Source organism: Schistocerca nitens, chromosome 2, assembly GCF_023898315.1.
Source record: "Schistocerca nitens isolate TAMUIC-IGC-003100 chromosome 2, iqSchNite1.1, whole genome shotgun sequence".
NCBI lineage: Eukaryota > Metazoa > Arthropoda > Insecta > Orthoptera > Acrididae > Schistocerca > Schistocerca nitens.
The window spans coordinates 1069243095-1069387273 of record NC_064615.1 but is presented as its reverse complement, the minus strand read 5'-3'; the positions used below and the strand labels follow the sequence as shown (position 1 = coordinate 1069387273).

General features: G+C 42.8%; 1 protein-coding gene across 1 annotated transcript; it reads left to right on the top strand.

The window, feature by feature from the left end:
* The first annotated feature begins 63456 nt into the window (after positions 1–63456).
* On the top strand, positions 63457–139218 carry LOC126235548 (farnesol dehydrogenase-like). Its single transcript, XM_049944265.1, has 6 exons — positions 63457–63594; positions 78666–78828; positions 83505–83634; positions 104459–104588; positions 109006–109158; positions 139105–139218. Exons 1-6 carry the CDS (start codon positions 63457–63459, stop codon positions 139216–139218), a joined length of 828 nt encoding a protein of 275 aa, XP_049800222.1.
* Positions 139219–144179: the final 4961 nt, after the last annotated feature.

Genomic DNA, 144179 nt, shown 5'->3' with positions numbered 1-144179 from the left:
CTGCCCCTGGAAATGTCTTACAATTTAAAACCTGGTTCCTAAATCTCTGTCTTACCATTATATAATCTATCTGATACCTTGTAGTATCTCCAGGATTCTTCCATGTATACAACCTCCTTTTATGATTCTTGATCCAAGTGTTAGCTATGATTAATTTATGCTCTGTGCAAAATTCTACCAGATGGCTTCCTCTTTCATTTCTTAACCCCAGTCCATATTCACCTACTATTTTTCCTTCTCTCACTTTTCCTACTCTCGAATTCCAGTCACCCATGACTATTAAATTTTCATCTCCCTTCACTACCTGAATAATTTCTTTTATCTCATCATAGATTTCATCAATTTCTTCATCCTCTGCAGAGATAGTTGGCATATAAACTTCTACTACTGTAGCAGGTATGGGCTTCGTGTCTATCTTGGCCACAATAATGCGTTCACTATGCTCTTTTTAGTAGCTTACCTGCACTCCTATTTTTTTATTCATTATTAAACCTACTCCTGCATTACCTCTATTTGATTTTGTATTTATTACCCTGTATTCACTGACCAAAAGTCTTGCTCCTCCTGCCACCGAACTTCACTAATTCCCACTATATCTAACTTTAACCTATCCATTTTCCTTTTTAAATTTTCTAACCTACCTGCCCGATTAAGGGATCTGACATTCTACGTTCCGATCAGTAGAACGCCAGTTTTCTTTCTCCTGATAACGACGTTCTCGTGAGTAGTCCCCGCCCGGAGATCCGAATGGGGGACTATTTTACCTCCGGAATATTTTACCCAAGAGGACGCCATCATCATTTAACTATACAGTAAAGCTGCATGCCCTCAGGAATAATTACGGCTGTAGTTTCCCCTTGCTTTCAGCCGTTCGCAGTACCAGCACAGCAAAGCCGTTTTGGTTAGTGTTACAAGGCCAGATCTGTCAATCATCCAGACTGTTGCCCCTGCAACTACTGAAAAGGCTGCTGCCCCTCTTCAGGAACCACACGTTTGTCTGGCCTCTCAACAAGATACCCCTCCATTGTGGTTGCACCTACGGTACGGCCATCTGTATCGCTGAGACAACGCAAGCCTCCCCACCAACGGCAAGGTCCATGGTTCATGGGGAGAAGGCATGTTGTTTTCTTTTTTTCCTTTATTGATTTTCAATTCTCCCCGAAGGGGGCGGGCTGGCAGCAGCTTAGTACGCTGCTCTACAGCCTACAGACTATTATTTTAAAAAACGGAAGAAGAAAAGAAACAAGGAAACAGGCGATAAAACGGTGATGTCAAGTGTAAAATGGCGGAAAAATGTGGAAAGTTAAAACAGAAAGCAAAAGGGGTTGGCAATGTTAATAAAAGACACAGGAATGAGACCAGTAACATAGCACACACACAATTAAAAAAACACAGCGACAGTCTGGTTTCTGTTCGCAAGAGATAAAAGGCACACTCAGCGACAGTATGATGGCCGTTCGCAACACTTCCCAAAAAACACAACACGGAACACCCACTGTAAAACACTCAGTGTAGAACACTCAATGTAGAACACTGCACGAAAGTGGCTGCACAAAGATGACACTCCCTAGCCAAAGGCAGATGGGGGGGGGGTCGTGTAGGAGGGGGAAGAACAAGAAGGGAGGAAGGGAAAAAACGAAAAAGGGGGGGACCAAGGAGGGAGAGGACCAATAAAGGGGGAGAAGGGCAGACGCGAGAGGGAATGAGAGGAGGCAGAGGAGGGAAATGTAAAAGGACTCGGGGGAGAGAAGGGGGCAAAGAGAGGGTAGGTGGGGAAGAAAGAGGATGGAAGAGGGGGAGAGGGAGCCTGGGAAAAGGACAGAGGAAAGGAGGGGGAGTGAGGATCAGAGTTGATAGGAGGGATAAATGGAGGGAGAGAGGGCATCATCCGGGAGGGGGAGTTGATGGAAGCCACCTTGGGAAAGGAGATGTAGGGTGTAGAGATGGAGGGTAGGTGGGACACAACAGTGAAGACGTGGCAGGGGGCGGGGATGGGAGAGGAGCGGAGCAACCAGGGGGTGAGGGGGTTCAAGGTGGTGGGAGGTGTAGAGGATGCGGATATGTTCGAGGAATAGGAGCAGTTGGGGGAAAGGAATGAGATCATAGAGGATCCGCGTGGGGGACGGGAGGCGTATACAGAAGGCGAGGCGGAGTGCATGACGCTCGAGGATCTGGAGGGACTTATAGAATTTGGGGGGGGGGCAGATATCCAGGCAGGACTGGCATAACAGAGGATGGGACGGATTGAGGATTTGTAGATGTGGAGGATGGTAGAGGGGTGCAACCCCCATGTCCGGCCAGAGAGGAGTTTGAGGATTCGGAGGTGGTTGTGGGCTTTGCATTTGATGGAGCGGAGATGAGGGATCCAGGTGAGGTGACGGTCAATGGTGAGGCCAAGGTAGGTGAGGGTGGGGGTGAGGCGGACAGGACGGGCGCAGACAGTAAGGGAGAAATCCAGGAGCCGGAAGGAGCGAGTGGTACAACCTACAATGATTGCCTGGGTCTTGTAAGGATTGATTTTCAGGAGCCACTGGTTACACCATGCATCAAAAAGGTCAAGGTGAGTCTGGAGGAGGCGTTGGGACCGTTGGAGGGTAGGAGCGAGGGCGAGGAATGCGGTGTTGTCGGCATATTGCAAGAGGTGTACTGGAGTGGGGGGGGGGGGTTAGGGCATATCTGCCGTGTACAGGAGGTAGAGGAGAGGGGATAGGACAGAGCCCTGGGGCACGCCTGCAGAGGGGTAGAAGGTGTGGGAATTGGCATTGTGGATGGTAACATAGGAGGGGCGGTGGGAGAGGAAGGAGGCCATCCGACGGATGTAGTTGATAGGAAGGGCGTAGGTTTGGAGTTTAAACAGGAGATCGGGATGCCAGACACGGTCGTAGGCCTTTTCGAGGTCAAGGGAGACAAAAATGGCGGAGCGACGGGAGTTAAGCTGGAGGGAGAGGAGACGAGTGAGGCGGAGGAGTTGGTCATCAGCAGAGAAGGAAGGTCGAAAGTCACATTGGGTGTTGGGGAGGAGGTGGTTTTGGCGGAGGTGGTGATGGATGCGCCGGGAAAGGATGGATTCCAAGAGCTTGCTGAACACCGATGTGAGACAGATAGGACGATAGGAAGAGGCATCAGATGGAGGCTTGTTGGGGGGAAGGCATGAATAGGGCCTCCTATTTATGCCAGTCTTAGGCAGGAAGTGCGCATGCGTGGAGGCGCCAAATTCGATTGCCAATAGCGACGATATCAACCGATAGCTGGAAGGATAGTAACGCCACCTGTAAGACGGAGAACCGAAGACTTCGGCGCACGCGCGGAGGCTGCCGCTGCTACTCTGCGCTGCCATCGGCCGACCCAGCGACCTCTGTCGGAAGCCGCAAGCAAAAATCCGCGTCCGCGTTTGCGCATGACCATCCTCCCGTTGTCAACAAAATATTTATGTTGCTGGCTAATCGTCATCCGTCGTATGACCAATAGTACTCCTCTCTGGCCACTGCTGGATCCCAAGCTGTGCTGAGCTGAAAGCCCGTGTCGCTGTTTACAAGATTCGCCGAGCTACGTATTTGTTTTATAAAAAGTACGGTATTTAAATTCTTGTCCTTTAGTCTGTTGTTTAAAATACAACATTAAAAGATACACGTAAGGTGTATAAACTCTTCTCCTTTAGTCTGTTGTGTTTTAAGTAATTATTTGTCTTACCTTGGAGAAAACCCTCTTTGCAGGAACTAAAGTCGCTGGACACCACAAAAATTTACTGGCAATTACACCCAACTGCACAATATACTAATACACAAGCATGCTTGTCTATCACAGGCTTTTCAAAATATTGGTGTAGGTCAATTATGGAATCACTGACTGGTGTAAGACATCGGCGTTAGGCTGTTGCTGATTGGACAAAAAAGTACGTCATCCGATTTCAAACTGTTAGCCGTATCATTAGACATACTAGCACTGCATATGGATGCTTCTGTTTCAGGTATTATTCTTGTAGTTGATGCGATGATATCAGCATGCTCGTTCTGAAGTACGTGTGCAGCGTTCACTGCCTCTCGAAATATCCTGAAACAAGTTTTAGTAAACCTAGGGTCTAATATTGTCACAAGAATGTTAACAGTCAACGTGTTAAATGGCTTTACTCTTTCATTGACTGATTTAACCAAGGAATCCAGAACACAGTTCGTCCTTCATTAGTTGTTAATGTGCTTTACAAATTACAATTAACGAAGCAGTGATATGTGACTCCCCTGAGATTGTTGCTGTTGCTACTTCAAAAGGTTCAGGAAGGTCTATTATCTCTTGTTTAGCTAAGTAATTGTCTGCTGTGAGGGTAGGCTGTACATTTGAACTTTCATTGATCTAAAGTTCACTTCGACTACCAAAATTCTTTTGAGTGTGTGGCATGAGCGTTCCATCGAGTCGGCACCTCTTGTGTCAGTCTGTTCTTTTTTGTTTGCTGTTTTTTTGAACATTGCGCAGTTTGTCACTGGCTAGTGCAGAGTTATGAAAGAAAGTCACAGTAGCCTTTGTTTTCAATAAAAATTTTGGAAAATGTTTCTGCTTTCAAACAATCTTGTACTGTCAAGGTGATGCAGTGGTCAAAATAGGGCGAATGTCGAAACCTGAAGATTTTGCCAACTTTTTCGCAACTGCGGCGCTGGCGCTGTTTGTAACCACTGAAACTGTCTTATCACGGACACTATATTCTAGTATGATCTGATTGATGACCTGAGAAAATGTAACTCTAAAGTAACCTGCCAGTATGTCCGAAATTCTGCATAATATTGTCAAAAAACTTCTTTTCTTCAACGTCTTGTTATCTGAAAAATTACTTTCCTATATAAAAAAATAATTCTCATAAAATTCGATGTTACGTTGAGCTTCAGCGTCTTAGAAGCACGGAGAAAGCAGGAAGAGGAATTGAAACTGCGTTGAAGAGATAAAGGGTGTCTTGCTCACTCAGTATGTTTTCCCTCAGTTGAGTTGACACTCAGTACAAAACAAAAGGGCCATCACTCTACTGCAGTGCTACAGCTGCTACATCGCTGAGATCGGCAGCAATTTTGATCTTAGTGCTGTCGACATAAAGTGTGAAGCTTGCAGAAATTTTGTTGATTGTTCCGTTTTTCGTCGGGAGAAGGGCACGGAGCGGAATAAAGAGCACAATACGGTATTAACGAAGGATAAGGAAAGGTGCAGTGAGAGGTACCAGTGCTGGCACCTTCACGCATCGTACCGATGTATTCCTATAACATACTCGCGCCGCTCAGAGTTTGCACTTGACAGAACTTGATTGATAGCGTTTCGTCGGCTTCACTGTAGCGGCGATAAAACAGCTTCCATTACACAATAGCTGAGAGTTTTCCATTACCACCAGAAAGTTCGAGTCAGTTGTAAGGCCTATATTTACGGCTTGCTATGGTTAGACTTTTTTGGCAGATATATGGATTAATATTGTCGCTGTTTTACACTACTGGCCATTAAAATTGCTACACCACGAAGATGTGCTACAGACTCGAAATTTAACCGACAGGAAGAAAATGCTGTGATATGCAAATGATTACCTTTTCAGAGCATTCACACAAGGTTGGCGCCGGTGGCGACACCTACAACGTCCTGACACGAGGAAAGTTTCCAACCGAGAGTGTAAGGAGGAGAAATGCGTACCATCAGGATTCCGACTCTGATAAAGGTCGGACTGTAGCCTATCGCGATTGTGGTTTATCGTATCGCGACACTGCTGCTCGCGTTGGTCGAGATCCAATGACTGTTAGCAGAATATGTAATCGGTGGGTTCGGGAGAGTAATCTGGAACGCCGTGCTGGATCCCAACGGACTCGTATCACTAGCAGTCGAGGTGACAGGCATCTTATTCGCATGGCTGTAACGGATCGTGCAGCCACGTCTCGATCCCTGAGTCAACAGATGGGGACGTTTGCAAGACAACAACCATCTGCACGAACAGTTCGACGACGTTTGCAGCAGCATGGACTATCAGCTCGGAGACCATAGCTGCGGTTACCCTTGACGCTGCATCAGAGACAGGAGCGCCTGCGATGGTGTACTCAACGACGAACCTGGGTGCACGAATGGCGAAACGTCATTTTTTCGGGTGAATCCAGGTTCTCTTTACAGCATCATGATGGTCGCATCCGTGTTTGGCGACATCGCGGTGAACGCACATTGGAAGCGTGTATTCGTCATCGCAATACTGGCGTATCACCCGGCGTGATGCCATGGGGTGGCATTGGTTACACGTTCGGTCACCTCTTGTTCGCATTGACGGCACTTTGAACAGCGGACGTTACATTTCAGATGTGTTATGACCCGTGGCTCTACCCTTCATTCGATCCCTGAGAAACCCTACATTTCAGCAGGATAATGCACGACCGCATGTTGCAGGTCCTGTACGGGCCTCTCTGGATACAAAAAATGTTCGACTGCTGCGCTGGCCAGCACATTCTCCAGATCTCTCACCAATTGAAAACTTCTGTTCTATGGTGGCCGACCAACTGTCTCGTCACAATACGCCAGTCACTACTCTTGATGAACTGTAGTATCGTGATCAAGATCCATGGGCAGCTGTACCTGTACACGCCATCCAAGCTCTGACTCAATGCCCAGGCGTATCAAGGCCGTTATTACGGTCAGAGGAGGTTGTTCTGGGTACTGATTTGGCAGGATCTATGCACCCAAATTGCGTGAAAATGTAATCACATGTCAGCTCTAGTATAATATATTTGTCCAATGAATACCCGTTTATCGTCTGCATTTCTTCGTGGTGTAGCAATTTTAATGGCCAGTAATGTATAAGCACCGAATGTTTTAATTCTGTTCCGATTTGCTAATACAATGGAAGCACTTCCACATAAATCGCCACAAAATCAAGTCGTTTATATACTCGGAAGACAGCAAGATAGTAATTGTAGCGCCACTGCCAGCTGATTTTCCTATGCCTTTGGTTCAGACGGTGTTGAGGTTTGTGTTTGTTTCTCACTTCTTAGTCTGCTATCGCCCAAACGCTCAAGTGCAAACTATGGGCGCGGAGGTAACAATGTTTTGAGAAAGAGGATTATAGAGATATTTATGTTCAAGTGCTTATTTGTAGTAATTAATTAGAAAATACATTAAGCCTGTTGTAACGCAATTATTGAATGATTTGTAACGGTTGGCAGTGTTCGTAAACATAAGACAAACTAGACGACGGCTTCAGATTTCTATCGACAAAAGTGGCGAGGGAGACTGGGGACGGGGTGGAACTGAGATGAAATACCTTACAATTTGCGCCGACTTGACTTCCACCGACGCGTACCGATCACATAAATGAAACGAAAACTCAGCATGGCATTGACGAGTTAAAGAAAGAAACATTTTAAAAAATGTTAGTTACATATACATAGATTCTGCCTAGTGATGGCGTGCAGTTTTTGTCACTTTTAATATACGTGAAAGTAATTTTCGTCTGTAATAAAGCGGCAAGTCAGTGGCAGTACGCCTTCATTCGCGTTGCTTTTCCACATGTCGGTTGTAACACTGAAAAAATTACATTTTGTAAGGTTTACCTCTAATTTACTTTTTAACTCTTTCTATAGTTTTGAAATCAGTAAACACTTAAGTATGGTTTTATCTGGCAACTCTTATCTGCAGTCTAAGGCATAACAATATTTTTCAAACCTTGATGGTCGAAGGTCTGGTAGCATATCGATAGCAATCATTTTTGCAAAAAGAGAATCAATTTTTTTTTTTTTTTACTTTTGAAATGGCTTCGTACAACTGACTTCTGTTAAAACAATTTTGTATAGAGCTTCTCGATTCTCTTGGTTGCACCTCTTGCACTTGATCTAGCTCACAAGTTGATCCTTCACATTTCAGTTCTGTTGTTAATTCGTACTCCCGAGTTTTTCACCATGCTACTTTTTAGTGATCTCTTAAATAAGTCCTATTCCCTGATCGTGTTTACAGGTATAATCTTTAACGCAGATGATTTACTTTACAAAATGATTACTATCCCCCACTTCTTTGAAAAACTTCCACACAGATGATTGATTTTTGCGGTTTATTTTAAAAACGACAAGAAACCTCTATTTACGCACCTCTTACATAAACAAAATAATCTTGTAAACGTGTAATTTCCTCAGGCAACGGAGACTATCAGTGGTTTGCGAAAAGTACTGATCGTTTCATGTTGGCACCTTTTGGAACACTTCTTCACAGTTCTGCTGTTTGTCTCACTGCTGCTAACGACAGCGATTCAACAGTTGCACCATAGCTGCGAGATGAAGGATAATCCTGTTGTTGTGTGGCGTTTAAATAACGAAATGAGTGATGAAGAAGCCATTGTTGGCACATTCTACATCTACATCTACATGGGTACTCTGCAAATGACATGTAAGTGCCTGGTAGAGGGTTCATCGAACCACGTTCGCAATTCTCTATTAATCTAGTCTGGTATAGCGCGCGGGAAGAACGAACACCTATATCTTTCCGTTCGAGCTCTGATTTCCCTTATTTTACAGTGGTGATCATTTCTCCCTATGTAGGTCGGAGTCAACAAAATATTTTCGCATTCGGAGGAGAAAGTTGGTGATTGGAATTTCGTGAGAATATTCCATCGCAACAAAAAACGCCTTTCTTTTAATGACACCCAGCTCAAATCCTGTATCATATCTTTGACGCGATAATATAAAACGTCCTGCCCTTCTTTGAACTTTTTCGATGTACTCCGTCAGTCCTATCTGATAAGGATCCAACACCGCGCAACAGTATTCTAAAAGAGGACGGACAAGCGTAGTGTAGGCACTCTCCTTAGTAGGTCTGTTACGTTTTCTAAGTGTGTAAGTAGGCTGTTTAGGTTTTTTTATTGGTAACGCCACGTAGCTCTCTGTATGAAAATCACTGGCTGCGCTGTGTGCAGTCTGTGGCTGGTTTGCATTGTTGTTGGCTATTGTAGTGTTGGGCAGCTGGATGTTAACATCGCGTAGCGTTGCGCAGTTGGAGGTGAGCCGCCAGCAGTGGTGGATGTGGGGAGTGAGATGGCAGAGTTGTGAGAGCGGATGATCTGGACAGAGACAGTAAATTTGTAAGACTGGATGTCATGAACTGATGTATATAATATGACTTCTGAACAATATTAAGGTAAATACACTGTTTTTTCTCTATAAAAATCTTTCATTTGCTAACTACGGCTATCAGTAGTTAGTGCCTTCAGTAGTTTGAATCTTTTATTTAGCTGGCAGTAGTGGCGCTCGCTGTATTGCAGTAATTCGAGTAACGAAGATTTTTGTGAGGTAAGTGATTTGTGAAAGGTATAGGTTAATGTTAGTCAGGGCCATTCTTTTGTAGGGATTATTGAAAGTCAGATTGCGTTGTGCTAAAAAAATATTGTGTGTCAGTTTAAGCACAGTCATCTATAATTTTTCTAAGGGGACGTTTCATATGTCGACCCTTAGCCAAGGATACCTCACTGGAATCTTCTGATTTTTTTCTTGTAGTTTGTGTAATTATTGTGGCTATTGTTTATTGCTAGCGCGTAATTGTAGAGAGAATCTCCTTTGTAGTTGCAGTCTTTCATTGTTGTACAGTAAAACAGTTGTGGCATGCATGTAGATTTGCACCAAGTATTTCGCAGCTGCGTTTGCAATTAACTAGATATTATTTTCAGTGCTATGTTAATGTGTTCTCTTATTTTTGCTCTTCAAATTGTGCTTTTCTGTGTTATCGTGTGAAATATTGTGACAATAATGGCGTGTGAAAAACGTAACACTAGGCTCCAAAGTAAACCGAGAAATAATAGTGACGACCAGCGTAGCTTATCAGCACCACTGTGTAATGAATTAACAGACATTCGAAGTAGTAATTTGATAATTGTGCATAGGGAAATGGAGTGGGCGGCAAATGGTGTAGACAATGAAACAAGTAGTGAACAGGGAAGCATTATCGATCGATCGGTCGGCAACAGTTCGCCTCAGGAATCCGAAATGACAGAACACAAAATTGCAAAAACTGTAGACTCAGGTTTTCGGTCCTCACCGTTTTCTCAAATGAGTCAAGACACATTTTCTGCTTGTCAAAATGTGAATGTTGCCGCTGAAAATGCACTGCCAAAAAGCATAGAGAAACAGATTCCAGACACTAATACATTATTATTGCAAGTAATGCAACAAATGGAACAAAATCAGAGACAAACACAGCAAAAGCTTCAAAAGTTAGACACAATGGAACAAAATCAGAGACAAACACAGCAAAATCTTCAAAAGTTAGACACAACGCTTGAACAAACACGTGAAGATTTAACTACTGAGTTACATAACATTGAATCGAAATGTCAAAAAGTCTGTAATGACGTAAAAACACAAATTTGTGAGCATTTTCAATCTATTTTTTCGCGGCATGAAAATGCATTACAGAATCACGAAGCAGCCATAAAAGAACTGCAAACTATTGTTCATGAAAATCATGAGACCTTGCAAGCTAAAATTGACTCAGTTGCATCTACCGATTCAGTTACGCAACTTGCAAAAACTCAGGAAGACTTAAAGGACACAGTAGATAACTGAAAATTGGTTCAGAAAGACACATGGAGGAGATTAGTTCATTATCAGAGAAAGTAGTTGAACTTTCGGATCAGCTAAATAATTTATCTATGAAGGTAGATGAAAATCTGAATGACACAAAACCGGTAGTCTTTAATGACACAGAAGAGTGCGAACAAATTAGGAAATTCAAACAAAATCAGAATCAAATTAATACGCAACACCAAAGAGAAATCCGGGAAGTACAAGATCAGCTGACACAGGTAATACAAGAATTACGTATTTCAGAGGATACTCGCGCTCCAGTACGGGAAGAGGGACATAGAAATACGGAACAGCCACAAAATAATAACACGGGGTACTTCGGAAATTATGCAAGAAATTGGCAAGGTACACCGAATTTTGAGATGGAACCGCCGAAACGAAGTAACAATGACCGGTATGCGACTCGCCGACATGATGATTTTGACTATAAGCTGTTTATTACAACACGTAAATTCAAAACATTTAAGAATTCCGGCAACGACATTCATCCACAAGCGTGGCTTCATCAATTCTCTCATTGTTTTCCTCCCAACTGGTCATTAGAGCACAGATTAGAATTTATATGTAGCTATTTAGAGAATGAACCAGCTGTAAGAATGCGATCGGTCATTCACGATTGTCACAGTGAAGGAGAATTTTATCATTCCTTCCTCTCAGCATATTGGTCTCAAGCTACACAAGACCTAGTAAACCATAGCATTATAATGCTGAAACATTTCGAACAATCTGAATTTTCCAGTCTTGTGAAATATTTTGAAGACATGTTGCACAAGTATCAGTACCTGTCAAACCCATACAGCCTCTCAGAACTCATACGAATTTACTTAATCAAATTACCTGAACATTTACGACATGTACAAGATGGCGGGTATGGGCAGGCGATGGGCGTTGTGGAGTAATAGGGTAATTTTTAGAGAAAGGCCATTTATTGGCTAAAGCATGATGAAAAGGGGCTACATAGGCCTAGGGAGGTGAGGGTGAGCCAGAGCTTATAATTTGGCGAACATTGTTCGCAAAGCTACCGAAAGTTGTTGTTTGCCAAAACTAAGTCCACAGTGCCGAAGCACCGGGAGAAGCGGGAGATGTTCAATGCTACAGGACGCGCATCCGACTCGCGGGTGAGCAAGAATACAAGAGAGCGGGCCCGGCGACGGGCGGCCGGGTATATTCGACGCACCACGCGGCTTCCTCCACCCTGATTGGTCAGGACCGAGCAAACCGTGCGGGCGGCATGGAACTTTCCAGAGCGTTGCCTGCTAAGCGACGCCTGGGGCGGCGTTACCTCGTAAGCACATGAGAGAGGCGCGTGATCAAGGTGCCCTTCCTCGGTGCTGACTTCCTGTTACTAGACCGTGGGACGAAAGAATTTACAGGCAGCTAACACTGCCGGCTGTGGCTTGGCCGTAATGGAAAAATGAAGTTACCGTTTGGAGGCTCATATAATAAAGTAAAATCCCTTATTGTCTGGCTCATCCTTTACATTCCTCCCCCTTCCGTGGGAGCGGAGAACGTACGTGAATTCGCTCAATGTAATTATTATTTGAATGTAAACAAATTTATCTTGCAAAAGAAAGTGAACATTGGCTCTCACGGAAGACGGCAGGGGTCTTAATCTATGGGAGGGTATAGAGACTCTAAAGACCTCCTAAGGGTCGCAAGGGGACTTACACATGTCGAGAATATTGTGTGTATACAAGAATCATCATAAAACATCAAAACATAGTAAAACATCTGAACATCATAAAATATCACAAAATTAGAACAAAACATACAGTGTGAGTTAGGTAAACATGTCAAGTGTTCTTGTTGTTAAGTTGAAGTAAAAATATATTTTTTTTCTTTTGTTAGAATAAGTTGAAAATTTAAACATATCACCACTGATGAGTCTCGGCGAGGGCGAGTGGCACGAGGCGGCGTGGTGTGTTGTCCTCAGCGGGCAGCGTGCAGGCTGCCGGCGGGTAGGGGGCGTGGCCGTGGCCAGGTCCGTGCACTGGAACTCAGCGCAGGGGGAGTATGAGGGGAGGTCCACATGTTTCAAAACACAGTTGAAAAGGGAGTTATCACTAAGGGAACACTTCACTACACTACACTAGTTTTTCCACATTAACTGATATCTCAGTTTCACTCTTAAAACTAAGGGAGGGCACATGCCTGATAGGTTTTTGTTTTCTCTTTTTTTTGGGTTTAGTTCGTGGCTGTTTGCCATTCATTTAAGTGTGCCAACAGGCGAGGGTAAGAAATTTGTCCTTTTTTAGCAAGTCATCAATTGACAATAGGAGGTGATTATTTGATTTCTTAGATAAAGCTGGCAAGTTAGCTGACAGAGGAATCATGAAATGGCTTTCAGGTATAAAAAAACATAATTAAAGGGGCGCGAATACTAAGTGAGTAAGCCGTAGTGGCATGAAACGTCATTAATGGCGTTCCAATAGGAACCGTTTGCTAAAGACCTGCGCGGAGGCTACGTCAGAGTGGCAGCTGACTGCAAGGCCAATCTCTCGCTACGTCAGAAAGACGCGCGGCAGATAACTTCCAAGGGCAGCGCGGCGTCAGGGCTGCACGCGGCAGCTGAGAAGCGGAGCCGAGGCGGCTACGTGCGCACGCAGAGCGCACGTGCGCGGCTCAGGAAGCATGCGTCAGATGTAAGAGCGAGAGAGAGAGCGATGAAGCCTACCGACGCTGTTCACTGCGCTGTCTGTACTTTACGCTCTCACCAAAGGGAAATAGATATGCGTAATCGATATGGTTTATTCACTGATGACAAACATAATAGAAGTGGGATTACGCGTGTCATCACGCTAGACGCGTTGTTACCGTAGGTTCTGTTTAAAATTACATAAACATACATAAATGTAGAAATGAGGCACACAAGTATCATATCAAATTGTTGCAGATACCATATCACTAAACAAACTAAGAAGTTAAATGTCTCCTTGGGCTAACCATCCAAGTGTAATAACATTCACATTTTGAGAAGAATTTTCCCGTAACTCAATATATTTGCTGAACACCATAAATGGAGACTGACCAAGAAAAATGACACCAGTTTGGTGCAGCTGGGGCGTAGATTGTGTCGTTGGATGTCAATGCTGTTGCTAACGAGAGGGGGGAAACAAAACTCGACAAGAATCTAGAGATTTCCATAGTGGAAACAGAAAGCATAAGGAATTGGATTAGAAAAGACTAAGCTGAGCGTAATTTCTGAAGGACTTTCCCTTTATGAAGGTACAGTGCATGGCGCATCGTTGACACGACGTTATCGCCTACTTAACTGTGTACACGACAATTCTGCGATTCCAAAATAGCTGCTTCATACTTCTTCCTCAAACTCGACATCTCTTACATAAAAAAAAACTTTACTGTGCGACAAAATTCACCGTCTTCATCCTCTCAACATCTTGCAACAAAACCTTACTTTGCGACCAAATTCGCCGTCTTCATCCTCTCAACATTTTGCGACTAAACTCGCCGTCTCTATAACTCCATGGTGCTGGCCTCCTCGGGCCCAGCTGGTTGCTTAAAACTCCGTCTATCCTTGCTTGTATCGCAGTGTCCTGGGACACGTCATACAGTTAAATGCTACTACTTCAATAGTCGGTATTCCTTAGGAAAATACAATGGGGAAACAAAGAAGGGCCGGCCGCGGTGGTCTAGCGGTTCTGGCGCTGCTGTCCGGAACCGCGGGACTGCTACGGTCGCAGGTTCGAATCCTGCCTCGGGCATGGGTGTGTGTGATGTCCTTAGGTTAGTTAGGTTTAAGTAGTTCTAAGTTCTAGGGGACTTATGACCTAAGATGTTGAGTCCCATAGTGCTCAGAGCCATTTGAACCAAGCCAAACAAAGAAGGCTCAAGGTTTTGAACAGAGATTTCCGCTTACTGGCGTTTAGCTGCTGGCTAGACGCGGTTAACATCTGATGTTGCCTGATCAGCTGTCGTCAGAGAGCACGGAACACTGTTCTCGTGAACTCTTCTTCGAGATGGAAGATCAAAGTCTGGGCTGAATAGTTTTGTGTCTGTTGAAAGTTGACAGATGAAAGTGGGTAGGTTGGACTATGTCGCGAAACGGAAAAGAGAAGAAACGACACAGACAGCTGAGGGACCGCGCGGGTGCCAGCCGCGTCACGTAAGGTACGTGCCCTTGCGGGTTGTGCATGACTCTTCATGTGTTGTTCTGTTGATAGTGGAAAGATGAAAGTGGCTAAAACAGACTATGTCGCGAAACGGAAAAGTGAAGAAACGACACAGACAGCTGAGGGACCGCGCGGGTGCCAGCCGCGTCACGTAAGATACGTGCCCTCGCGGGTGGTGCATGGCTCTTCAAGGGTTGTGTTGAGAGAGGAAAGATGAAAGTGGGTAGGATGGACTATGTCGCGAAATGGAAAAGTGAAGAAACGACACAGACAGCTAAGGGTCCGCGCGGGAGCCAACCGCGTCACGTAAGGTACGTGCCCCTGCGGGTGGTGCATGACTCTTCATGTGTTGTTCTGTTGATAATTGAAAGATGAAAGTGGGTAGAACAGACTATGTCGCGAAACGGAAAAGTGAAGAAACGACACAGACAGCTGAGGGACCGCGCGGGTGCCAACCGCGTCACGTCAGGTACGTGCCCTCGCGGGTGCTGTATGACTTTTCATGTGTTGTTCTGTTGATAGTAGAAAGATGAAAGTGGGTAGGATGGACTATGTCGCGAAACGGAAAAGTGAAGAAACGGCATAGACAGCTAGGGTTCCGCGCGATCGCCATTCGCGTCACGTCAGGTACGTGCCCCTGCGGGTTGTTCATGACTCTTCAAGTGTTGTGTTGAGAGAGGAAAGATGAAAGTGGGTAGGATGGACTATGTTGCGAAACGGAAAAGTGAAGAAACGACACAGACAGCTAAGGGACCGCGCGGGTGCCAGCCGCGTCACGTAAGGTACGTGCCCTTGCGGGTTGTTCATGACTCTTCAAGCGTTGTGTTGTGAGAGGAAAGATGAAAGTGGGTAGGATGGACTATGTCGCGAAACGGAAAAGTGAAGAAACGACACAGACAGCTGAGGGACCGCGCGGGTGCCAGCCGCGTCACGTAAGGTACGTGCCCTTGCGGGTTGTGCAATGGGCCGAGCTTCTCCGGTCGGAATTTCGTGCTGAACCAAATCCGTAGCTGGTAGAAACTGCCTCTCTTCAAACAACCACGAAAATTCCTCTAATACTGGCTGCAACATTCTTTTCTCCTCACTGTTTAAATGACCTAACTTCTCTGCAAACTGACTCCTTATCGTCGACGCGACATATCGCACTTCTCTAACTGAACATTTCTCTCCTTTCCTTCCTTTCTTATCTTTATTTCGCTGCTTCTCAGCTCCTCTTATTTCCTCAAAAATTTCCTGACCACTGGCAACAATAGTACCCTTCGGTTTCACAACATCTTCTACACCAAAATTATCTATACTTACTGGTATCGCAAAACCCTTCTGTCTCCTTTCCGGTCGGCAGATACTTCTCTTTATATGTACTGACTGACGATCTAAAACATCATTCTGGGTGAGCGGGTCAACCAGAATGTCTGTCTTGGGCTGTTCTTGATTTTTGACATCTATCCAGAGAATCTTTCCACTTCCGCCTTTTATCCTCACAGGGTCAGTGGTTTTTATCGCCCACATCTGCGGTTTTATGGGAGACTGTGAACGGCGCCTTTCGCAGCTCCCTCGCGTCTGACGGGGGTGCGCACTGGCAAATCGGTGAATTGCTTCGCCGAACTGCACAGTTCGCGTTCGATAATCCACTATCCCCTGATAACGGTGCAGGAAGTCATTCCCTAGTATGATGTCAAATTCACCCTTCTTTAACCTTACTACCTCCATCCTCTGACTGTATTTACCCTCGTCGATTTGCAGACTCACTACACACGAACCTGCAGGGACAATTACTTCCTCTCCAAGGCCACTGATATGGTACCGGGGTGGCTGTAACACCCTTCGATCATTTTTCTCCACAAACAATACACTAACTTGAGCACCAGTATCAACTAAAATTCTAACTAATTTGTTCCCGAGTACGCCAAATAGACTAACGTGTTCCACCTCTTTACATTTTTCGGTCCTAACCGGGTGTATTATTTTTGTCGGGGGCGCGGGTGGGTGGCGGAACCTGCCCCCCAAGCGTTTCCCTGATTCGACCCCACGTTGCGGTGGTGGCGGCGCATCTGATTAGAAAATGGAGACTTTGTGGGGCAAACGTTATTAGCATGACCTACTGTCTGGCAAATAGTGCAATACGGCGCGCGACAGCGCATTGCTGTATGGTTGGGCTTCCCACAACGCTGACAAAATACTTCTTTTGCTGGGACCGGTACTGGGTCCGATGGGCGCGGGGCGGCAGCGCAAAAACGCAACACCTCTTCGCGAAGCATTGCCAAACGAACAGCTTCAAACAGAGAAGTGGGGGAGGCTGCTTTGACCTCTCCTCCGATGCGGGGGTCAATACCGCGAACAAATGCATCAATTGCACGCGCTTCGGCTTCTGAGCGCAAAATTCTGTTTTCACTGGCATTTTCGCCTAGCTTATAGGTACGACAAGACACTGCTCGTATGCGATCTGCAAAGGCATCAAAATCCTCATTAGGCTTCTGCCTAAGGGTTGATAATTGATCTCTGTAATATGCGGTACCTCTGGTATCGGAATAACGCGTAGTCAATCCGCGGGCCAATACTCCAAATTCGTACGTGTCACGCAATTCGTCCACCGTTTCTATGAACATTCGGGCTTCCCCTGTCAACTTCAGTCTGGCTACATTGACCAGTAGATCATCCGGCCAGGCACACGTGCGACCCACATCACGAATATTTTGTAAGAACATAGCCACATTTTCGTGGGACTTCCCAGAAAACGTGGGAATGAAATCAGCCGCAGGAAAATTGCTTACAGTCGCCATGTTAGCAGAAAGTGTGGCGTTTGTATTAGAGACAGAATTAGTGTTAGTTGCCTCTGTTTGAGCATTTGTTACAGGGGCGGAGCTAGCCACAGGTATGGAAGTTCGCGCACTAGCTTCCAGCGTCTGTTTCAAGACGCGGTTTTGCTCAAGTAGCTCCTGATTTTGTGCGAATAACTGGCGCATTTGTGCATTTATGGCCTCGAGCGGGTCTTGTGAGACAGGTGCCTCTACGGGGGTATCCCGTTCCGTCGCTCGTGTCCCTATCGGCATGTTTACAATTTTATGGGACGCTAGTGACCAGAAAAAAGTAATGATTGTTACAAAAAAAGGACGGCCACAAAGATTCTCAATCCAGCGGCGGAAGATCGTCGAAGCTATAGTTGTAAGCATCGCGGCGACTTACATGGTGATGGCGGCGGTGCGACGCATTGGTGGCGGCGACGGGATGGTGCAGTGGCTGCGGCGGGCGGTGGTCGGCGGGCGTTGGTCGGCGGGCGGCAGCGGGCGGCGGCGGCGGCGTCCGGACCCTCGGGCGGCGGCAAATGTGTTGGCGGCGGACGGCGCTGGCTCGGCCGGTCGGCGATGGCGGCAGGCCCCTGGCGCGTCGGTGACAGCGGCGGGCGGCGGCGGCAGCGGATGACGGCGGCGGATGACGGCGGCCCGGCCGGTCGCGCAGCGCAGCGCGGGCCCCTCGAACTCAGGCAGCGGGCAGCGCGGCGGCGTCCGGCTCACGTGGCTGACTAGCGTGGGCTGCCTCGCTGCAGCGCGCGCCCTGTGCGTGTTTAGTGGAGCAGCCACGGCCCACGTGGAGCAAACGTGGCGGCCGGTTGGCGCATTCCATGCGCGAAGTGTACGGCGTTTTGCCGGGAAAAATTTAGTGTAGCGACAAAGTCACTACGGGAACGCTATCCAAACTTCTGACACCAATTTGTACAGGATGGCGGGTATGGGCAGGCGGTGGGCGTTGTGGAATAATAGGGTAATTTTAGAGAAAGGCCATTTATTGGCTAAAGCATGATGAAAGGGGCTACATAGGCCTAGGGAGGTGAGGGTGAGCCAGAGCTTACAATTTGGCGAACATTGTTCGCGAAGCTACCGAAATTGGTCGTCTGCCAAAACTAAGTCCGCAGTGCCGTAGCACCGGGAGAAGCGGGAGATGTTCAATGCTACAGGGCGCGCATCCGACTCGCGGGTGAGCAAGAATACAAGAGAGCGGGCCCGGCGACGGGCGGCCGGGTATATTCGACGCACCACGCGGCTTCCTCCACCGTGATTGGTCAGGACCGAGCAAACCGTGCGGGCGGCATGGAACTTTCCAGAGCGTTGCCTGCTAAGCGACGCCTGGGGCGGCGTTACCTCGTAAGCACACGAGAGAGGCGCGTGATCAAGGTGCCCTTCCTCGGTGCTGACTTCCTGTTACTAGACCGTGGGACGAAAGAATTTACAGGCAGCTAACACTGCCGGCTGTGGCTTGGCCGTAATGGAAAAATGAAGTTACCGTTTGGAGGCTCATATAATAAAGTAAAATCCCTTATTGTCTGGCTCATCCTTTACATTCCTATTTTTTTTTCTTTTTTTTTTGCTATTTCCCTGTGGAGAGAGCGTAAAGTACAGACAGCGCAGTGAACAGCGTCGGTAGGCTTCATCGCTCTCTCTCTCTCGCTCTTACATCTGACGCATGCTTCCTGAGCCGCGCACGTGCGCTCTGCGTGCGCACGTAGCCGCCTCGGCTCCGCTTCTCAGCTGCCGCGCGCAGCTCTGACGCCGCGCTGCCCTTGGAAGTTATCTGCCGCGCACCTTTCTGACGTAGCGCGAGATTGGCCTTGTAGTCAGCTGCTACTCTGACGTAGCCTCCGCGAAGGTCTTTAGCAAACGATTCCTGTTGGAACACCATTAATAACCTTTCATGCCACTACGGCTTACTTAGTATTCACACCCCTTTAATTATGTTTTTTATACCTGAAAGCCATTTCATGATTCCTCTGTCAGCTAACTTGCCAGCTTCATCTAATAAATCAAATGATCACTTATCGTCAATTGATGACTTGCTAAAACATGAAAAAGGACAAATTTCTTACGTTCGCCTGTTGGCACACTTGAATGAATGGTAAACAGACACAAACTAAACTAAACAAAAAAGAGAAAACAAGAACCCATCAGGCATGTGCCCTCCTTTAGTTTTAAGAGTGTAATGGTAATATCACCTAATGTGGAAAAACTAGTGTAATGTAGTGAAGTGTTCCCTTAGTGATAACTCCCTTTTCAACTGTGTTTTCAAACGTGTGAATCTCCCCTCATACTCCCCCTGCGCTGAGTTCCAGTGCACGGCCCTGGCCACGGCCACGCCCCCTACCCGCCGGCAGCCTGCACGCTGCCCGCTGAGGACAACACACCACGCCGCGTCGTGCCACTCGCCCCCGCCGTGACTCATCAGTGGTGATACGTTTATATTTTCAACTTATTCCCACAAAAGAAACTTAGCAACAAGAACAATTGACATATTTATCTAATTCACACTGCTATGTTTTGTTCTAATTTTGCTTTGATATTCTATGATATTTTATGATGTTCAGATGTTTTACTATGTTTTGATGTTTTATGATGATTCTTGTATACACACAATATTCTCGACATGTGTAAGTCCCCTTGCGACCCTTAGGAGGTCTTTAGAGTCTCTATACCCTCCCATAGATTAAGACCACTGCCGTCTTCCGTGAGGGCCATTCTTAATCAAGTGATGTTCACTTTCTTTTGCAAGATAAATTTGTTTACAGTCAAATAATAATTACATTGAGCGATTTCACATACGTTCTCCGCTCCCACGGAAGGGGGAGGAATGTAAAGGATGAGCCAGACAATAAGGGATTTTACTTTATTATATGAGCCTCCAAACGGTAACTTCATTTTTCCATTACGGCCAAGCCACAGCCGGCAGTGTTAGCTGCCTGTAAATTCTTTCGTCCCACGGTCTAGTAACAGGAAGTCAGCACCGAGGAAGGGCACCTTGATCACGCGCCTCTCTCGTGTGCTTACGAGGTAACGCCGCCCCAGGCGTCGCTTAGCAGGCAACGCTCTGGAAAGTTCCATGCCGCCCGCACGGTTTGCTCGGTCCTGACCAATCAGGGTGGAGGAAGCCGCGTGGTGCGTCGAATATACCCGGCCGCCCGTCGCCGGGCCCGCTCTCTTGTATTCTTGCTCACCCGCGAGTCGGATGCGCGCCCTGTAGCATTGAACATCTCCCGCTTCTCCCGGTGCTTCGGCACTGTGGACTTAGTTTTGGCAAACAACAACTTTCGGTAGCTTCGCGAACAATGTTCGCCAAATTGTAAGCTCTGGCTCACCCTCACCTCCCTAGGCCTATGTAGCCCCTTTTCATCATGCTTTAGCCAATAAATGGCCTTTCTCTAAAATTTACCCTATTATTCCACAACGCCCACCGCCTGCCCATACCCGCCATCCTGTACAGACATATTATTTTGGCAGGACGTTGCAAAGACGACATTGAAGCTTTTCGGGGACTCTTATAAGAATTAGAAATTGACACTGACAATCGCGAAATGCGAAAACAGGAACACAACAATTACAGGTCACATCCGTCGCAATTCCGCGATGAAAGAAATTATAACTGGACACGACAAGGCTATTCTCACAACACAAATCGCGACCAAAACAGACACCACCCGTATGACAACCGTTGGCAGAGTAGTAATAATTACAGGGAAAGATCACCTCTCCACAGTAGTGACTATCACAGAGACAATCAGAGAAACAGATAATATGGGAACCAAAATAATTATTATCAAGGGAGACAGAATAACTTTAGACGCAACGGTCCAACGCGCAGTTACGATTCAGGGAGAAATTCTCCACCACGTGACCGACAAGAAAGAAACTATGGAATCTACCGACATGACGACAGACCTGAATTGCATCAGAACTGGCGGGATTCAAACGGGGCAGGACCCTCTCGACAAGGTGAATTTGTAGAAGTTAGGTCTGCAAATCCCAATAACGGCGCGCGCCATCGAAGAGACAGACAATGACTCGCACCGCAGGCAGCCACGTGCGCCGGTTGGCTCAGAGAAAAATAACATAGACGCAAACCTTGAGAAAAATTTGAGCATTCTTTACCGATGTACCATATACCACATGATAATTCTGTTGAAGCTGGAACTCTGCATAGTAGGAAGAGTAAAGGCTTGCACCACATTTCACATGTAAAACCGTTTCTTGAAAGATAATCTGCTCTTTAACTTAGTCTTTGCCATAAAATTTTTCACTTCACGCTACTAGTACAATTTGACACACTGAAAAACTTTTAACATGTAACAATGTTTTGAAGTTATTTATCCAGTCTAGAACCTAGGGAACATATTTAGACAGTATTTACGAGTGCATTGTTAGAGTGAACGGACGACACAGTGTTATTGTGAGTGTACATTCTTGCTTGTTAGTTGCATGATTACGTAACGACTATAAGGCACACATACTTAGAACATATACCTGTACTGCTAACGAGATTTTAATGCAACATTTTGGTTTACTTGAGAAGACATTCTTTATTTGAAGTACTTTCTGTGAGATTAAAGATGACTTAGTATTTGGTTTCTTTGACAGCTACACGATTATATCATGACGCTACTAATGTGTGACACAATTTACATTGTTACTTTTGCGGTGTATCTGTTTTATATCTGCACTGTTTTTCTGTATTATACTGGAAAGTAAAACATGTTTTAGTATTAACTTTGCGGTATAGCTACAATGAGACAGCCTTTTCCGTAGCACAACAATACATTAAAGCACAGTACTTTCTTCGTCACGGCAATAAGCGTAATAACTAATATATCTATACGCAAAGCATTTCACTTTCGTTTATGATGAGGTAAGTACATTGACCTCAGCAGAACTTTGCTTACAGAGAACGATAACTACGAGACTTCCACAAAATTATCTTACAGCAAGACGCACATTTAGCGCTACAGGACACGCATTTGAGTGATTAATTTTGTACTTAAACCATTTATTTTTCAAGATTTTTGAATTACAAAGAAAGTTTTCTGTGATACATTTCATTCCATTGCTGTAATCTGTAACACCTGAGGGTATAATTACATTAATCGTCAGGGGGGTACACACTTACTTTGTGTACCATGTGTTTGGCAAGCACAAGGAGCCCTAGCTAATACGGTATTTGCTTATACAACTTTACACATCGGTACCATATTTCTCTAACACACAAATTACACAGCTATGTGATCATTTAACTGAGAGAGACAAACATCTTTTTACTACATCAGTGACACATGTTTACACAATTACACAGTTGGATAACTTCACACTTATGACATTGTATTTTGTCTGTACTTTGTGAACTTTTCATACTTTTTCGGAACCATTATGATACTATGAGAGCTTTGAATGATGTGTTTGGTATGGGATCATGATTTTAAAGTACGTTTGAGGTAGATGACACTGTTGAAATGAGCAGAGGATTTTCTTTAGGTTTTGATATTATTGGAGGAAGCTACGACGATTTTGAGATTTGACTGAGATGTTATGATGTTATTATTACGATGACTATGTGTATTTTGCTGTTGAGGTATGTTTATGATCAATAAGCTGATGCTATATGAGAAATTTCATTATGCTATGTATTTATTATGATGAAATATTGAAGAAGTGTCGACGAATATGTATATGTGTAATAAGGTAAGGAATAATGAGTAGTGGTTAGGGACTCTGACTTGTGAAAAAGGATGTTGGAAACCAAGAATCGTACTTTAAGAGTTATGAAATGTGTGTATATGCGTGAATGTATCACAATGCCGGCGAAAATTTTTTGGACACTGTTATATTTATAGGATTTTGTTTCTACAGATTTGTCACGCAAATATTTCGACCTGTAAAATTTTATTTGTATCAAACTGTCACTGTAGCGGAAACTGATGTCGTAAATATTTCGGTAAGAAAGGTAGGTCACTGTAAGCACCCAGATGCACGACAGTCGCCTGGAAAAAAGCTATTAGTGTGTGCCTTTCAGAGGCACAGGTGGAGAAAAAAAGAGGCCATTATCCTCGCTATTGACATTTCTTTGTAGAAAGCATCGCAAATACGACACGCTCAAACTTGAAAACATATGATTACACTGTGCAGCTCTTAATTTATGATATTTACTAAAATGCCATATGAAATGATGAGAAACATTTTACATCTATTGTCTTTCTAGTTGAGAAATTTTTTACTGCCTTTGGAGACGCCATTTGCCTAGTGAATGCCGTTTCACACATTGCTTTGTATATATTTGCTCATTTTGTTTAATATCTAGTTTCTAGCTGCACTGCAGCATTGGTTAAAATAAAATTTAATACATGTACTAATATCACTATTTTCTGTCTACAGACCAAGTAAAGAATAATTTTATGATGTACTTTCGTAGAAAAGAGAGCGCAAATAGACATTTCCCTTCACAGGAGTAGCAAAAAATATTTTTTTAACGGTTTGGTAACTTGTCTGCTAGAGTAAGTCAAGGTGATGCATCACTCTAGTATTCAGGTGTGACATAGGTATTAAACATGGCCATTTTTACTATAATATTTTTTCTGCTTGAGCTTTGTCATGTTTAGGTATAAGTTATTGCATTTTCTGCTGCTGTTTGCCAGGCATAGTGCTACTAAATTTCAGTTTGTATTACTCTGTTGAGCCAGATTTACCACTGATTTATCTTTCTTGTCGCTGCAGATTGGCTCATATTAGTGATAATGTTGCATTTGCTTTGCTAACTTATATGTATATGCTTGCTTTGCCGATTTGAATTTTTTTGTCATTGCTATTTGTGTTAGCTGTTTTGTGCTGCTGCATTGCCTCGCCCCTTAGTTTAGCATCTGAGCTCAGTAGATTTAAGTTAGCTTAAGATGGGGTAGGTTATATAAGAGAACGAGTTGTGATGAATTGGAAGAAATGCATTGAGAAGCTATAAGAAAATGGTATGGCCAAAAGAGGATTTTGAAAGAGGATATGAACAAAAAAGTAGGGTTTAGGGACAATTTCTTGGAAATAAATGATGAGGTAAGATAATGGAAAATAAATAATGAGGTAAGAAATATGTGAACATATAAATACAGAAAGCATGCTTGGATAGGATTCTTTTGGTGGAAATAAATGTTGAAATAAGAGGAAAGATCTATGGAAGTTTTGGGTTGGACTGCAGTACCAAATGTTACCCTGAAAACGAACCCTGTCTTTCCTTTTGTATTATTCCGCTATGTGTTTATGTACCCTTGTGTATTTGCCTTTTTCCTGTCTTTATGTGTTTAACTAATAAGATTTACGTTGTAGAATTTTTCAAATACTATGTTATTTTCTTTGTAAAGATGTTTAGACATTATTTATTCTGTTTTGTTTTAATGCTCTTGTGTGAAATTAATGTTTCGAAAACTATTCTCCTTATTTTATGTATTTAGTTATGTCATAATTCCTGTAACACTGATGTATGTTATTTCGCTTCTTTTGTAAAGCCCGTATAACTACAAATGTTATCTGTATTGTTATGTTCTTTAATGATGTATTTTGTACCTTTGTTATTGTATTCTCATCTTATAAAATAGTAATTGACACCAGTTCATCAAATTAAGTAACTTGTAAGCATTCATTTCACTGCATATATTTCTGTTGGTCATAGTATATGCACAATATGCAAAAAAAGAGGTCTGTTTGTGTTTGGATGTGTGTTAATAATTCAGCAAGGTACTGATTAACAGCATTGCTGGTTCTAAGGACAATTCCAAAAACTATGTCTCCGCAATATCCTTTCTTTCAGGAGTGCTAGTTCTGCAAGGTTCGCAGGAGAGCTTCTGTAAAGTTTGGAAGGTAGGAGATGAGGTACTGGCAGAAGTAAAGCTGTGAGTATTGGGCGTGAGTCGTGCTTCGGTAGCTCAGATGGTAGAGCACTTGCCCACGAAAGGCAAAGGTACCGAGTTCGAGTCTCGGTCGGGCACACAGTTTTAATCTGCCCGGAAGTTTCATATCAGCGCACACTCCGCTGCAGAGTGAAAATCTCATTCTGGGAACATCCCCCAGGCTGTGGCTAAGCCATGTCTCCGCAATATCCTTTCTTTCAGGAGTGCTAGTTCTGCAAGGTTCGCAGGAGAGCTTCTGTAAAGTTTGGAAGGTAGGAGACGAGGTACTGGCAGAAGTAAAGCTGTGAGTACCGGGCGTGAGTCGTGCTTCGGTAGCTCAGATGGTAGAGCACTTGCCCGTGAAAGGAAAAGGTCCCGAGTTCGAGTCTCGGTCGGGCACACAGTTTTAATCTGCCAGGAAGTTTCATATCAGCGCACACTCCGCTGCAGAGGGAAAATCTCATTCTGGAACTTGGGTATCAACTACACATTAAATCTTAAAGCATCGGAACGTCCGATTGTCAACTTTGATATACAGGGTGGCGCACGAAATGTGTTACCAATTGTTTCTTTCACAGTTTACGACGCACATCAGATATCCCGCTGGGATCTCTACAGCAGCACCAGCAGAGCTTGGAAAAACAAATGAGTTACGAAATGACGTGTAATTCACGATACTGCCCCTAGGAGACTAGTAAGCAGCAATGGCTGACAATGGACGACTGACGACACAGCAACGATCGGCAATTGTGTTACTTTTTCATGAAACGAAAAGCCTTGTTGTGACTCAGAGGCGTTTTCGACTACAGTTTAACACACGATGGGTCCCTTGCAAGAAGACCATCCACGGGTTGTACGATAAATTTGTAGAGGAAGGAACGGTATTGGAAGCGAAGCGACCTCGGCCTAAGCCTGTTTGTTCGCCGGAGAATATTGAAGCGGTACGAGTTGCTGTACAGAGAAGTCCCGGGAAATCGTGTAGAATGGCAGCAGTGCAACTGGGAATATCCAGACGGTCCGTTCAATGCATTCTTAAAAGTGACCTCCATATGTACCCATACAAGATGATCTGTGGACAGCAGCTCACTGAAGAACAGAAGCAGCAGAGACTACTGTTTGCTCAGTGGGCGGAGGATAGGGAAGAAACTCTCAACAACGTTTGGTTTTCAGACAAGGTGCGTTTTCATTTAGACGGTGTGGTTAACAAACAAAATGTACGCTTTTGAACCGTTTTACATCGAATCTCCGATAAACATTTAAATTGTTGAGAAATCCTGGAAGGGCTACATGGCGCGCCCCCCGGGCGTTGTGGAGTCCAAGGACACACTGTATAATGACGTAATCACGTCGTAAGGAGAGCTTGCATTCCCGCAAGACACCCTAGGAGTACCACAAACATAAAAATTACTACCAAACGAAGACAGCATCACTAATATTTCAGCTAACAGACGCCAATTATACAGAGGGGTCCAAAAAAATTTAACCACTGTTTAAAAGTCCATAACTTGCAAACTTATTGACGGAGTTGTCTCATTTTTGGTGAAAGTATAGCTTAAAGTCCAACTTAAAGATATAACTGTAGGTGTTCGAAATGGTCACCATTAACATCCACACACAAACGATGCCGCCGAACTGCAGCACGAACTATTGACTGCAAAGTGTTCAGTTGGATATTTGCACATGAATGTACGATGGATTCTCGAAGTTCTTCCAATGTGGCTTTTGTCGATAAACGACGTCCTTTAGTGTTGCCCACAGGTAAAAGTCCAGAGCAGTTAGGTCTGGCGAACGTGGTGGATACTCCACAGCACCTGGTAGATTTTCGTCGAGATACGCCCTAACACGATTTTGGCAGTGGGTTCGGGCACCATCTCGTTGAAAGTAAACTCTTCCGTCTCCATACAAGTCTCGGATGGCAGGTAAAATGGATGTCTGAAGTTTCTGAAGGTACACCTTACCGGTAACTGTGGCGTCAAAGAAGAATGGCTCATTCAAGCCCCGGTAAGACCACCCACACCACACATTTACTCCTGGCAAATTCACGGCTTTGTCTACATGGATGTTCGGATTTTCTGCGGCCCAGTAGATGCAATTGTGGCGATTTACTGTACCACTGAGTTTGAACTGTGCCTCATCAGACCACACGATCAACTCTGCAAACTCTTCATCGTTGCGCACCATGTTAGTAAACCACTCGCAGTACTCCATTCTACTATCTGGGTCGTCCTCGTTCATTGCGCGTAGTAATCGTGGGATGTAGCACTTCTACTATGCTGCCTTCAAAATTCGCCGAACACTTGAGCGACTCACTCCAGTTTCACGGGCACACTGTCTCACAAACTTCTGTGGTGAGCGAGTGAATTGTTGAAACACACCACGGGAGTTAGCAGGACTTGTTACAGTTACAGGTCGTCCAGATCGTTGTTTGTGTACATCTTTAACACAGCCTTCGGCTTCAAATTTGTCTCGAATGCGACGAATCGTTAAACGTGTCGGTGGCTCTGTTTGATAACCATTTCAAAAATGGTTCAAATGGCTCTGAGCACTATGGGACTTAACATCTGTGGTCATGAGTCCCCTAGAACTTAGAACTACTTAAACCTAACTAACCTAATGACATCACACACATCCATGCCCGAGGCAGGATTCGAACCTGCGACCGCAGCGGTCACCCGGTTCCAGACTGAAGCGCCTAGAACCGCATGGCCACAACGGCCGGCGATAGTCATTTCACCATTGCCGTTGAACCTCACTAATGTTTTCGTACTTAAAATACCACTTCAAAACTGACTTCTTTCATCGAATGGAAGCCTTGCGCCAGCCATGTTTACTCGAGTAACTAGGTGCAACTAAGAACAAAACACTATCTGGCGACTGTCATCTGACAAAACAAAACAACGCAATAGAACGCTTGTGTGGTGATTGTCGGAACTACAAACTATTGCACTACCAAATATGAGACAACTCCGTTCAGTTGCCAGTTATGGATTTTTAAACAGTGGATACAATTTTTTGGACCCCTCTGTATTTTGACCGAACCTAGTTCGAAATATCCGCACTTGCTCAATCATACTAGATCACTGGGGGTACAAATGCTATTCCAATGCTCGTCTATATTTTCTTTTCTCTTTTCTTTCCTTTTATTTAAAAAAAAGGTCACCACCTGTACTCTCACAAACTCCTTATAAGCTTTGCCCGCATCTCGTGGTCGTGCGGTAGCGTTCTCGCTTCCCACGCCCGGGTTCCCGGGTTCGATTCCCGGCGGGGTCAGGGATTTTCTCTGCCTTGTGATGGCTGGGTGTAGTGTGCTGTCCTTAGGTTAGTTAGGTTTAAGTAGTTCTAAGTTCTAGGGGACTTATGACCACAGCAGTTGAGTCCCATAGTGCTCCGAGCCATTTTAGGGGACTGATGACCATAGCTGTTAAGTCCCATAGTGCTCAGAGCCATTTGAACCTTGTAAGCTTTGTGTCCCTCTTGGAAGCACGTTGCAGAGCACGCATTGCCATTCGTGGTGCTCACGCACTCTGTTAAGAACTATGCCCTGCCATTTGTAATGTTCGGGGGACTATCATAAATCGCGATGACTTTCAGTGCAATTCTTGTCTATGAATGTATGAATGAAAATATCACTTCTCTTCGTCTCGCTGTGTAGTTATTTCAGTTACCTTCTGCACTACATTGTAGCAGTTTGTTCTGTGTACGGTCCAACTTTCACGAAGCTATGGCACTAGGCAGTGACACATCATTCAAAAGTTACTTGCTTCCCTAAGTTTTGCACACAAGTATCATACCAAAATACATGACACATATTTAGAAAAGATGTGATTTATCCACGGTAATAAGTGAAATTATTCTCAAGGATGTGTAATACGAAACAAATCTCAAACATATGTTTGTTTAAAAATATATATTGAACTTCTCATAAACGTCCACAAGTGATTAAAACATTGGAATCTGATATCATTTATGGTGTCATCACAGGACTCTTCGCTGTTTCTGTGTTGGGAGAGAGGACGCATTTTTCTCCAGGTTTTGCAAAGGCCTCAGGAGACGACGTCGGATCAATGAACGTCCATGCGGTACTACGAAGATGCGGGGATGCGGGGATCTGTTGAATAGTTGATACTAAACAAGGATGAAGTTGTGTCGCAACCACTTACTGCATGAAGAACTAGACTGATTTATTGCAGTCGTGGATGCGCGAAGAGTTAGGTATATATTTAGAACTGTAACACCTCGTACGGACATTGCCTTCACCTTCCTCCATCATGACAGTATCTTTGTCATATGGAGCAAGAGCTATATGTAACACGAGAAGATCAACATTTTGACCGACAATGAGAACTTGCTGACATATTTTCTAAGCACTTATTGCTTTTCCAACAATGTCTAAATGTGCAACATCGTCCGCAGTACTGATTTTTATACCAAAGGTGTCTAGTATTTGTGGAACAAAATAAACTACTCTTTATTGCTGAGATAAGTAAGAACGTGGGACTGAGATTCTTCACATTTTGTCTCATCATCAAAGATAATTTATCGTGATGATCGCTTCACTCTTCAACTACAATAGTTTTTGTGCTCAGAGAAGTTTCTGAATATCCGTCAAATATAATGACAACATTTTCTTTCTAATTTTTCTGATTAGTAGTACTGATTTCGACTATACTCAACTCTTCTCATTTACATCTACATCTACATCTACATGGATACTCTGCAAATCACATTTAAGTGCCTGGCAGAGGGTTCATCGAACCACCTTCGCAATTCCGTATTATTCCAATCTCGTATAGCGCGCGGAAAGAATAACACCTATATCTTTCCGTACGAGCTCTGATTTCCCTTATTTAATCGTGGTGATCGTTTCTCCCTATGTAGGTCGGTGTCAAGAAAATATTTTCGCATTCGGAGGAGAAAGTTAGTGATTGGAATTTCGTGAGAAGATTCCGTCGCAACGAAAAACGCCTTTCTTTTAATGATTTCCAGCCCAAATTCTGTATCATTTCTGTGACACTCTCTCCCATATTTCTCGATAATACAAAATGTGCTGCCTTTCTTTGAGCTTTTTCGATGTGCTCCATCAGTCCTATCTGGCAAGGCTCCCACACCGCGCAGCAGTATTGTAAAAGAGAACGGACAAGCTTAGTGTATTCAGTCTCCTTAGTAGATCTGTTATATTTTCTAAGTGTCCTGCCAATAAAACGCAGTCTTTGTTTAGCCTTCCCCATAACATTTTCTGTGTGTTCCCTCTAATTTAAGTTGCTCGTAATTGTAATACCTACGTATTTAGTTGAATTTACGGCTTTTAGATTAGACTGATTTATAGGGTAACCGAAGTTTGACGAGTTTCTTTTGGCACTCATGTGGATGACCTCACACTTTTCGTTATTGAGAGTCAACTGCCACTTTTCGCACAATTCAGATATCATTTCTAAATCGTTTTGCAGTTTGTTTTGATCTTCTGACGACTTTATTAGTCGATAAGCGAGAGCGTCATCTGCAAACAGTCTAAGACGGCTGCTCAGATTGTCTCCCAAATCGTTTATATAGATAAGGAACAGCAAAGGGCCTATAGCACTTCCTTGGGGAACGCCAGATATCACTTCTGTTTTACTCGATGACTTTCAGTCAATTACTACGATCTGTGACCTCTCAGGCAGGAAATCACAAATCCAGTCACATAACTGAGACGATATTCCATAAGCACAGAATTTCACTACAAGCCTCTTGTGTGACACAGTGTCAAAAGCCTTCCGGAAATCCAGAAATACGGAATCGATCTGAAATCCCTTGTCAATAAGACTCAACACTTCATGTGAATAGAGAGCTAGTTGTGTTTCGCAGGAACGATGTTTTCTAAATCCGTGATGACTGTGTGTCAATACATAGTTTTCTTTGAGGTAATTCACAGTGTTTGAACGCAATGTATGTTCCAAAATTCTACTGCATATCGACGTTAATGATATGGGCATGTAGTTTAGTGAATTACTTCTACTACCTTTCTTCAGTATTCGTGTGACCTGTGCAACTTTTCCGTCTTTCGGTACGGATCTTTCGTCGAGCGAACGGTTGTATATGATTGTTAAGTATGGAGCTAATGCATCAGCAGGAACCAAATTGGTATGCAGTCTGGACCAGAAGACTTGCTTTTATTAAGTGATTTAAGTTCTAGGCGACTGATAACCTCAGAAGTTAGTCGCATGTTGCTCAGAGCCATTTGAACCATTACTCATGTTGGCAGCTGTTTTCGATTCGAATTCTGGAATACTTACTTCATCTTCTTTTGTGAAGGCATTTCAGGAGGTTGAGTTTAGTAACTCTTCTTTGGCAGCACTGGTTCGATAGTAACTCCATTGGGATCACGCAGGGAAGGCATTGATTGTTTCTTGCCGCTAACATACTTGACATACTACCAGAATCTCTTTGGATTTTCTGGCAGGTTTCGAGACAAAGTTTCGTTGTGGAAACTGTTATAAGTATCTCGCACTGAAGTCCACGCTAAATTTCGAGCTTCTGTAAAACAATGCCAATCTTCGGGATTTTGCGTCTGTTTAAGTTTGGCATGTTTGTTTCGTTGTTACTGCAACAGTGTTCTAACCCGTTTTGTGTACCAAGGAGGATTAGCTCCGTCGTTAGTTAATTTATTTGGTATAAATCTCCCAATTGCTGCCGATACTATTTCTTTTCATTCAAACGACATCTGGTCTACACTTATATTGTTAATTTGGAATGAGTGGAGATTGCCTCTCAGGAAGCGTCAGGTGAATTTTTATCTGCTTTTGAGGTCAATTCCTACGGTACCCTGTAGGCCTACAAGCTTTAGAGGCAGAATTCCTCCTCGTGAAAAACTATTAATCAGATTGCAGAATAATGTAAACTCGAAAAAACGAAAAAAAGTTACGGTGAGCTTATTCATCCACTGCACAAGTTTCAAACAAGGGTTTCAGCATTAACGGGCAAGAGCTTAAGAAATATCTCCAGAACTGGAAGTTTTGCAAAAACGTTCCTGGACATTGAAAGTCAACTCTTGGCAAGAAGAGATTTCACACTTCGCCGGAATTACTCTTGAATATTCACTGCAATGCTATAACACTACCTATCGCCTGAAATCACTTCTGTTTTAGTCGATGACTTTCCGCCAGTTACTACGAACTGTGACCTCTGTGACAGGAAATCGCAAATCCAGTCACATAACTGAGACAATATTCCATAAGCAAGCAATTTCACTACGAGCTGCTTATGTCGTAGAGTGTCAAAAGCCTTCCGGAAATCCAGGTATACGGAATCGATCTGAAATCCCTTGTCAATAGCAGTCAGTAGTTCATGTGAATAAAGAGCTAGTTGTGTTTCACAAGAACGATGTTTTCTAAACCCATGTTGACTGTGTGTCAATAGACCGTTTCCTTCGAGGTAATTCATAATGTTCGAACACAATATATGTTCGAGAATCCTGCTGCATATCGACGTTAACGATATGGGCCTACATAAGTGACTGTGCAACGAAAGTCGCAAACGTTGTCCATTAACGGAATCCTATTCCACCCTTATATATCTAAACTATTCGCCTGACTTAAATTGTGCACAAGACCCCTTCTGTACAGAATTTTCGGAGGAATATTTTTTTTTTAATTACAGTTGTCTCCTAATCATGAAGCACTGTGTACAAAATTTAAATAAATTAAAGGAATTGACTTTTGTTGGGGGAAAGGGGGGGTGCACCCACCCTACGGCGGAAAATGTTTCTCTTTCTTACTAGTAAATTCCATATATGTATTTTCCTGACTGTCAAAACTTTCAAAAGTTTATAAATTACTTCCCTCTTTTTCTGTTTTCTCCACTAATTTTCCTGTGGTATCTCTTGATGCGTCACGTCTCCTCTTCAGTAGGCTTTCAGTGACCACGTCATTGCTCTGTTGGAGAAAGGGGATTTGACGGCGTCGGTGGACGGGGCACGGTGTGATGTTCTTCAGCGCATTGCACAACTATGGAAAAACTTTATCGAAATACTGGAAAATCCATTAGGAGTGTGGGAACTGGACTTCGGCTTGTAACAACACCTACTCTGATTATATCGGTGATGATGTTACAAAGTTAAAGGGATGATGGTGCCGCATTAATGTATGAATTTGAGATAAGGGTCCCTGGTTTGGAAACGAACGAGTCGAAAGAAAAGCGAAGCTCATTCTGATACCTCTGACACCGGAATACATGTACCGGTACTGTTATTGCCAAGAATGAAGGGTAGGCAACTTTCAGAGGTGGTAGTATGCACCAAAAGAAAAAAAAATCAATAATCATTGGCTCTAAAATGCATACCTGAGAAGCTATGAGCTAGCATGAAACACATCTCCTCTGTTGGACAAGTACTCATAGCTCTTAAGGTATGCATTTTAAAGCCCATGATTACTAGAATTTTTTCTTGTTTTGGTGCATACTACCACCTCTGAAAGTTACTTACCCTACAGTCTTAGCAACAACAGTACTGGTACGTGTATACCACCGTCAGAAGTATCAGAACTCTTTACGCTTATAACTTTCGACTCATTCGTTTACGGTTTAGGGACCCTTACCTCAAATTAATACATTTATCCTTCTCCGTCATCCCTGAAAGTCTGTAACATCACCACGAAATCATCCTGTACATACGTACGTTGACAGGCGCCGGCGCCGGCGCCTGCAACAGTGAGGCTCTGTAGCGTCGTTGGATGACGTTTCGGGACACGGGGTCCAATGTAAACTTTGATCTACTAACAAGGTGAGTGCCAGGGTTAGGGAGTGGGACGGCGCGTGTTTGCAGCACTACCCCATAGTGTTCCAACGCCCCAGCCGTATGGCCAGATGGCCAGCCATTCACGAAAAAAACGCTCCGAAACTTTCAGTCCTACCGTATATAATACCCATGCGTCCGCTCACTGAGCCGAATGGCGCGGTGGCCGATGCAATATTGGTAACAATTCGTGCTTCGTATTTTCAAAGTATCTATTTACTTTTCCTTATTTAAAGAAATACAATGACGTTCACATTAAAAACTTTTGTTCTTTCAACATTTTCAACTTTTCCAACTAAATTATTTCCTTCAAATATTCGTTCGTATTGTATAATGACAATATTTCATTTCTATCATGTATATTACACATAACATCCGTCGAACAGGAGCGTACGGCTTCTATCCGACTAGTTCAGGTACACGATCGACTTCAATGTCATGTGACCGCTATAAACGAGGGTCTCCACAAAGGGGCATTTGACAGACTTGGAGAGCGAAGAGATCGTCGCGCATCCGCGCTCCCTGAACTACAAACAGGAAAGAAGGACCTATCTGTTGCTTTTGCGCGCTTGGAACGAGTAAACGTGTGTGAATGTTTTTCCTGTTGCTAACGTTTTGTGGCTACAATGATCCGAAGTGAACACATCGCGAGTTTTGAGGGACTTGTAGAAGATATTACCGACGATTCTCTACACAGCGAGAAATAGAAGTTGCTGATTAAAGACGCATTTCCCCTTTTGAATGTACTGCTGGTTGAAAACGTTCTGCTGGCGTCACAACGTTCGCCATCAATTCCACATGAAGCTATGCTGATGGCACAGAAGTTGTACAACACTGTGATAGATTTATTGAGCGAAAACACTATCGTGGTTGAAGAAGAGTTACTTCACGAAAATGAAGGTGGCGAAGATGTAGAATTCGAAGAAGTTCCAATAGACGATTCTTCGAACAAGTATGAACCCCCAGGGAAAAAAATCCAAAGAGCCTACGTATATTCCTCTAGAATACAAAATACAATGCGTCAACATTGCGAAAGCACATCCTCGGTGGAGGCTGCAGGCGCTGAAAAGTATAGGATATCATCGTTTAAAAATAAAGGAATATTTATCACGATGGGAAGACGAAATTAAAAATGATGTGGATCGGTATTTTGCAAATACACAGCGATAGATTCGTGGATTTGCGATCGTTCTGTCGAAGTTAGGCACAATTACCAGCAAGTTACCACTCGAAATCTGCAACAATGGGCTTTAGCAGCGGCCACACAATATGAAAACTTTGAATTTAAAGCTTCTAGTCGATGGTGGCGAGATTTAAACAACGGCACAGAATTCGTCAACGGAAAGTAACAAAATTCGTATCACGAAAGGAAGGAGTGACATTGGAAGAAACCTTGGCTGTTGTAGAAACTTTCCAGCTACAAACTCGAGATTTAATATTCACTTTTGACAAGGACTATATTATCAACACGGATCAAACAGGTATGTGGCACAAAATGGAATCACATTCCATAAATGGTATTTCAAACAACGAATATCCATTTGAAAAATTCTCTTATATAATCATGTAATTGTACAATCGTTTCGGTCATTAAATATCGTGCTGTTTCATTTGCTTCCAGGATGTCAGTACCAGTGTACTTTCAACCGGACTCTCACCCACAAACAAAGCAAGACCGTACTTGTGAAGAGAGTGGACATAAAGAAAGTTACGCATTCATATAAGCACAATATGCTATTACTTTTTCTTGACTTGTCCTGCCGAGTGTTTTCGTATGCCTGCAGGAGACAACAGGTGAATTTGGACCCCGAGTCCAGAAGACGATCGGTGAATACTCCAAAACATACAAGAACGTCATTATGACGTCATCAAAATCTGGAAAGCTGAGTACAAACATGTGCAACGAGTTTCTTAAAACATCTTTGAAGCCCTATAAGGGGAAAAAAAGGTTTCTCTTCATCGTCGCCTCCTGGGGAGGGCAAACACAACCAGAACTGTATGACGAGATTTTCCAGGACGGCGCACAACGTCCCACCTGTACCCTCAAAGTAATTCCACCGAAGTGTACACCACTAGTGCAGCCCTGTGATGTTTATTTTTACAGACAGGTGAAAAATTTCTTTAAATGCCTGCAAAACTGAGCCACGTTAATTGAACAAGAACGAGAGATTAATTCCGAGAAGATTGTATTAAAATTCACTCGATCGTTCACCTTCCGTTATCATCTCCTGTTTTTCCCAATACGATCCAACACGCATGGTTCGCGTCGAAACTAACCGCAGAAAGACATATCTTTAGAAATGTTAACGAGGTCTGCTTTTCGACAGATATTCTCAAAACTCGCTGCTCGTGTAAAAAATCTTCATTTATTCGATGCGCAAATTGTTCAAACATCTTTTGTTTCGAGTGTTTTTACGACAAATATCATTCTGGCTCTTGTGTAATTTCGGAATCCAGCGAATAAATATATCATTATTCATAGTCTTGACAATATGAATATTATTCTCCCACACGCACAGTTTTCAGTATACAATACGAACGAATATTTGAAGGAAATAATTTGGTTGGAAAAGTTGTAAATGTTGAAAGAACAAAAGTTTTCAATTTAAACGCCACTGTATTTTTTTTAAATAAGGGAAAGCAAATAGATACTTTGAAAATACGAAGCACGAATTGTTACCAATATTGCATCGGCCACCGCGTCATTCGGTTCAGTGAGCGGACGCATGGGTATTATATACGATAGGACTGAAGGTTTCGGAGCGTTTTTTTCGTGAATGGCTGGCCATCTGGTCGTATGGCTGGGGCATTGTAACTCTATGGGGTAGTGCTGCAAACACGCGCCGTCCCATTCCGAACTTCATTTACCAACCCTGGCACTCCCCTTGTAAGTCCCCTCTGCAACCTCTATAAGTGTGTAATATGAATTATAAAACATCCAGCATATATGTAGAAAAGAAACGTTGTGTTTTGGTTGGCAGGAGAGCCAACACCGTGTTACTAGAGGAGGCCGAAAGGCACGCGTTTTAGCTCACGCAGGCTGGCGTGGGGTCTGGAACGGGACAAGGAAATTAGAATTTAGAGAAACGGACGTAGCTGGTGGAATACTTAACTTTAATCCGTTAATGAAGAACGTCGGTTTTGACGGTACATGAATCAATATCAATAGTAACTGATAATGGCGCCTTGCTAGGTCGTAGCAAATGACGTACCTGAAGGCTATGTTAAACTATCGTCTCGGCAAATGAGAGCGTATTTTGTCAGTGAACCATCGCTAGCTAAGTCGGTTGTACAACTGGGGCTAGTGCTAGGAAGTCTCTCTAGACCTGCCGTGTGGCGGCGATCGGTCTGCAATCACTGATAGTGGCGACACGCGGGTCCTACGTATACTAACGGACCGCGGCCGATTTAAAGGCTACCACCTAGCTTGTGAGTAGAATATTACCGCAGAATCTGAATCTACAGTAACAATAGACAAAGTTCAAGGACACATAGAGGGTGGGAGAGGAGATAGACAAATGGGTGGGAGGAAATGGAGATTGAAAGTGGAAAGGAGGATATGGACAGAGAGCGGTGGAAGGTGGAGATAGAGAGAAGAGGGTGAGGGCAAGATGGACATAGAAAGTGGGGAGGAGTTGTTCGACAGAAAGAGCGGGAAAGGCAGTGAGCAGAAAGTGGAAAGAGCCGGGGACGAGAAAGTCGACAGAGAGAGCGGCAAGGAGGTGACGGACAAAGAGAGGGGAAGAAAGAGGTGATGCACAAACAAACGGGAAGGAGGAGATGAACAGACGCAGAGGGGAGAAGGAGATTAGGACGTTTATCCAGTAGGTACACAGTGTGTGCTTCCTCTTTATTTTTCATTTAACGAGACACAGCCACAGCAACGTGCATCTGAGAACAGCTGGTGAGTGAATTATGTTCTCATTAATGCGACAGCTGCATCCTGAGGGAGTAACTGTGTCCAGCAAGACCAGTCTCCTACACTCATGTCAGCGATAGTGGAGCAGTAGTTTGCAGAACACAATGAGATTTCTCTTCTCGATTGGCCTTCCTCTGCACCAGCCCTATACCCTATTGAAAACGTGTGGGAAGAGACGAAACAGACCATGCGAGAAAACCCACCAGACCTCGAGCGAAGAACCCGTCATGACCTTTGGAATGTCACCCTAGCTTTCTGGGAGGAGGCGGCAGCATAGGAGTGTTTTATTACCCAGCCACTGCACAGACTCCCTCACTCGCAGAGTGCAGACTGGCATCGAAGTAGAAGGCCACTGAATAGGATATTACGTGGTAAGGAAGCTACAAGCTGCGCTGTTTTGTGAGCCGAAAATGTCGTAATAAGCAGGAAGGTGCGGTCACAGCCAGCTTGATTTGGAGCTGGGTGGACACAAGGTGGGCAAGGGTCGAATTCCGAGGATTAGTCACGTTGCCCCCTCCCCCCTTCCCTACCCCTCCGCCCAACCGTCTATTAATGTAGTGAACCTACGCATAGTACTGGCCACTTTTTATAATAGTTATTTTCAATTGAAAAATTGCAACTAGCTACTCAAAAAGGAAAGAAATAACATCAAATTTAATGCTACACGATTTCTGCCACAAAAATAATTATTTCCTTCTTGCCCTGCAACGATTTTTATTTAATTTTTATGAATTAAACAAAAAACAAGACAAACAAGCTGACAAAATTAAAAGAAACTCTCTAACAACAAACCTGGAAAGAGACCATGACGACAATACCAGGAAGACCAGTTAGCTCAACAACTGTTTTTATCTTTTTGTTTGCTTGATTGTTTGTCAAGTTTACCATAAACAAGGTGACAAGAACGTAAAACTCGAACAGAAAAGGCATTCTGCAGTTCATCCAACTCCCTGGTGATTAGATGCCAGGTGATTAGATTCGCAAAAGGCTCATGATAGCGTGCATCCTTTGCCATGTCGAATGGGCCGTAATCATATACTAGTGAAAGATACAAGGGTCCGGGTCATACCCGCTCCTACCACGTAATGAACATAATACCGGACAAGCCACATAACAGTATTGTTCTGCGTTCAGGGAAAGAAAGTTGAATCGGGACACAGAGGAATCTCACTGGCGATTGCCGCTTCCATCGTCCTGGCAAGAGAGGCCAATTGTTGGTGGAGCCAACTCCAATGTCGGAGTCCGCTGGCGACCAAGGATGACATCATGTATCCGTTTCATGACAATGATTGCATCGGTCTATCTCACTGAGGCAATGCGAGCAAGTCGAATGTTGGTGGGGAGAAGGTTATGATCGACTTGGTACCATGAGGATGCCACTTCCAAAAGGAAGACATTGGATCAAACAGGCTTCCAATCTGTCTCTGGCAATAGGGTCTCCACAGAGGAAGTATGGAAACGTCCAGCGACGTAACAGATGTTTGACGCAGAGATTCTACTGGGAAAGAATATCAACTCCAACATACCTGACATCAAGAAAACATTCACGAACAGGCCATAATTTATTATTTATCTTGTAAGGTGGCAGAATAAATGGTCAGATTTGCACCTTACATGAGACCTTTACAAATCGCAATTAGAAAGTGAAGATGACACCTAACGTAAATCGCTAGTTATGAGAATATTTGCCTATCAATATGTAATGCAAAAAGGGATGACAGTCAATCAATGGTAATTAACACACAATTACTATACAATGCATGTCTTTGAGTGGAAGGTAGAACAGGGAACGTGTCTCGAGTCTCTTTTAGTTTTGAAAAGCCACCTCCACAACGGTGTAGCGAAGCCGTAATGTCGAAGTTACGCTGGCAACCACTTAAAGGGGTGGCAGGAAGGAGGACAGCGACCCTGGGCCAGTTGATTCAAGCTGGAGGGCCGCCTGTAGCGAGGGCATCAGTACAAGAGCAGAGAAAAAGCTTTAGAAAACTGCATTTCAAAATTTCAACGGGATACGAACAAAAGCAAGGGATGCATTTTCGTCCAGCGAGTGCAACATATGGCAAGATCAATGTACTTTAGGTGTCTAGAACTGGCACAAAACGCCCTATTGGCGGAAACTCACTAGGAAGGAGAAAACTACTGAAGTTTCGATGCAGTTTGATAGAAGGGACGTTGCGATTGGTAGAGGGTGTTTCTACAAAATAAGAGGAACGCTCCTATTGGTCGAAAACAGCTGTGGCGTGAAAAAGGAAACCAAGTGGAGGGAGGTAGTTCTGCCATGAGTAGGATAACAGAGACGTTTTGGGAGGAGACTCTTCTCTGAACTGGTGTCAAGTTCAGAATAGAGCACTTAACTCTCTGTACGATGCAAAGAAGAAATTGGTGTGGACACTGCATTCAAAGCGGCTGCACTCCAGCTAAAATTAGCTGTAGCAACGTTTAGCTCCAACTGTGGAGAAACGAACCAACCAAATTAGTTAACTGTTCTTACGAGAACTGAGAGGGCACTATAATATGCATGCTGCTCCAACCATACACATGTATATCGCCACATAATAAGACTACGGCTGAGTACATGTTTTCTAACATAATGAGAAACATAGGGAAAGTTTCTGCTGGAAAGTTCTGCAAAGGCCAGATTAGTTTTGTTGGGAGAGAGCGGCCTTGCAGACAGCAGCATGTCGCAGCTTAAGGTAAACACCGCGTGCAGAGGCGTAAACTTCGTTGGTTCACCAGCTTGCATCCACTGTAAACTCGAGTGGCCTTGGGTAATCTTGCTCTCAAATTTGGCACTTGACTAACCATCCACCGTAGACTTGATTGACATGTTAAATAGTACCTAAATAGTACGGGAATCGGACGATTTTCGTAGTACTGACCAACATCATAACGTATGTGTTGGAGCAATTTTGTAAAGAAACATCCAATTAAACTGTCATATTATTGTGCTTAGGATTAATGTAAAGAAACTTCCAATTAAACTTTCATAATATTGTGCTTGAGATTAATGTTCTTTCAGAGAGTTAATATTTAATATTGTTGTGCATAAACTTATTTCACTTTTTGATGTTGGCAAGATGCATTATCCATTGCGCTGTTTTTATGTTGGGTAGTTGAAAACTGTGTGAAAAGCTGTAATTTGGTGAGAAATATTGCGACATTAAACATGTCATTTCACTTCACACAGTTGTTCTCAATTCAAGAATAAGCAAGCAAAAACTAAAACCTCACCTTACAATCTTACCAAAACAAATTCGAGAGGTTAAGCTCGCAGGTCGGAGAGAGGCAAAAAGACGAGCTGTAAGTGATTGGAGGACGCGAGGTCACTTTAAAACAGTGCGTCGAAGGAATAAAGCAGAAGCCTTCACCCAAATATCAGGCAACTCAAAACCTCCCGCCAGCCAGGGTCTCGCCACTACCCCATGCACACCCGAAAATTTGAGTTTCGTCAGATAAAATTGTCCCATAATCGCTGTAGCTTCCGGGACATCATCGCAGGAAGGGAAAAATTTGGGCAAGAAAATGCTCAACACATAAGTTTCCAAGATCCTAACCCTATGAAGTAATGAGAGGGAGCGACGCTGGTGTTCAAAGATCGCTCCTTGAATCCTGTCAGGGACGCACTTCCAATTTAACGCAACCATCTTCATCAGACAACGATGAATTATAGCACCCAACGATCGATGGCGGGAGATCGCCACAGCTCATGGAATCTCAACCGCTTCAAATACCCACAAGATGGAGTAACTGATACTTCCGGTTGTTAACCTGTGCTCCCGTAAACCCAAAATGCACCCAACACGTCTTTGAGCATCGGTATGTCGTCAAGAGTACGCAGAAACACCACGACATCGTCATAAACACGACCGATGAACCCTTCTCGCAATAACGACCAGCCACCCAGTCGAGCAACTATGTTCTGCAGTAAACATTGCGGAAATAGCACGAATGACAACGTAGAAAGAGACTGCCCTGCAGGACACCTCGACACACTTCTATGGGAGGGGAGTAAGACGAACATTCAAGTCCATAAACACCTGAATACCGATTTAGGGAAATCATTAAAATCAACAGCTGCCAACACTCGCATCAGAAAATCATGACAAAGCTCAAGCTTAAAATCAATAAAAAGTAAATCTTCCGACTCAGGAACAGTGGAAGCAATCGAGATAAAATCACGACATTCAGCAACGGGAGTCAGCAGAGTGCGACCTGGAGACAACTACAAACATCAAAAAAAAGTTTTGCATCATCCCTGTTCCCAGAACTCCTGAAGATAGACGTTGACTGTGCATATTGTATCACAGACACAGTCCCTTTCACTGTTCAGAGATACCTATTAGACGACGGGATCTGACAGCCGATCAGTTCCAGTCATTACACCAGGAAGGAGGCACACGGTTCGTGTTGACTGTAGTTCAACCATGCCTAGACGGTCGATACCGTGGTTCGATTGCGTCCGCATTGTTCCTTTGTGCCAGGAAGGGCTCTCAACAAAGGCAGTGTCCAGGCGTCTCGGACTGAAACAATGCGATGTTGTTCGGACACAGGAGTTACAGAGAGACAGGAACTGTCGATGACATGCCTCTCTCAGGCCGCTCAAGGGCTACTACTGCAGTGGATGACCGTTACATACGGATTATGGCTCGGAGGAACCCTGACAGCAACGCCACCATGTTGAATGCTGCTTTTCGTGCAGTCACAGGACGTCGTGTTACGACTCAAAATGTGCGCAATAGGCTGCATGATGTGCAACTTCACTCCCGACGTCCGTGGCGTGGTCCATCTTTGCGACCACAACACCATGCAGCGCTGTAGAGATGGGCCCAACAACATGCCGATTGAACCGCTCAGGATTGGCATCATGTTCTCTTCACCGATGAGTGTCGCATATGCCTTCAACCCGACAATCGTCAGAAACCTGTTTGGAGGCAACCCGGTCAGGCTGAACGCCTTAGACATGCGAGTGCAGCAAGATGGAGGTCCCCTGATGTCTTGGGGACCTACGTACGCCGCTGGTGGTCATGGAAGGCGCCGTAACTGCTGTACGATACGTGAATGCCATCCTCCGACCGATATTGCAATCATATCGTCAGCATATTGACGAGGCATTCGTCTTTATGGTCGACGACATGCGTCCCCCTCATGCACATCTTGTGAACGACTTCCTTCAAGATAGCAACATCGCTCGACTAGAGTGGCCAGCATGTTCACCAGACATGAGCCCTATCGATTATGCCTGGGAGAGATTACAAACGGCTGTTTATGGACGACGTGACCCAACAACCACTCTGAGAGATCTCCGCCGGATCGCCGTTGAGGAGTGGGACAATCTGTGCCAACAGTACGTTGATGAACTTGCGGATAGTATGCCACGACGAATACATCAATGCAAGAGGCTTGCTACTGGGTATTAGAGGTACACGTGTGTACAGCAATCTGGATCACCACCTCTGAAGGTCTCGCTGTATTATGGTACAACGTGTAATGTGTGGTTTTCATGAGCCATAAAAAGGGCTAAAATGATGTTTATGTTGATATCTATTCCAATTTTCTGTACAGGTTCCGGAAGTCTCGGCACCGAGGTGATGCAAAACTTTTTTGATGTGTGTATAATAACGCGAAACCGATAAGCAGCTATTTATCTCACGCGCTACGATTTTATAATCAAAATTGGCTAGCGTTATAGGTCGGACATGATCCACGGAGAGACGTCCCATCTTTTTGGGAATTAAGACAATTTTTCCGAGCTTAGATGTTATCGTATCTCCTGACAGAGGCGAAAACCGAACATAAAATTCTTTGGGAATCCCATCCAAATCCGGTGATATGAGGGAAGCAGAGCGAAGTAGTGTCAGATACCTCATCGCGGTGAAGAGCTGCCAAAAATTCCTCATGGAATGCTGCCATTACAACACTATCAAGGAGGGAAGTAAAATCAGGCTGGGATGATCACACACAGAACGAATGGTGCTGACACGTCCTTCGAGATCGCTTTCGAAGCCGAATTACATGATACAGAGACGCCAGCTCATCTTGGAGAATCGAACATGGCTGGGATCCCAAACGAAGACCGTCTACTCGTAGTCTTTGTTGAGAAGCTAGTTCTCTTCTTTTACATTCCTAACTCTGCCCAGGACGTATCAGCTTTTTTGTTCTATGATGGGGAATTTTTCATTTTACTTACCAAATTTTACTTTATCATAATTTTGACATTAGATCACTACAGCTTGGCAACAGATGTAGATTTTTGTTGACTTGGGCAACGATTGATATGGTATAGGTTTTTTGTATTGTCAATCGAACAATTTTGTTTATAACGTGGAAATGGATAAAACTCTCACAAACAAAGGGGACGACCATTAATTACATGTATTTGTCTATCTTCCTACGTAATTTTAACCGATTTGCATAAGTCTGAAACATATAAGTGGCGCGCGTACAAAAACTCACAAAGCCGCGATTTCTGCAGGTAAAATCCGAATGAAGCTAGATTTTTGAGCAAGTTTTCCATTTCACTGTAAGAATGCATTTTATACTGTTTTCAGTCCGAAACCGTGTGATTGCTACGGTCGCAGGTTCGAATCCTGCCTCGAGCATGGATGTGTGTGCTGTCTTTGGGTTAGTCAAGTTTAAGTACTTCTACGTTCAAGGAGCTGATGACCTCAGATGTTCAGTCCCATCGTGCTCAGAGCCATTTGAACCTTTTTTTTATACTGTTTCCGCGTAATCAGTCCACATAAGAATGATTTTTGTACGTTACACTTAGCATGACTTTAAAGCATTGTATCTCAACAACGGATAAAGATTATTGGATAAGAAGTTTATTGGAATAAAATATTTTCGTTTTCAGCTTATCTATTTATTTACCCAACTACAAAGCTTTACCCGATTCGTACAAGTTTAAAGCGTAGAAATACCATGCTCCAAAAACTTACCCGGTAAACTTTTTCTCATGTAAAATCCAAATGAGGCAAGTTTTTTTTTTTTTTTTTTTTTTTTTTCAAATGGTGAAAACTTATCTTCGTCTGAGGTCCGATACACCGGTAGACAAATGGTACCATTAGAAGAGCATTAATTTCAGCCCAATAAACATCGTTTTCAAAAGCGCACAATTTGCCTAGGCAGCAGCACTACTTCGTCTTTCAAACCTTGCTTAATATACTTGAAACATCCCCTAGAAGAATTAATGAATTACTGTGCTGATAAACCACTTAAGTTATTTGATTTTTAAACAGCTGAGCAGAACGGAACGTACTCAGACATTTCTCTCTTTACTTATTCGGATCAACACTAAACTGACACACAATATTTTTAGCGCAACGTAATCTGACTTTCAATAATCCCTACAAAAGAATGGCCCTGACTAACAATAACCTATACCTTTCATGAGTCACTTACGTCACAAAAATCTTCGTTACTCTAATTACTGCAATACAGCGAGCGCCAATACTGCCAGCTAAATAAAAGATTCAAACTACTGAAGGCACTAACTACTGATAGGTATAGTTAGCAAATGAAAGATTTTGATAGAGAGCAAACAACGTACTTACCTTAAAAATATTCAAAAGTCATCATATATATATCAGTTCATGATATACAGTCTTACAAATTTACTGACTCTGATGGACACACGTCCAGATCGCCCGCTCTGAAAATTCTGCCCTCTCTCCCCCCACATACCCCACTGCTGGCGGCTCACCTCCAACTGCGCAACGCTACACGCTGTTCATATCCAACTGCCCAACACTACAATAGCAAAAATTCTAACAATGCAAACCAGCCACAGACTGCACACAGCACAGTCAGTGATTTTCATACAGAGCGCTACGTGGCGTTACCAACATAAAAACCTAAACAGCCTACTTACACACTGTAACATAGCTACAGTAAGACAGCGGCACCCAGGGAGGCGGCGCAGTGGTTAGCACACTGGACTCGCATTCGGTAGGACGACTGTTCAAACTCGTGTCCGGCCATCGTGATAGGTTTCTCGAAATTTCGCTCAATCGGTTCAAGCAAATGCCGGAATGGTTCCTTTGAAAGGGATCGCCAGTTTCCTTCCTCGTACTCCAGTGGAACAGACGACCTCCCTGTTTGGTTCCCTCCCCAAAATCAATCAACCAAACAAGACAGCTGTTCGAATGGCCACAACCGGGACCTTGTCCAGGCCAAACCAAAATCATATTGCCCCATCTTCCTAGCTCAAATAAGAACCGAGCACCAAGACCCTCCCCTCCCAAAAGTACTATTTCCCGCGCGGTCATTTGAAACAAAGTTGTTACAGGGTTACCAGGTAAATGTAATTCCATTGGATTTGAAGTCTGACCTACAAAAAAATCCTCAGAATATACCACAATAGGCAAAATTTGTTTCTACTTGTACCTGTTTTACAGTAAAAAGTTTTAAGACGCAAGGAGTATAAGTACAAGTGGGTCCCATGTATTAGGGTCACTACAGTCTCTAACTGCACTAGAACTATAGACAGATTAACTGACTGTTATGAAAAAAATATCTTGTGTTTCGATGGTAACACCATTTAACTTTGGCGTTTGCTTCGGCAAGCACTTGAACCACTTGCACTCTCAGCCCCTCAATTATCTTCTACACCGTGTATATTGCCTCTTAAGTTATTAGCACTCTATACTGGTGCCATCATAACATAGCTATGATACCTGGCATATGATTCAGCTGTACAGCAGAGTGGTAAGTATAGCTTTCTGTTCAAAAAATTTCGGAAAATTCGTAATTGTGCGCCAACGTTGTGATGGAGTGAAGTGCGGTTGGCACCTGTGCAAACTCCTGTGTTTAATGTGTAACTGCCGTAAGTTACATTCTTGTACATCTGTTAGTTATTGTTCAGTGCTGTATTGAGTAGAATTTTGTGTCGCATAGCTTGCAAACTTCGAGATGGCAGAGTTACAGGCGCAATGCGTCTGCATTAAATGTTGCGTAAAACTCGAGAAAACCTTTACAGAGACACACCGACTGGATCAGGACGCCTACGGTGATGAGTGCTTAATTGTTACGAATAGTTCACACGAATTAAAAATGGCCGGACGGAAGTTAAAGATGACCCTCGTTCAGGAAGCCCTTCGACGTCTACCAACGATGGTCATGTCAGGAACGTCAACGAAATTGTGCCTGCCAAACGAAGACTGACTGTCCGAGAGATTGCAGAAGAATGTAACATTTCAGTTGAGTCATGTTATAAAATTCTGACACAACATCTTGCTATGCATCGTGTTGCTACCAAGTTCGTCCCACAGCTCATGGGTCAACATCAGAAAGACCTCGGCCTCGCCATCTGTGAAGAGTTTTAGGATCGCGAAAATGAGAGCGCGATGGCCCTTAAGGGAATCTGGCCATTAAAATTGCTACTCCAAGAAGAAATGCAGATGATAAACGGGTATTAATTGGACAAATATATTATACTAGAACTGACATGTGATTACATTTTCACGCAGTTTGGGTGAACACATCCTGAGAAATCAGTACCCAGAACAACCACCTCTGGCCCTAATAACGGCCTTGATACGCCTGGGCATTGAGTCAAACAGAGCTTGGATGGCGTGTACAGGTACAGCTGCCCATGCAGCTTCAACACAATACCACGATACCACAAGCATATTCTGACGAGCCAGTTGCTTGGGCACCATTGACCAAACGTTTTCAATTGGTGACATATCTGGAGAATGTGCTGGCCAGGGCAGCAGTCGAACGTTTTCTGAAACCAGAAAGGCCCGTATAGGACCTGCAACATGCGGTCATGCATTATCCTGCTGAAATGTAGGGTTTCGCAGGGATCGAATGAAGGGAAGAGCCACGGGTCGTAACACATCTGAAATGTAACGTCCACTATTCAAAGTGCCGTCAATGCGAACAAGAGGTGACCGAGACGTGTAACCAACGGCACCCCATACCATCACGCTGGGTGAGACGCCAATATGGCGATGACGAATACACGCTTCCAATTGCGTTCACCGTGATGTCGCCAAAACGGATCCAACAGAAGCTGGATTCATCCGAAGAAATGACGTTTTGCCATTAGTGCACCCAGGTTCGTCGTTGAGTACACCATCACAGGCGCTCCTTTCTGTGATGCAGCGTCAAGAGTAACCGCAGCCTTGGTCTCCTAGCTGATAGTCCATGCTGGTGCAAATGTCGTCGAACTGTTCCTGCAGATGATTGTTGTCTTGCGAACGTCACCATCTGTTGACTCAGGGATCGAGGCGTGGCTGCACGACCCGTTACAGCCACTCGGATAAGATGCCTGTCATCTCGACTGCTAGTGATACGAGGCCGTTGGGGTCCAGCACTGCCTTCCGTATTACCCTCCTGAACCCACCGATTTCACATTCTACCAACAATCATTGCATTTCGACCAACGCGAGCAGCAATGTCGCGATACGATAAACCGCAGTCGCGATAGGCTACAATCCGACGTTTATCAAAGTCGGAAACGTGATGGTACGCATTTCTCCTCCTTACACGAGGCATCACAACAAAGTTTCACCAGGTAACTGCTGTTTCTGTATAAGAAATCGGTTGGAAACTTTCCTCATGTCAGCACGTTGTATGTCACACCACCGGCGCCAACCTTGTGTGAATGCTCTGAAAAGCTAATCATTTGCATATCACAGCTTCTTCTTCCTGGCGGTTAAATTTCGCGTCTGTAGCACGTTATCTTCGTGTTGTAGCAATTTTAATGACCAGTAGTGTAGCTGTTGATGAGATGTGGGTCTATAATTATGATGTTGAGACCAAGGGTCAGTTTTCACAGTGGGTCTGGAAAGGTTCTCCAATGCCAAAAGAAGGTCATCAGGTCAAATGTCAAAGCCATGCTGGTAGTTTTCTTTGACTTTCAAGGATCAGTTCATCATAAATTCGTGCCACAGCGACTGTTAATCGACGGTGCGGTAGGGACGTGTTGCGACGCATGCGAGAAAATTGAGAAGGAAACGGCCTGAAATGTGGCGAGACAATTCATGGCTCTTGCATCACGACAACGCACCCCCACATTCATCCCTGTTGGTGCGTGACTGTTGCCCAAAAAGTGAAATTATTGTTCTGCCTCATGCTACTTACTCTCCAGACGTGGATCCTGCTGACTATTTTTTATTTCCAAAGCTGAAAATCCCGTTGAAGGGACGAAGATTTGCAATGACAGACGAGATTAAAGAAAATTCGCAGATGGTGCTTCGCACGATCCAGCAAGAGGCGTACCAAGACTGCTTCCGGAAGCGGGAAAGGCGATAGGAGCGTTGCTATCTGTCGTCGAGAAGACTATTTTGGAGACCATGCACAATAACTAATAGGTAAGCGCTGAAAATTTTGTGGACAAAATTCCGCAATTTTTTGAACAGGTGTCGTATGTGAGTCAGCCGCAAAGCCGGAAGGGACTTATTGGTAGTAACCATAGCTTACACAATTGTTTCGTCACCTCCCTGCCGCACCGTGAACTTTCACAGTGAGGCAGCAGTAACGCCTGAAATTTTCTGATAGCTATATAAACAGTAGATAGCGTGTCCAAAGCTCAGCTCGGTCCCTGTAACGTCTAACCGGCCCCAGGAACGCAGTGGAAGGCAGTACGAAGTGACAACCGCGGTAGCTCAAGCCCCATCCATCACAAACGCGGTAAGGGTACTCATTTTTTTGTTGTTGTTACCGCTCTCTGTATTTATGCTCCGTAAATCTCGGACGTGGCAGAGAGTACGTTTCATCACACAGTATACTAAGACTTCGTCCTCTACGTATTGATGGATGGAACTTGAAGAGATTCATTTCATATAGTATTTGACCAGAAAAGAAAAGCAACTAGTCACTGGACGAGGAGACTATTTTCGCAACATTAACTTCAAGGTTTTTTTCGCCTTCGATTTTCGTCCTTACGCTGTGACACATTTTCTCAAAAACTGTGACAGCGGACTGGCAGAATTCTTTCTTTTCACTTCTCAGAATATATCCTCAGTTTATAGAAAGCCTGAGTAGGAGTTCTGTCATGTTTGCCTTTCGTCTGCAGTAAATTTCTCGTCAACTTGGAGGAACGCCCCACCCCCCGCCGCTACCCGTACTATACCTCCAGAAATGTCTCAGTTGAGCTGGTGAGTCCGTAGATGGTGTAAGTGGCGAACAATATAACTGACCACGCTTTTCCACCCCAGTTGTGCGATAACTGACTTAGTGAGTCACCGCGCAGGAATCCTTCCTTTATGTGGAGATGTTCTCATAGTTTTATGTCCCCTTGCAGAGCCGTAACAGCGCCGTCGAATTCTGAAACTGCAGTACTACTGTCTGTGTTTTACGTAATAAAGTGAGAACAAGTTTTTTTCGCGCAAAATAATTTTTTGGACGGGACGCATAAAATGAGCTCGTTCACACTGATTATAAGCTACCTATTAACGGTACGAGAGCATGGCCTACTGTATGACTAGATCGAAAGGCATTCTACTCGTATCGGCGACTACCGAATATGGCACATAGTCTGTAACTTGGGTGTACAGTCCGTATATTTCGTATACGATCGTACGTCTTCGATTATGCCAAAGTTATTCATTTATTTATTAATATGAACGTTTCTGGCATTGTAAAGTTGTTGAAAGATAGTATTTATCACCAGTGTAGTCCTCCTAAAGTCTGAGTGGCGGTAGGCAACTTCTGTTAGCAAATATTTATTAATAACAATTATTTGACTAACACCAGAATAAATGTACATTCCCTACGTATCTGAAAATGGTTTGGTCGGTTTTGAAGAAACGTCCAGCAACGTACAGCTACAGTGTTGTAACTGTTATACTTTATTTTGTCCTTCTTGTATGTTGATGTTGTAAACTGGTTCCCTGTTCTTAACTTTCGTGTGCGTCTGTGCTGAATGTTACCCTGAACAATGCAAATGCTAGGCCTACGTAAACGCTATCTGATCGAAGGATCGCCAGAGCAATCTGAAACTCTACAGCGGTGTTACAAATAACTTTTAGAAGGTGCGAAACTGTATCCTAAAGAAGCTGTCCAATGAAATTCTGTATTGCGCAGTACTGTGATCAGCGATACAATGCGTGACGTCACAGTACACGACTTGCAGTTAAAACACACAAAACCAACTTCTACAAGAAATTACGAATAGATTTTCAAAGAATAAATGGCCAAAATGCTTTAATAATAATGCCCCTATAAATGCGCCATAAATAAATTTCCCAATATTAAATAACGCACGCTGCTGGAGTACAGATTATTCCTCGCATTTTATTATCCCTGTCCACACGAGGTGCATCCAAGTTATAACACCGATATTTTTCTCAGGACCGGAAACAGATAGCAACATACGGTTTGTTTTGGACTACGAGTGCACTCGTTGTGAATGGGAGCAGGGACCACTGCCCGGCACAGGGAACTCCGGTGGCAGCGGCGAAAATGAGAACTGCTTTTGACACTTCAACGTTTTCCTTATAAAAATGTCCGGCCCTGGTAGCCGAGTGGTCAGCGCGACGGAATGTCATACCTAAAGGCCCGGGTTCAATTCACGGCTGGGTCGGAGATTTTCTCCGCTCAAGGACTGGGTGTTGTGTTGTTCTTATCATCATCATTTTGCTCTGAGCACTATAGGACTTAACATTTGAGGTCATCAGTCCCCTAGAACTTAGAACTACTTAAACCTAACTAACCTAAGGACATCACACACATCCATTCCCGAGGTAGGATTCGAACTTGCGACCGTAGCGGTCGCGCGGTTCCTGACTGAAGCATCTAGAACCGCACGGCCACGCCGGCCGGCCATCATCATTTCATCCCCGCCGACGCGAAACACGCCGAAGTGGCGTCAGCACGAAAGAGTTGCACATTGTCCGTAGCTCGTGGTCGTGCGGTAGCGTTCTCGCTTCCCGCGCCCGGGTTCCAGGGTTCGATTCCCCGCTGGGTCAACTGGGTGTTGTGTGATGTCCTTAGGTTAGTTAGGTTTAAGTAGTTCGAAGTTCTAGGGGACTGATGACCTCAGCTGTTAAGTCCCATAGTGCTCAGAGCCATTTGAACCATTTTTTTTTTTTTTTTTCGAAAGACTTGCACCGGGCGAACTGTCTACCAGACGGGAGGCCCTAGACACACGGTATTTCCAGTTTACATTACAACAATAGCGTGTAATCATGCTTTTGCTCCATTTGAATCGTGTGGCAGAGATTGAAATTCATCGATAGTTGAGTGAGACACGTGGTGACGGTGTCACGGATGTATTTAGTATGCGTTCGTGGGCGCGACAATTCAAAGGAGGCAGAACGTCGTGTAACAATAGACAATGACAATCTCAGCCTCTCACCAGCCGGTCCGATGACATAAACGAGCGAGTGGAGAAAGTCGTTTTGGAGGATCGACTCCAAAACAGTATTTCCGTAGGATCTTTGCACACAATCCTGCGTAAAGATCCAGGTCGGAGCGCGAAAAAAAATGGTTCAAATGGCTCTGAGCACTATGGGACTTAACATCTATGGTCATCAGTCCCCTAGAACTTAGAACTACTTAAACCTAACTAACCTAAGGACATCACACAACACCCAGTCATCACGAGGCAGAGAAAATCCCTGACCCCGCCGGCAATCGAACCGGGGAACCCGGGCGCGGGAAGCGAGAACGCTACCCCACGACCACGAGCTGCGGACTCGGTGCATGAATCCTGACGGATGACCGCAAGGTTGAAGTGAAGTCTCACGCTCCCTACCTACCTTTCCTGGCTCCTAGCGACTTTTGGTTGTGGTCGCTCAATCACTAGCCCTGCCGCTATTACGTAAGTGATTTTCCACTGGTCTAACCAGACTTCTAAAGACGCATTCGCAGTGGGCATGGAATCATGTTGTCGACTTTGTGAACATTGTATAAGGCTGTAGGGAGATTACATCGAGAAGTGAGACAAGTTTCACAGTTTTCGTGTGATTAGTTTGTGAGAGAGAAAAGTCAGAGGAATTATATAACTTGAATTCATATCGTACATACCGATAAAAGGAACATTGCGCTACACTAATTTGCGACCACTCTATAAAAAAAGGCACATAAGATTCAACTACAAAAGTCATTTTGATTCAGTGAAATTACAAAATAGTGTAAGTAGCTCAGAAGTTCGTTTTTTATTTCAATGGCGACCAGTTTTTAAGTAAAAACAAACTTCTGCGCGACTTTGACCGTTCTGTAATTTCACTGAATCGTAGCAAGTTGCTGCCTACTGCCATCCACCATGCTGGAAGCAAGTAAAAATCATTTTATTCACAACGGGAAACAAACCGACGCTTTGCGTTGAAACTGGATGACACATGAAATATGTGAAGAGCAGTATTTGATTGAGCCAGTTACATCTACACAGTACAAAAATTAAGTTCTAAATATCTACTGGAACACCACAGAAAATGCGCATGACACGACTCTGAGGAGAGAGACCCTGTATATGTGTGGTATGTGTCCTAAAGTTTACACGCGCCACCATTAGTTCGGCCAACCGTGAAGCACTCTGGCTCCTGAAGTCGTATGTTTTGGTACATACCATATTCATTTTGACTTGGACGCTGTTATCGTCCTTATTTAATGGTTTCCAGACTACGTGTGTGGTACGGCCAAGTTGTAAGATCGATAAAATCGGACAAACCTAGTTGCAATAATAACACTGCCGCTTTCCGTGTTGTTCTGACTGTCGGTGTTGACCGAACACTGGTTAAAGCCGTTATTTCTCTGCCCGTCGTGTGGCAGCGATGGAACAGAGATTAACAGGTCTCCAGAATGAGATTTTCACTCTGCAGCGGAGTGTGCGCTGATATGGCAGATTAAAACTGTGTGCCGGACCGAGACTCGAACTCGGGACCTTTGCCTTTCGCGGGCAAGTGCTCTACCATGTGAGCTACCTAAGCACGACTCACCTCCCGTTCTCACAGCTTTACTTCTGCCAGTACCTCGTCTCCTACCTTCCAAACTTTACAGAAGATCTCCTGCGAATGTTGCAGAACTAGCACTCCTCAAAGAAAGGATATTGCGGAGACATGGCTTAGCCACAGCCTGGGAAATGTTTCCAGAATGAGATTTTCACTCTGCAGCGGAGTGTGCGCTGCAATAAAATTTCCTGGCAGCTTAATACTGTGAGCCGGACCGAGGCTCGAACTCGGGACCTTTGCCTTTCGCGGCAAGTGCTCTACCATCTGGGCTACTCAAGCACGACTCACGCTTCTGTAAATGTGGGAGACGAGGTACTAACAGAAGTAAAGCTGTGAAGACGGGGCGTGAGTTGTGCTTGGGTAGCTCAGATGGTAGAGCACTTGCCCGCGGAAGCCAAAGGTCCCGAGTTCGAGTCTCGGTCCGGCACACAGTTTTAATCTGCCAGGAAGTTTCATTAACAGGTCTCTTCTACATTTCTGGTTTCGTGCGGCGTTCCCGTTGTTAGTCCTTTATCGTATGATGTTTTATGTGACTTTGCTTATGTTTTGCGTGCAACATTATTTGTCTGACTGTTAGGTCGGTATTTTGGTGGCGGCACGATATGGCAATTGGCGCAAGTACAGACCTCACATTTGAAGGAAGTTATGTTTGCAATCGCAAGATAAAATCCTTGTGTGAATAACAGGATGAGATCTTCCTAAGTATGCTATCTGACCTACAATCGAACCACCATGCATACACTCAGGGATTCACAACTGCTGCGGCTGTACTCGATGTCAGCGAGTTGAATTTTTATTTTTTAATATTAATGTGGTTATGAAAGGATGATTGCATGTTACGTCAAACGTGGGGTGAGCAGTAGGAATGAGTTTACACCTGGATCATTACTGCAAGTACCAATAGGTAAAGGAAAAGCATGACAATCGGTAGAAATGGAGATTTAGAAATCGTACGTAATGATAATTATTACTGCGTCTATTGGTTAATAAATATGATATTACATGTATTTGTTTTACACTTCACACCGTTCAGGTATATTCGTCATTTAATATAGATGGTAATATCGAGATTTTGGCGTCGATTATTATCGGTGATAAGTGTTTAGACGTAGATGATGAAATCGAAATATGGATACGTTTTACATTCTGCGTTAACCGCACATCGACTGATGATTCGGGGCAACAGCTTTACCCGTGCATTTAAGTTGGACAGCACGTGCCAGGCAAGTGATCCAACTAACCTGCAGTGATGTGAACAATCGCAATAAAGACTTAAAAAGAGACGAGCAGAGAACAATATAGCTTTTTCATTTAATTTTTTAAATAGAAGGAAGTTATATATGGGCAAAACTCAGGCGATACGCTGCCTAAGTGATCTGACGGAAAACATAACATGCCTCGATCTTAGCTAACGTAGTAGTGCAATTAAAAACAAAAGTGATGAAAATTTCTGACTTTAATAAGGGCAATTTTCTGCCTGAGCTATGCGTGGCGTAAAAGCACACTGTTCATTTCCCGTGTAGCTAAATATTGTAGCTACTGAAGGTACTACAGTCAGTCGTCTGGCAATCTCTGAACTCCCTCCCAGCAACACACTTCCAGTATTGCTACGTTGATAACGAGGTGACCAGCAACAGAATCCCAAGCTACCAAAAAGTCCACATTTCCTCCTCTCTTTTATGACGTACTGTTCTGCATGCCGCCATAGTTCGGCAGTGCATGTCACTGTGCTTTGTGCATTACTTCCAGTACGTTTGTCAGCCAGCTTAAATGTCTTGTGATTTCTTCCAACAAATCGCTTAACTCTATGACAGTTCTATTGGGTTCAGAAACCAGTGGTGCGATGGCAAGTGTAAAAATGCAGCATTTGTACAGTGTTCTCGATGCGGTGAAAATTATTGTTTTCCATGTTTCTACGACGCTTATCACTCTGGCTCGCAAGAAACCACATCTGTCTTACAAAACAATGTAGTACATATTCAAATAGTGAGTATTTGATTCTTCATTTTTCTCCACAGAAATTTGATTATGTAATGTTTTCTTAAGTTCAGCATTCTTTTACAGTCTTTTATAAAATATCGATACTTAAGAATTTATATTCTAGATGAAAACCAGAGCTTTGCGATATGTAATTAGATACTAGAAGACGTGCATCTTTCTTGGAAAACGACGGTTAAGTAAGAGTTCATTAACATATATTTGATGAATTTTATATTTAAATTCTTTAATTATTCAAGTCGAAAAAAAATGTAGACCACTACGAGAATAGAATTCTCGACTCAAACCACACATAATTATACCAGTCTACAATGCTAGCGATTACGTTACGCATATAACTTGAATACAACTTCATATTTATTACACAGTGTTTCTTGAAAAATGTCTGAGCTGATTTTTCTCTGTAACAAACAATTTGTTTCTCTCCATTAACGGTGTAAGGTGCGCATGTTCCACTACGTAGCAGGAAGCAGTGTCATCCATTTACTTAGTACATATTAACGGCGAGACACGCAGACAGCAAGTAGCGTTTACAGAGACTATGACCATACACGATTTTTTAAAATAAAAAATATGTAGCTAAAGTGTGACTGAAAAACGTTGATGGTTGTTAATACATAAGAATGTCTTAAAATATCATTTACAAAGACATAGTAGTAAGATATCTACACTGAAGAGCCAAAGAAACTGGTATGCATGCCGCAACACGACGTGGCATGCACTCGACTAATGTCTGAAGTAGTGCAGGAGGGAATTGACACCAAGAATCCTGTAGGGATGTCTACAAATCCGTAAGAGCACCAGGGGGTGGAGCACAGCACGTTGCAAGGCATCCCAGATATGCTGAATAATCTTCATGTCTGGGAAGTTTGGTGGCCAGCGGAAGTGTTTAAACTCAGAAGAGTGTCCCTGGAGCTACTCTGTAAAATTTCTGGACATGTGGAGTGTCGCATTGTCGTGCTGGAATTTCCCAAGTCAGTCGGAATGCGCAATGGACTTGACTGGATGGAGGTGATCCGACAGGATGGTTACGTACGTGTCACCTCTGTCTAGACGTATCAGTGGTCTCATATCACTCCAACTGCACGCGCGCCATAGCATTGCGGAGCCTCCGCCAGCTTCAACAGTCCACTGCCAACTTGCAGTCGTCGTTGGTCCCGTCCTTGCAGGATCTTTTTCAGGCCGCAGCGATGTCGGAGATTTGATGTTTTATCGGGTTGCTGATATTCACGGTAAACTCGTGAAATGGTTATATGGGAAAATCCCCACAACATCGCTATCTCGGAGATGCTGTATCCCATCGCTCGTGCGCCGACAGAACACCACATTAACACTCACTTAAAACTTGATAATCTGCAATTGTATCAGTAGGAACCGATCTAACAACTGCACCAGACACTTGTCTTTGACTTAAGCGTCAAAGAAACTGTTATAGACATGCGTATTCAAATGTAGAGATATGCAAACAGGTAGAACACGGCGCTGCGGTCGGCAACGCCTATATAAGACAACAAGTGTCTGGAGCAGTTGTTATATCGGTTACTGCTGCTACAATGGCAGGTTATCAAGATTTAAGTGAGCCTGAACGTGGGGTTATAGTCGGCACACGATGTATTGGACACAGCGTCTCCGAGGTAGCGACGCAGTAGGAATTTTCTCGTTGGGGCATTTCACGAGTGTACCCTGAATATCAGGAATCCGGTAAAACATCAAATCTCCGTCATCACTGTGGCCGAAAAAAGATCCTGCAAGGACGGGATCAACGACGACTGAAGAGAATCGATCAAAGCGACAGAAGTTCAACGCTTCCGCAAATTGCTGCAGATATCAATGCTGGGCCATCAAAAAGTGTCGTTGTGCGAACCATTCAATGAAACATCATAGGTATGGGCTTTCGGAACCGAAGGCCCATTCGTGTACCGTTGATGACTACACGACACAAAGCTTTACGCCTCGCCTGGGCCCGTCAACACTGACATTGGACTGTTGATGACGAAACATGTTGCCTGGTCTGTCAAGTCTCGTTTTAATTGTATCGAGTGAATGGACGTGTTGGGGTATGGAGACAGCCTCATAATCCATGATCACCGCATGTTAGCTGCAGACCGAACAAGTTGGTGGAGGCTCTGTAATGGTGTGGGGCGCGTGCAGTCGGAGTGATATGGATCCCTGAGGTGTCTAGATACGACTCTGACGGGTGACACGTACCTAAGCATCCTGTCTGATCACCTGCATCCAGTCATGTTAATTGTGCTCTCCGACTGACTTGAGCAACTACAGTGGGCAATGCGACACCCCACACCTCCAGAATCGCTGCAGACTGGCGCCAGGAACATTCTTCTGAGTTTAAACACTTCCGCTGGCCACCAAACTCTCCAGAAATGAACATTATAGAGCTTATCTGGGATGCCTTGCAGCGTGCTGTTCACAAGAGATCAGCACTCCCTCGTACTCTAACCGATTTATGGACAGCCCTGTGGGATCCATCGTGTCAGTTCCCCCCAGCACTACTTCAGACATTAGTCGAGTCCAAGCCACGTCGTGTTGCGGCACTTCTGCATGCCCGCGGGGCCTTACATGACATTAGGCAGGTGTACTAATTTCTTTGGCTCTTCATTGTATATAGGCACTGCCGACCCCAGCGCCGTGTTCTGCCCATTTACCTATCACTGTATTTGAATATGCATGCCTATACCAGTTTCTTTGGTGCTTCGCTGTAATACATAATATGGACCTACTTCCAAGACCGGAACAACACCATGTACGAAAGTAATGGCTTCCAGCCAATCATCGCTTTTGGGTTTGTTTACTTTGGGTTTATTCTTACGATGAACGAAATGTAGTTCCAGTACGTATGGCAGCTTAAGAGTCTTCTTATTTCTCGCGACAAATCCTGTAACTCGGTTCCAGATCAGTTCTGTTGTGTTCATATTGTAATGGTACAGCGACAGATGTAAAAGTGCAGCATTTGTATAGTGTGCTCGATTCTCTGAAAACGATTGTTTTTATCTTTCTACGACACTTATCACTCTGGCTCCTGTGAGACTACATGTGTGGTATAAAACGTTGGACCTAGTCCATATTAGAGTATTTGGTTTGTCATAATTGTCCTAAAAATTAAATTTTATGTTTTCTTAGTTTAAGCAACCTTTATTAACAGTCTTTCAAAAAATGTCGATAATTAAGAATTTATATTTGAAATGAAAACAGGAATTTCGCGTGCAATACGTAATTAGAAACAAGATAACATGCATTATTCATCTCCCAGTACTTACTGCAACCTATATCCTTCTGAATCTGCTTATTGTATTCATCTCTTGGTCTCCCTCTACGATTTTTACCCTCCACGCTGCTCTCCAATGCTACATTTGCGATCCCTTGATGCCTCAGAACATGTGCTACCATCCTGTACCTTCTTCTTGTCAAGTTGTGCCACAAACTCCTCTTCTGCTCAATTCTATTCGATACTTCTTCCTTAGTTATGTAATCTACCCATCTAATCTTGAGCATTCTTCTGTAGCACTACGTTTCAAAAGCTTCTATTCTCTTCTTGTCCAAACTATTTATCGTCCATGTTTCACTTCCATACATGGCTACACTCCATACAAATACTTTCAGAAACGACTTCCTGACGCTTAAATCTATACTCGATGTTAACAAATTTCTCTTCTTCAGAAACGCTTTCCTTGCCATTGCCAGTCTACATTTTATATCTTCTCTACTTCGACCATCATCAGTTATTTTGCTCCCCAAATAGCAAAACTCCTTTATTACTTTAAGTGTCTCATTTCCTAATCTAATTCCCTCAGCGTCACCCGACTTAATTTGACTACATTCCATTATCCTTGTTTTGCTTTTGTTGATGTTCATCTTATACCCTCCTTTCAGGACACTCTCCATTCCGTTCAACTGCTCTTCCAAGTCCTTTGCTGTCTCTGACAGAATTACAATGTCATCGGCGAACCTCAAAGTTTTTATTTCTTCTGCATGGATTTTAATACCTACTCCATATTTTTCTTTTGTATCCTTTACTGCTTGCTCAATATACAGATTGAATAATATCGGGGAGAGGCTACAACCCTGTCTCACTCCCTTCCCAACCACTGCTTCCCTTTGATGCCCCTCGACTCTTATAACTGCCATCTGGTTTCTGTACAAATTGTAAATAGCCTTTCGCTCCATGTATTTTACCCCTGCCACCTCTAGAATTTGAAAGAGAGTATTCCAGTCAACATTGTCAAAAGCTTTCTCTATGTCTACAAATGCTAGAAACATAGGTTTGCCTTTCTTTAATCTTTCTTCTAAGATAAGTCATAAGGTCAGTATTGCCTCCCGTGTTCCAACATTTCTACGGAATCCAAACTGATCTTCCCCAAGGTCGGCTTCTACCATTTTTTCCATTCGTCTGTAAAGAATTCGTTGTAGTATTTTGCAGCTGTGACTTATTAAACTGATAGTTCGGTAATTTTCACATCTGTCAATACCTGCTTTCTTTGGGATTGGAATTATTATATTCTTCTTGAAATCTGAGGGTATTTCGCCTGTCTCATACGTCTTGCTCACCAGATGGTAGAGTTTTGTCAGGACTAGCTATCCCAAGGCCGTCAGTAGTTCTAATGGAATGTTGTCTACTCCCGGGGCCTTGTTTCGACTCAGGTCTTTCAGTGCTCTGTCAAACTCTTCACGCAGTATCGTATCTCCCATTTCATCTTCATCTACATCCTCTTCCATTTCCATAATATTGTCCTCAAGTACATCGCCCTTGTATAGTCCCTCTGTATACGCCTTCCACCTTTCTGCTTTCCCTTCTTTGCTTAGAACTGGGTTTCCATCTGAGCTCTTGATATTCATACAAGTGGTTGTCTTTTCTCCAAAGGTCTCTTTAGTTTTCCTGTAGGCGGTATCTATCTTACCCCTAGTGAGATAAGCCTCTACATCCTTACATTTGTCCTCTAGCCATCCGTGCTTAGCCATTTTGCACTTCCTGTCGATCTCATTTTTGAGACGTTTCATCCATTTATATACTTTCTCCTTTCATGAATTAAATTCAATATGTCTTCTGTTACCCAAGGATTTCTGTTAGCCCTCGTCTTTTTACCTACTTGATCCTCTGCTGCCTTCACTACTTCATCCCTCAGAGCTACTCATTCTTCTAGTTTATGAAAAACACCAAGAACACTCTACTTCTCGGCACTTTCTAACCGTGTTCCACACGCGTGTTTCACTACAGAGTAGGAAGTAGCCTCAGCCGTTTTCATACCGCGTATTATCTGTGCGACAATCAGGCCACAACAGTACAGAGACTGGGACTATACACAGTTTTTGAAATAAAAATTACATATCTAAACCGTGATTAAGAAAAACATTGATGGCTATCAATACATTGAATACCTTAGTTTCATTACACGTAACTTAGTAACAAGAAATCTAATGTATTAATGTCTTACTTATGTATAAGTAGGACCTATTCCCAAGAGCGCAACAACACCTGTGTAAGTGTGCTGAGGCTTGTGACCAATCATCGCGTTCTTGTTTGTTTGCATTAGGTTTATTCTTATGATGAACAGAGTACATAATAGACGGTAGGGGCCACGCGCAGACAGGCTGCGAGCTGTGACGTCACCATAAACCCTTGCCATGCCTCACTAACTTGGAGCTTATGGGCATACGGCGTACATGTTTATAATTCGTAGACAGGTATGAAAATAATCGAGATTTTTCCAGGTTTTAGTGTATTTTTGCCGTTATTAAGCTTTATATTTGTCACACTGTCTTTTCTATGGTCGGTAAAAGACTAGTGTAAAGCCTCCGAACTAAGCATTTTTCAAAAAAAGTCTTAAAAAACTTTGAGTTTCGGAACACTACGGCTTAAACCAATAAAAGCTGGTAGAACGCTAAATTGCTGGAGTCTTCTTTTTTAAAAGTGACTGCACTAGGAAGAAAAAATTCCAGTATGTCTCTGACAAAAGGTAAGGCTTCATAAGACAGACAATTTAAACTCGCAGCGTTTGTTATGTCTTCAGATGACCACAAAGTACATCGTCGTTTCATAAGCCATTGTGGCTGACAGTCAGAAAAAAATCACGTTTTGGACAAGTTTTAATTTAATCTATCTCAGCGCTACATCCAGAGAGCGACGACCCCGTAGATCTCGATCTTTTTGCCTATGGTCTTTTATTTCTGTTGCCACAATATCAAATTGTTGGCCTAAGAACACATTATCGCGTTTATGGCAGTGTTTGCTTTCACGGTTGATGTTTTGTCTGGTGGCAATGCGTCATTAGTTGGTAACATACTTGCCTCTAAAATATCCTAGAATTCTTTAAGGTAGCTTCGTTCTTAAGCCCGAATATTTCTCTGGTTATTATCCCTACAGTATATTCTAGCATCCGTATTCCAGGCTTCCCCCCCCCCCCCTCTCCTCGTTATTAGCCCTCGTTATCCCTACAGTGTATTCCAGCATCCCTATTCCAGGATGTCCCCACAATGACCAACCGCTCTCTTTCTCACTGTTTTCAGTCACATTTATGCTTCATTAAAGTTGTTGCTTACATAATGTAACTACGGTTCTTTTTTGTGTTTCTTATTTTTACTATTTGTGATTAGAGTAGGACATATTCGGAATGCTTTTATTGGATAGAGCCCAGTAAAACTTGAATTTGTTCCTAGACTTTGCGAGTATTGAAGGAAAAGAAAATGAAAGGAAAGCTCAAAATCAATCATCTCTTAAGTTTTGAGGAAAGCAATTCGAGGACGAGTGAGGAAGGAATAACAAATGCTGACGACCATTCTTACATTCTGAAACTAATGTTGAGGACAGTGATGTAGATGGCGAATGTGAAACAAGAGCTGAAGATTTTTATGTTGGAAGGAGGCTTTGATTTGATGATATAAGAACCCAGCAGAAAAGATGGAAGTTTGATAATCATCGTGCCATAAGATATATAAAAATCTTTTTGTCTGTTTCAGTATATCATAAAAAATTTTATACGATTATGTACACAAAATATTCTGTTTAGAACACAACATGGATAAAATATGTTGTATGGTATATATAATCTAATATAAGACCAATAACTGAAGCAAAATTAAGTGTTTTGCTTTGTGTAACGGGCGACTGCTCACGTGACTGACAAGGAAAGATTAAGATTGTGCTGTGATTAATATCGTCTTTGCAGTCTCTAAGGCAAATCTGTCTGTTTTCCATACCTTAAACAGGCTGGTCATCGCTAAAAATACTGGGTATTTCTGTTACACTTGTTTATGAAGGCAATAACATACCAGCCTTTACGTACAGTGTTGATCATCGGAAGCTCTATTTGCTGCTCTCATACACTGTTTCCCTCACATGATGGCTTCTATCTCTATCACATGACGCCAGAGTAAATTTTGCTGATAACTTGTCGTGTACATGTACACATATAGAAGACAGTGTGGCTAGAATATCTCCATCAGTTGTGCCTGAGATCCTGACTAGCTGACCACTCTGTCCACAGAGCCATGAGTATCGACAAATACAAGGGACGCGTCGCACTGGTTACTGGCGCCAGTGCGGGCATCGGTGCTGCCATAGTGCAGGCGCTGCTGAAAGAAGGACTCACCGTCGTGGGAATGGCCAGGAGGGTTGAAAAGATCAAGGTAATCATACACGCACTGTGTGTCCTAACTTGTATTCCTAGATACAGTCTTACAATGAGACCGTATGGCTGCCAGTTTTTCTTATTTTATTTTATTTTTTATTTTATGGAGTGGCGAGTATTGCGTGTCTCGCCTTGCGATGAGTTTGGCAGCACATTGAAATCTTGCATGCATGTGTTCCCTGGCCCAGCGGTGGTAGGATGGGAGTAGTAGTGCTGTGTATATGTTTGTTGCTGTTACTTATGTTATTGTCTAGTTGTGTGATCTGAGTGTGGTCTGAATGCTTACTATTACAGAGAGAGAGTTTTTAGAGAGCTTGTGAGGCGGCATATTGGATTCCGTTTTTCTGCTTCGAGGTGTCCACATCGTGACACTGTGCGTGATTTAATTCGCAAATTCCCGACAACAGGTTCAGTTCATGGTGCACCACGAACTGGTAGGCCCACAATTTTAACAGAACGGAAGCTTCAGAGATTTATACCAAATAAATTAACAAACGACGGAGCTGATCCTCCTTGGTACACAAAATGTGTTCGAACACTGTTGCAGTAACAACGAAACAAACATGCCGAATTTAAACAGACGCAAAATCCCCAAGATTGGTGATCTTTTACAGAAGCTCGAAATTTAGCGCGGACTTCAATGCGAGATGCCTTTAACAGTTTCCACAACGAAACTTTGTCTCGAAATCTGGCAGAAAATCCAAAGAAGTTCTGGTCGTATGTGAAAATGTTAGTGGCAAGAAACAATCAATACCTTCTCTGTACGGTAGCAATGGAGATACTATCGAAGACAGTGCTGCCAAAGCGGAGTTACTAAACACACCCTTCCGAAATGCCTTCACGAAAGAAGATGAAGTAAATATTCCAGAATTCGAATCTAGAACAGTTGCCGACATGAGTAACGTAGAAGTAAATATCCTCGGAGTAGTGAAGCAACTTAACTGACTTAATAAAAGCAAGTCTTCTCGTCCAGACTGTATACCAATTAGGTTGCTTTCGAAGTATGCTGATGCATTAGTTCCATACTTAGCAGTCATATACAACCGTTCGCTCGACGAAAGATCCGTACCCAAAGACTGGAAGGTTGCACAGGTCACACCAACATTCAAGAAAAGTAGTAGGAGTAATCGACTAAATTACAGGCCCATATCGTTAACTTCGATATGCAGCAGGATTTTAGAAATGGTTCAAATGGCTCTGAGCACTAGGTGACTCAACTGCTGAGGTCATCAGTCCCCTAGAACTTAGAAATACTTAAACCTAATTAACCTAAGGACATCACACACATCCATGCCCGAGACAGGATTCGAACCTGCGACCGTAGCGGTCGCACGGTTCTAGACTGTAGCGCCTAGAAACGCTCGGCCACCCCGGCCGGCAGGATTTTAGAACATATATTGTGTTCGAACATAATGAATTACCTCGAAGAAAACCGTCTATTGTCACACAGTCAACATGGGTTTAGAAAACATCGTTCTTGTGAAACACAACTAGCTCTTTATTCACATGAAGTGCTGAGTGCTATTGACAAAGGATTTCAGATGGATTCCGTATTTCTGGATTTCCGGAAGGCTTTTGACACTGTACCAAACAAGCGGCTCGTAGTGAAATTGCGTGCTTAAGGAATATCGCCTCAGTTATGTGACTGGATTTGTGATTTTCTGTCAGAGAGGTCACAGTTCGTAGTAATTGACGGAAAGTCATCGAGTAAAACAGAAGTGATTTCTGGCGTTCCCCAAGGTAGTGTTATAGGCCCTTTGCTGTTCCTTATCTATATAAACGATTTGGGAGACAATCTGAGCAGCCGTCTTCGGTTGTTTGCAGGTGACGCTGTAGTTTGTCGACTAATAAAGTCCTCAGATGGTCAAAACAAACTGCAAAAAGATTTAGAAGAAATATCGCAATGGTGCGAAAAGTGGCAGTTGACCTTAAATAAAGAAAAGTGTGAGGTCATTCACATGAGTGCTAAAAGGAACTCGTTAAACTGGGTTACATGATAAATCAGTCTAATCTAAAAGCCGTAAATTCAACTAAATACCTAGGTATTACAATCACGAACAACTTAAATTGGAAGGAACACATAGAAAGTTTTGTGGGGAAGGCAAACCAAAGACTACATTTTATTGGCAGGACACTTAAAAAATGTAACAGACCTACTAAGGAGACTGCTACGCTACGCTTCTCCGTCCTCTTTTAGAATACTGCTGCGCGTTGTGGGATCCTTACCAGATAGGACTGACAGAGTACATCGAAAAAGTTCAAAGAAAGGGACCAGGTTTTGTATTATCGTTGAATATGGGAGGGAGTGTCACAGAATGATACAGGATTCGGGATGGACATCATTAAAAGAAACGCGTTTTTCGTTGCGACGGAATCTTCTCACGAAATTTCAAACACCAACTATCTCCGAATGCGAAAATATTTTGTTGATACCGTATTACATAGGGAGGAACGATCAGCAAGATAAAATAAGGGAAATCAGAGCTCTTACGGAAAAATATAGATGTTCATTCTTTCAACGCGCTATACAAAATTGGAATAATAGAGAATTGTCAAGGTGCTTCGATGAACCCTCTGCCAGGCACTTAAATGTGATTTGCGGAGTATCGATGTAGATGTAGATGTTCACGACATTACGGACATCATGCTGCGGAGTCCAACAAATAAATGAAGAGATTATCGCAAGGTAGCTAAAATCTCTGCTACAAGCACAAAACGCCGTAACCTAAGAACTGTGGATGTATCCGTATAAAATTACTGCAATGCTCTAATTATGTTGTATGGACCATGTGAAACCAATAACATATTGTCAATGGTTTCAGATATTTGTTAACTGTCATGGAGTTGGTGTTTTAGATCGAACGTTTTTCACTGTTGAGGATTAGTTTCACATATCTTGTTTCATTAATTCCCAAAATTCTGGAATTTTCTTATTAGAATGTGCAGATTCCTTAAGCGAAACACTATTGCATGGAGAGAAAATCGGAGTGTGGTTTGCCATAACGCGAGCGCGAATTATAGGGTCTATCCTTTTCGATACTACCATCACTTTTGATATTTATTGCTCCCAGATAATTTATCCATTTATCGCTCTGCTGAATGAAAATGAGGTCAATGATTTATTATTCCAGCAAGACAACGCTACTGCCCAGCAACATACTCGCAAAGGCGCATTGTACTGAATACACTGTGGTGTGAGGTTGCTCTGACGTCTGCAATCGCTTTAGGGTGAACACTTCCCGTTTTCCAAGCAGCCAACTTTTGAAAAAGCCAATTGGACTGTTCTCAGGAGTTACGTTGTTGTTCCAGAGGGGTCCAGTCTTCCTGAGAAACACATTTAAGAGAGTGCAAGAAAGAGCCTTGGGCAGCAGCTGGTGAAGTATCAGTGCAGCAGCAGTGCCGTAGCAAGTCGCATATTTAGCGTTCATATTTGTTTTGTAGTTTGATTCTTAATTTCTTTCCGAGTGTTTGAGCGCTTGCATATTTAATTACATAAAAGCCTTGCGTATTCTCGTATTTGAGAGGAGTAATATTGCTTATTGATAGCCGTAGAGTATAAATTCGCGGAGTCGATTAGATATTAGCAGTAGGATGGATAGGGTGTGTGCGTGCCTTCAGGCTGCTGCCTCGAGGTGCAGCGACGGCGTAGGGTCTGGCGCATCGCTTGAGACACCCCAGGTGTCGCTTGCTGCTCCGCTGACTCAGCCGCCGAGGCACCTTCTAGTGTACCCGGCGTGTTGGGGCCGCCCTCACCTCAGGGTGAGTGGCGGACTGCACGCGTTAAGCCCGTCTCACTCGGAGCAAGGTTCGCCGCAAGTTTGTGAGATGGCGTGCATGCCTGCCGGCTGGCAGGGAAAGGAGCCGGCTATCTTCCACGCCGAAGCTCTCCCACGGTGCAAGATCGGCATCTAGTTGTGTTGTGATCGGCTGCATGTTGTATCGAACGAAGATGGCTGCTTCAGGTACAGATGTTCAGAGCAAACTGGCGTTATTAGCCGTTTTGGTGCTAAGCGATGCAGAAATGCATGCTAATGAGAGAAGAATAAAGAAAGTATGGACGAAAAAGAGGAGACACGCTGGAAAAGGTGTGCTCTCCATGATTCACAAAGAGTTGAGGTTAGTTCTCATAACACCTACTTTTGTTTGAAAAGTATCACCATTTCATTACTGTTTGACTTTATAAATATACCAATAATGACTGTTATAGACGACTTTATTTTATAGCATAGAAGATCGTACATCCTTTGCAAATTTTATACGAATGGATGTATTGGTATTTGAAGAACTGCTTTGTATGGTTTCGCCTCTGATTCAGAAGATGCGTCAGGCAATGATTTTACTTTGGAGTACTCCACTTTAAATTGAGTACGTAACTTGTGCATTTTGCTATAGCACTCCTTGCTCGTCGTATATGGTCGAACAAGACACACGGCACTTGCAACTATAAAAATGGTTCAAATGGCTCTGAGCACTATGGGACTTAACATCTGAGGTCATCAGTCCCCTAGAACTTAGAACTACTTAAACCTAACTAACCTAAGGACATCACACACATCCATGCCCGAGGCAGGATTCGAACCTGCGGACGTAGCGGTCGCTCGGTTCCAGACCGTAGCGCCTAGAACCGCTCGGCCACACCGGCCGGCACTTGCAACTCTTTCGAGTGCTTCTGCACTTAAGTGTTTATTATAATAGTTTGCGCTTTTCACTACGTACAGACACTGTTCTTCCCTATAAGTACATAGCAATGCTTCAATCGCTTCCTTGGACCACTGCGTTGCCATTACTTGATAATTATAAGAACATCCTACCGCACCTCACAACAGCAGAAAAGCGACTATCAACAAAGGCTTCCCGCCCAAGCTTTCCGCGTCAGACGTCACAAACGACACGTCTCACTATTGGCCAACGCAGGTAGCACGCAGGGAACCTTACAAGAAAAATAGCACCGGACCTATCCTGTAAATCTTGCAAGGTTCCCAGCAAGGTAGCCCGCTAGCAGACGACGGAGCCCGCAAGGTAGCCGCCGCGCGAGCCAGCAAGGAAACTTACAGGGTATCTTGCTCCGTGTGAGACGGGCTTTAGCGTCGCTCGAGGCGGAGGGTCAATGTGGAGGCTGTCCGGCTGGCCTCGCCCGTTCATCCTGTCAGTGGGCAGGTGGCCGCTCCTTCAGCAGGGCCCAAGCAGGCACACGGGGGAAGGCTTGCTGGTTATTGCGAGCTCCAACGCTAGTCGGGTGATGGAGCCCCTTAGGGAAATAGCGTACAGGGCTGGAAAGAAATCCAACGTGCACTGGGTTTTTCTGCCAGGGGGCCTCATCCAAGTTATGGAGGCGGCCTTGCCTGCGGCTATCGAGCGTACGGGGTGCAGTCGTCTGCAAGTAGTTGCTCACGTCGGCACCAATGATGCCTGTAGCTTGGGTTCTGAGGCGATCCTCAGTTCGTACGAGCGGCTGGCGGATTTGGTGAAGACTGCTGGCCTCGCACGCGCGGTGCAAGCAGAGCTCTCTATTTGCAGCATCGTTCCCGGAGTGGATCGGGGTCCTTTGGTTTGGAGCCGAGTGGAGGGTCTCAACCAGAGGCTTCGTCGACTCTGTGACGGTCTTGGCTGCAGATTTCTAGACTTGCGCCATTGGGTGGGGAATTGTAGGACGCCCTTAGATAGGTCATGGGTGCACTACACAAAGGAAGCGGCTACTCCGGTAGCAGAGTACTTGTGGCGTGCACATTGGGGTTTTTTAGGCTAGGCAGTAGTGCAAGGTGTCCTGATGATCACACACCAGTCGACGTGCAGGCAGGGAAATCAGGACGCGCTCAGTGTAAAGACACTTCAGCTCTCAAGATATTAGCAGTAAATTTTGAGAGTGTTCGGAATAAAGTTCCTGAATTTATTGCCCTCCAGGAAGCGTGTGGCGCGCAAATTATTCTCGGGACTGAGACCTGGCTGAAGCCTGAGATAGGAAGTTCTGAAATATTTAGTGAGAGTTGGGACGTGTATCGGAAAGACAGACTAGACACCGTAGGAGGTAGTGTCTTCATTGCAGTTCACAAAAATATTGTGCCTACTGAGGTCGAAGTAGAGTGTGATTGTGAAGTTATCTGGACACGTTTAACAGGGCTAGGGGAAATAAAGTTGATTGTGGGGTGTTATTAACGGCCACCAGGTTCCACCGTGACAGTTCTAGAATCATTCAAAGGGAGTCTACATTCTGTATCGCAGAAGTACCCGGATCATGCTATATTAGTCGGAGGCGACTTCAACCTACCTAGTATAGACTGGGATGTCTATGCATTCATTACATGTTGTACAGACAAGCCGTCGTGTGAATTACTTTTGAACACATTATCCGAAAACTGTCTTGAGCAGCTAAATCGACAGCCAACGCGTAATGGAAATATTTTATATCTGGTAGCCACGAACAGACCAGACCTCATCAACGGTGTCAGTGTTGAGACAGGGATTAGTGATCATGATGTTGTCATTACGGCTATGGTTACGAAAGTTAAAAAGTCGGTCAAGAAGGCTAGGAGAGTATTCTTACTAGAAAGAGCAGATAAGCGTTGTTAGCATCCCACTTAGTAAATGATTCGACTTCATTTACTTCCGGTACGATGGACGTGGAAGAATTATGGGTAAATTAAACACATTGTAAATCACGCATTGGACAAGTACGTGCCGAAAAAGTGGGTTACGGACGGAAAAGACCCACCGTGGTTTAACAGCGCAATTCGGAGAATGCTCAGGAAGCTAAGGCAGTTGCACTTGCGGTGCAAGAAAGATCGGGAGAATGAGGACAGGCAAAAGTTAGTAGAGATTCGTGCTGCTGTAAAAAGAGCGATGCGCGAAGCATTCAACCACTATCACCGTCATACCTTAGCAAAAGATCTTGCTGAAACCCCAAGGAAATTCTGGTCTTACGTAAAATCGGTAAGGCTTCCATCCAGTCACTCACTAATCAGTCTGGCCTGGCAACGGAAGACAGCAAAACGAAAGCTGAAATTTTAAATTTAGCAATCTTCCACGCAGGAGGAACGTACAAACATACCGCCGTTTGAGTCTCCTACAGATTCCCGTATGGAGGACATAGTGATAGACATCCCTGGGGTTGTGAAGCAGCTGACTGGGTTGAAAATAAATAAGTCGCCAGGTCCTGATGGGATTCCAATTCGGTTTTACAGAGAGTATTCTACTGCATTGGCTCCTAACTTAGCTTGCATTTATCACGAATCTCTTGCCCAACGTAAAGTCTCCAGCGACTGGAAAAAAGCGCAGGTGACGCCTGTATACAGGAAGGATAGAAAGATAGATCCTCAAAATTACAGACTAATATCCTTAACATCGGTTTGTTGCAGGATTCTCGAACATATTCTCAGTTCGAATATAATGAATATCCTTGAGACAGAGAAGTTGCTGTCCATGCATCAGCACGGCTTTAGAAAGCATCGCTCCTGCGAAACGCAACTCGCCCTTTTTTCACATGATATCTTGCGAACCATGGATGAAGGGTACGAGACGGATGCCATATTCCATGACTTCCGGAAAGCGTTTGACTCGGTGCCCCACAGCAGACTCCTGACTAAGGTACGAGCATATGGGATTGGTTCCCAAGTACGTGAGTGGCTCGAAGACTTCTTAAGTAATAGAACCCAGTACGTTGTCCTCGATGGTGAGTGTTCATCGGAGGTGAGGGTATCATCTGGAGTGCCCCATGGAAGTGTGGTAGGTCCGCTGTTGTTTTCTACTTACATAAATGATCTTTTGGATAGGGTGGATAGCAATGTGTGGCTGTTTGCTGATGATGCTGTGGTGTACGGGAAGGTGTCGTCGTTGAGTGACAGTTGGAGGATACAAGATGCATTGGACAGGATTTGTGATTGGTGTAAAGAATGGCAGCTAACTCTAAATATAGATAAATGTAAATTAATGCAGATGAATAGGAAAAAGAATCTTGTAATGTTTGAATACTCCAATAGTAGTGTAGCGCTTGACATAGTCACGTCGATTAAATACTTGGGCATAACACTGCAGAGCGATATGAAGTGGGACAAGCATGTAATGGCAGTTGTGGGGAAGGCGGATAGTCGTCTTCGGTTCATTGGTAGAATTTTGGGAAAATGTGGTTCATCTGTAAAGGAACGCTAATACGACCTATTCTTGAGTACTGCTCGAGCGTTTGGGATCCCTATCAGGTCGGATTGAGGGAGGACATAGAAGCAATTCAGAGGCGGGCTCCTAGATTTGTTACTGATAGGTTTGATCATCATGCGAGTGTTACGGAAATGCTCCAGGAACTCGGGTGGGAGTCTCTAGAGGAAAGGAAGCGTTATTTTCGTGAATCGCTACTGAGGAAATTTAGAGAACCAGCATTTGAGGCTGATGCATACAATTTTACTGCCGCCAACTTACATTTTGCGGAAAGACCACAAAGATAAGATAAGAGAGATTAGGGCTCGTACAGAGGCATATAGGCAGTCAGTTTTCCCTCGTTCTGTTTGGGAGTGGAACAGGGAGAGAAGATGCTAGTTGTGGTACGAGGTACCATCCGCCACGCACCGTATGGTGGATTGCAGAGTATGTATGTAGATGTAGATGTAGAAGAGTTGCATTGACATTAAATAAAAGTGTTCTCCATTGCAAAACGACAGGCCTATTGGAGGCGATGGGAGCATGCCTATTCTGTGGATGGTCACCCCCTGACCAGGCAGGCGCTGTGTGGGGGTTGTGTCGATATATTTCAGACGAACAATTAGCACTTGGGGCGGCCATCCTTTTATCTCTTGTTGTTTAGTTGACTATACACACTATTGTGTTGGCATAGGACCAGCTAGTGCAATGAGGCGTTCGGAGGAGCAGCTGGCCTTTTGAAAAGGTCTGTGTGTCCCTACTCCCCCTCCCCCCCCCCCCCACCCACACCGTGTAGGAGGAAGGCTGGATGGAGAGAGGGGAGGCATGATTGGAGGTAAGAGGGTCTCGATTTTCGGCAGTTTGTAAACGTCTATCGATGAGAACACACACCCAGCCACCACCCCCTCTGCAGCCTTTTGGGACGACGATTTTCCCCAGCACATGTGTTGCCATATGAGCCATTCATTAGGAGTGCTGGTTTTTTCACGACAGTTTTGAAGTGTAATTACAACTGTGATGCATTTAGCCCATCAGTTGTGGCAGCGCGTGTTGGCTTCGGCTATCTGGTTTGCAGGATGGCTTTTGAGCAAGCATTGTAGCGAACTATGACATCAGACAACGATAGATATTGTGCTTAGCTGTATGCTTACAAGTAATACACTTCTTAAACTCTTCTCTGTCCAACACCAGCATCTCGACAGTTGAACCTACTTTCCACCAAAATGAACAAAGATAGTACCTTACACCCCTGCCATTTTCCTTCCAGCTTGTAGGTGAAGGGTAGAGTTTGCGTGGTGTTGCGAAATTTTTTCACAGCAGAATAATACCTGTTGTGTGACATCGTCAGTTTTAGCGAGTGTGCGATTTTTGGCCATCCTTGTCCCGTGCTATGCATATAGTTGAGTAATTAGGCCTGATCTTTATGATTAATTATGTAATTAGGACCTTCAGTTAGTGATAATTTCAGATGTTAGCAAAAATTTCCAAAAAAATATCGCACATCTTTATTTTTAGTCTAGAATACCGTGGAGTACTTTTCAAAAGAAAATTCTTACCAGTCGTTACGAAAAAAAGTAAACCTTACTTTACAAGACACTTTCAAGAAATAGTTTTTCTCACATTTTCTCATAAAACAAACTATAACACCGCAGCTGCATCTTGAGATTATCTTTATTGTCTCACACGACTAGTTTCGGCGGCACATTACCACCATCCTCAGGCCCAACACTGCGAAAAGAGTAATAGAATTCATTGGCGCATTTATTGTGGAATCGTTGTTACTAGTACAAGTGGGCTAGCTTTCCTCTCTACTCGACACTGTGTTGTCTCCAGTGCAACAAAGCCGAAACTAGTTTTCTCATATACTTCATCAGTAGGAGTCTCTCGGCCATGCAATAAGATGGACATCGTTTTTTTATTACTTCAGTCTGAGGAAAAATCAAGAAACAGTAATATGTTTTCGGTAAAAAATTTAGGAACACTCTAAAAGATTAAAGATATGTCTAGTAAATATTTTATTGTGAAAACGTAAAACTATTCATGGATAAAAAATAAAATAGCCCATGTAACTAAAATCGTCGTCCCTGAGCAATCTGCGTTGTCTTTGATCTTGTAGAAAACTTCCAGAGTTAAAATTGTTATGAAAACTGCAAAAGTAATTTTGGTAACATCTGAAACATAAATTAAAACTGTGTGCCGGACCGAGACTCGAACTCGGGACCTTGGTAGAGCACTTGCCCACGAAAAGTAAAGGTTCCGAGTTCGAGTCTCGGTCCGGCGCACAGTTTTAATCTGCCAGGAAGTTTTATGTCAGCGCACACTCCGCTGTAGAGTGAAAATTTCATTCAATCTGAAACACACATACTGTATCGAACGTGAATTATTTTCGAAAGTCTCCATATGTGACAGCGCACGAATATTTAATAGCCGCCTCGACGTTTCTAGTTCCAATGGCACGCCTTCATAGGACAGAGAATATTCCCCAAACGCCGGAGAGATTGTGCATATGGATCCGTATTACACTGAGGTGATAAAAGTCGTTGGATAGCGATATGCTCATACGCAGATTATGGTAGTATCGTGTAGGCTAGATAAAGTATGAAAGGGTGGAGCATTGGCCGATCTGGCATTTTTACTCACGTGATTCATGTGAAAAGGTTTCCAATGTTACTACGGGCGCACGACGGGAATTAACTTTCTTTGAATGTGGAATGGTAGTAGGAGCTAGACACATGGGACACTCCATTTCGGAAATCGTTAGGGAATTCAATATTCCGAGATCCACTGCGCCAACGAGCAAAGCAAATTTCAGGCATTAGCTCCCACTACAGACAACACAGTGGCCGACGGTCTTCACTTAACGACCGAGAGCAGCGACGTTTGCGTTAGAGATGTCAGTGCTAACAGACAAGCAACACTGCGTGAATCAATGTGGGCCATACGACGAACGAATCCGTTAGGACCGAGGGGCGAAATTTGGCGTTAATGGGCTGTGGCAGCAGACAAGGATAAGAGTGTCTTTGCTAACTGCACGACATGGCCTGCAGCGGGACTCTTTACCGTATCGATTGTGCCTTACACTGCTGGAAAACCGTGGCCTTATCGGATGAGTCTACATATTTGTTGTTAAGAGCTCATGGTAGGGTTCGAGTGTGGCGTAGGCCTCCTGAAGCCATGGACCCAAGTTGTGAACAAGGATCTGTGCAAGCTGGTGATGGCTCCATAACGGAATGGGCGGGGTCCAAAGGTCCAATGCAGTAGATAACTGGAAATGGTTACATTTGCCTACTTGGAGACGATTTCCGGCTATTCACAGACTTCACGTTCCCGTGACAACGCTCCATGTCACCGGATCACAATTGTCTGTGATTGGTTTGAAGAACATTCTGGACAAGTCGCACGAATAATATGGCCACCCACATCGCCCGACATGAATCCCATCGAATATTTATGGGACATAAACTAGACATCAGTTCGTGTACGAAATCCTGCACAGGCAACACTTTCGCAATTACAGACGACTGTAGAGGCAGCATGGCTCAATATTTCTACAGGGGACTTCCAACGAATTGCTGAGTCCATGCCACGTCGAATCACTGCACTACGCCATGCAAAAGTAGGTCCGACACGATATTAGTAGGTGTCACATGTCTTTAGTCACCTCAGGGTATGTTAACAATGTTCTGTAGGTACCCCACACTCAGTTTTGTGCTTGCTCGATCTATGCTTTTCAAATCTGAGAATGGAAACATAGTTTGCTGAACCCGCTAATAAGAACGAATGGTCTACTAAAGCTGCATCATGAAGTGAGTTACTTCTGTTTTCATATCATTCTAGGTCGCCTCTCTCACCCCCAACTCCCGAGTGAAATAATGTCGTTGACATATTTCTGTAGAGTAGTAGAAGAAAATGTTAAAACATTTATTACAGGTGACACCAAACGATAGACAATCAGTGCCGCTCTGCTTTAGCTGTAACACTGCATTTAAAAGTCGAAGATATGAATGTGGAAACGAAAAATAATCAATAGAATTGAACGAACTTTTGATGTAAACTCGATACTGCATTCATTCTCTTTCGGTCAGTGGTACACATTACATCGCGAGCAGGTGCCTCATTTACCTTTGTCGAATAGTTGCAGGCCAGCCTGTCCTTCACGACCTAATGTAGTGTTGCAGTTGAAACCCACCAGCCGGCCGAGGTGGCCGAGCTGTTCTAGGCGCTACAGTCTGGAACCGCGCGACCGCTACGGTCGCAGGTTCGCAACCTGCCTCGGGCATGGATGTGTGTGGTGTCCTTAGGTTAGTTAGGTTTAAGTAGTTCTAAGTTCAAGGGGACTGATGATCTCAGCAGTTAAGTCTCATAGTACTCAGAGCCATTTGAGCCATTTGAAACCCACCTGCTTTACTGTTGACTGCATCGTGCACCAGTCCGCAATGAGACGGTGGAGACAGAATGACTGCTTAAACGCGAAGCACTGACTAATAAATATCTTTCATGTTGTAGATTTACTTTAAATATTTTGTTTTCTTTCATTCGATTTGGATTTTGAACTTGTGCTGGCTTGATTGGTTGTAACTTGCCTGTTGTTTAGCTTGTGCTTTTCCAACTGCGAGAGAAACTAAATACATCAGCCTGCGAGAATAAAACATAAATCTGGCCCAGGTTTTATAGTCTTTCTAAAAGAAATGTGCAAACTGATTAAATCCTGATCTTTACAGTTAATATCTTTGTTTAATTAAAGTGGTCCCTATGCGTTAATGATGTGGTTAATAATGCTGTTTATGAAATTGTCCCTGTGCGTAGATTATTCTGCAATAAAAATCTTGGTAATTTCGAAGAATGATTGCCTATCGAAGTCGCGTGGTCCAAATGATACATATCGAACGTGTCATCCTAAATCGATTATGCGACTCTGGTGGCGGGCGTTATGATCAATTATTTGAGATCGTCATTTTTATCTGTTTTCTGTCGTTCCCTTAGTTGCTTAAAATTACATATCTCCGCGAATTATTTCTGAGTTGCCAGGGAAACCCAGACGATTTATATCGGTTGTGAGTGGGATGTCTGGTGTTCTTGACGTTTCTTCGGCGGATTCTTTCACACGGAAAAATCTAATTCCATGCTTATCCACCGTAGAAAATTGTTTGACTTTTTGTTGCGAATATGGAGTACTTCCGCCGGCCAGTTTGTGGCCGAGCGGTTCTAGGGGCTACAGTCTGGAACAGCGCGACCGCTACGGTCGCAGGTTCGAATCCTGCCTCGGGCACGCATATGTGTGATATCCTTAGGTTAGTTAGGTTTAAGTAGTTCTAAGTTCTAGGGGACTGATGACCTCAGATGTTATGTCCCATTGTGCTCAGAGCCATTTTAACCATTTTTAGTGCGTCTGATAAAGCACTTCATACTGCCTGGTAGTAAAGTCATTACAGACGGGTTTCAGTCCTACAAGACACTCAGAGCAGAAGGATTCGACCACGAGTTCGTCCACCACTCTGCAGAGTTCGTGTCTTCGGATGACTCCAGTGTCCACAAGCAGAAAATTGAGCGGCTGTGCAAAACTGTGAAGTCTTCCATTAAAAGAGAAAGGCGTTCAGGACAGAGAGACGAACTATACTTGTTTCAGTACCTCTATTTCCACAAGTTGCGTTTGCAGGAAAAAGTTTGTGCATGTGACACTTTACCCATATTCTTGCTTGATATGGACAGAGTTGACCCAGGCTATAGCAAAGATGGAATTGGTCCCGTAGCGTACACATCACATGGACTTTCACATGACGACAACACCGACGACGAGTAACGTAATTACAAGTATTTTTGTAACGCTCTTCTTTTGTCGTTGCTGTAGGGACCACCGTAAACATACTCATAACGCCCGCCATCAGTGTCGCATTATCGATTTAGGATCGCACGTTCGATACGTATCGTTTGGACCACGCGACTTCGATAGGCAATCATTCTTGGAAATTACCAAAATCTCTTACCTCATAATATAATTGCTTGGAAACAAGGCGCTTGCTGCTCTGTGTGCGCCAGCTGCAAATTTTTAACTACCGTTGCTTTGCTAAGAGCTTAGTGCAATGCTCCAGACAATAAGTAAACTATTTTATACGCATTGTGAGTGAGACACTCCTTTAAATAAAAATGATTTGCATTGAGGATGTGGACAGTGCTCTTTGGTGAAATATTCCTTTAACAAAGTGTTTTTAAAATATCTGGTATATTATTAATTGTATGAGTGTTACAACACTCATTAACACTGAAAAGGGTAAAATTGATATTAAACTTTTACTCTCACAAATGTTAGACAAAGAATTGGTAAACATAAAAAATACCTTACAGTGAGAATTACACATCTTTAAAGAAAAATTTTAAGTTCTCTAATATGGATGTGTCATTCAACAATAATTACAAGCTACGCGCGAACGCAGTGCTATGTAAATAAAATGTATTACTTTCGTTTTCTTCATACTATTTTCTAGTCTCAATACATCTCCTTTCATTCTAAATCACTAATTGAATTTTTTCCTCTGTTCCACAATACTGAAACACAAATAATTGTACTTAAACATCTTCTCGCTGCCAAGCAGCGATGACAAAAACAAGCACATCTTCCAGTGACACAGCTACTCTGACCAAAGACTGCACGCCAATAATAAGCAATACAAAATTGTCGCTTAGCATTTGAAACATCGAAAGTACGTACAAACTCCATAAATGCAAATAACAAACTTCCAATATATCCGTTTCAGTGTCATTGCCACTTTCAGGAGATGTAGTTTCGAAACTGTCTGTGTTCGAGCTGGCTATGTTTGAGTGGACGTGTCAATGTACGAGTACTTGGCTGAAGAGGGGGTTACGCTCGCCCATGACAAATACAGATAAGAAGTATCCGGTGAGTTCCTCGTAATCTGTATCAAGACGCCGCTGGTTCTCTTGTGACAGGAACTTGAGCTGAATGGCGCTCCCGGTCAACTTCACGCAATCGCCGGAGATGTGAGTGACGAAGGTAGCATCCTGTCTGTTTTCAAGTGGATTAAGGACAACCTAGGAGGTGTAGACGTCCTGATTAACAACGCTGCTACCTTTCCAGTCAACGAACCGATCGGTAAGGAAAATATATACATATCACTTCATATTTCTTAAAACATTGGTGTAAATAGCTGTATACACTTGTACAGGTGGATAAGAAACGATACGGCACATCGTAATTGGTCAACACGCTGCCAATCATTTAAAAGGACTGATCTACTCCCAAGCTGTGCAATTAATATCTGTCCAACTGCACAAGAAGTCCCTAGACGTGTTGTGTACCTGTAAGTTAATGATCGGACAACTGATTTCGCTGAAAATAATTATTCGGACAATACACGCATAGACAAAAATCCAAGAATGGAACGTAATAGAATTCAGTTTAGATAACAAAATAAATGACCGCTCGAAAAGGATGATCCAAGTTCTTGAGATGGTTGCAGTATTGAACTGTCTGTTCAACAGGAAGGAATTTTACATCGTCGTCATCACGTTCACTTAAGATGGGACAGTTAAATCAGTAAAACATTCCCAGGTGCCGTGGGCCCAATTCGAATTCAAATAGCGTAGCGTGGACTCTAGTCGATGATGAGTCAGGGTCATGGTGCGAACGGGACGTGAGCAATTCACTATGAGAGAGACGAGGGACGGTCGTGCTACGATTGGATCAGAATATGTCATCTTCATCATATGAAGATACTGATGCACTCCATGTTTTTTAACTCTTGAATGTTGAGCAGCGAAGAAGATACTGCGCATATCCATTCTGGTTGAAAAAAGTGAAGAAACATTATATATTCGACGTAATGAAAGAACTGAACATGTATCCCAACCATTTCCAGAATTTTCACAGTGTTTCTCAAAAGCATTTCTATACTGTGCTACAGACAATGAAGGAAAGCATTCAGAGAAAAGCAACGAGACTAGAATGTTTTGATTATAATATCTGTTTTTCATTTGTTTCTCATTTGAACGGAAGCATAAATGTTGGTGATTTTCTGAGAGATGTTTGAAATATTAGGGTATTTTTTCATAGTCTGATCATCGATAAATATTTCACTGCTGTAGACTAGAAATGACTAGCTATAGATAATAGTTTTCTACCATATGATACAGATTTTGCACTTATAGAGAGGAACTAAATAGTCTTTCACCCAGAAAACTGAATTCCAGTCATTGCCAACGCAGGGGCAATAGATTCCTTCGGTACAAGATGGGACCAGACGATTTCAACGATCTTAGTGCACTAGATGACGGGTTACGTAGAGGCACATTATGTCTGACTACGCATTTCATCTGACAATTCTTCAACACTAAGAGAAAGGAAAAGTTATAATATCCAGCAACCGCAGATATGTCAAATTATTGCAAAGAAGCCGAGAGGCACTGGGAAAGAAATTAGCCGATAGATAACATTCCAGTTATCCCTATCTCGTATGATAAAATTCTGTCAGTAAAAAAAAGTGCCGAGAAGAAAACCTTACTTGAGATGTGACAGTACACATCAGCTGAAAAACGGAATTTCGATCAGCATGTTCCAAGTGAATAGTGGATTTGCACGTCTGTCTGCCAAAACCCGTTGATTGAGGGCGGTAAATGTAATGCTGTCTGCACCTGTTTAGTGTAATTGCAAGAGGAATGGTGTTAAATTTTTCCGTATTTTTTGCAGCTGCTAGTGCAGATTTCTGCAATAAGTAGCACAGGAAAAGCAGAGTGTTTCAGCAGCACAACGTTGTAACTGCAGATTCAAAGTCCAGAAAAATAAAAAGAGAGTGATATTTTTTCAGATATATCTTAAGTAATTGTCTAATAACTGTTGTAGAAATATCGAAAATGGGGTTTTACCTCAAATACACTGCCTCCAGCAAGAAAGCCCAAATATGTAAGCATAAAATGCACAAGCAATTTGATAGGTATAAAATCATCTAGAATACAGAATACTTTAGTTATAGTAATATCTAAATACCATTTCTCATCCATTGCTCGCTGGAACACACACAATTTGTTCGACAATATATGATCGAAAACGGTTGCTGGATGTTTCATTGTTCGGAAGTTCCAGTTACGGGCTTCTAGGATTGTAGAGCGGACTGAGTACATAATACTCGTATTTTGAATCAGAACCCATGTGAGGAAACGTACCGATTCCGTGTTAAACCCATTTGAAAACGTGTTTGCTAGGTGGGTATGCAGCAGGGTACTCATGGTGGGCGGTGCTTGCATCAGATTGGCTGATGTCATTTGACGTCTATCCTATCTCTCTGACCTGGTTCGAGCCTCATTCACGCGCCTTTGAGTGTTAGAGCGACATGGTTGAGAACACGTTGGCGAAGCACACGGTAATGGATGATCCTCTCGTAGTCTTTCTCACTATCGTTACCCAGAACATCTGACTCCATTGCATACCCTTTTCGCCACAATTACGCAACGGCTTCGAGAAAGGGAACCTTCACCTTCAGCGGGCGTGACTGTACTGCTCCAAGGAGACGCCACGCACCCGAATTGGAAGAGGCCGTGATGCGTCACTTTGTTTTTTGTTTATTTGGTTACTAACGAGCGGATTTGTAAATAATTGTGAAATGAGTGATGTATTGTGTCACGGCTAATAAATGACTTGTAAAAGTGGTCACGTTACCAACACGTTTTCAAACGGTTGTAGCACGGAAAGGTACATTTCTGGACATAAATTCCAGTTCAAGCTATTATCTGCTCAGTCCGCTCTACAAATCGTAGATGTTTGTAACACGAATTTCCGAACACACGGTATAACTAACTCTGGCGCTGTATCTACCATTCCATACTCATAGTTTCAAAATTAAAGTAAGTCTCAATGCTGCATTAACTTGAAATGAGATTGTAGCTGACTTCATAAATCACTTACGGAAGAGAAAGATGAGCCACAAATTCGCATAGTGTGCAGCCAAAACGTCGAGTGTAGCGCGTCGTATCTCGTCACGGTCAAACGTGAAAAATATTACTTATTTACTCGGTACTGTAAATAGGTATCATTCTCCTTCCACCGTTAAAAACAATTTCGATATGTTATCTATATTTGGCACGCAGCAACCTATGTCCTAAAACCCGCAGGCCGCGGTAGCCATGCGGTTCTAGGCGCTTCAGTCTGGAACTGCGGGACTGCTACGGTCGCAGGTTCGAATCCTGCCTCGGGCATGGATGTGTGTGATGTCCTTAGGTTAGTTAAGTTTAAGTAGTTCTAAGTTCTAGGCGACTGATGACCTAAGATGTTAAGTCCCATAGTGCTCAGAGCCATTTAAATCCTAAAACCCACCAAATTTGAACTCGTCAGCGACTGTAAATATTCCTGGTAGTTTACTTATTTGCGAAATATTACAATAACTATGGGGAATAATGGAAATACACGTGTTCATTATCATGCTACGATGTCAGTGTATGTCGAAATATATTTGACGAAGATTTTTCTCAAAATCGAATGAGAAAAACGGAGAACACGCGCGAACCCCAAAGCAGTGTTTTTTCTTTCATTTTTACGCGAAAAATGAAGCTTAAGGGAAAAACACGAAGTCGGGATAACAGAATTACTTCAATGTTTGTATACCATTATACCACAGATATTTCTGCTACACTGGGTGTTTATAAATGATTATGGGGGTTTTAACGCTTTATAACATTTATTATATTAAACTTACAGTTATAAATAATATGTCAAATGAAAGAGCGACTCAAACAGTTTTACCAAGAACCTTATAAATGTTCAATGTGAGCACCATTTATCACACGGTACACATCAAGTCTATAGCCGAGTTCTTCCCAAACGTTGATAAGTGTGTCTTCAGTGATTGTAGCGGAAGCTGCTTCAGTCCAGTTTCTTAATTCAGGGAGGTCTGCTGGTAGCGGAGGCAAGTACACACGATCCTTGATCAAGCCCCAAAGGAAAAAAAACCGCATGGCGTTAGATCGGGTGAACGTGTAGGCCATGCAAAGCAAGCCCTGTCATTGGGCCCCTTGCGGCCTATCCAGTGTTTGTGCTATAGACTTGATGTGTGCCGTGTGACAAATGGTGCTCACATTGAACATTTATAAGGTTCTTGGTAAAACTGTATGAGTCGCTCTTTCATTTGACATATCATTTATAACTGTAAGTTGAATATAATAATTATCATAAAGCATTAAAACCCCGATATTCATTTATGAACACTCTGTATAATAGACGCGTAAAACGTCCCTTGAGATATTCCCGGAATTGCCAAAGTAGTGCACCTTACTACTTTTATTCTTAGGAAACGGCGATGTAAAAAATGTTCTGTATATGTCAAACCCTGGTTCGATGTGAGAGGTGGCCTGATGGGCATAATCAGAGCAGGTAAAATAAACAAATACAATGATTATGAAGCACGGAGGAACGAGCAGCCATATGAACAGACGATGGACCAACCATTTACTTTGCTGCATTCCAAAACATAAGCATGGACTGAGAAGACAACCTTGTGAAAGGTCGGTTTACGATACCAGAAAACGCTAGTGAGCAACACACATGTACACAGCTGAAGCCTGTAATGCAAGAAGAGATCATGGCAGTTGTTCGCTGCTTCGTCAACACGGCAAACTGCTGTATAAATTTTAATAAATAACCGCGCATGAGCAAAAGCTGAATGTGTGCAAAATTTTAAATGGGCGCATGATACATGCAAAACTCTCAAAAATTTCTATTTATCAAAATTCTTCCAAACACGTACTGATTACCAATGTTAAATTTCTTTTTCTGACAATCAGATGGCAAGACAGAAGACTGGAAGAGTATCCTGGACGTGAACGTGCTGGGTCTGAGCATCTGCACCAGGGAGGCCGTGCAGGACATGCTGAGCAGGGGCGTCGACGACGGCTTCATCATCCACATCGGCAGGTGGGTTACATCAACCCTAGTGCAAAGTGGGATCACCTGCTTTCGCGACCCCTCAGTACCACCTGTCCAAAGTGATATAGCCAGTTAACAGCCTTTAAGTGTCAAGTGAATTCAACAGCCACATCTGCTTTTGTTGTTGTTGTTGTTGTTGGGGATCTTCATTCCTTACACTGAGTTGTTGCGTCTCTCCACGACAGTCTATTCTGCGCAAGTGCCATCAACTCTGAGTAACTATTACAACCTGTATCAATTTGAACCTGCTTACTGTAGTCTGGTGTTTGCCCCCTTCTACGTTTTTTGCCGTTTACAATTCCTTCAGCTACCACACTGACAATTCCTTAGCGCAATTGGATGTGGTCTAGCAAGCAATCCCTCCCTTTACTCAATTTGTTTTTTGCGCCCTTTAAATATCCCAGTGGTCATCAACTGTCCATGCACAAGAACCAATAGAGACGTTGTGGGCTGGTGCTTCGAGTCGCTTATGTACTGATATTATTAATTATTGATAACCAACGTAAAGTAGTATGATATGAAGCCCCAATTGACTAGCCATGGAATGGACATGACATGCTGGCCACCGGTCCTCTAGGACACATCATAAAAAGTCGGAAGTATTCGGAATACTTCGTGTCGACTATTCTCCTTTTCATATTGCTGCGACCCTCAGAGACTCGATAGTTGTCACACTATAATTGCCTGTTGTGGTGTTGTTTTTTATGGTGTTGTCTGTGTGAGTTGATGATTAATGGTTCAAATGGTTCAAATGGCTCTGAGCACTATGCGACTTAACTTCTGAGGTCATCAGTCGCCTAGAACTTAGAACTAATTAAACCTAACTAACCTAAGGACATCACACACATCCATGCCCGAGGCAGGATTCGAACCTGCGACCGTAGCGGTCGCTCGGCTCCAGACTGTAGCGCCTAGAACCGCACGGACACTCCGGCCGGCTGATGATTAATTGCTTAATGATAGTACACTACTGGCCATTAAAATTGCTACACCAAGATGAAATGCAGATGTAAACGGGTATTCATTGAACAAATATATTATACTAGAACTGACATGTGATTACATTTTCACGCAATTTGGGTGCGTAGGTCCTGAGAAGTCAGTACCCAGAACAATCACCTACGGCCGTAATACCAGCGTTGATACGTCTGGGCATTGAGTCAAACAGAGCTTGGATGGCGTGTACAGGTACAGCTGCCCATGCAGTTTCAACACGATACCACAGTTCATCAACAGTAGCGACTGGCGTATTGTGACGAGCCGGTTGCTCGGCCACCATTGACCAGACGTTTTCAATTGGTAAGACATCTGGAGAATGTGCTGGCCAGGGCAGCAGTCAAACATTTTCTGTATCCAGAACCACCCGTACAGGACCTGCAACATGCGGTCGTGCATTATCCTGCTGAAATGTAGGGTTTCGCAGGGATCGAATGAAGGGTAAAGCCACGGGTCGTAACACATCTGAAATGTAACGTCCACTGTTCAAAGTGCCGTCAATGCGAACAAGAGGTGACCGAGACGTGTAACCAATGGCACCCCACACCATCACGCCGGGTGATACACCAGTATGGCGATGACGAATACACGCTTCCATTGAGCGTTCACCGCGATGTCGCCAAACACGGATGCGACCATCATGATGCTGTAAACAGAACCTGGATTCATCCGAAAAAATGACGTTTTGCCATTCGTGCACCCAGGTTCGTCGTCTGTGATGCAGCGCCAAGGTTAACCGCAGCCATGGCCTCCGAGCCGATAGTCCATGCTGCTGCAAACGTAGCCGAACTGTTCGTGCAGATGGTTTTTGTCTTGCAAACGACCCCATCTGTTGATTCAGGGATCGAGACGTGGCTGCACGAACCTTCACAGTCATGCGGATAAGATGCCTGTCATCTCGACTGCTAGTGATACGAGGCCGTTGGGATCCAGCACGGCGTACCGTGTTACCCTCCTGAACCCACAGATTACATATTCTGCTAACAGTCATTGGATCTCGACCAACGCGAGCAGCAATATCGCGATACGATAAGCTGCAATCCGACCTTTATCAAAGACGGAAACGTGATGGTACGCATTTCTCCTCCTTGAACGAGGCATCACAACAACGTTTCACCAGGCAAAGCCGGCCAACTGCTGTTAGTGTATGAGAAATCGGTTGGAAACTTTCCTCATGTCAACACGTTGTAGGTGTCGCCACCGGCGGCAACCTTGTGTGAATGCTCTGAAAAGCTAATCATTTGCATATCGCAGCATTTTCATCCTGTCGGTTAAGTTTCGCGTCTGTAGCACGTCATCTTTGTGGTGTAGCAATTTTAATGGCCAGTAGTGTAATTTGACTTATATATGAAAGCATTATGCAATCTGACACCAGATCACAAATGTTTACCGAATGTTCTGAATGTCTTTTTCTTCTACTCCTTGCTTTGTATTATAACAGCCTTAATTTAACTTGATATCCCTTCCTACAAATATGTACCATATTTAAAGGCGGCTGTCTCTACAATGCGCAATCAGGAATCCATGATACATCCTTCTGAAATTTATACACTTACGTTCAGAAAAAAAAAAAAAAAAAAAAAAACAGAACACTCTGAACTACCAGAGATAGGACGTTCATATTTACAGGAATTGTACATTAGGATGTCCTGCAGAAACGATTACAATTTGAAGGCGCGGGTTGAAGGTCAATAACGATATCGTGGCGCAACACCACTCACCGTTAAAACGTGCCTGAGGCTCTCGTTGTCGCTATAAACTGAAGGTAATGGATCAGTGTGACTTGAGCAGACATATGCGCGGACCTTTCCGTGAAATCAGTGACTTTGGCAGCTGCGGCTCTTGCAGGACGAAGTGTTTTAGCAGTGCAACGGATATTTGCACAATGTTTCACGGAAGGCCGTGCAACACGACCGACGAGGTGGGTCAGCTCGCATCGCACCATGCAGACCATCCTCCACCCCCCCCCCCCCCCACACCGAGAAGATCGACACCTCATCCAAATGGCATTGTAGGACATATCTGCGTCCTCCTCTGCCGTGGCGCAACAGTGGAACAGTGGAACACATCATATACTATCAGGTCTGACAGTCCGTCGCCGGTTATTACGGCATGGGTTACGTGCTCGTCATCCACTTTTCCACCTACCTTTGACGAATGTGCAGAAACGTGCTATACGGCAATGGTGTGTGGTACGACGTCATTGGGGACAGGAATGGCACCAGATAGCGTTTTTGGTCGAATCCAGGTTCCGTTTGTTTGAAAATGATGGCCCCATTTAGTTTCGCAGCAGACAGTGGGAGCTGTATTCGCCCAAGACATACAGTGCCAACTCAAGGCCTTATGGTGTGGGGTGCTATTGGGTACATCCACAAACCACAGTTGGTGCATGTCCAAGGCACTGTGACCGATGTGACCTATGTGAAAGACACCCAGTGACTCGTAGCCATGCCCTTTCTGGACAACACCCCAGACGCCATTTTTCAGCAAAACATTGCACGACCACATGTTGCTGTACGAACATACGTCTGTTTGGTATCACAGGACGTCAGCCTTTCTCCCTGGCCCAGCAGATCACCCGACTTGTTGCCAATCGAAAATGTGTGGGATATGGTGAAACGAAGTGTGCAGCACTGTGACCCAATGCCAAGCATCACAGGTGAACTTTGGAACCAGGTGAATGCAGCATAGATGACTATACCACAGGACGCCATTCACGCCTTATACGCACTGATGCCATCACATATGGTACAAGTTATCAGGGCTCATGACGAACCTGGTGCCTATTAGACACATGCTGAACCTGAACTCCTAATAATTTCTGTAGAACACACTAATGTACATGTCCTGTGAATATGAATGTCCTTTCTCTAGTCATTCAAGGCATTCTGTTTTTTTTCTGACCATGTACCATAGCAGCTCTTCGGTATGAGTTGCGCACATCTGTGACTTGTCAGTTCTGGAAGGGAAACAATGAAACACTTCCCCTCGCACATCGTATAACCCCAAAGTGGCCGCGCTAATTACCCATCTGCTTCTGAGGTGAGCAGTCAAATGTTCTTACTGTTATCTCTTGGCCAAATTCTTCAACATCAACTAAAATATAGCACATGTTAAAAATTACTGCCTTTTTAAGTATTTTTGTTACTGAGCAGGAAAACAACGCTCTGAAGTTGACGTTTTTGAATTAGCTGCTAGATGCATATCATTATTAAGTATAGCCAACGACAGAAGGGCCACACTAACACTTGATTCAGACTGCATGCGACGCGTAAGCTGCACTTTGTCGATCACTGAAGTATCTGATTTACCCATCCAGTTTTCAGCGGTTTTAAATAGTACAACAACCTAAAAGTCTGTATTGTCTTCGTGTCTATACTGTTTATCATCGACGTTTTACATCTGTACAAGACTGTACTCAAGATAAACGCATAAGATTCCTTTACACAGTTCTGTTTTTCAGGAACACTTGGCTCCTGGACCTGTGCAGGGTGTAATGGGTATTAAGTGCAAATATTTAAATATGTGGTACCTTAACATGTACACACGTCGGTGTGATGCTTGCTTATTTCTGTGTCGAACAGTCTTCCCACAAACAAGTCACAAAATTTACTACCTGATGCTTTCTGCATGGACGTACTGCAACACTAATGAACAACGCCTGTCAGTACAGACTAACTGTTTTGCATCCACGTGTCCACGCTTCAAGACTTGACCTGCTGCCCAGGGGAAGAAAAGCATTAATGGCTTGTCCTTTCCACATGTACTTGGAGGTACTAACCAACATAAAAACATATGAGTTGTAATGGCTATAATTATTAGTCTGCAAATGATGTAAATACTGATGTAATGATGTTCAGTACACTTTCCTAAACCACCAACAAAAATATCTGCACTTATACGCCCTGCACCCTGTATTTATTAAGATTTTTGTTTGTTTCATTGTCCTCTACTAGCTGCATTCGTTTGTAGCTATAATAGTTAAACACTTTTATACTTGGACTACTGTAATGGGCCTGTCTTGGTTCTGATAACACATTCACCATCCAGTTCACAGTATTTCATCAGCAGTTCTATTCTGTTTTTTATTATTGGTCCTACTCCTTCATTACCCTTATTTCCTCTAGTGTTGATAAGCCAGTATTTACCTGACCAGCAGTACTGTAGTTCCTTGTGTTGAACTTCCTTCATTCCCATTATATATGACTTCAGCCTGTCCATTTCCTTATCCCAAAGAGTGGAAAATTCGATTAGTATTTAATCTCACTGACTGCCTGAAGCATTCTGGGCTGATACAAGCCATCTACAAGACTAATATCTGGGGATGGCTTTTAGCATATGGAACTCAGACCACAAGTTTGTTGGAGGCTCCAGTGAAACACAAAAAGCCTACATCAGTATTGTTTCTGAGTAATCATGTGACTGGTTTCACAATAATGTAAGAGCCACAAGTCACTGGAAAAACTGTAAAAATGAACACTTGTAGATTACATTCGAGTAGGAACTCATCAACAGCGATGAGAGTTGTTTATCAGATTCGTTGACAGTCGTCCCTTAGATATAAATAAGTACGAGAACTTGCTTAACAATGGCGCCAGAAGTGTAAAGTAACATATTTGAGTTTCAGGACTGCGTAGTTCAATCAATAGATCTCGTGTCACATACAAGTTTGTTGAAAGAAGTGCAGTCAAGACATATCTGAATCATCATCATCATGATGTTGTACAGCTTCCTACTACTCGCAGAGTATCTTGGATTACAGCCACTTCCATTTCCTCCAGTCTTCCCAACACCTCTCAGTTCTTACCCTGGCCTCGTTTTCTCCACTCTCCTGAACGCTTTCTTCCACACGTTTTAATTTCATTGTCCCTTAGCCTTCCACCTGATCTCTTGCCAGAGAATAATGTTTGCCACACGTGATATTTTCGGTAATGCCACACCTGCTCGCCATGTCGTCTTAAGCGGTGAACACCTCTGGGAGATCAGCGTTCGCTTGCTGGGTATGAGCTTGGTGAACCTGCGTCTCCTGAGCTGGGAAATGGTGAGCGCCGCCAGTCCTCTGGAACTGTAAGCTGTGGACATGATTCAGCTGTCACCGTGCAGCGTTGCAGTGGAACGCTTTCTGTCACAGGGAATGAGGATCTCGGTTTAACCGCCCTGTTCGCTTGGATGTTACAAACCTCGATAATAAAAACCTCAGTGTCATGATGTGCTGCACGCTGATGAGATGCACGGCTGTTGAGGTGGAACAGTCGTTAGCGGGCAACCTCTGGGGAACCTGCCGCACCTCAGTTGTATAAGGCTTACACAAGCATGTGAGGCTCTGCCTGCGTGGACCTATAGGGTAGTGGAAATCAGTGTAAAGGCATGGACATTTATAGGAAAATTAATGTAGTCGGTTGGAATAGATGTGCACATTGTATATGCAACAGTACGAGATCTAGTATGCTGAAAAATGCAGTCAAATGGTAACCCATTTGATATAAGATATCAACGATTCAAATGGTAGAGGGTAGAAGTCAGTGCAGAGGCACTTGGCTCTGTGTGGTGTTAGTGTGTGCGTATGTGTCTTTGCTGCAGAAAGGAAACAGTCACCACTAACGACAGTGCGTATTGTGAACATAAACCACGATTGCAAGAAGGCCACACGGTAAACAGTTATCATGAGATGGAAAAGCAAAAACTGGTGAGTACAAGGAAATGGAGCTCTCTAATTGTCAGATCGCCAAGAAGTTGAACCGTAGAAGTACAGCGATCGATAATATCGTTAGATCAGGGGCACGGTATGGACAGCACGTAAAATATCGGCAAAGTGGAAATTTATCTGAGGCATCGAAACGGTTCCTCTTGCGCAACTCGTTTCTGACTTAAAGTTTTCGGTAACGCGAACGACAAATTTTATCAAATGAAAACATCTCCCATTCAAGAGACTGCAGAAACCTGTTCTAACATCCAAACATAAACAGGTTGCATTGAAGTTTTCTGAGAAACGTGTGTCAGGGACTTCAGAATGGGATAAAGTGATCTTCAGTGATGAAAATAAGTTTAATTTACATGGGCGGGATGGATTTCAGTATTACTGGCATGAACTGAGAACAGATCAGCAGGTAAGAGTGAGCAGAATTTTTTGGTGGCAGAAGTGTTACGATTTGAGCAGCCTTCTGAGCTAAAGATAAATCACTCACTGCTTGACTGAGCAGAACAGTGAACTCTTGCATAAACAGTTGGATTATAGAGACAGAATTGATTAGAATGTATGAGAACATGGAGAATGAATTGTAACGTTTCCGCAAGATAATGCATCTGTGCATGTTTCTGCTACATCTAAAAGTGCTTTGAAGATAAAGATATTGACGTGTTGCTGGGGCTGCGTGTAGCCTGGATATGTATATTATAGAAAACCGTTGCGGAATACATGAAAAGGGTATTTATCGCAATTGGAAGGCAATGTGAGGCCGTATGTGAGCTGAAAAGTTCAATACGAGAAGAGTGAGCGACAAATTCACAACAAGAACTACAAGAATTTTCGAGTAATTAGGAAGAACAGAAGTTGGACAAAGTACTAACAATGGAATAACACAACAGGCAAGTGAGTGTCTTTATACCAGTTTCCACCCAGGAAATGCAAAGGACTTATTTTGCTAGTCATGTATGAAAGAAACTATATAATTGCGTAATGACTGTTTATGTCTTATTTTATCTACTACTTTCGTAATAAATTCAATACAGTATGCTACAAACATCGGCTATTACTTTCGCAGGAACTCCCCCTTTATAATGATTTCCACTACCGTATGTCCCTAACTGTTCGTGGGAACATAGTGGCGAATCATATTAATAACTCCACTCCTAATTACCGTCTCGGAGTACTCACATCCAGTCATCAAAACAATTGAGCGAGCCTAATCCTTGCGAAAAATCAGATAATTTTTAGCAACGGGGCTCAAGAAGTTAAAAAAATGGTACAAATGGGTCTGAGCACTATGGGACTTAACAGCTGAGGTCATCAGTACCCTAGAACTTAGAACTACTTAAACCTTACTAATCTAAGGACATCACACACATCCATGCCCGAGGCAGGATTCGAACCAGCGACCGTAGTGGTCGCGCGGTCCCAGAATGAAGTGCCTAGAACCGCTCGACCACACCGGCCGGCTGAAGGAGTCATAAATCAGAATGTCTCTGTAGTGTTGAAGAGGAAGGATGGGACATTAGAAAAAGTGTCCCCTTTTTACGAGTAACAGAACGAAACTAACAGGATGAAGCAGCTGGAACTTCTTAGGAAGTCACAAAAACTGAGTTACTATGGCAAGGGGAAGCATCTTTGACTGGTAATTTAAACGTTCCTGTTCTCGGGTTCGAACCTTGCTACTGCATACATTTTAAATAAAATCATCAGCAATGGCTACTGATGACTTCCGGCATAAGAGGCACAATGTGTACCCACATGATACGTGGTCTGTAATTCGAAAAGTGTCGCGACGATCTCTCCGTTGGCAAAAGATTCCGTACTAGTCTTTCACTCAGATCTCTGAGTGGAGACAGCCAACGGAGAAGTGACCATGAGAAAAACATTGAAATACCAGCAAAACGGTGCCGTTCTGCCAGTCGGAGTGTGGAATATCAGGAGTTTGAACGTGGTAGCAAATTTAGAAAATCTGAAAGGGAAATGCCAAAGTTTAATGTAGATATAGGAGGCGTCAGTGAAGTGAAATGGAATAGACAAGGAGTTATGGCCAAAAAAGAGTAGGGTAATATCGATAGCAGCAGAAAATGGTGTAAAGGGACTAGGAAACATTGTGAGTAGGGAGGTAGGACAGACAGAGAGTGCGTCACTGTGAGTAGTTCAGTAATAGGGTTGTTTTCATCAGAGTCGACAGCGAACCAAACCGACAACAACAGTTTAGATATACACGCCGATGTCGCAGGCAGAAGATGAAGATATAGAGGAAGTGTGTCAGTATATTGAAAGGGTAATGCAATACGTAAAGGGGGATCATAATTTAATAGTCATTGGCGACTGTAATGCAGTTCTATGGGAAGAAGTAGAAGAAAGGGTTACAGCAAAATATGGTCTCTGTAACAGGAATGAGAGGGGAGAGAGACTAAGTGAGTTTTGCAATAAATTTCAGCTAGTAATAGCGAATACTCTGTTCAAGAATTACAAGAGGAGGAGGTACGCTTGAAAGGGCCGGGAGTTATGGGAAAATTTCAGTTAGATTAATCACGATCAGACAGAGATTCCGGAATCAGTTATTGGATTGTAAGGCATACCAAGGCACCGATACAGACTCAGATCACAATTTAGTAATGATGATGAGTAGGCTGAAGTTCAAGAGACTAGTCAGGAAGAGTTAGTGTGCAAAGAAGTGAGATATGGAAACTAAGGAATGAAAAATACGCTGCAAGTTTTAAAAAGAGAAATCACAGAAGGTGGAAAGAAAACCATAGGTAAGAGCAAGACAACTGCGAGGAAACCATTGGTAATAGAAGAAATACTTCAGCTGATAGACGAAAGCCGGCCGGGGTGACCGAGCGGTTCTATGCGCTACAGTATGGAACCGCGCGACTACTACGGTCACAAGTTCGAATCCTGCCTCGGGCATGGATGTGTGTGATCTCCTTAGGTTAGTTAGGTTTAAGTAGTTCTAAGTTCTAGGGGACTTATGACCTCAGAAGTTAAGTCCCATAGTGGTCAGAGCCATTTGAACCATTTGATAGACGAAAGAAGGAAATTCAGGAACACCGAAATATGAGAATACAGAAATACAATTCACTTAGGAATGAAATAAATAGGAAGCTCATGGAAGCTACGGCGAAACGGGTGCATGAAAAATGTGAAGAAATCGAAAAATAAATGATGGTCAGAAGGACTGACTCAGTATGTAGAAAAACGAAACCATCATTCGATAAAATTAAAAGCACGATGGTAACATTAACGATACAGGGTATTTTTCCAGCTCAGTATTATGCAAAAATCACCTATACCATTCAGGCACTGTTTATAATGTATATGTTTAACAAATCTTTTGTTGACATCATTTAATTCAGCACATTTTCTAAACAAATTAGAAATATTTTGAATATTTTTGAACCTGTTTAAGGTTATAAAAAAATTACAAAGAAATTGATGCAATTTTTTTCCAAAATGCTTCCTCAAATTGAGGTACTATTTAATCCATGTTACGCACCTGAAGGAGACAAAATTTTTAACAGGTATGCATGACATGACAGCTGAGGTACTAGATATATTTAATTCCACCTATTATGTATATTAGAAGGATAAAAATATCACATCTTATATTTTAATTTTTATAATTTTTTCCGAATAAAAATGTTATTTTTTCTATAATTTAGTTGATTCTGCAGTAAAGCTTTAGGTCTACTACTAAAATATTGACTATTTCAATTCACAGAAAACAAATAAGAGTAATGCTTTAGAAACGTCTGGAAATATTTGTACCTGAATTCGGAAAAATACAAGTTGTGGGAAATTGCAAACGAAGAAATGGGTCCAATTAAACTGAGCCTCAGAACATTCCTGAAGCATAGTCTTCATCCTGCAGCATTTCTTCATCTTCAAGCTTCCTCTTGGCATTCGTTTTAGCACTTCCTGCTTCTTTGATAACTTGAAGAGCGAATCTTTCAGCTTCATGCACCTGTTGTCTGTCACACACAAGCAACTGATCTTCCATATTAGAGCCATATTTTATGCCTAAATTTCTCAGTACATCCAACCTTCGTGTCACTCCATCATTGAAACGTATCATTGCATCTAGCACACCAACTTTTAATGTATTTAGTCCTACAAAAATATTCTTGGGTAATCATTCCCATATGCAATGGTTGAAACTTTCATTTGTGACATTTACTAAGAAAAACAGGGTCACTCAGGTCTCTAAAAGTTGGTTTTATTTCATCAACAACAGACTCAGGAAGAGAATGCTTGCGATGGTATATTTGACCACTTTATTTTGCTTTTTGGTAACAACACCAAGAATCTTTTCCTTTAGGCAAAGTCCGTCCACGGGGTGGTTATCTGTGGACAGCTTATGAAAGTAGGTGTCCCATACAGCTTTTCTAATTGCTGTAACATCATTCAGAGGCGCAGTTCGTCTAATGTCCAGTCCATAATAACTCTGAAGAAGGCCTATTTCAGTTTCTGTCAATCTGCCTCCACCAGACAGAGATTTTCCATCAGATAGCAACTTTCCTTTCATTTCTCTTCGTAGCTTCCTCAATCTAGCACCCATCCTCATTTGGACATGTCCACAACACTCCAGTTTTGTTATCAAAGTATCACCATAAACATTGAACTCATTAATTTTATTGGAAGCCTTAGTCTCCATCGCCTAGGTACTTCGTATATCTAACGTTATAAACGGGCACCGACCTCTGAAATATTTTTAGAACTCCACCACACTCCATACCTCCACTGTAACCATCATAATTCATAGAACAATGATTGTTCAATATGTCCTTCAGTGTTACCATGGCAAGTGTGGCAGTTCTTAGATAAGCACTCAAAATCAACAATTTTTCGATTCTCCAGAGAAATAGCACTTTCAACACCATTCAAGGAACGAAGTCCTCGACGTTGCCATGTCCCATCAAGTGCAACAGCAATGTCCCTGGTTCCACTAATATATACAGTTTCGTCTACTGCACGTTTCATATATGCTTTAGACACAACTGTGAAGGCACCTTAAAGTATTTACATGTGCTTGTTGAACCTACTGGGAGGAGGAGGAAGGTCCATCGAACCACAAAACGTTTGAGCAGCCTTTTTTCCTTTTCCTATTGCACGCATTGCATACACTAACTTCAGATTCACATCATATGAATTATGCACAATGTTTGAAGTCGTTTTCGAGGTAGATTTATTGCAGGATCTACACAGAACAGCTAATCTTCACGCCAAGCCCTTCCAGCTACTTTGTTGTTCAGTTATTTCGAGACAGCCTACACCATCAAATTTTATACATTTCACCACTTCCTTTATCAAAGAAGATAAATTCCCACACCAACAACAACAAATCCACTATAAACAGCATAATTGTTAACACAAAAATTTGAATCACCAGGTGGCGTGCCATGTGGGAGTTTCTTCCCTGAAGAACAGTGTGGCTTGCTTTGTTTGTGAACTGGTTACCACGGAATTTCCTTTTATTGAATCTCTTGATGCGTGGGATAGTTCGTATTTATTGCACACTAAAGGATGTGTACTCCCACAAATATATGTAGCACTTGGGCAACAAACATTCAGTAACACGTGAACAAACTGCTTCAGCGAAACAAAAGTAAATACTAGCAAAGATAATCATTTACAGACACTAGAAACCTACACTGTTGCCAATATATTCAATATAGCATACGTATAATCATTGGAACAGAAACAGAAACAGAAAGGTCACAGTTCTTTTCGACATAATACTGGTTTCTGTAAGACAAATAAATGGGGTGTGGCGGCATACATGATTGTAACTTTAAAATTTGGTATATATTGCCCATTTATCATTTGAAATCCTATAATGTATATATCTATGTAACCAGGAAATACTATACAATTTAATAAAGACATAAAAATTTCGATTTTCCACAATTTATAAGTACCCTGTGTCATTAAGAGTACAATGGGACTTTTACTGTTAAATGCAGAGGAAAGAGCGTAAAGGTGGAAAGAGTACACTAAAGTCTCTATGAGGGGGAGGACTTGCCTGATGACATGACAGAAGAAGAAACAGAAGTCGACAGGGAACAAATAGGTGATACAGAATTTAAAAGAACTTCGTCGACGTATGATCAAGTAAGGCATAAGGGATAAATAACATTCCTTTAGAATTTGAAAAATCATTGGGACAAGTGGTAAAAAAACAATTGGTGTGTAGAATGTATAAGACTCGCAATATACCATCAGACTTTCGGAAAGACATCATCCACAAAATTCTGAAGATAGCAAGAGCCAGCAAGTGCTAGAATTATCGCAGAATCAGCTTAAAAGATCATGCATCCAAGCTGCTGACATGAATAACATACCGAAGGATGTAAAACAAAATTAAGCGTTTGTTAAATGATCATCAGTCTGGCTTTAAGATAGGTGAAGCCACGGGAGAGTAGTTCTGATATTGCAGTTGATAATGGAAGCAAGAATGAAGAAAAATTAAGACACATTCATAGGATTTGTAGACCTGGGAAAATCGTTTGACAATGTAGAATTGTGCATGATGTTCAAAATTCTGAGAAAAATAGGCATCAGCTATAGTGAAAGATGGGGAATATACAGTCTGTAAAAGCGCCAGCAGGGATCAATAAGAATTAAGACAAAGAACGAAGAGCTCTGATTAAAAACAGAGTAAAACAGGGAAGTAGTCTTTCGTCCCTACTGTGTAATCGGTACGTCATAGAAACAGTTAAAGAAATAAAGAATAAAAGAAATAAAAATTTGGGGTGAAAGGATATCAGTGACAAGATTCGCTGATGACCTTACTATCCTTAGACTAATGAGCACAGAATGTGGATTGAAAGTAAATCGAAGAGAGACGAAAGTAATGAGAAGTAGCAGAAATGAGAACAGTGAGACAGTTAACATCAGAATTGGGAATCATGAAGTAGACAGAGTTCAGGAATTCTGATACCTGGGCAGCAGGGTGGACGAAGAATGGAGGACAAAAAAATCAGACTAGCACTGGCGAAAAGTGCATTCCAGGCGTAAGGAAGTCTACTAGTATGAAACAGACCTTAATCTGAGGAATAAATTTCTGAGAACGTAGCAGTATATGGCAGTGAAACGTGGACTGTGGAAATACCGTAACAGAAGAGAATAGAAGAATTTGAGATGTGGTGCTACAACAGAACGTTGAAAAGTAGGTGGACCGACAGGGTAAGCAATGAGGAGGTTCCCCTCAGATTCTCGACGAAAGGAATACGTGGAAAACACTGACAAGAAGGTGGGACAGGATAATGGGAGATCTATTAAGAGATCAGGGAATAAGTTCCATGGTACTAGAGCAAGCTACAGAGATTAAAAACTGTAGAGGAAGACAGAGATTGCAATACATCCAAAAAATAGTTGAGGATGTATGTTTCAGTTTCTATTCTGAGTTGAAAAGGTTGACCCAGGAGAGAAATTCGTGGTAGTTGGTGTCACACCAATCATAAGACTGGTGACTCGAAAAAGAAACGACGTAAATTTTTAGTTTCATAAATGTCTCAATTCAAGCTAGGGTGTGATCATATGCCTTGATGTTATGGACATCTCAGAACTCAAACAAGAATGGGCTTTACAGGTCACAGTAGAAGTGGAACAAAGGAACCGAAGGAATAGTAGGGAGATAAGGAATAATGGAGAGATTGAGAAGACTGCCACTTTTGTTGTGATCTTCAGTTGTCTGACACGACCTGAATACATCATGGTAGGGCTCCTCCGACTTACTGTTAGCCTTGACATATGTACCCCACCCCATGAGCTGTTTCAAATGGCAGTAATTTGGCCTCACAACACTGAGATGTGGAGGTGAAGCAGCTTGCAGAAAATGTGAAAAGGTAGCCAGTGTCTGACACTGACTGATTATCTCCAGCGATATGCATCAACTGCTGTGGGAGTCACTCTGTCTGGAGCCAAGAAAGACAGATTTTCACTCAGAAACGAAAAATTCACGAAATGAAGGTGATCAGGTACATCTCTTATGCTGAAGCCAAAAAATAATATAAAGCAACGAAACCTCCACTCTTTTGCTCTCCTTCAGTTTACTTAGTGAAGAAACTTACCTGCAACGTAGACACTTTGACACAGATGGTGTCGAGTGAACCATAATTTGCCGCCAGCACCTATACTTACACCTGTACATACCAAAGTAAATATTGCCAGTGTTACACAAAACTGCCTCACACATTACGTATTACAGTAAAAAGTATAATAGATTGCCCCATACATTGCCATTTTATAGCAAAGTTGTAACAAATTGCTCCATGCATCACGATGTTACAGCGAAACTGTAAGAAATTGCCCCATAAGCCAATACGTTGTAGCAAAATGGTAACAAATTATATCATATATAACTGTGTTACAGCAAAATTATAACAAAATGGCCTTCTATACCGTTCTGTTACACCAAATTGTAACAAAGTGCCTGACACATCGCTATGTTACAGCAAAACTGCAGCAAATTACCCCATACAGACCAGTGTTAATTAAGTCGTTATAGATTGCTACTTACATTGCGGATGTATGGTATATATAACTGTACAATGGTGGTCAGTATAATCCTGACAACAGTGACTACATTTCACTGAATGCTTAGTGGATGCAATTCTGGTGGCATGATGGTTAGTTGATATAGTGACTGCCATTAACCCAGATGCCACTGGAACAACTATGGTCAGTTGATACAGTGAGTCCCATTATCGTAGATACCATTGGGTGCAACAGCGATGGTCAGTTAACATAATTACAACAGCTAAGCCACTGACTGTGACTACCATTATCAAAAATACATTGTGACGTGTACCATAACCTGACAGTGTATGTCAGCTACTGGATTTCAGTCAAACAAAATTATAACAAATTATGCTATACAGCACCTGAGACCTTGATGGTTATTGACGTATACACAACTTAGTACAGAATCACCTCTTACAAAATCATGACGTCATTTCCAGATATACCTCCTAAATTCAGAACACATCTCGACTTGTGTGAGAGCAGGCTAGCTAATTATACTCCCATGTCAATTAGTAGTTTTTTCTGTATCATTGTTACAAATTTACTACAAAGTCCTTATGGAGAGGGTGTATCTCCCGTACAGTCATTTTATTGTCTATATGATTATGTTGGTATGCACTAGATTTTATAGGGTAGGTGCACCACACACACACATACACACACACACAAACACACACACACACACACACACACACACACACACACACACACACACACACATACACACACACATATGACTTCTGTGTTTCTTATTATTTATAAAGTATTACATGTTGCAGTATATATGATTCATAGTGTAAGAAATTACACATCACTTAACAGTACTTAATGATCTCACTTTTTATATAAAGTGTTACATGTTGCAAGATATATAAATAAGCTTAAGCATGATTGCAGTTCAAGACCCACATTTGGTGTGGCGAATTCACGCATATAGGCATGCATTGACACACAGCATTTTTCAAAATAACCTGTTGTGAGTTCAAATGTATGTATAGTTTGATGTGTAAGTGTCATCCACTCGGTTCGTATAGTTTCATAAAAACTAGACCTGTATGGCTGCCAGCTTAGCCTTTCGTCTGTAGGTCTTGTTACAGGGTACCAAGTATACATTTAATTCTCATTTTTGCAGATATGTGGACTGCGTTTCACTTAAGTTTTTCACCATATGTAAGAAATTGCTAGTGCAAATTGTATGTTGATATAATTCCCCCAAGGAGACTACTGTATTTCTGTTAAATAGTAGCACTGAATTATGATGTAGTCGCTTCCATTTACTGTCAGATTATGTCACCATATCAACTGACCTTCATTGCCCCAATCAATAGTATCTAGTGTAATGGTTGCAACCATTTCAACTAAGAATAATTGAACCACCTAATAGAATCCTGATTTACGGCAAGCACGTCTATTAACTGACAATAACTGCCCCATCCACTAGTATGCCAGTCACCATATCAACTGATAAACATTGCCCCAAATCTGCATTTAGGTTAATGTCAGTCACTGTACAATGACCATTACTGATCCCACAATTGTATTCACCATGCATTTGGGTTAATTTGTATCACTTCTATCGTTATAATGGTGTCCATCATTGCACAAGTTGTGTCCAGTATGTATTTGTAATGTGCATGATGAATCTTAAGAATTCGTGTAGCAATGGTGATGAATGAGGTACAGTATTCTATAGGGCGATTAAATAAAATTTTGCTGTAGCATGACTATGTATGTGACACTTTGTTTCAATTTATTTTTATGTTTATCTGTAGTCAAATATAAAATGGGTCAATTTGCTACAATTTTGCTGTAACACGGTGATGTTTTGGTCAATTTGCTTCAGATTTGCTCTGACATAGTGATGAACATGCACAAACTGTCTTGCAGTTTATATTGTGCACTATCAGCAGAAGCTGAAGAATATCTCTCAGTATAAGATAAAGATAATACCATAGCATGGGGATCAATACAATGCTTTACTGAATTTGATAAACTTTTTAACGAAACAAAAAGATACATTTTTGACTAACAACATACAAAATTTAGACATGGGAATAATATTGTTACATTTTGTACAAATAGAACATTATTCTGGTCAATAAGTTCTCTTTAAGCTGTGTGTTATTTAGCAGAAGTGTAATATTTTTTGTATTGTTAATGAACAATTATATATGTATTTTGATAGTTAAGACAGATAAGTTAATTTTGGGGCAAGGACGAATTTTCAGTTATGATTATGAATCTGTAATTAGTCTTGCATATTACGATAACCAACCATCATTTGTTCTGCACTTGAAATCTTCAGGTATTATGATGGATTATTTTATTTTTATGCAAAGCTAATGCTTTTTATATATTGAATTTCCTCTCAGTATGTGGAAGCTTGTTCGATATTTCCCTCTGGCCAGGTTATATTTTGACTGCATTCTGTATTTTTTGCAATATGAAAGTTATACTTTTGTACTATGAGAATGTATAGTTTAAGTAATATAACAAATTAAGGGCTTTGTGAAAATACATAAGTTTTAATACAGTCTCTTGTGATAAAGTGTTGGGAAACGTGACGTCAGTGTACTGAACAGCAGATATCTCCAAGTGAAAACAGTTATTCAAAATCTAAATTAGCCAATCTACAATATTGGTTATATTTTTCTAGTGTAAAACATGACGCATTTTTTTCTTACCTCCTAAAATGTGCTTGATGAGGCGAAGCATTATTTAAAACTGTTTTACAACGGAAGATGACCAAAATTCCTTCTGTTTATCTTCATTTACATAGCACCACGTGTACCTGAGATTGAATGTCAACACTCTTTACATATTTTGACACATACTTTAGGCATGAAAGTAAAAAAAAAATGGTTCAAATGGCTCTGAGCACTATGGGACTCAACTGCTTAGCTCATACGTCCCCTAGAACTTGGAACTACTTAAATCTAACTAACCTAAGGACATAACACACATCCATGCCCGAGGCAGGATTCGAGCCTGCGACTGTAGTGGTCGCGCGGTTCCAGACTGCAGCGCGTAGAACCGCTATGCCACTCTGACCGGCGCATGATAGTAACGTTGTGATACTCAAAATAAAACAGTGTGTGGGTTGCTGACAATTTTTGATATACATACAAGTGTTGTGAGCTACTCCCTTGATGTATTTTGATCAACATTATAAACTGAAGATAATTATCTGTTACTTGACATAAACAATGAGTACGTTTTTATCTTATTCCTCCTAAAAAGGTACTCGATCAGGTTCGTACTCATGAAGAGTCCGATTTTGGGCCACCATGAAGTGTCAGCTGTCTGAGTAGCATGGTACTTTAGCAAAGTACTTCCGTTTTGTGTAGTTACCACACAATTTACATTCCATACATACCTTGGCAGATAGTTTAGAAGCAAAATAACATTGTGGCACTCGACTTAAACATTGTGTTGCTAATATGTTTTCAGATACATTGCAGAAGTGGTATTATTGGAAGCGACACCATGTAAATATGTGGAAATAACATTATGAAAAATAAAAAAAACTTTCTGTATGTGTATGCACCTAATGCATCTTTTGCATAGATTAGATATAGATGTAACCAGTGTGTGTGTGTGTGTGTGTGTGTGTGTGTGTGTGTGTGTGCGTGTGTGTGTGTGTGTGTGTGTGTGTGTGTGTGTGTGTACACACATATGGCTATGAAATGTTGATAAATAGTGCAGACAGTCTGGCTGTAGATGTATTTAACTTGTGGGATCCATTGTGCTTTACACCAAATATGATACAAAGATCCAACAACCTCTTTGACAAGTGCTACTTACTTTCCCAATCTACACCTGTATTGGCTATATCCTTATACTTTTTTCATAATTAATCGATTGATTTTAAACATGATGCATTATTCATATTGGTTGGATATGCCTCAAGGTGGACGCTCAACAGCTACATTGTGATTAGCTATTTCTTTTAAACTGGCAGTAAAGTATTGTGATGTCATTGGCTACTTCATGTAATCGGCCACCATTGTTCCAAGAAAGAGGTGTGAGTTCTTCGATTGTGACTATAGAAAGGGGGGATAGCTTGTGACATCATTGATATGGCAATGAGCTGTTCACATGCCTGTATGTAAATAGGCAAAGTGCTGCAGAAATCCCATATCAATCCTACTTATAGCCACTGTTTGTTTGCTGGATATGTTACAGTTTCACCAGAGCTCCCATTTGCTGCCACTCTTCAAGGTTCCTCTGAGCTTTCATAGCAGCAGTAGGTCATGGACGCCAACTGTCCACGACTGGAACCAGAAGTTGGACTTTGGAAGGCATATGTGATTAAAAGGTGCAGGGTTTGATCGTGAATAAAACATATACAACGTCTAAAAAGTATTGGCTTATGTACTGGCTCGTTAATTGACATGAGATTTTCTATTCTTGTTAATGAGACAAATTGCGAACCAATAGGAGAACAGTGTCCTCGTATGGATACATTACTTCATACCTGGATCCATAATTTAGATCAGCGCAATGTCACTGACAGCAACAATAGCAGACACAGACAATGTCGTATCGAGTAGGAGCATAGACAAATTGATTGAGGGAAATCAATGACATTCTTTGATTTAGTTTAGTGTTCACTTGATTGCATTACACATGTGAATACTGTGAGCGATATGTTAGGGGCAACTTGTACAAACACCAGAAGGCAGTTCTAGAAGTCCAAGGACGTGAAAAGGGCAGTAATTGAGAGTTAGATAGGTTTGAAAAGGTAACTGGGAGAAATGAAGGCAGTTAAAACTCAGAGAGAAGTAATACAAGTTTAATGCAAGTGTAATTCCGTTGGAGACGGTAAAGCACTTGGGGGATGAGTTAAACTGAATGGATAGTGTCTTCAAAAAAATTATACGGTAAAAAGAACTGAAAGTAAAACATGGTTAAGTGAGTGTACTCAAATTAAGTAAAACGATGCACAGGGATAAAACTAAAAGTAGTGGACAGATTTTGATCTATTGCCTTCAGATACCTGATGATGGCAGGGAAACTAAGTTCTTTTCAAAAAGAGAAATATGTTCCCATGAAGACATAAATTTGGGCGATAGGAAGCTTTTTATTAAGGTATAAGTTTGGAGAGTAGCCTTGTATGTACGATAAACGTACAAATAAATGGTGATGATTGTTGGTGTTAGTTATCAAGCGATACTGAATCGAATTTTGGTGAAAAGAGGTTATTGGCATCATTTGACTGAAGTATTTACGAATTAGTAATTTAGTATTTGGACAGAGTTTAGAACTGTCAAGACTGCAGAGGAATCGGAGGCCTAAATAGTATAAGCAGGTGCAAGAGGATGCCCAATTTAGGTTCAGCAGGTATCCTGCTATGAAGAGACTTATACAAGGTAGAGTAACGTGGAGAATTGCATCAACCAGTCTTTACATTGATGAGTACAACAACATCTGATATGTAACAGTGAAATATCGAGCCGATGACTTTTCATTTGAGAAATGTTCTAGTTGCCGGTACAGACTGCTCAAGAGTAAAGTTTTGGAGTGCAGCTTTTCTCCTGATCAGGCCGTCGACTACGACGTCCGAGTCCTGCAACTATCTGTTCTATTTTCCAGCCTCGCAGGACATGTACCGCCGCACCTTGCTGGATCGGCGATGTATGCTGCCAGCAAGCACGCAGTGAAAGTCTTGCTGGAAGGGCTGAGGAAAGATCTCATCGCCCTGAGTAGCCAGATACGAGTTGGGGTAAGTCATCTAATATGGTCACAACAATACAGCAGATGCGTACAAACCCTGCTTCTGCACTGAATGAACCTAAATAACGCTAGGGCAGTCTGAAGAAAGTGTCATTTTAATATTCGTTCATCTTGCTATGATGAAACTGCACTGCTCGTACAGCTTAACACACAGCACGCTAGCTTGTAAGCCAGGGAGGTGAACTGTGGCTCTACAGATCTGGTGGGAACAGTTATTCATTCTTTTCGTAATTTTCTTTCCTAAACGATGCAGTGAATCCAGGAATGCTGCGCCTAATAAGAAATTTGAACGTAAATCAATAATGTAGTTTCTTCAAGATAGATATTGCCAAAAATCTGACGAGCAACACACTGCAAGAGGAAACACTCTCAATATGAAACCCAGAAACTGAGGAAGAGAAAGGTGATGAACGAAAGAGCAAACGGAAGAGACAAGCAATCCAGCCACTGCTACCACTTTCCAAGAAATAAAAATGTGCTCTGCATGTTTCAAAAAGTGGCAACCGGGAAAAAACAACAGATCGTAGTGGAGAGGATGGTATTTTCAAACTTGGCAGTGTGAGATGTTTTGATTGTAAGAGACTCTTTTTGCCTTACTTCAGAAAATAATTCTTTGAAATGGTGTCATATTTATGAAATACAGTAATTTGTCTTAACTTGTAACGTAACTATTGCAATTTTCACATTTTTCTATGTTTGCCAACAATTTAATCTCTGTAAAGAATAGTAAACAACAGTGAGACAAATTTAACTATTTTGCACACTTTATAGCCTAAAAAGGGTTTATACAGCGTTAGTTAAGTAAACTGAAATATTATTCATTGAATCTGTTAGCAAACACATATGATAGATGACCTACAAAAGTGTGTAGCGAAAACAAGCAAAATACTAATATCATCACATGTAGTACCTGCCAAAACGTTAAAGACTTTTCAACTAAACACACTTTACAAATTTGGTTTCAGGTCTCAATCACAAAATGAAATAAACAATTAGCCAACTATTAAGTAAAATCACATATCTTGTCAGTTTCCGTAGGAGTCAATTAAGTTTTATAAAAATGTGCTCTCCAAAAATCAGCTAATTCTAAAGTAAATTACAAAGACAAGAATAACTTTATACAACAACAGTGGAAGTTAAAAGTATTAGTCAAATAAAAGTAGCTTTAAGTAACAGTTTTACTATAATGTGAATAGATTCTGTATTTCGACATAACTGGCATCGAGGAGTTTGACTGAATGATATTTAAAATGTTTGACACCACAAACGGTCGTGAAGCCACAGTCACTAAAACAATGAAATTCTTAAAAGGTTACATAATTAGTTTCGTTGCACTGAGTCATCATTTTCAAATGTAATCACGAACCTAGAAAACTGCCTTAATAATTGCAAGCACACTTCTCTTAAATATTATGAAGAATACATTAAAACTAGTAAACCTATGCAAAGGCAGCAGAAACGGGACACGAGACGTCATGACAATTTTTAATAGATCAGTCATTTTACACCTTAATGCAGTGTAGATGAAAACAGCATCTGCACGAAAGATATTATATGAGTAGCCCCTATGCAAAAGCTGCTAATGCATTTTCTGTTGTTTTTGAGTTGAGCACACTATAATAAAGATTTTTTCTGCACCGAAACGATGGAACAGGTTTCACGATGCTAAACCTGCTATATACCTTTGGAATTGGAATCTTGTTAGATTGCAAAAGCCTCTAACTGCTCGTCTTCGGGTGCAAAGTCCGCTAAATGTCCAAAGTCTGCAAAACGCGCCAAGTTCAATAGGCGTGGCAGTTACGTGCCATGTCCGGACGCAAGGAACGCCAACTGACATCTGACATCAGACTTACCAATCTAGACATTCAAAGCTACCTTTCAGTTTGTTACGATTTTGAGGGATATTTTTCTTACTCGGAGTTAGGTTGGCTACGCTATAACGAACGCGTACGCAACAATGAAGCTCTCGCAACCCATGCATTGTTGAAATGTGCGCCGGTAAGCACAGTTCAGCTGGTCACTAGGATGTTTTTTGATGTATTTGCTTGAGTGTTTTGAAGAAAACAAGTTATTTTGCGTACAGTTTAAATGCAGAAGACGGTACAAACAAAGCGGGAGTAATTGAAACAATAAGAATTCTGCAAGGAGTCTAACCTATCGTAGCAGTTGCAAATGACCAGACAGAGGACGACGGCCCCTCATGGAAAAGGAAGAGGCATCCTGATCAGTGAGAGAGAAACGTTTCCAGAACAGAAACTTAAGAACATGAAAAGTATTACTAAAGCAGTGTGATGCAATGAACACAGTGTTTACACTAATTGTTATGACATACGTGGAAGGATTAGGGAAAGTAGCTGGAATTTCCAGATTCAGAAAGTAAAAAAATTGTGTTCACCAAAAGCATAAACAAGACGATTTGTCTAGTTTGTGGAGGGCCTTCCACAGCTTTGAAGATGGGGCATCCTGAAAAGGGGAAAAATTTCAGCAAAGGAAACATTCCAACACCAATCACAGCTGTGTAAAACTTTCAGAAGCCATACTGGGAAACACCAAAAAGCTGTTATAGCTCCACTTTGGTGAAGACTGGGGGACCTACGACAAACTCGCTCCTGCCGCTGGCAGTCATCTGAAGATGCGGGAAGCGATTTTGAGTTGATGGGTAGTGTTGAGGTCGATATCACTTGAAAGCAATTTCCAGCTAATTTCATTTTGTAGAACTTTTTGGTGCTATTTTTAACTAAGATGCAACTTTCCGCCACTTTTATTATTTTCCAAAATAATTTCCGTGTTTTACTAAGATGCAATTACAAGCTTATTTTATTTTCTAGTATATCTTTTGGTGTCAAAAACTGGATGGTGTACTTTTTTTCTAAAAAAACACAATGTTGAGCATTCATATCTGTTCTCTTTTTTATGTTAAATAAGTCAGTTTTTCCCGGTAAAATAATGTCCCCTTCTTATTTTTATAAGCCAATTTTGTAGGATTTTCAGATTTCTCTTTGAAATAAAACGTATTCCTTTTATATTCGAAATAATTAAATTCCACCTTCAGGTTATTCCTAACATAGCAACGAATAGCGGATTTTTGCAACAGAATGTTTGTTTTGTAATTGGATCGATACATTTGCAAAATCCGCTGACTGTATAAATCTGGTGCAAAGAGAGCTAAGTCAGTATTTCACTTAAGATTTTAACGTATAAAACATAATCACAGATTTCAGCCACTAATATGGTATAATTAATTATTTTTTTACTTATTTTTAGAAAAGAAATGGAGTCTTTAACTTCAATAGTTTGGGCGGGATAAGTTTTTCTGTATTATCTCAGTTTCGCTTATCATACAGTTAGCGGCTTTCGCATCTGCATTAGTCTCATAATTTTGTATTATGTCCTGCAGTGATTCAACTATCATTTTTGTGTTAGCCCAAGTGGGAGTGCATCGTCATTGTAATATTTCACTAGCAGCACACAGTACGACTGCGTGCTGTGTTCTGGGTTTGGGCTTGCTGCACGTTATAGGAGTGGGACGTGTGATCCTACCTTTGCAAAATGATCGTTGTATCGCTCCAGGACGTAATGCAAGAGTATATAATATCTTTCATCCCGATGGAGTTTTCATGTACACTGCATTAAGGTGTGAAATGATTGATCAACCAGAAATTGTCATGACATCCTGTGACCCGTTTCTGCTGCCTTTGCTTCTGTTTACTGGTATAGTGTATTTTCCGTAATATTCGAAAGATGTGTGGTTACAATTTTTAATGCATTTTTCCAAGTTTGTGATTGCATTTGAAAATGACGACTGAGTGCATCGAAACTAGTTACGCAACCTTTTAAAAATTTCATTGTTTTGGTGATTCTGGCTTGACGAACTTTGAGATGTCAAATAAACGTTTTAAATGTGAGTAGATTTGTTTAAGTCCCCGTAATGGTAGATCTGAAATTTATAGCTGACGCTCTTCTATTGGTATACGCACACGAATAAAATTAACGTCTTCAAAAAATTAACGTGCGACATGAATATTTTTTATACTCTGGACAAAAGATTGTTATAACCAATTGCACATCGTAATGAAGAGAGATGCCAACAGAAAATTAAAATGATAAATGTGGGTCAAGGTTTCACGTAGAGCGATTAGATGGACCCTTGGAAGGGTAACGTTGCACATGTGATATTTTTGTTACATAAAGAAATTATCCGTTGTATCTCCTCTAAAAACTCAAAAACTTTACATATTTAGTTTTTTTACATCTGAATGTTTGCACTCACTTTTGTTGCGTAAAACTGCATCATTCTTCAGCTTCGTGTTATAACCGAAATCGTATTCCATCGATTTCCGTTGAAAGAACAAATATTACTACACGGCTATGCTAGTTGTAACTAAGTAATGAACATTTCATTTCAGCAAATTTCCCCTGGACTGGTGGATACCGAAGGAGTGAGGAAAACGTTGCCACAGCTCGACTTGCCCGAAGAAGTAAAAGAGTCGCCTTTCTTGCGTCCAGGGGACATTGCTGACGCTGTTGTTTACATGCTGTCGCGGCATCCGCGTGTGCAGGTCAGTAGTGGTGTTTTCTGCGACCTGCAATCCTGGTATCACACTCCGAGTAACTAAGTGGGAACACATGACATTGCGGTAGTTGGACATCGCATTATGCGGCTACCCAACACTTGTATTGAATAATGACTAACCTCCTGTTAATTTCTTCCCCTTCACAGTAACATTTACCATTTATTGCTGCGACACTGCTAATTTGGGATCGAACATGAGCAGGATTTTTTTGATTGAATCTGAAGCCAGTTTTACAGATGATACATTTTGAATTTAGCATGTATTTAAAAAATTTACTCCATTTACCAATAGCCATCGTCATTCCGTTTCATACTCAGCCCTAGCGCTTCCGCGAACGGACTCGTACTGTACTGACGCTACACCCCGCTCGCCTTCCGCGACCGTCAGTGTCACCCTCGCTCCGTAATTGTTAGCCAAAAGTCTGCCAGATATTACGGAACATGCTATTTTCATTCTAAGCTTGCTGGGAAGCGACGTCAAAATGACGTATACTCGTCCAGCACATTTGTCAACTACTGTCGAGTTTCCTCGTCACATCGAGTTTTCTGGAAGTCGTCATTTTGACGTCACTTCTCAATAAGCTTTGAGAGCTCCTAGTAGATATGGCACTTCACTCACCAGACCTAAAAATAAAATAAATAAGATGTCAAAACCCTCATATCTCGAAGTGTAAAGACACGGGATCCCTATAATGCAGCTTGTTTAGGATCGCGTCAGTGGCCGCTAGTTTAGCGACACTAGAGCAAACCGCAACCTGGAGTGCGGATTTAAAATTTCGAATGTTGTCGCCTAGGCGTCAAGCTATGGAATACTACAAAAAACTGAAACCGATTACCACACATCGAATGCACTGACAACGTCAGTAGAAAAGTTGCCTACTGTTTATCGACGAACGAATTTGTTATTGGCTTCAAGACTGTGCTGTGTTGAGAATGACATTTGATGATGCAATATCACCAGACCAGGCACTCCTATTTGAAACATGTCTCTACATGACGCCGGAGAGTATCGTATAATAAATTCACATACACTACGCCAACATCTTGTTTGTTGCGATGGCCAACACTCAAAATGAATAGTGCTTAAAAATTTATCAATTTTTTGGGTTTTCACCAAATTAATCTTTGACTTAACCTGACGCTGTGCCAGATTTGTTCTAACGTTTTGACGACTTAAAGTGTGAGTGTGTTCTGGGTTATACTGCTTTATTTCCCCAGACCACATTCCCCCACTTTACGAGATGACTTACTTGGGGTTTGCAGCCACTCTCCTTTACTGGATAGCTGGCTGCTGGAAACTCGCTTGACTTGTTCTCCGTCGAATAACGCTAGGTACAGGAACTTTCAAGCCTCTTTCTACTATTGAAATAAGTAGCCATACAATTTTACGTTTCGTCAATCAACGATGCATTTGACTTTCAAGCACAAAAAAAGTTATCACTTTCAACATAATATGTAACTTCAGTAAGTCTCTCGTATAGTCGTACGTTAGAAACAAATTGATTTACATTCGAAAGAAAGTCTGCTTAGACACCATGACTTTTAGAAAAGGAGATTGAAAAAACATCTTGCCTCTAACAATGCTGAGTCAAGAGTCTATATGAGTACCTTTTCAACCGTTCTTGTTTCGCATAACAATAGTCAGTGACACATTAAGTACAAAGCTGCATATAGATTCCATGGTTCTTCCATACATACACACTAACACATCCTTGGATTGCCCGACAGGTACCCGTCGGTGCCATCTTCCCGTGACTGATTTTAAACCTGCAACCACAAACATGTGAAGCGCAGTAGTTAGGATTTTACCATCCCACACTCGTATCTAGAATATCGTGTGTTCGAGACGGTAGAAGGCCGAGTGGTTCTACAATTTACACAGAAATTCTGGAATCATTACATATGCCCCCCCAGGCCGATATTTTATACATAATCATTATTTACATGTTGTTGTTGTTGTTGTGGTCTTCAGTCCTGAGACTGGTTTGATGCAGCTCTCCATGCTACTCTATCCTGTGCAAGCCTCTTCATCTCCCAGTACCTACTGCAACCTACATCCTTCTGAATCTGCTTAGTGTATTCATCTCTTGGTCTCCCTCTACGATTTTTACCCTCCATGCTGCCCTCCAATACTAAATTGGTGATCCCTTGATGCCTCAAAACATGTCCTACCAACCGATCCCTTCTTCTGGTCAAGTCGCGCCACAAACTTCTCTTCTCCCCAATCCTATTCAATACGTCCGCATTAGTTGTGTGATCCATCCATATAATCTTCAGCATTCCTCTGTAGCACCACATTTCGAAAGCTTCTATTCTCTTCTTGTCCAAACTATTTATCGTCCATGTTTCACTTCCATACATGGCTACACTCCATACAAATACTTTCAGAAATAACTTCCTGATACTTAAATCTATACTCGATGTTAACAAATTTCTCTTCTTCAGAAACGCTTTCCTTGCCATTGCCAGTCTACATTTTATATCCTCTCTACTTCGACCATCATCAGTTATTTTGCTCCCCAAATAGCAAAACTCCTTTACTACTTTAAGTGTCTCATTTCCTAATCTAATTCCCTCAGCATCACCCGACTTAATTCGACTACATTCCATTATCCTCGTTTTGGTTTTGTTGATGTTCATCTTATATCCTCCTTTCAAGACACTGTCCATTCCATTCAACTGCTCTTCCAAGTCCTTTGCTGTCTCTGACAGAATCACAATGTCATCGGCGAACCTCAAAGTTTTTATTTCATCTCCATGGATTTTAATACCTACTCCGAATTTTTCTTTCGTTTCCTTTACTGCTTGCTCAATATACAGATTGAATAACATCGGGGAGAGGCTACAACCCTGTCTTACTCCCTCCCCAACCACAGCTTCCCTTTCATGTCCCTCGACTCTTATAACTGCCATCTGGTTTCTGTACAAATTGTAAATAGCCTTTCGCTCCCTGTATTTTACCCCTGCCACCTTTAGAGTTTGAAAGAGAGTATTCCAGTCAACATTGTCAAAAGCTTTCTCTAAGTCTACAAATGCTAGAAACGTAGGTTTGCCTTTCTTTAATCTTTCTTCTAAGATAAGTCATAAGGTCAGTATTGCCTCCCGTGTTCCAACATTTCTACGGAATCCAAACTGATCTTCCCCAAGGTCGGCTTCTACCATTTTTTCCATTCGTCTGTAAAGAATTCGTTGTAGTATTTTGCAGCTGTGACTTATTAAACTGATAGTTCGGTAATTTTCACATCTGTCAATACCTGCTTTCTTTGGGATTGGAATTATTATATTCTTCTTGAAGTCTGAGGGTATTTCGCCTGTTTCATACATCTTGCTCACCAGATGGTAGAGTTTTGTCAGGACTGGCTCTCCCAAGGCCGTCAGTAGTTCCAATGGAATGTTGTCTACTCCCGGGGCCTTGTTTCGACTCAGGTATTTCAGTGCTCTGTCAAACTCTTCACACAGTATCATATCTCCCATTTCATCTTCATCTACATCCTCTTCCATTTCCATAATATTGTCCTCAAGTACATCGCCCTTGTATAGACCCTCTATATACTCCTTCCACCTTTCCGCTTTCCCTTCTTTGCTTAGAACTGGGTTTCCATCTGAGCTCTTGCTATTCATACAAGTCGTTCTCTTATCTCCAAAGGTCTCTTTAATTTTCCTGTAGGCAGTATCTATCTTACCCCTAGTGAGATAAGCCTCTACATCCTTACATTTGTCCGCTAGCCATCCCTGCTTAGTCATTTTGCACTTCCTGTCGATCTCATTTTTGAGACGTTTGTATTCCTTTTTGCCTGCTTCATTTACTGCATTTTTATATTTTCTCCTTTCATCAATTAAATTCAATATTTCTTTTGTTACCCAAGGATTTCTACTAGCCCTCGTCTTTTTACCTACTTGATCCTCTGCTGCCTTCACTACTTCATCCCTCAAAGCTAGCCATTCTTCTTCTACTGTATTTCTTTCCCCCATTCCTGTCAATTGTTCCCTTATGCTCTCCCTGAAACTCTCTACAACCTCTGGTTCTTTCAGTTTATCCAGGTCCCATCTCCTTAAATTCCCACCTTTTTGCAGTTTCTTCAGTTTTAATCTACAGGTCATAACCAATAGATTGTGTTCAGAGTCCACATCTGCCCCTGGAAATGTCTTACAATTTAAAACCTGGTTCCTAAATCTCTGTCTTACAATTATACACTCCTGGAAATTGAAATAAGAACACCGTGAATTCATTGTCCCAGGAAGGGGAAACTTTATTGACACATTCCTGGGGTCAGATACATCACATGATCACAATGACAGAACCACAGGCACATAGACACAGGCAACAGAGCATGCACAATGTCGGCACTAGTACAGTGTATATCCACCTTTCGCAGCAATGCAGGCTGCTATTCTCCCATGGAGACGATCGTAGAGATGCTGGATGTAGTCCTGTGGAACGGCTTGCCATGCCATTTCCACCTGGCGCCTCAGCTGGACCAGCGTTCGTGCTGGACGTGCAGACCGCGTGAGACGACGCTTCATCCAGTCCCAAACATGCTCAATGGGGGACAGATCCGGAGATCTTGCTGGCCAGGGTAGTTGACTTACACCTTCTAGAGCACGTTGGGTGGCACGGGATACATGCGGACGTGCATTGTCCTGTTGGAACAGCAAGTTCCCTTGCCGGTCTAGGAATGGTAGAACGATGGGTTCGATGACGGTTTGGATGTACCGTGCACTATTCAGCGTCCCCTCGACGATCACCAGTGGTGTACGGCCAGTGTAGGAGATCGCTCCCCACACCATGATGCCGGGTGTTGGCCCTGTGTGCCTCGGTCGTATGCAGTCCTGATTGTGGCGCTCACCTGCACGGCGCCAAACACGCATACGACCATCATTGGCACCAAGGCAGAAGCGACTCTCATCGCTGAAGACGACACGTCTCCATTCGTCCCTCCATTCACGCCTGTCGCGACACCACTGGAGGCGGGCTGCACGATGTTGGGGCGTGAGCGGAAGACGGCCTAACGGTGTGCGGGACCGTAGCCCAGCTTCATGGAGACGCTTGCGAATGGTCCTCGCCGATACCCCAGGAGCAACAGTGTCCCTAATTTGCTGGGAAGTGGCGGTGCGGTCCCCTACGGCACTGCGTGGGATCCTACGGTCTTGGCGTGCATCCGTGCGTCGCTGCGGTCCGGTCCCAGGTCGACGGGCACGTGCACCTTCCGCCGACCACTGGCGACAACATCGATGTACTGTGGAGACCTCACGCCCCACGTGTTGAGCAATTCGGCGGTACGTCCACCCGGCCTCCCGCATGCCCACTATACGCCCTCGCTCAAAGTCCGTCAACTGCACATACGGTTCACGTCCACGCTGTCGTGGCATGCTACCAGTGTTAAAGACTGCGATGGAGCTCCGTATGCCACGGCAAACTGGCTGACACTGACGGCGGCTGTGCACAAATGCTGCGCAGCTAGCGCCATTCGACGGCCAACACCGCGGTTCCTGGTGTGTCCGCTGTGCCGTGCGTGTGATCATTGCTTGTACAGCCCTCTCGCAGTGTCCGGAGCAAGTATGGTGGGTCTGACACACCGGTGTCAATGTGTTCTTTTTTCCATTTCCAGGAGTGTATAATCTATCTGATACCTTTTAGTATCTCCAGGGTTCTTCCATGTATACAACCTTCTTTCATGGTTCTTAAACCAAGTGTTAGCTATGATTATGTTGTGCTCTGTGCAAAATTCTACCAGGCGGCTTCCTCTTTCATTTCTTAGCCCCAATCCATATTCACCTACTACGTTTCCTTCTCTCCTTTTTCCTACACTCGAATTCCAGTCACCCATGACTATTAAATTTTCGTCTCCCTTCACTATCTGAATAATTTCTTTTATTTCATCATACATTTCTTCAATTTCTTCGTCATCTGCAGAGCTAGTTGGCATATAAACTTGTACTACTGTAGTAGGTGTGGGCTTCGTATCTATCTTGGCCACAATAATGCGTTCACTATGCTGTATGTAGTAGCTTACCCGAATTCCTATTTTCCTATTCATTATTAAACCTTCTCCTGCATTACTCCTATTTGATTTTGTGTTTATAACCCTGTAGTCACCTGACCAGAAGTCTTGTTCCTCCTGCCACCGAACTTCACTAATTCCCACTATATCTAACTTTAACCTATCCATTTCCCTTTTTAAATTTTCTAACCTACCTGCCCGATTAAGGGATCTGACATTCCACGCTCCGATCCGTAGAACGCCAGTTTTCTTTCTCCTGATAACGACATCCTCTTGAGTAGTCCCCGTCCGGAGATCCGAATGGGGGACCATTTTACCTCCTGAATATTTTACCCAAGAGGACACCATTATCATTTGATCATACCATAAAGCTGCATGCCCTCGGGAAAAATTACGGCTGTAGTTTCCCCTTGCTTTCAGCCGTTCGCAGTACCAGCACAGCAAGGTCGTTTTGGTTATTGTTACAAGGCCAGATCAGTCAATCATCCAGACTGTTGCCCTTGCAACTACTGAAAAGGCTGCTGCGCCTCTTCAGGAACCACACGTTTGTCTGGCCTCTCAACAGATACCCCTCCGTTGTGGTTGCACCTACGGTACGGCTATCTGTATCGCTGAGGCACACAAGCCTCCCCACCAACGGCAAGGTCCATGGTTCATGGGGGGGAGGATTATTTACATAATATCATTTATAATAACATTTCATATCTTAACAGTATACATTTCTTACATACGCTTGTATACATATCTTTCCTTTGAGTAACAATTCTCTGTCCTTCCTTGCACAATCTTTGGCTTATTTTTTCTCTACTCTTTTCTTATTTTACTTTGTTATTAAGACATAAGCATTTATTCGTTGTTTTAGTCAGCTTTACTAATGTTTAGTAATTGTGAGAACTCTTTTTCATTTCTTTAATTTTTTTTTCAATCGTAAACTTCAGGTGTTTAGGACACATGAGTAGCCTTTTTCTATTCTTACCTTCTGTATTACTTTCTCCTAGTATGCACCATTTTCAATTTTTTTAGCTTGGAGGAACTCTGGGAGAAGTGAAAGTGTTCTTTTCACACTCATTTTCTTTCACGAAACATAATAGTGCTAGTCGTTCATAGAATTTACACTTTCCAGAGTAATTCATATAAAATTTGTGACTTTTGTCACGATACTATCCCCTTCTCCTAGGATCAGCTCCTATTCCTTGCTTGTGGATTGACCTTATGAGAGCACTTTCTCTTTTCATTCTGGCAACTATGCCCCTTACAAAACATTTTTATTTTTTAGACCACAGATCATCCTAGCTCCACGTAGATACGTCTGCCATTTATACTTAATGAATGTCGAGTATGCCCCCCTTATCCTTTCTGAGTACGCTTCACGGTTCATTACCCTAATATACGTTTCTATGTATACCATAATTAAGTATCGTCTGGTAAAGCTATAAATCTGTTTCATACTTCTCATCATCCTTTAATATACCATTCACTGCCTACAGTCCTCCTCTACTTATCAACTTCTATACTTTCAGTAGATATTATTTCCATATACAGGGTGTTACAAAAAGGTACGGCCAAACTTTCAGGAAAAATTCCTCACACACAAAGAAAGAAAATATGTTATATGGACATGTGTCCGGAAACGCTTACTTTCCATGTTAGAGCTCATTTTATTACTTCTCTTCAAATCACATTAATCATGGAATGGAAACACTCAGCAACAGAACGTACCAGCGTGACTTCAAACACTTTGTTACAGGAAATGCTCAAAATGTCCTCCGTTAGCGAGGATAAATGCATCCACCCTCCGTCGCATGGAATCCCTGATGCGCTGATGCAGCCCTGGAGAATGGCGTATTGCATCACAGCCGTCCACAATATGAGGACGAAGTGTCTCTACATTTGGTACCGGGGTTGCGTAGACAAGAGCTTTCAAATGCCCCCATAAATGGAAGTCAAGAGGGTTGAGGTCAGGAGAGCGTGGAGGCCATGGAATTGGTCCACCTCTACCAATCCATCGGTCACCGAATCTGTTGTTGAGAAGCGTACGAACAGTTCGACTGAAATGTGCAGGAGCTCCATCGTGCATGAACCACATGTTGTGTCGTACTTGTAAAGGCACATGTTCTAGCAGCACAGGTAGAGTATCCCGTATGAAATCATGATAACGTGCTCCATTGAGCGTAGGTGGAAGAACATGGGGCCCAATCAAGACACCACCAACAATGCCTGCCCAAACATTCACAGAAAATCTGCGTTGATGACGTGATTGAACAATTGCTTGCGGATTCTCGTCAGCCCACACATGTTGATTGTGAAAATTTACAATTTGATCACGTTGGAATGAAGCCTCATCCGTAAAGAGAACATTTGCACTGAAATGAGGATTGACACGTTGTTGGATGAACCATTCGCAGAAGTGTACCCGTGGAGGCCAATCAGCTGCTGATAGTGCCTGCGCACGCTGTACATGGTACGGAAACAACTGGTTCTCCCGTAGCACTCTCCATACAGTGACGTGGTCAACGTTACCTTGTACAGCAGCAATTTCTCTGACGCTGACATTAGGGTTATCGTCAACTGCACGAAGAATTGCCTCGTCCATTGCAGGTGTCCTCGTCGTTCTAGGTCTTCCCCAGTCGCGAGTCATAGGCTGGAATGTTCCGTGCTCCCTAAGACGCCGATCAATTGCTTCGAACGTCTTCCTGTCGGGACGCCTTCGTTCTAGAAATATGTCTCGATACAAACGTACCGCGCCACGGCTATTGCCCCGTGCTAATCCATACATCAAATGGGCATCTGCCAACCCCGCATTTGTAAACATTGCACTGACTGCAAAACCACGTTCGTGATGAACACTAAGTTATGCTACGTACTGATGTGCTTGATGCTAGTACTGTAGAGCAATGAGTCGCATGTCAACACAAGCACCGAGGTCGACACTACCTTCCTTCAATTGGGCCAACTGGCGGTGAATCGAGGAAGTACAGTACATACTGACGAAACTAAAATGAGCTCTAACATGGAAATTAAGCGTTTCCGGACACATGTCCACATAACATCTTTTCTTTATTTGTGTGTGAGGAATGTTTCGTGAAAGTTTGGCCATACCTCTTTGTAACACCTTGTATACTACTTACGTCGTACTATCCTTCAGTTCATCAGAATTTTTATTGCACTGACGTTTCTTAATGATCAGCCTGACTAATTCTTCTCCTACTTTCGTCTTCTTTCTTTGCTCACGCCTCTCTCTTATTTATCCATTACTCATTACTACTTTACAGTTGTTCGTTATGTATTTGCACCTCCTCTTATGTATATTCGATGTAGAATCGTCATAACTCCCCATATACGTGCGCATAATTCCCTATGTACACACCTTTTCCCCATAACACCTGTCTTCTATAATCTAATGTTTGCATAGAAGTGTATATCTGTGTGAATGTGGATGTGTGTTCGTGTAGTCTGATTCTTCGGCCTTCTTATCTAAAGATAAGATGTAGGTTATTAGTAAGACAGGTTCTCAATATGAGAAGTAAGAAAGGAAAAAATAGATGTGCTTGCTAGGAAGAGAAAGAAGATAGCCCCTAAGACAGGAAACCCTTCCCACACCCCTTCCCCAGGATCCCTACTTCTCAGGTACTAGAGTGAGATGCTGGAGGAGGTTTGGTGTTAAATCGTCTCCTACAGAACGGACTTGTCCCACATTCACCCTTTGAAGTCCCTGAAGGAAATCCTAGCAACCCTAAGCAAACGGCAAATGAAGAAGAATCAGGCACACATGTTTGTGACGGTTGCTTGAAAGTTGTGATGTGTGTTTTGTGTTAGTCATGATTTATTTGTTGTTGCAAATGAAGCTTTTAGCTACAATACCCACCCCTTTCAAAATTTATACAAACCCTCCCATCTATATCACATCCATAAAAGGTATAAAATACTCTATAGAAAATAGAAAAGCTGTACACTTTGGTATAAAAGTTGTTCAGTTAGTCACATCATATTATATTTTCTACAAACATAATACCCTGTTCTATTTATTCCGTCTAGACATCACTTTTTGTGATTCTCTTTAGTTGTTTATATTCAGTTTCCTTTAAGCAATAAGATTACAGGATAGTTTTAGATTTTAAAGGAATTCGGTGCAGGAAAACTATTTTAGAAGAAACACTGAAAACAACTCCGCCCGTTAACTCAGAATGTTAACGCCCCTGGGGGATATACAATTTTACATTCTTTACATTGTATTTCCCCTTTTCTAATCCAGTTGTGTGATCTACCAAAAATAACGTCTTAGGATGGACTACTGTTTGTACCCAGTATGGTCCCTCATATTTTTTAAAAAACTTATGAGTCTCTTTCTTCAGAGTCAATCTGGGTAGATGTTGTTTTATAAGAACGAGGTCATCGACTTGGTGCTTACTTACTCTTTGTTGCGCCTTTCCAATCAAATTTATAGAAATTATATCCTGATTCACTTCGCAATTGTCACTAGGTTGTTCAGGCCAATTAAAATACTTAATTAACTGTTCTCCTACAAAAGGTTTGCCTATAACATCTAAAGGTGTCAGTCGATAAATGGGGTAATTCATTGAGGATAAATTCAAAGTCCTTAATTTTCGTTGCCCACGAAGTATGTTTTTCATGGCAGTATGTACGACATAGTTTCCCAATGTCCTTCATTACTTGTTCACGCGGATTTGATGACGTGTTATAACTGGATGTTAACACTTGTCGAATACTTTCCTAGCCTAGGAATTCTCTAAATTCGTTGCTCACAAATTGTGGTCCGTTATCTGTAAGAAACCGTATTGGTTTACCTACTTCTAGAAAGTATTGTTGTAATCAGTGTGTAACTGTGCATATTTTCTCTCTTAATAGGACATAGTATAACATATTTTGAACATCATTCTATGATAACCAAAATATATGATACTCCTCCCTTTCCTTGTGGAATTGGTCCAAAGAAATCTGCTGCTGTAAGGTCGTGTCATGACTTAGGGATAATAGGATACATTCTGAATTTCACGTATCACTCTCTTTTACTTTCTGGCAAGTTTCACAGGTTCTAATCAAAGATGCTACTTTATGCCCTAGTTTCTTGAAATAATAAAATTGATTCATATGAGATATACATTTTTTGATTCCGAGGTGTCCATACCCTGTGTGAACATACCATACAAGTTCGTCTTCCATTACCTTCGGAATACATAAACGCCAACGCTGTGATGTTACACTCTCTCTCCAAAACAAGTTATGATCTACAATTTTCCATTTTCCCAAGTAATTAGGAGGTAACGAGTTCTGGACACACATAGAAAATATTTCTGTGAAATAAGGATCATGATGGATATTCTGTGTTATTCTGTGAACCATCTCTTTTACCCCGATGTTCGGATATTCTGCTGACAAAAAATTAACGGCAAAAATGACGCCGGGCCTTTCCGTACGTTTCAAGTCTTCCATTCCTATGGGTAGCCTCCATAATGCATCTGGTACTTTATTTTCGGAACCTTTTGCGTATCGTGTCTCGGTATCATATTCCTGTAGGAAAAGCATTTAGTGCGTCAACCTGACGATCTGTGTAAATATGGATTTCTGATACCCATACTAGTGTTTGAATACATCACATAGTTACCTATAGTCCCCATACTAGTGTTTGAATACATCACATAGTTATCTATAGTTCGTTTTCGGTAGCTGTGTAATTTAGTTCCTGCTTATTTAGGCTACGGCAAGCAAAAGCTATGGTTCTGTGTTCTACATTACTCGGATCCCATTCTCCTTGGAAAGGCTGGGCAGCAAACCCCTAATCAGATGCATCTGTCGAAATTTTAAAAGGTTCGCTCTTAACTGGATGATGTAATATGGGTGCCTCAACAAACACTCTTTTAACGTTTTCAAATACATCATTTGCACCTTGAGCCCAAGTCCACGGTACTCACTTTTTTTAATAAATGTAAAATTCTCGGGACATTTAACTCCTGCCCTCGTACGTACCGTCGATAGTATCCGGTCATACCCCTAAAAATCCTTTAAGTGGTCTTACATTTCTGAGGTGCGGACATTCTTTGATAGCTTTTATGCGTTCACAGTCTGGTCTAATTCCCTCTACCCCTACAATATGCCCTAAGAACTTAAGTTCTTGGCGCGCAAAAAGTGATTTTGACAGCTTCACTGTAATACCTTTCTCTTAAATTTTTTCAGAGTCTTGTACAAAGTTAGATAATGTTTCTTCTACATAATTACCAAATCCTTCAATAAGTCTCTCCCTCGTGCTTCACTAATGCACATTTAAATACGGACACGGAGATATTAAGCCCAAATGGCAATACATTGAAATGATATGATTTTCCATCAAACAAAAAGGCTATATACGTTTTTGATTCTGGATGTAATTTTATCTGCAATATCCCACAGTCAAATCCATCGTGCTAAGGAATCTTGCCTTTTAAAATTTGGATAACAATTCGTCGATATTAATCGTATGGTCCCTCTCCGTCTCTATATGTCGATTCAGTGTACGAGTGTCTAAGACTAATGGTACCACGCCTGTAACTTTCTTTACCACTAACAGAGGATTATTCATTACACTGAAAATTCGTTCTGTAATATTATTATCAATCATTTTGATAATCTCATCCCGAACTGCTTCCTTCAAACTCACTGGTATTGGATACGGTTTGCAAAAGAATGGAGTGTCATCTTCGATTTTGAAGTTACAAATCTAGTCGCTGATGTTACCTGGACAATCGAAAAATACCACTGCATGCTCCATTAAAATTTTATACAAATCTCGTCTTTGTTGGTCGGTTAATACTAGGGATTCATAAACTTCGTCTTGTATATCAGTCCGATGCGTTCCTTGATCAACATTATCGATTTTTTGTGATAATTGTGCTGTAGCTGTTGATCGCAGACGCTGGCGCTCCGTAGTTTGTTCCTCAAAGTGACTACTTGTCACAAAAGGTGTCGAACATCTACTGTCCCCTTTACTAAAACAAAGATGTTCGTCAAAGTTTAAGATGACCATGAACTCTAACAACCAATCTAAACCAAACAGTACGTCTCTATTAATATTCTCTACTATGAACAGCGTTTGACGAAATAACATATTTCCAATACTGCAGTTCACCTGAGTTTCGTATTTTACAAGTTAACTTTTTGTTCTCGTGATCCCTATTATGTATACTCCAGTCACTGGCAATAACGGTAAGTGCTGTTTATTCCTCATCGAGTTAAAAAATGCGTTTGAGATGAGTGATACCTCACTTCCCGAATCTATAAATGTGTTAACCTTGGAATTTTCCACTGTCTCTGCTATTATAGGTTGTGGATTATTAGTAGCTAAGCTTGGTTCTTCAAGTACCAACCATTCCTTTGTGTGTGTATTTTGTGCGTAAAGCAAACATACGTATATGGAATACGACCACTTAATATATTTCCACGACCTGGGCCCTGGCTCTGGATCCAGGTCGAACAACGTTTTCCGCATTACTACTAATTACGGGTTGGTTACCGTAACGAGGTACTACATTCGTATTTTCTGTTTTTTGGTTACTCGATACAAATTCTTTAGAAGTTACTGGATCTAAATTTGAACGTGGATGCTTCTTTTGATAATTACCGTTACAACTTTTCTTATTGCACTTGTGTACTTTCTCTAAGTTTGCCTCATGCCTTTTAAAATTATTCCCGCTATTCGTTTTATAGTTCGAACTTCACTTTGGTGTAAAGTTTCGTTGCGGTCCTTACTGATTGCATCAAGTGCATCAACAAAAGGCAAGAACTCTTCTACCGTTTTCCAACAACTACATAAGATGTCTTTTCTCGCATAGATGGCCAATCGTCTAATTAAAATACGTACCAATCCCTCTTCTTCCATTGGCTTACCTAAATACTTTGCTCGTGTTAAATGCCAGTCGAAATATTTCCTCATAGTACTTCAAGTATTATTGTAATACTTTGGGCCCCATAGATCTGATATCAACTTTTCTTGAGCACTGGCAGACGAGTATTTCTCTTTAAATTTCTTTTGAAAGTCCTCCCAAGAGGAAAAATTCTCAATATTTGCTGTACCCCATTCTGAGGCTTCCCCTAGAAGGTACCTCACAGATAATTCGATCATCTTAGAGTCTTCCCAATTTTTTGGTAATACTTGGTTAATCCTTCTTAAGAAATGAGTCGGATGTACATCTCCGTCGGACTTAAATTTAGGGAATTGTCTAGATAACCCTGAATTAGCTCTCCATTGCAAATCAGTCACAGCTTCACTAGTTAATACAACGTTAGGTGAAGATACATTTTTTTCTACTTTATCCTGGATGCGCTTAATCTCTTTCCACAGGTTGTCCATACCCTTCCTGTCATCATTAAGTTCAGAAGAAAGAATACGCGATACATTCCCGGATGTTATCCACTCGGTAACTTTTCGATCTATAATTTCCCTAAATTGTTCGTCCAAACTAATTACATTTATAATATCAGAGTTAGCTATTTTCTCTATGAAATTTCTTTCTACATTATCTACCCGTGTATTGACAGCTGTAATTTGCGATTGGATGACTGGCTTTAACTCATTCTGCTCGTCTACACTCTCTTGCAAAGTCTACAACCCATGCCTTACATCATTATACTTAATATTGTACACTTTTTCAAAGGATCCTAACTTTTCAATAAGTCCCGATTCTACACTATTACATTTGTTCTCAATGTTAAGTTCTAACCGTTTTGACAAGGCCTGAAAGGTATCATTCTGTTTCTTACTAAGTTCGGTAAACATATAATTTATGTGAGTAGTCAAAGAGTTTGTCAACTCATTCTTTAGATCAGCTTTTAAATTCTCTACTGCACTGCTTATAGCGTCGAAATCAGTCTTCAAAGCGCCAATGCCTTCGTGCAGATTACTAAATTCCTCGCTTTAAGAGTCGACCTTGACACTTAACAAACCTAAATTTGTCTTTTGAATATTTAGAGTTTCCTTCTGAGCATTTGAAGCTTCACTCTAGGTATTTAATTGAGAATTTACTAAACCTAGTTCTTTACTTAGAGTCGCACTTTGAGCTTCGATTAAGTGAAGGGCTTATTTCAATAGTGGTACAAGTCCGTTGGTGTTCATTGTGAGATACAGAGTCCTAACGTTAAATGAGCGCTGAAAAATCTGCAGTTGAGATACCAGAAATATTCAAGCATATGGCTTCTTGCTAGAGATGAACCTTTCTTTCTGTATGTTTCGATCATTAATTGCAGAAGAATTATTGGCAGAAAAGTGGAGGTAATGGACTTGTACCACTACTGAAATAAGCCCTTCAAATTTACCAACTCAGCCCAGGCAGACACTTCTTTGCTAATTTTTATGAGCATAGCTGCGTCTTGAGTTTCCACAACCTGTTGTATATTTTCCATACTCTTGTATGCTTAGCTATTGTAAGCATTTAAAACTAACTTTATGAAACGTCCCCTTTGAACAATTTTACAAGACTGTCCTTAAACTGACACACAATATTTTGTTAGCGCAACGCAATCTGACTTTCAGAATTCCCTACAAAAGAATGGCCCTGACTAACATTAAACTATACCTTTCACAAATCACTAAATCACTTACCTCACAAAAATCTTCGTTACTCCCACTACTGCAATACAGCAAGCGCCACTACTGCCAGCTAAATAAAAGATTCAAACTATGGAAGGCACTAACTACTGATAGGGATGGTTAGCAAATGAAAGATATTAATAGAGAGCAAACAATGTATTTACCTTGATATCATCATTTATAAGTATAGCAGTTCATGACAAATTTCAAAACTCCGCCATCTCTCTCCCCACATCCACCACTGCTGGCGGCTCACCTCCAACTGCGCAACGCTACGCGCTGTTCACAGCCAGCTGCCTAACACTACAATGGCGAGTATTACAACAATGCAAAGCAGCCACAGACTGCACACAGCACAGCCAGTGATTTTCATACAGAGGTGGCGTTACCAATAAAAAGACCTAAACAGCCTACTTACAACTTTAAATATGATAACTATGCAAATAAAGTTCACTCAACAGTATCTTGTCCCACTTCGTCCTAAAGTAATGAAGTTTTGCTACACGCTCACCCGGCGCTGAATTCTCGTAGCGTACGTGAGCGGATGTGGAGGCGGGTCAGCACCGGCGAGCAGCTGCTGGTGCCGGAGGCGTCGGATGTACGTTGGTTTCCATGTCTGCGTCCCCGCGACGTGTGCGAGAGCTGTATACTCGCCGCACTGGATCTTCTTGGTTGAAGCGTTCCATCCGTATTTCTTCTTAGACAAATACGTCGAAATCTTCTTTGCTGTTATATCCTTGTGAATTTCTCACGTCTTCACCATTTTTCATCCAAATTTTGCTCCATTAGGTACTTGAACATATTCCAATGTCTCAGAGTAAATAGCTTGTCGTATAATGTTTGGTTGGTATGGCAACACACAACAGCTTCTTTTCTCGTTTTTGACTGACAATTCCTGTTTTTTTTTTTTCGGTCCTTTCACACAGGTCGCCACGTTCGAACGTTTTGACGACTTAAAAGTGTGAGTATGGGTCTAGGTTATACTGATTTATTTTCCCAAACCACATTCCACTTCTTTACGAGATGACTTACTGGGGTTTGCGGCCACTCTCCTTTACTGAATAGCTGGCTCCAGGAAACTCTCTTGGCTTCGTCTCCGTCGAATAACCCTAGGTACAGGAACTTTCAAGCCTCTTCTTACTAGTGAAATAAGTAGCCATTCAATTTTACATTTCGACAATCAACGTTGTATTTGAGTTCCAAGCACAATAAAAATTTTCACTTTCAACATACGAGGTGCATTCAAGGTCTAAGGCCTCCGATTTTTTTTTCTGATTAACTACTCACCCGAAATCGATGAAACTGGCATTACTTCTCGACGTAATCGCCCTCCATGGCAGTGGCGAAGGCTTCTTTAGGAGCCTGTTTTGACCACTGGAAAATCGCTGAGGCAATAGCAGCACGGCTGGTGAATGTGCGGCCACGGAGAGTGTCTTTCATTGTTGGAAAAAGCCAAAAGTCACTAGGAGCCAGGCCAGGTGAGTAGGGAGCATGAGAAATCACTTCAAAGTTGTTATCACGAAGAAACTGTTGCATAACGTTAGCTCGATGTGGGGGTGCGTTGTCTTGGTGAAGCAGCACATGCGCAGCCCTTCCAGGACGTTTTTGTTGCAGTGCAGGAAGGAATTTGTTCTTCAAAACATTTTCGTAGGATGCACCTGTTACCGTAGTGCCCTTTGGAACGCAGTGGGTAAGGATTACGCCCTCGCTGTCCCAGAACATGGACACCATCATTTTTTCAGCACTGGCGGTTACCCGAAATTTTTTTGGTGGCGGTGAATCTGTGTGCTTCCATTGAGCTGACTGGCGCTTTGTTTCTGGATTGAAAAATGGCATCCATGTCTCATCCATTGTCACAACCGACGAAAAGAAAGTCCTATTGATGCTGTCGTTGCGCGTCAACATTGATTGGCAACATGCCACACGGGCAGCCATGTGGTCGTCCGTCAGCATTCGTGGCACCCACCTGGAGGACACTTTTCGCATTTTCAGGTCGTCATGCAGGATTGTGTGCACAGAACCCACAGAAATGTCCACTCTGGAGGCGATCTGTTCAACAGTCATTCGGCGATCCCCCAAAACAATTCTCTCCACTTTCTCGATCATGTCGTCAGACCGGCTTGTGCGAGCCCGAGGTTGTTTCGGTTTGTTGTCACACGATGTTCTGCCTTCATTAAACTGTCGCACCCACGAACGCACTTTCGACACATCCATAACTCCATCACCACATGTCTTCTTCAACAGTCGATGAGTTTCAATTGGTTTCACACGACGCAAATTCAGAAAACGAATGATTGCATGCAGTTCAAGTAAGGAAAACGTCGCCATTTTAAGTATTTAAAACAGTTCTCATTCTCGCCGCTGGCGGTAAAATTCCATCTGCCGTACGGTGCTGCCATCTCTGGGACGTATTGACAATGAACTCGGCCTCATTTTAAGACAATGCGCATGTTTCTATCTCTTTCCAGTCCAGAGAAAAAAAATCGGAGGCCTTAGAACTTAAATGCACCTCGTAATATGCAACTTCAGTAAGTCTCTCGTACAGTCATATGTTACAAACAAATTGATTTACATTCGAAAGAAAGTCTGCTTGGACATCATGACTTTCAGAAAAGGTTTAAAAAACGTCTTGCCTCTAACAATGCTGAGTAAAGAGTCTATATGAGTACTTTTTCAATTGTTCTTGTTTCACATAACAATAGTCAGTGGCACAATAAGCACAAAGCTGCATATAGATTCCATGGTTCTTCCATACACACTCACTAACACATCTATGGATTGCCCGACAGGTACTTGTCGGTGCCGTTCGACCGTCTCGTCTACTTTCTTCCTGCGACTGGTTTTAAACCTGCACACACAAAGATGTGACGCGCAGTAGGTAGTGTTTTACCACCCAACACTCGTATCTAGAATATCGTGTGTTCGAGACGGTAGAGGGCTGAGTGGTTCTAGAATTTACACAGAAATTCTTCAGTCACTACAATGTAAAATGTGGAAAACCACTTGATTAATTTCCCTTAACGATTAAAATGAAATATGCCAATCCACAAAACCTATCTCTACATACCTTCACACTATCACGATGTAAAAACGTATTTCTTAGATTATACTTACTTCCGTGATCGGTGCCCAATAGACAGCACTCACGAACCTCGTTACTACCAATTTTAAATGCAAAATTCAAGAAAATACAAAAATTAAATGGATCCTTTTTTATACTTTCTACACAGATCCTATACTGCAGGTGGTATTACTTGCTATAGCAAACAAATTATCGGGGTGTCAGGTTCAACACTGTTTCTGTTTATTCTTCTAGCATTTACATCATCACATTAAATTTTAAATACAGACTACAGGCCAAATTTATGTCCATAGGTCACTCTCTCCTACAAAAATATATTACTATCTTTTTGTTACTTATTACTGGTTATATACACTACTGGCCATTAAAATTGCTACGCCAAGAAGAAATGCAAATGATTAACGGGTATTCATTCGACGACATATTATACGTGTGATTACATTTTCACGCAATTTGGGAGCATAGATCCTGAGAAATCAGTACCCAGAACAACCACCTCTGGCCGTAATAACGGCCTTGATACGCCGGGGCATTGAGTCAATGAGAACTTGGATGGCGTGTACAGGTACAGCTAACCATGCAGCTTCAACACGATACCACAGTTCATCAACAGTAGCGACTGGCGTATTGTGACGAGCCAGTTGCTCGGCCACCATTGACTAGACGTTTTCAATTGGTCAGAGATCTGGAGAATGTGCTGGCCAGGGCAGCAGTCGAACGTTTTCTTTATCCAGAAAGGCCCGTACAGGACCTGCAACATGCGGTCGTGCATTATCCTGCTGAAATGTAGGGTTTCGCAAGGATCGAATGAAGGGTAGAGCCACGGGTCGTAACACATCTGAAATGCAACGTCCACTGTTCAAAGTGCCATCAATGCGAAAATTGACCGAGACGTGTAACCAATGGCACCCTATACCATCACGCCACGTGATACGTCAGTATGGCGATGACGAATACACGCTTCCAATGTGCGTTCACCGCGATATCGGCAAACACGGATGCGACCATCATGATGTTCTAAACAGATGCTGCATTCATCCGAAAAAATGACGTTTTGCGATTCGTGCACCCAGGTTCGTCGTTGAGTACAGCATTGCAGGCGCTCCTGCCTGTGATGCAGCGTCGAGGGTAACCGCAGCCATGGTCTCCGAGCTGATAGTCCATTCTGCTGCAAACGTCGTCGAACTGTTCGTGCAGATGGTTGTTGTCTTACAAACGTCACCATCTGTTGACTCAGGGATCGAGAAGTGGCTGCACGATCCATTACAGACATGCGGATAAGATGCCTGTCATCTCGACTGCTAGTGACACGAGGCCGTTGGGATCCAGCACGGCGTTCCGTATTACCCTCCTGAACCCACCGATTCCATATTCTGCTAACAGTCATTGGATCTCGACCATGGCGAGCAGCACTGTGGCGATACGATAAACGGCAATGAGAAATCGGTTGGAAACTTTCCTCATGTCAGCACGTTGTAGGTGTCACAAGCGGCGCCAACCTTGTGTGAATGATGTGAAAAGCTGATCTATTGCATAGCACAGCGTCTTCTTCCTGTCGGTCAAATTTCGTGTCTGTAGCACGTCATCTTTGTGGTATAGCAATTTTAATGTCCAGTAGTGTACCTTCTCCTTTTACATACGAAAGAAAACAACCATGAAGGAACGAGTATTTTACATTATTGAATCTATATCTTTTCTAGTTTACATTCACGGTCTTCCGCTGCGCGTGAGTAATACACATTATGCAATTCATATAGTATTCTTTGAAAATTTATGCCGCATCTTTTTATTGTCTTCATTATGTCAGACTTTTCTCTAAAATTCGCATGGCCAGAAGTAGATTGCGTACTGTTTAAGGAAATAAATTATACACTTATGTGAGGGCAATTACATTCTTCATTGCATACGACAAAAATCAACTAAACATAAATTTACAACTTTGCATGTTTACCAGTTTGTGTAAATGGACATAGGTTGTTACCACATGTGTGTCTTCCGCAACATTCGTGCCCCATTCAAAGAGCGAAAATGTGAAAGAAAAAGACTGGTATCTCAGAAACGCATGTTAACACGTAGTCTTAATGTTTAACGTCTCTTAGTAATAACCTATGAAGTCGAATTTGCGACTGCTTAGGTTTTAAATAAAAATCGAAGACTATCGATACCTAGAAGGAGTGACCGCATGTTGTGAACGTCCCAGGCCTGACTGTACACAGATATACTGGATGAAACCTAAACTGCTTTATACTGATTTCTTCATCCTCTTCATCTTGCTCTTTACGCTTTCTTCAAGCCCTTTCGGGTGTCAGTCCTGTACTCAAAGGTCTCCTTTTCCAGAAGATCGAAATAGCAAACGTTTTAGTGGTAGCCAGTTTGCGAAATACATGTAATATGATCTCTCCATTGTGTTCTGTGTTCCCTTAATTCGCTCAGCACGTTGTATACGTTTAATTCCTTGCGGATATCCTTGTTTTTGATCATGTCTTTTCCTGAGAATCTATCATGCAGCTCGCAAGAGCTTCAGTCCAGCGGTCTAAGCCCGTAATCGCTATTCTTTTCTAAAATTGTGTTGTTGTTGCCTTCCTTGAATTGTTTGTCAGGATCTTTTGTGTTGGGCCACACATATGACTAAACTTACTCGTTTTGATCGTGGCATCAGTACGTAAAAGTCAAAATTCGAAATCTGTCAAAAAAACTCCGGAACTTTGTCCACAAAATTTTTCTGCGCTTACCTTTACGTATTGTGCGTGGTCACTTTCGAAACACTCTCCTCCCCAATTGATGCACCGCTCCTAACGCCGTTTCCACTTCCGGACGTGGTCTTGGTACGCCTCTTGCTGGTTCGCGCGAAGCGCCATCTGCGAATTGTCTTTTATTTCGTCTATCGTCGCAAATCTTCGTGCTTCCAAAGGGGCTTTCAAGGTCTGGAAAGTACGGAGGATGGTGCAGCACAGTGATTCAGTGTTTTGTGCAATAATCACGCCAAACACGGATGGATGTGCGGGTGCGTTTTCGTGATTCAAGAGCCACGAATTGTCTCGCCACATTTCAGGCCACTTCCTTCTCACATTTTCTCGCAGGCTTCGCAACACATCCCTACAATACCGGCGATTAACAATTTCTTCCTGTGCCACGAATTTATGATGAACTGATCCTTCAGATTCAAAGAAAACTATCAGCACGGCTTTGATATTTCAGCTGAAGAGCTTTTCTTGGTTTTAGAGAACCTTTCCCGACCCACTGTGAAGACTGTACCTTGGTTTCAGCATCATAAGCGTTGACCCGCGTCTCATCACCAGCTACGATTCTATTAAGGGACATCTCGTTCTCAGTTGTGCGATCCAAAAGCTCTTCACATATTGCGAGGCGGAGGTTTTTCTGATCTTGACTCATGAGCTATGGGACAAACGTGACAGCAACACGATGCGTTCCATGATGTTGTGTCAGGATTTTGTGAAATGATCCAACTGCAATGTTACGTTCTTCCGCAATCTCTCGGACAGTCAGCCTTCGATTGGCAGACACAATTCCGTTGACGTTTCTGATATGAGCGTCGTCGGTAGATGTCGAAGGACGTCCTGAACGAAGGTTAGCTTTATCTTCCGTCTGCCTATTTTTAAACCTTGTGAACACCGAGTACGGCTTAGGCACTCATCACCATAGACTTCCTGCGCCATTTGACGTGTCTCTGTAAAGGTTTGAGTTTCATGCACAATTCAATGCAGATCCGCTGCTCCTCTAACTCTTTTTATCTCTAAATTGGCGGCATGTGTGACACAAGGTTCTACTAATACAGAATTGAACAATAACTAATAAACATACAAAATTAAACTCCCGGCAGTTGCACATTAAACACAGGCGTGTGCCGGGACGTCATTTTGAACTCGCTGTATAATTGCCGTATAGTCGGCATTTAGAGAGAATTTAATATTGTGTCAGTACTAATGCCCTCCTCAGGGGACACCGCCTTAACGTAGCACTGTCCGTGCGGGCGAGGAGGTTTGCGTGCTCCGGATCCGGAGGGCTATGCCGGCGGTAGCGTAGCTACCAGCAGGGTCACCCATGCCGGACAGGCCAAAGGGGAGGAGCCAGACAAAGTGTGTCCCACAACGATCTATCGCCCCCCTTTCCTATCCCAAACCTGTCCTCACCATTTCCTTTTCCTGTCATTCCCTGGTATATGTACAAAAGGGCAGAAAGACCTCTATAGGCGTGGAGAAGCCAATCTTTCTACGGGAGAAAACCCCGAATGAAAAATCCTGGTCCTCCAGGTTGGGGGTTGGCGACGGGCTACCAACCCGTCCTGGAAAAAATAATCACCGGTACTAGCATCACAGAAGAGCCTCGGATAGGACTGATCTCTGTAAAACGACCTAAGCAAGAACAAGGACTACGGAAGGAAATACAACTAGGGACCTGGAATGTCAGAAGCCTATACCAACCTGGGGCAGCAAAATGTGTAGTAAGGGAGGCAGATAAGTATCAAATTGATCTATTGGCCCTGCAAGAAACAAGGTGGACAGAAACCGGAGCTACAGAAATGGAAAACTATGTCATATTCCATGGAGCCTCAGAAACAAACCACTCACTAGGAACTGGTTTTGCAGTGAAGAAATCACTCTGTACCACTCTCATAGATTTTAAATCAATCAACCCCAGAATCTCACTCCTAACCATAGACACGGGAAAACACAAACTCACATATATAAATTGTCATGCCCCAACCGAAGAAAGCGATGACATCAAAAAAGATATTTTCTACGAGGAATTAGAAACGGTTTTAGACAATGTACCAAGTGAACATTACAAAATTATCCTTGGAGATTTTAATGCGAGAATAGGGAAAGAAGCAGCCTTCATGGGGACCATCGGAAAGCACAGTTTACATGATGTGAGCAGTGATAACGGCACTAGGCTGGTTAGCTCTGCGACTGCAAAAGGCTTGTTTATAAGTAGTACTGATTTCGACAGGAAGAGAATATATAAAGGAACCTGGGTGTCTCCAGATGGGAAAACAGTGAACCAAATTGATCACCTAATTGTAGAGAAGAGAATAAAGAAGTGGATACAAATGTTAGAACAGCAAGAGGTGCGGAATGTGGATCAGACCACTTCCTTGTCAGAGGAGGGATGAAAACAATATGGAGAGCCAGGAAGCACAAAAGAATGCAAAGAGTCACTCGATATGACCATGAGAGTCTGACTGAAGATAATATAAGAAGAACTTTCAAGATAGCACTAACAAACCGTTTTGAGGCTTTGAATGAAGAGGAAGGAGATACTGTGGTAGATCAGAACTGGAAGGCGATTGCAGAGACCATTAAAGAAACAGCCCAAGAAGTAATCCCAAAGCGAACTAGGGGAAAAAGAGTGTGGTTCAATGAGGAGTGTGAGGGAGCTATCAGGGAGAAACAACGGGCCAAACTACTGTGGATACAAAGCAATATGCAAGAAGAAGAAAAATCGAAGTTTGAAGAAACACGACGGCAGACCCAAGCCACATTGAGGAAAGCAAAGAGAAAATATGTTAAAAGTATCATGGAGGAAGCTGAACAAGACTTTCATGGAAATAGGTATAAAGAACTTTATAGAAAAGTGAAAAGTTTTAAAGGAGGGACATACCATCAACACAGATTCATAAAAGATGCCAATGGAAGAATGTTAACAGAAGATCAAAAAATTGGAAGAATATGGATGGAATACTTCAGAGAATTACTAAACTCTGATGAACCAACCGAACTACTTGAGTTTGATGAACCAGGAACAGTAGACCCAGAATATCCTCCACCCACCATTGAAGAGATAAGGAACCAGATTAAAAACCTTAAGAATGGTAAAAGTCCAGGTGAGGACGGTATTCCTGCTGAACTTCGCAAGGCTGGAGACGAAATCCTCTGTTTCAAAATCCACAAGCTAATCGAGCAAATTTGGGTAAAACATGAAATACCAGAGGAATGGAAGGTAGCTGTGATATGCCCCATATAAAAAAAGAAAGACAAATCCGTATGTGACAAGTACAGGGGCATAGCGCTACTCAACACCTGTTATAAGATCTTCTCCAATTGCCTATTAGAACGAATAAAACCTATAGCAACAGACATAATTGGAGAATACCAAGGAGGTTTCCAGGCAGGGCGATCAACCACGGACCAGATTTTTGTCCTAAAACAGGTCTGTGAAAAAAGGTACGAATACGGACGAGAGATACATCTCCTGTTTGTAGACTTCAAGAAGGCTTACGACAGTATACATAGACCTAGCCTGATTAGAACTATGACAGAGTTTGGTATACCAAAGAAGGTGGTCCAACTGGTAGAGGTATGCCTAAATGACACAAAACTTAAGGTTAAGGTAGGCAATCAAATGACAGAAAGCTTCCAAGTTGTAACAGGATTACGCCAAGGAGATGGGCTATCACCTGTCCTCTTCAACCTGGCACTTGAGAAGGTAATGCGGGATTTCAACAAAGAAAACATCAAGGGCATTCAAATTGGTAATGAACACATTACATATCTGGCCTATGCAGACGACATTGCACTATTAGCATGCACACAAGAAGATCTGAAGAGAAGTATCCAGACCTTGGAGTTATTGGCAGCTAGCATCGGTCTACAAATTAGCTCTGAAAAGACAGAGTATATGACCATAGGAAGAAAGATCCAGAACTCTCAAGATTTAATTGTGAACAACACCAGGTATAAACATGTGAAAGAGTTCAAATACCTTGGATCATTTTTTACAGAAGTAACAGCAACTGAAGCAGAGATAAAAGCACGACTGCAGGCGGGAAACAGATGCTATCACTCTCTAGACCCTATATTAAAATGTAGAAGTGTCTCGCAACAACTAAAGCTACGGTTGTATAAGACATTAATAATGCCAGTAGTACTTTATGGTTCTCAAACCTGGAGCACTCGAAAACAAGACCTTAAGCGACTACTAACATTTGAAAGGAAAGTCCTCAGGAAAATATTTGGACCAGTCAGAGATCAGACTACTGGAGAATGGAGAAGACGCCATAACACTGAATTAGAAGAGCTGTACAAGGAGCCTAACATCTTGGGAGTGATGAGAAGCAAAAGACTGCAGTGGGCTGGACATGTTGTTAGAATGGAGGCAACAAGATGGCCCAAAATCACAATGGACTGGATCCCGTCAGGCAGCAGACCAGTGGGAAGACCTAGAAAGAGGTGGATCGACGGAGTGAGAGAAGACCTGTTGCAGCTGGGAGTCACGGAAAACTGGAGACAGATGGCAGCAGACAGAGACGGATGGAGAGCTCTAACTGTGGTGGCGCGCGGTCCTCTGGGCCTGATCGCGTGAAGAAGAAGAAGAAGTCAGTACTAATGCAGAATCCGCTCGTTGTTTCATTGTTTCTGTTGTGTCTAGGAATCCTACATACTTGGTTCACTAGACATACAATCAAACAACTCGTATTAATCAGTTTTATTGCAATATGGCAATTACAATACTTTGATATGTATCACAAGCAAAGGGCGACATACAAAATAATCAGGCTTCTTCAGAGTAGAGAAACATAAGTCGGTGCTACATAGAGATAGCTAACGAAGTGGTTAACAATGAAGCTGCCATCGAAGTGTGGGCTCCACCAGCAGGTGCGGCGCTTATGACCTCTTGACATAGAGGCCGCTGTTGTCGCGTTGTCGTCCTGGAGGGAGGTCGATCAGCGGGCGATTGGCTGCCGGCGCTGATTTTACGCCGTAACACTTTCACTCACTGCAGTTAGTCGGCATAAATATTAAAAACTGTGGGACATACACAGACAGCTACCTTGTCTCATATCTTTGTTAGTAAATAATTTCTTTTGTTATAAGCCCGTTTAGATGTAAGTTTGATAGCGTATTTTGGTAGACTTTTGCAATGCTTCGACAGCTGTATGCAATACCCTCTCCGTTAGATTACTGTACCCAGTTTAGCTTTCAGTACATTATCGACAGCTTAGCTTTTGACCAACATTGTATCAATAAGTGTGTGCTTTTGATTTCTTTGTTATTGTAATTACGATTATGAAAAATTTTAACAAATATGTATTGCCCACTGTCCAAAACAATTTGTAAAATTTTTTGTGGGGAGCATGGGGGCTATGTAAGGCTGTTTAGGTTTTTTTATTGGTAACGCCATCTCTGTATGAAAATCACTGGCTGTGCTGTGTGCAGTCCGTGGCTGCTTTGCATTGTTGTAATACTCGCCATTGTAGTGTTAGGCAGCTGGCTGTGAACAGCGCGTACCGTTGCGCAGTTGAAGGTGAGCCGCCAGCAGTGGTGGATGTGGGGAGAGAGATGGCGAAGTTTTGAAATTTGTCATGAACTGCTATATATATATTATGACTATTAAGGTAAATACGTTGTTTGTTCTCTATTAAAATCTTTCATTTGCTAACTATGCCTATCAGTAGTTAGTGCCTTCAGTACTTTGAATCTTTTATTTTGCTGGCAGTAGTGGCGCTCGCTGTATTGCAGTAGCGTGAGTAGCGAAGATTTTTGTAAGTGATTTGTGAAAGGTATAGGTTAATGTTAGTCAGGGCCATTCTTTTGTAGGGATATTTGAAAGTCAGATTGCGTTGCGCTAAAAAATATTGTGTGTCAGGTTAAGCACAGTCATGTACAATTGTTCTAAGGGGACGTTTCAGCATTACCGCCTACCACGCAAGGGGACCTGGCTTCGATTCCCGGTAAGGTTGGTTCAAATGGCTCTGAGCACTATGCGACTTAACTTCTGAGGTCATCAGTCGCCTAGAACTTAGAACTACTTAAACCTAACTAACCTAAGGACATCACACACATCCATGCCCGAGGCAGGATTCGAACCTGCGACCGTAACGGTTACCCGATTCCAGACTGTAGCGCCTAGAACCGCACGGCCACTCCGGCCGGCTCCCGGTAAGTGTTGTGTGTCCTTCATAATCATTTTCATCAACACTGACACGCAAGTCGCCGAAGCGGCGTCAACTACAAAGACTTCCAATACGGTGGCCGAACTCTGAAGGGGATATCCCAGCCAGTAAATGCCATACGATCATTTCATTTCATCTTCGAATGCGATGCAGTGGAGGGTATAACAATGGCGTCGGGCGCCGGTGGGGGGGGGGGGGGGGGAGTATGGCGAAGAGGGTAACATTTCAGTCGTTATCGTAATGCGGAAAGGAAACGATTTATCTGACTTCCAGAAGGGCGTGATCATTGGCTTTCGAGCAGGAGTAGAAGCATTTCCGAAATGGCTAAGATTGCAACATTTTCGCTCACCGCTTTGATGAAAATACACCATGCATGGGAAAATGGTGCTATGAAAAACCGATGATGGGGCAACTGTGGTATACTACCAGCCAGAGGTGGCAGGGGGGAACAAACGATACGGATAGAAGTGGATAGAAGTGCAACTGTTGAGCAACTGATCGCCCGCGTGGACCAAAGGATTACCTACAATGTCTTCTCCACGACCGTTCAACGAACAATGCTGCTGCGTATGGGTCTCCGCAGCAGGCGCCTGGTTCGTGGACTCACGCTGATTGCTGTTCATCGGCGAAGGAGGTTGGAATTTGGATATACATACAGGAACTGAATGGCGAAAGATGGGCTTTTCAGATAAATCACATGTTACGCTCCAGTGGATAGCTGGCCGTCGGCGCGTACGCCCTGAAATAGTTATCGGAAGGGTCCAGGCCGGAGAAGCAAGCTTTAAGGTCTCGGAAATGTTTTCGTGGCATTGCCTGAGTGATTTCGTCGTTCTTGAAGGCACAATGCGTCTATCCCTGGATACCCCTATAAGCAGTTTGTTTTTCTTCAGCTCGGTGGCATCTACCACCACGACAATGCAACATGTCACACAGCTCACAGTGTAGGTGCATGCGTCGCAGGGCACCAGCATGATTATACTGTACTTGCCTGGCCACAAAATTCCCTGGATTTTTACCAAATCGAGAACTGTGGGACCACCTCGATCGGGCTGATCGCTCTATGGATCCTCATCGGGGAAGCTTAGCGCAGCTGCCCAAGACGCTGGAGTGGACATGGCTCCACGCCCTTGTCAGTACCTTCCAGAACATCACTACCTCTCTTCTTGCAGGACTCGCAGCGATCCGCGCTGCAAAATTTGGTTATTCAGGTCTTCGACAGGTTGGTCACATTAATGTGAATGCACACTGTAGTAGGGACGCCAGAGTTTGTGCGCAATTCAGCCATCGGGAACACATGTTTATATAGATGGCACAATTGTAGAGAAAAAAAACATATAAATGCATATTTAGAGAACTGAAAGCTGGCGACGTCAAAAAATGTTCTTGCCCAATAAAGTTTTAACAAATAGCATGATAAGTAAGCTAGACTTTTTATGTTGTTAATCCACATTACTTCTTAAGTTTAATGATAAGCAATGCACATAAAAGAAGGAATGAATACTATTAAAATCTACTAATTATTTCCCTAACTCGCTTCTTAAAAGCTAATGTTCTTAGTAACAGAGTCGGCATTATCTGGGGGAGGAGCTAAACAGTAATCATCCAAATCTTCAAAACTTCCGATCAAAACTTCCAAATCTTCAAAACTTCTTCAAAACTTCATATCATCACACGCCAATCGACAATGTACCACAGCCTAGGGGCGATGGGGAGGGCATTCTTCCAAAGATACTTGGAGGACAACCGAACTTCACATCCAAGTGCCGGTGACTCCGTATGCCGTCTTCTTATGTGATGATGTACCTCGCGAAACACGACGCAACAGCATGGCCCACTCCTCTTACATCTGTTCATCAGCTCCGCCAGCTGTGCCTATCACCAACCAGATTATCTCTGAAGAAAACTCCTCAGTTAACCTTTGTCAGTAAACTTTCAATATCACTATGACCTGAGCTATGGATCACCGATAAACTAGGCGAGTTCATCATGCTCTACTTTTTCACTTGGTCATCACAATCGTATTACCTGAGAGTTCATTTCTTCCTTTGCCGAACCATTCACAATTGCGCCCGTCTCAGTCCTTCTTTACTTTATGCCTACTTAGCGATCCACAGAGTAAATAATTGTTCGTAGGTACCTTAGTCTTGGCAGCAATCATATCTCGTAAACAGTTCCTTTGTCTCCTTCTTCACGACAGAGCAATTTGAAACACATCATCATTCATCAGTCCCATAATGTCTCGACGACAACTACAATGATGACAGCGGGGGCTACCGGAGACCAGGGTGCCAGTCATCCGGTCGTCATTCCCCGCTGCATATAGGTGCTTCAGGCCATAGTCTGCTGCTTCACCTCAGGGGTTACCCAACTTAAGGCAAGCGGTGTCCGCCGATGCTTGCCGTGGGGGTGTGTCTGATGACACAGCTGTTGACTGGCGCGCCGTGGCCAGCCCGCTCAGCTGGGGCGAGTGACGTCAGCAGCGGCTACCACTGTGATGCCTGCTGTGCGTGTCTGGTGACGCAGCTGTCGGCTAGCGCGGCGTGGCCCCCTGAGACTGGCCGTAGGCTCAGCTGGGCTGAGTGACGTCAGCAGAGGCTCCCACCTGCAACTTTCCCTTTCACGCGAGGAGGGCTCGTAGCTGCCCTCAGCTGATCGCTTCGCCGTCTCCGTCCCGCCAGGCGGTGGGAGAGTGCGACAGAGACAGGGCCAGGAGGGAGCGAGACACGCGCCAGCTCCAGATAGGTAGTCCAGTGATGTCTCTCCCTCTCCACGCAGCCCCAGCCACTCTCCGTCCGCTTCACCACTCGGAGCGACTTTCTCATTGTTCATCACAACTTATCCACAGGGTTTTATTTACAGTAAAATTAAAAGTATTCCTATTACAAAAATTATATCGACCCTGATTTTATAGAATTGGAGGTGACAAAAACAATAATATCCAGATAAAAAAAAATCAAACTGTTACGAACTACAATTGCAGTACTGTGGACCACCTCATAAGTTTACAATAAAATTGAGGTACCAGTTAGAGCCTAACCAGATATTACATCTAAACCTATTTACAACAATTTGACATACACCGACCTACATCACAGCTTTTACAATTAAATTGAGGTGCCAGTTAGACTTAAGTTATTTAGGCCTATTTTCTAAACACACGTTCGCCTGATCAGGGACTGAGTCATCAACCGATGAAGGTATTGAAGTTTCATAGGAATGGAATGGGATTGTGGTTGTCCCTCATCCTACACCGTAACCGCAAATCACTACATTGATACCGTTTCCACAACTTTGTTTACAATCATGAAATAAATTAGGCTGCTTGGTTAAATTATTTCACTAACTACTTCAAGTCCTTACACCAAAATTTACAAGAAGAGTAACCCTCTACCAATGAAATCAAATTACAAAACATGAGATCTCTTTTCTAACCCCTCAGAACACAACACACCAAAATAGTTCAACATTACATCCATTGCTACTGGCAACACAACTGTCAGTCATTAAATACTTCTCCTTTCCCCCGTTTTTCTTTTTTTTTTTTTCGAACTTCCTTCCACCTTACCAAACATTGCCTGGTTGTCATTCTTTAATCTCTCTTTACTTGTACTAAACTGATACCACCTAACTCCTACACCAAACTTAACTTCATTCTTGTACATATTAACCAGAAACCTTCGAGTATGACCTTGTCTCGTCCCCGCACATCTAAAGGATCAATCCCTACCGTCAACAACTACATAAACAGTCTACATGAAAATTCTTAACATAAACATATTCAGCACGTCATGCATGAAAAACAAGGGGCTACTTCCACCAGAATAATCATCCACGGAAAAGTTTTAAATTAGATATATGGTGTAATCCACAACTCTTCCTAAATCTCAGAGTCCCTATCTCATAGCTGTTCTCATGAACCTTCCTCTTAACGCGGTATGGTCCAACATAAACATTAAAGAATTTACTAGCTAGAAACTTGTGTTTCTTGGACAATCGATGTCCTCTTACAAGAACCTTGTCACCAGGTTTCAACGTCAGACGCCGTACATTCCCTTTCTGCCTCCATTGGCGGCTCAGCGCTTCCCTTTGAATCATTCTGAGCGCAGCGTTGACAATAGCTCGATGCCTCTCCTTAGCAGTGGGTGGAAAATTTACCAGCTCTCTTATTCTATCCAGAGATGCTCTATTCTTCAAGACCAGCAGTGGACACATCCCCGTGCTCCCATGAGGAATCTCGTTGATAACATCTTGGAAATCGCCCAGAAACATATCCCATGTCCTGTGCCGTCGGCTACAGTAAATCCTACAAAGCTTGCCTAATTCTTTTATAACCCTCTCCCCAGGATTCGACGCCGGGTGGTACTTTGATATAAAGACGGTCTTAATCCCGTACCTTCTCATGGTGTCCTGCCACAACTTCGACCTATACTGCAGCCCGTTATCTGCGATGACTTTCTCGACCAATCCAACGTCTCGCACAAAACCGTTTATGAACGCCGCCGTTACGGTTCTTGGTGTGGCCTTTTTCAAAGGAACGAATCTTACATACTTCGAAACCAGCTCCACAACAGCGAACACATATTGAAATCCGTTCAAAGTGCGAGGCAACGGCCGGAAAAGGTCTGTCGCTGCGAATTCTCGGAGGCGCGCGGGAACTATGGGGAATAGTGGGGCACGACAGTATACCGTAGAGGATTTGGCCCTCTGACATACTTTACCAGTACGGAGCACCCTCGCTACCCTCCACTCCATACTAATAAAGTATACCGACTGTGGTGTCACCGCTAGACACCACACTTGCTAGGGGGTAGCCTTTAAATCGGCCGCGGTCCGGTAGTATACGTCGGACCCGCGTGTCGCCACTGTCAGTGATTGCAGACCGAGCGCCGCCACACGGCAGGTCTAGAGAGACTTCCTAGCACTCGACCCAGTTGTACAGCCGACTTTGCTAGCAATGGTTCACTGACAAATTACGCTCTCATTTGCCGAGACGATAGTTAGCATAGCCTTCAGTTACGTCATTTGCTACGACCTAGCAAGGCGCCATTATCATTTGTTATTTATCTTGGGATGCATGTACAGTCAGACCGATGTTCACCAATTATGGATTAAAGTTAAGTATTCCAGCAGCTACGTACTTTTCTTGATAGTATAATTACTTTACCTGTTCCAGACCTCACGCCAGCCTGCGTGAGCTTAAACACGTGCCTTTCGGCTTCCTCCAAACCCCGTGAATTGGCTCCTGCCAATTCACAACACCGACTCTCCCTACTTCCCACTGCACTTACGCGCTCCAAAATGCCCATGACTCAAGTGGCAATACCAAATTAACTTGTTGACCAGCTCATCCGGTATGCACACTAACCACTGATGCTGGTTCGGATTCTTTCGATAGAACAAGACGCCGCCTCTTACCAGGTAAAAACGTCGAAGCCGATCTTCGGTCGGGTCACTCAACTTCGCCCTGATCACCCGCCAATTCTCGTCCTTGTGTTGCTCCCTACCTATTCTAGACAAAGCATCGTCTACGTACCTTTCAAACGGCACACCTTTCATGTAAAACAGGTCGTATACATTTTCGTTAGGATCAGTGTCCCTCTGTACTGTGAGTCCAATCGGACCTAGAGATAGTGCATCTGCCAATATGTTCTGTGTGGTGTCACCGCCAGACACCACACTTGCTAGGTGATAGCCTTTAAATCGACCGCGGTCCGTTAGTATACGTCGGACCCGCGTGTCGCCACTGTCAGTGATTGCAGACCGAGCGCCGCCACACGGCAGGTCTAGAGAGACTTCCTAGCACTCGCCCCAGTGGTACAACCGACTTTGCTAGCGATGGTTCACTGACAAAATACGCTCTCATTTGCCGAGACGATAATTAGCATTGCCTTCAGCTACGTCATTTGCTACGACCTAGGAAGGCGCCATTACCAGTTACAATTGATACTGTGAATCATGTAACATCAAGAGCGACGTTCACCATTAATGGATTAAAGTTAAGCATTCCACCAGCTACGTCAGTTTTTTCTAAATTCTAATTTCCTTGTCCAGTTCCAGACCTCACGCCAGCCTGCGTGAGCTGAAACGCGTGCCTTTCGGCTTCCTCCAGTAACACGGTGTTGGCTCTCCTGCCAACCACAACATTCTGTGCGCCAGGCACGTAGTGGACCTCAAATTTAAATTCCTGCAGAAATAGCGCCCATCTAATCAATCGCTGGTGAGTAAGTTTTGCTGTCATCAAGAATTGTAGAGCCTTATGGTCTGTATATACCTTTGTGACACGGCCAAACAAGTAATACCTGAATTTGTGAAGCCCCCAGACCATCGCTAACGCCTCTAGTTCAGTCACGGCGTAGTTTTGCCCCTCCTTATTGAGCACACGGCTCGCGAAGGCAACGGGCTTTGGCACCACACCATCGTTCTCTTCCCACTCCTGGAATAGAACAACACCAAAACCCGCCCGGGAGCTATCCGTGGCCATACAAAAGGGTTTGGACAAATCCGGATGTACAAGCAGAGGAGATGACATCAACGCATCTTTTAAACTTTCAAATTCCCGTTGCGCAGCATCACTCCACTTCCATACAGTGTTTTTTCCCGTCAGGGCACACAAACAAGGTGTTCGAGATTCCTTTAATTTTGATAAATCCTTTATAGAAATTAATGATGCCAAGATACGCCCGCAACTGTCTCTTACTCTTAGGGACTGGATACTCTTTGAGTGCCCGGAGTTTTTCTGGGTCTGGGCGAATCCCGTCAGTGGTTACTATGTGCCCAAGAAACTTGATCTCTCGTCGTCCTAATTCAGATTTCTGTGAATTTATTGTCACCCCACATCGCCCAAAAGCCTTCAAAATTTGATTCATGACGTCATTATGATCGTACCACGTCTTTTCCGCGATGAGTATGTCGTCCACGTAAAGTGTAATCCTACGCCGCAACGACTCGGGAAACACTGTACCTAACGCCCAGATAGATGCGGCGGAAGAAACGTTGAGTCCGAATGGGAGTTTCCGGTAAACATAACATCGCCCACACCATAAGAATGCCGTATATTTTCTACAGGATTCGTCCATTTCCACTTGCCAGTAACTCGACTTCATGTCAAGGGAGCTGAGAACGGATACGGCATGAAACTTCTGCAACAGCTCATCTAGTGTCTCAGGCCTTTCAGTGTCGATGATAGTATTTATTTGGCGTGAATCAAGGACTAGCCTTACTGAGCCATTCTTCTTGGGGATGCATAAAATCGGGCTGTTATAGGAACTAACACCCGGTTCTATAACTCCTTTTTGTAACAGTGACTCTACCTCACGTGACACTTTCTCTCTGTACGCAAGCGGCACGACCCACGGTCGTACGAAAAATGGTTTATGGGGTTTAACCCCGAACTTGTAGGTAATACCTCTTATAGTGCCTGTGTGTCCCAAAA

Bases quoted from the DNA above. Each gene is read 5' to 3' on its own strand.
- LOC126235548 (XM_049944265.1), top strand. From the start codon at position 63,457: ATGAGTATCGACAAATACAAGGGACGCGTCGCACTGGTTACTGGCGCC. The intron at 104,589-109,005 runs GTAAGTCATCTA...ATTTCATTTCAG, and splicing joins GTAGCCAGATACGAGTTGGG to CAAATTTCCCCTGGACTGGT. The intron at 109,159-139,104 runs GTCAGTAGTGGT...GCTTCACCTCAG, and splicing joins CGCGGCATCCGCGTGTGCAG to GGGTTACCCAACTTAAGGCA.